This window comes from Pomacea canaliculata, linkage group LG8 (genome assembly GCF_003073045.1).
Source record: "Pomacea canaliculata isolate SZHN2017 linkage group LG8, ASM307304v1, whole genome shotgun sequence".
NCBI classification, from domain to species: Eukaryota; Metazoa; Mollusca; class Gastropoda; order Architaenioglossa; family Ampullariidae; genus Pomacea; species Pomacea canaliculata.
In genome coordinates this window covers 21,987,676-22,104,588 of record NC_037597.1, presented here as the reverse complement: position 1 = coordinate 22,104,588, position 116,913 = coordinate 21,987,676, and the positions used below count along the sequence as shown (strand labels likewise).

Here is a 116,913-nt window from a genome sequence, read left to right as displayed (position 1 = left end):
AAAAAATTAAATTTGACGAGCTTCTGGCTTCTTATTAACGACATAGTCACACCTGCTGAAGAAGTTGGCGCGCCTTTTAAACTGTGAGATCATTCAAATAAAATGTGCCCCACATGTTTGAAAATCTAGGAGATGGGTTGGGATCTGATCTGGGGTCTTTTCGCGAACTTTACCTCACAGCTGTGTAGCTTAGCCTTTTCATGCCCTCGCAAGATCGGGGACATTTTGAGTGTGGACTGCTGTACCTCTCAATCAGCCTTCGGAATGCCGAATGGTATGTGTGTGTGTTTTGTTTGGTTTTTTTTTCACTGGCTGATGTGGTTGTCGGGCCACGGGCTTGACCTGCTTGTCGGCACTCCTTCCTACCTCCAGTCCCATCTCCCCCTTTTCCAAACCAACAACAACCTTCCCCCGCGCGCACGGGGTCAGATGACACTGCAGTGGAGAGTGTACGCACCCACGACAGGGACAATGTCTTCTGCCATCGGCTGGTGGACTGTGCTCTTGTTTAGAGACGAATTTAGTGATTTGACTAGTAACATTTTGTAAAACCTTACAATATCGAGCGTCATACCATTAAAATTTATATTGGGAAAATGCTGTTCGACTCCTAGCTTTGTATAGATGTACGTCTGTAGTTAGGCAGCAACACATCAACCTCGTTTTATCGAAGTTCGTCTACTTGTAGTTTCTGTCGGGAAATCTTCTTTTGTCCGTGGCTGGGTAGAAGCTGTTTGTGAATGAGTGCATGTGTGTCTAGTGTCACGGTGGGGGGCCCGGCGAGTTCATTCGGGAGCCAGCGCGTGTACGTCGGCGACCGCGACCCGTTCATATTTTAAATTTTATTGCCACGTTCACAGCCCGCCCTCCCTCTATATCGTATTGGACTGTAATGTTTACACCCAGGTCGGAAAAACAGGTCGTACACTTCATTCAAAACACAGAGAGTGTATGGGAATATGCATGTGCTTGCACGCGCGCTCGTTTGTTATAATCTGATTGCTTTATGCATTTCCACCACCTCACACTTTTCAGTCTTAATTAATCCTCCGCACAATCAAATTTTATGTGTAATCCCTGTCAAAGCCATGGAAAACATGTGACCATGTGAATCAACATTTACTATATAAACTTGAGCTATCATATGTTCTTGATGATCCCTCTGCTTTATTTTCTTTCACACTGTTATCGTTCATCAGTACATTTCTGATTGTATGGTTCCTGATTGTATGTCTCACTGCGCCTGCGCGACCGCAACCACCCAGCCGTGGAGAGAGAGAGAAAAAAGGAGGGGGGTGAAAAAAATTATTCCCGCCAAGGCTTCATTCACGAGCTGCAAGGCTTACGTGACATTTCATTGAAGCCCGAACTGGGTCCTCCGGGGGCCGCAAGGCAGCTCCCCAAACTCCACTTTCCCCTTTTGCTCGACATTCATGCACTTTGCATTCCTGCCAACGGCCTGGATTCGTGCGCCTAACTTTGTGCATACCTTCTCTCTCTCCCGACTCGACTGTGTTTGGGCTTGTCTAGTTATCTCCCTTCTGTGCAGTCGTTGCCACCTAGCGTGTGGTGGTGGTGAAGGCTATCGCTGTGTATGCGACGCGTCGGCCCCCGTTTCCCGTCAAACTATGCGGCCTCCCGCCTTTCACCGGTGTCAGTACTTGGCGCATCTGCTGTAAGATCCTCGCCGATAGGGGTGGCAGGGACCTTCGCTGTGGTAAGTAGCACTCTCATGCACGCTTCTCTTTTTTCGAGCTGCCAAGTGGCGACAAGACGCAAAGGTTTTTCACGACCTCGAAACCTCGCGTTTTGCCCAAATCCGGCGGCTGGCGGCGGCGGGTTGCGAATGCTGTGCAAAGGGGAGTAACTTGACGTGCTTGCCTATCGATGTTTTCCAACGGCTGCCTTGTGTTGCGTGGTTCTATTTTTACACGTCAGTGTGTACAAAGCGTTTTCTTCGCCTCGCCATGTTTTATTAAGGTTTATATGTATAGATATTTTTTGTAAGGTGGTGTTTTGTGGTTTAGTCTGTGCTCGGACAGCCGAGAATCTCTCTCTCTCGCACTGGCACGGCAGACAGTTGTGCCTGGGCCAGAGGCGACATGTCGCCGGTTAAAAATTTGATTGACACAGTTGTGGAAGGGCTAAGCCAATCAGCGAGTCGCGTGAGGTTATCTCATGGCTATTTTTAGCCTGTGAGTAAGGGGCCTGAATACTACGGATAACTCTTTTCTATTCACAGGCGCGCGCGCAGCCGCTGACCTGGATGGTGTGTAGGCGAACAGAGAAAAAAAATAGTTTCTTTGCACGGCTCGCAAGGCTGCAGGCAGTGTGGATCGCGTTTGGTAAATCTGGGTTACCCGTCATTGATGGGTCTAGCCACTCCTTGCGTATCTCCTGCATAAATTGTCTACAGTATGCACCGGACTGACATTTTTAAAAAATAGCGGGTGAGCAAGGGAATGTTGCATCCGGTTGCGCGAAAGTGCGTTTGCAGGATATAATTATAAATTGCTTAAAATAAAAATAAAAAAAATTTACCGTCTCTGGTAAGCTCATGTTTTATCCACGTTTAGGTCACCCTTGACTTGTAGTCATGTGTGTTAATTTTTTCACAACCAAAAAGCATACAAGTGGGTGGGGTGGGCATTCAAGGCTAAACATATTTGATTAACAAAGTGAAGTTTTATGTCAGACCACATGAGGTTGCTTAGTAGAAGTTTTGTCACAACTTTAGTGGCCTGTAGGGAGTCAAAAAAGGAAGAAGACATATTCATGAGGTTTACTAGGTGTTTAGTTTTGGTGATAATATTGTCCTGGGTTACTGGATACCAAGAAAGTCAAGGGAGGGATGTGTTAAGTGACTAAATTGCCACTCATTGTAGATTCTTGCATGAATGAATAGATCCTTGGTTTCAACTCTTACTATTTTTTTTAGCTCACTGAGGTGTGCACACACATCTCATTGATTACTTTCTATATTAACATTGTAATGTTCTAACCCTAACTCTGACTTCGATACAATCTTCATACTTCTTAAATTACATTTTTTCTCACCTTATAAAGTTAGTGTCTGTAGACGGTCCTTCAAATGATTCCGTCATTCCAGCTTTGTATAGGTAAATGAATTTGCAATGATAATTTTAGCAGCTTAGCATCACAGGAGCTAGATTGACAAACTTCGTCAGTGCATCTGGTTTTTTTTCATTTACGTTGACAAATATTTAATTTTACTGTAATGCCAAAGATGCACAGGCAGTTGAATTGTTTCCTCTGAGCTCAACTGTAGTTTACAGACCTTGTTATGTCTCTTTGGCACTTTAATTTTAACAATGCCAGGAATACTTTTCCTCTCTACAGCTCTTTATGTGACTAGAATATATAATCACATCAACTACAGCAAGATGATGATCAGAACCTGATTCTTAAAAAATATATATAGCAAACAGTGAGGTCTCTAACACTTCACTCCCTACGACCCCTCAACGACCTCAAAAGATGATGTCCTCTACCTTTTTACCCTTATATTTTAACTCTGTGTTATGTCATGATGCTTAAACCCATTAATTATGTTTAGTTAGCAGTTTAAAGACACTTGCATTAAAATTATTTATAGTAAAAACAAGACCATTGATAAGCTAAATGGGTTATAAAGTTGTAAGAAGTGCCTGAAGTGAGTGGTAACACTTGTCTGTTATATCAGGGCTTCTTGTCCACAAAAGCAGTAGTCAATTTTTTTCAAAAGGAAGGTGAATGGCAATGTCAGAAAAAAACAAAGGTTCTAAATAAACAGCAGTATCAGTGATATGTCCTAGTGAACAAAATTGAGTTTGATGTAAGACTAAACTTTATTTTCAGTCTAACCATGAAATTATTATTTTCCACTCTTTATTGTTGCATCGAGAGCAAGATTTGTAAGCCTTCTATTGTACAGTATTTTACAGAAAGCTGTTATTACCATAGTTGAAGTATTTTTAAAAAAAACACAAAGTTAACATTAGTCCTGTGACCTTATGATCAAAGGGTGACTGAGGTGCTAAAGCACTCATTTATCTTGGACTCTGTGCATCTCTTCTCCATCACTACCTTACCCAAGCCTGGTACCCATTCAGGTACCAACACAGTTGCTCTAGCCAGTGGCTATGCGCTCCTCCCATATTTTTTAATCCACCCACCCACATGCACCCCCTGTAAATCCAAGCAATGAAAGTTTGGAGCTTAAATTCAAAGGTCATTGCATGACTGATGCAAAACATCTACACCTCTGAACCCTTCAGAAGAGACAAATGACACAATAAACGATACATGTGCACACAGACACAAAAACATACATGATCATACGAGCTTGCTTTAACGGCTTTAATAATGTCTTTAACAACAGACTGAAAATATTTGATGGTTGTGTGGAAGCACACTGATCATTTATTATATATAATGTGATTTTCAGTTAAATTAATATATTGTGCAGGAGCTTTGGCTACTGAATTGATGCCTATGCACAAGTAGTCCACGTTAGGATCTATCCTGCCCATTACTGCAGCTGCAGGAGAAACCTTCTACTGTCTGCAAGGATGATACAACTTAAGTCACTAGGGGCTGTAGTTATGAAGCAAGAGTAAGTCATTTCCCCAGGGCAAAATGGGAACTCAAGGAAAAACGTCTTATTCTTGTAGTAAGTTGTGCAGATCCTGTGGACGCTACTTAGTGTTTCTTAACCCCAGGGCATTTTTACTACTGGGTATTTAACGATGTCTCCTCTGCAGGGTCTGGATGCCCCTTTATAACTTTGGAAACAAGACATTTCCTTGTGTGTCCGATGTTGCATCAGAGCAACAACTTAACTTTGCTTCATAACTACGACCCCAGGAATGAACATGACTGGCAATCCAAAAAAAGAGATTTGGAGAGCTTTAGAGATAGCTATTCATGTTGTGCACACTTAACTGCAATGTAATTGCATTAAATATAGAAAGCCTGTTTTTATTTCTACTTTCACTGCCACTCAAGTTAAGGCTGTAATTTATGGTATTCTTTTGTTCTTTGCACAGTAGTTTTCTCACCCACCCCTCTCCACTTTTGGTAACGTCATTCTTGTGATAAACAATACATCATCCTATCTGATTGCCCTACTCTCCCAGAATTGAAGACTCTTTCAAAATAATTTCTTGTTTAGAGAAGAGAAAAGACTGTAAAATGGCAGGTGTAGACTTCTATACTGTAATAGAAAATTTATATGTGTGCTAGCATACATGCAAGAGGTGCTTGGTGTTCAGACATGATAATTAACTTGAACTCATTAATTCTGTTAACTGTCTAACAGATCAAAAGCTCATGCATGTAATTAATGTAATGCCCTGCTGACAAGTCAACCTTCCGACAGAGGCAATTTAATTTCCAATTGTAATAATGCTTTGCAATGTTTTATTTTACTATTCCTGCATTATTTTTAATGTTTACAAATTTTAAAAAATAGAAGGGGCTTTACAATTTTTTTTTCAATTTAAAATGGATGGAGTTCAAAGCTCCTCATAAAACCAAGAACAAACTTTGGGGAGAGAAGTAATAGTTCGTTCCTCTGCACGTAAATGTACTGTGGTGGATGCTTAAAATGGTGAATCTTTGGATTGAACTACACAGAACACTTTAGTGTCTTCACATGTCAAAGCCATTCTCAAAAGAATAGAAAACAAAACAGGACTGCATAGTGAGCTACATCTTTATGAATAAAGGATTTAGCTATAACATTTACCTTGTCATTTTAAGTCAGTCATCATCATGGATTAAACCACCAAATAAGGAACTGTGTACCATTTTATTTAAATGTGAAAGAAAAGAAATAGGCAAGTCATAAAAACTGCTTTTGCAATCTATTGGATCTTGCGAGGAGGGTATTATTGACATTGTATTAAATAGAAACTTTGATTTTTTTTTGCAGGCATGACCACCTGTAGTGTGCAAGCCATAGCCACACACGCCCACTCCTCTCTTGCTCTCATGGGCTCTGGCTCCGGCTCGCGCACTGCTGGTTCAGGCTCCAACTCTAGCTCCAGTTCCTCTCCACCCATCAAAACTGAGCCTGTTCAAAGCCCGTCCACTTCGGCCAGCAGCACCCCTGTCTCACCGAGTGTGAGGCGGACCCCTCCTGTGGGACTTCTTAACACCTGCAACCTGGTGCAGGATGAGAAATTGGTGGTTGCTACTTTGGCAACGCTCAACTCTGGTGATCCAAGCAACATCATCAAGCAAGACCTTCGCCTCATCATACAGTCACGCCGCAAGGCTGAAGGGAAAGGGAGCTGACTGTTGATTTTAAGACGCCACCAAAGGACGAGGTTGGTTACCTAGAAATGTTCCGTATGCCAGAGTTTTTGCTTTTTCTCCTGTAACTATATCAGAAAGGTTAGGTGAATCCCTCCCTGAACACAAAAATTTAAAAAATGATTTTAAAAAAAGCATGTCGCAATAAAAAATTAAATTGATTGCGATTATCTGAACACGTGAAAAGCAAATTAGACATACTTGGCAGATTTGAACATTTCAAGCAACAGCATCACATTTTAATCTTGTATGTATATTCATCACATTTAAATGGCTGGGGTGGGGGTTTTGATTTAACTGGCTGCTTCTGTTTACAAAATACTGCTTAAGAATCTGAATTGAAGTTAATTGTATCATCTTTAGGAAAAGAACAAACAGCTTATCTCAGCTCATGGATGTTGTTCTATTAAAAGACTCCAAAGGAAACAAAATCTTTTTTGTTTAATGATTCACCAAACTTCCCAAAAAGTCATTAATGGTCATTATGCCTTAATACATTCATAGAATTATGAATAGAAAAGGCAAACAATTGGTTCTTTAATCCACAATTTTCAACTTTTTATAAGCTCCAATAAGAAAGTACTATTGCAATATCAAAATATTATCCTTTATCCTCGTCTGTGCCTTGTAACAGATGTTCATACTGAAATGTTTATGAAACCTTTGTGTTGAACCTGCCTCAGAATAAAAGCCTAATCTCCCTCATTTAAGGGTGGGTGGGTGGGGGTTGTTGGCTGCGTTACCCAAGCTAGGCTCTTCGTGGAAACGTGGTGGATTGACGCGCCCCTCTCCTGCCTGATTGTAGTTGACCGAGGAAGAGGAGGAGAGGGCACGTAAACGCCGAGACCAAAACCGTCTTGCCGCCCAGCGATTTCGTCTAAAACAGCGCAAAGTTTCCTCTACCTTGAGTGAGGTGAGCACATTTTTTGTCACATTTATTTTTATTTATGAATCTTGGGAGGTTTGAAGGGTAATTTTTTGGGAATTCTGTAAGTGTTGAAACCCAGAATTTTTAAATTTGTTATTTGAAAATAACACAATATCTGAATAAGAAGATTGTTTTTTTAGGATGGCTGGAGAAGGAAATACACTTTGTTTTAATGGAGTTGGAAAAAAAATTATAAATTGTCTAATATGTCATATCCTATATGGCATCTGTTTCCCACAGATATAATTTAATAACCAAAGTACAAGCTCCAGGTTTTGTCAAAATAAGTCTTCAAAAAATCTTGTATACAAATCTTGAAAGTCAGAACTTAGATCAAAGGGAGATAATTGCATTGCATACATAATGCAGGAATGAAAAAAAATTCATGTCACACACCGCCTTGCCAAATAGCAAAACATTCTGTAGTTATTAAATTTAAAATGGCTGAAAAGGGAATAATTTTCATTAGAATTGGTGAATTAAATTTTGCTTTATTTCCAGAGAGTGAGAAAGCTGGAAAAAGCCAACATGAAGCTGAGGCTGGAGATAGAAAATCTTGAGTCTGAGAAATTTAGCTTGTACTCCTTGTGCTGCCATCACATCCGAGAATGCAAGAACTTTGATGAGAAACTGAAGCTTCAGCTGGCACTGCGTGGAGGCTTTGTTATCAGAGACACTCGACGCTGGCCCACTTGATAAGACTAGAATGAAAACTGTATTTCTTCTATGAACAGGTTTCTTGAGAACAGATCCAGGCACACATGTGCATACATGACTGCATGTAAAATTTCATTTCATCATGAAATCTGAAAGTTTCAAAAATATTTCATAAAAGAAGGGAGGAAAAGGAATATTAATAATAATTCCATTACATTATTTATTAGGAAGATGATTTATTGGCTCTTGCACAAATATAAGTGAGGGTAAAGAAATGTGGGTAGCAAAATGTATAAAGCGATATGGAAAATAGAATGTTACATTTTGTTATATAGTTATAGCTAAATACAGACCTAGACAAGAGTTTAGGAGTTGAACAGGATGATATGCTGTTGGAAGATCATGTATCCTGGGTGTTTTCATGCATTCTGTAAACCTTATCCATATCAAGCTTTGCAAGTAGCTTTGTTACTTTAAAAGAACTTAAACATGTGAACCACACAGTGGATGCAGGTGCAAAGAGATGACATCCAGTGCAGGGGTTGTCGGCACCACTCTTAAGACATCTTCCTTGCATCATGACGACATGAAGCAGTCAGCTGCTGGTTGGTGCAAGACACTAACCTTATTCAACTGCATTTCCCCTAACTATTGTCATTTGATGTGCCAATCCCCATTTGTCTTGGTATGTTTTTGCCTATCTGCTCAGCCAGGGATTTTGTGTTTTTAAATGTTGTGGAGATATTGATAATAAGATCCTGGAGAAAACCCATGGAGAAGGTCGCTGCTTATTTTGAGATTAGCAAGGAAGAGGAGGAAATGTGCAAATCCTGAGACTAAACCAGTCCGGTAGAGTAAATAAAGATCTTCAGGTCCTTGAAGACAGTAGGAATAAATGTTAATGTGATGTGGATGGAGTACTTGAACACTTTCATGAGTTTAATGTGGCTTGACAGGAGTGCCCTGACACTTGTAAGCCCTTTGAACAACCTTACTGTCACACAGAGGAAAAGGATGCTGTGGCACAGTGAGGGTTTGGTTTTGGTCTTGCTAGGAATGGTAATATTTTAGCATTAAGGCCATGATTTGAGATGCAATTAATACCCCATGTTGTACTTGACATGGGAAGGAAGCTTGCAAAACTGTTGACATTTGTGCATCTAGCGCTGCCTTCCAGTATTTGTCACAAAAGATGTTGCAAATCTGCTGCTTGCTTTTTGCACTTTTTCCCTTGAAGATTTTAACTTTTGTGGGTTGGTTACTTGTATTGTGCCTGAGAGTGCCATGAAGTCAGTACTACTTGTGTTTTGAATCAAGACCAAGAAGAGGTGAAGCAGCAACTGGGAGGGTGGACAAAGAGGCATCACAGCAGATGAAGGTACAGACCCTGAACTGAGCTCTCATGTAATCTACTGCCAAGGTTACACTGCACCTGTATGAAAGTGTTAGTATCCAGGTAGGTTCTGCTGCCAGCAGAAGTTCCTAAGACAATGACTGTTCAAAATCAAAACCAAGAAACCCCCAAAACATATTTTAGAACACTGAATTCAGGAAAATTGCAGGTAAGACAACTTATGCTCATCCTGCTGACATATGAGCTTGGGTATGCATGCATTAAAATATTATTATGCATGCTTGTACGTATGTTTGTGCTTTCTGTGTACATTTAATAACAGAGAGAAATGTGCAAGTTTCTGAAAGAATGACGTTTGAATACTGGTATTGTTTACTGTAGATATGTGAAGGACTAAACTGAGTGAAGGTGGGAAGAGGGAGGAAAATCTCCCTTGAGATGTTTCCTTTTGCTTATTAATCTTTTCTGAAAGGTCTGTGAAGCTGTAAGAACATATTTTTCATTGTATAATTTATTAACTTTTTTTTTTTTTGCTAACCTATAATCGGGTGGTTTGTATGAATTTTATTTGGATTTTTCATATCTGGGCATTGTCGGTGATGCGTGACTGTATATATACATCTCAGCCACACAATTGTTACAAAACTAATTTACACAAGTATGTTCAATTATTTTATTCCCCCTCCAAAATCAGCGTTAGCCAAAGGACATATGTTCACAATTTTGTTCATTCAACTTGAACATGCATAAGCGACAAACTTTCTTCATTTGATGGTGAATGAGCAATCCGACACAGTGCACCCGTTAAAGAAAGAGAAGTGGAGTTGGTGATTGTGCAGCGTTGCTTGGAATCCAAGCTGGATGGATGCAGATGTAATTTGTGGACATCAGTGTTCTTTTATGAAGGCTCTGTAGTCTTTTTGCCCTTGCATCGTGATCTATATTACACACACGTTTGCTTTTTGCTACTGTAAGCTAAGCTACTGTATCCATCAATATCTCTTGGATCTTTCAAATTTCTTATAAAAATCTTGAAGCAATGTTTTTCTTTATGTGCTTTCTCTCTTAATCTGTCTCTTTTTTTCTTTTCTTCATTCTTTCTGTTTTGTGTTCTTTCTACAAAGCAGTTGTTTCCAAGGGCTGAAGCTTGCACTAAATTTTCTAGCTGTGGTGCAGTCAATATTCTCTGTTTTTGGTTGTATTTTCTTTCAAATTTAGTTGTCACTCAGTTACAGCCATTTAAAACCAAGCACTCTGATTTGCTTGCAAATAAAACTACAAAAATGGAGCAATGGTGTTATAAGTGAAGAATTTGTATGTATGCATGCATGTGTGTACGAGAGAATGCAGGAAGGGAGCGATAAAAGAACAAGTTTTGTCTAATTTGTTCTTCTGCTGTTAAACTTGGTGATTGTGGACATCTTCAGTCTTCCAATTCATTTGACCATTTGGTAGTCATGTCCATTACATGTTCACTTACGAGTTTGGTTGGTTTTAAATACTTAAATATGGTTGTGGCTTAACATATCTTGAAAGAATATAGACTCTGTCATTTGTAGATATGTATACCCATTTGCTTATATTTAAAAAAAGGAAAAAGAGTTTCCATCCAAATTTTTAGGAAATATATCTCGTCTAATCTTAGAAAAAAATGTACCCTACCCCATACTTTGTCTGCTGGAACTGGAGTAAGCCTACAGCTAATGAAATGAATGCCCTTGTGTCTATATGTGGCAGCAGTAGCTAATAAAATTACTTCCCTTGTGTCTATATGTGGCAGCAGTAGCTAATGAAAATAATGAATGCCCTTGTGTCTATATGTGGCAGCAGCAGGTAATGAAATTAATTCCCTTGTGTCTATATGTGGCAGCAGCAGCTAATGAAATTATTGCCCCTATGTCTGTGTGGCAGCAGCAGCTAACGTCTGAGGAGCTGGAGAAGCGCGCCAGGCGGCGGGAGCTCAACAGGCTGGCGGCCAAGCGGTCCCGCGAGAAAGGACAACGACGCAAGGACAGTCTCCTGCAGGTGGCTTCATTTCACCTGCTTGTGTAGTTTTGTGCTCTGGGTGTGTGGGTACCAGTTATGATCGAAAAACGACGAGTAGCTTTGATTAATTAAAGAATAGAACTTTTGTGAATAAGCATGGAGAAGAGACCTTGCATTGGATTTAGGACCAGATGACGAAGGGTTATATTGCCAATAAGGACATAGATATTTCTGGGGAGTAAAATGTAAAATTAGAAAGTAAAAGAGAGGTGACAGGTGACTGCAGATTTTTAACACCTTATGTATTTAAAAATACTTATATTTAAAGATATAAACCATCTGTGGAGGGGTTTCAATTCGTATAGTGTTTGCCTAGCGACACAACATAGCCGAGACAAAAAAGCAACTGTAAAAATATTGGGTGGGCATGTTCACATTGAGGAAGTGCAGGCTCATCACCTGACCTCGCGACCCTGTCACAATACACGATGCTGAGCTCCCCTCTAGGTTCCACGTACCATGTTAGTTGTAGCCATGTGCTCGGTGTTTCAGGAGATTCACTCGCTGCAGACGCACAACGTGGAGCTGGAATGTGCCCGCACGTCGTTAGTGGAGGAGAAGGCGTCGCTGGTGCAGACGCTGAAGGTGCACGTGCCTCATTGTCACGACCCCATCGCCGTCGCCCGCTCGGCACAGCTGCTAGCCGTGTCACAGCGTCTGACGCAGCTGCTGGACTGCCCCTCCCCTCGCCTGTCCGTCCTGCCTCCCCCCGCCAGGTCGGTGGACCCTGTTTCTTTGCCTCTGGGGATCGAAGTTGCAGCAGCTCCGTGTGCCGCCAGTCCGGCACTGTCAGAGGACGAAGACCTCCGAGGAACGACCCCGTCCTCGTCGTCTCCTCCTTCTCCTTCTTCCATCCCAGCTGTGGTCCACCCGGCCTTGCCGCTGCATAGCGCCCCGCATCATGTCGCCTACAAGCCTCTGCCCAGTCACTCATCATCTCACACGGCGCCAGTCTTGATTCCCGCGGCCACCCCGTTTCACCGCCCGCTGCCGCCAACTAGCACATCGCCCTCGCTTTCTGGCTACCCGGGAGGAGCAGGGATGCGAACGATTGCTTCTGGTCAGCCGGAAGTGGCAGTAGTCTCTGACCTGCGGTCCGTCGACGAGAGGTCTGGAAATGGACGCCGTGGCTGCCGCTGCTCTGCGAGAGGAGTTCCAGCGTCGATACCCGTTTCGGGTGGCTGCTTCCACACAGGTGCGGGCCCCGAGAACGCCTTCCCCGTCCCCCAGCCCCACCCACGTCTCCGACGCCGCCTCATCTGCATCTTCTTTCCGGGGCTTTCAGCTTCCCTCCCCAGTCTCTCCCCCACAACACTCCCCGTTGCTGCCGTTCTCGGGTCCCGGAGGCCCCCATTCGTATCACCACCATCCCTCCGCATCTCTTGGAGGGGTCCTGGTACCTCACTCCATGCCTGAACAGGACAGCCTGGGCACTGGGATGGAGGACTGTTCGGCTGTGGACAGGGAGTGCAGGTCCGTTCCTGTTGCTTACCCGGTGTCCCCTCCTGGTGGTGGTGGCGGCTTCGCCTCCGAGACTGCGACCTTCGGCAACCTTCACCTTCATTCACCTCTCATTTCCAGTGGTGGCGGCGGAGGACTGGAGAGAGAGGTTGGAAAGGTGGTGAGAGAGAACCAGGAGCGGACAGAAATGTTTCCCCGCGTGCTGCGGGGTGTGGACAGGAGCTCGGCGACCCTTCCCTCGTCCTCGCTGCAGTCTGGTAACCGATTCGCACCCGGGCATTTTCCCTCCGCCTCGGAGACCACCTCGGTCAGGGACAGCACCGTCGTACACTTCCGCCGCGGGCCCGTCCAACGCGTGGCCAGCTTTCACGGGACGTCACTCGTGTCGCCCGCCATCGAGCAGTTGGCTCCCTTGAACCTCAGCAAGCGCCGCAACAGCGAGGACTGCGGCCTGGTTCACGACGGGGTTGAGCGACACTTCGAGGCTGAGGGTCGGCACGTGGCAGCGGGCTCCACACGTGGCGTGGACCGTCCTGGTTGAAAAGAGAACAAGCAGACGTTGTCGACGACGGCGAGGACGACAGCGACCTGCCTCTCAACTTGGTGTGTCGCGAGCAGCCGACCGTTGCGGAACGAGCAACCCGCAGCTTGAGAGACGTTGGCGCCCTCAACCTCATCAAAAGAGAAAGCGTGGACGTCAGCGGTTTTCAGGACGACGATGACGTCACGTTTGCATCTACATCGCGCAAGCTGACGCGATACAGTAGCCGAGATGACGTCAGCTAATGTTCTTCTCCCCTTACCCCAACCTTCAGCAGGTCTAGCGAGGGTCTAGTGGCCGTGGGTAAGGAGGGGGTGGGGTCAGGGGTTAGCAGGAGGGAAGAACCCCCGCAGTCTAGCTCTGATGAAGCGTAGCCTTGCGGCAAACGTTTACATTTCTGTGTGTCTGCGACAGTCCCGTGCTGCAACTCACGTGTGCGTGTTTTTGGGGGATTTTTTTCTTATTTTTCCCCTGAAATTAAGCGACCACAGACCGCTGGCAGCTCTTTTCTGTTTTGGTTTGTTTAGTCCTACCTGCTTTGTGTGTACGCGCGCGCGAGCATGTCTTTTCAACCTCTGAATGTACAAGGTTAGAGGTCATATTTAGACAGGGGCAGCCCCTGACTGTTTTTGTAAACCTTGTGTGTGTGTGTTTTGAGAGGATGCGTGAAATGGGAGAGAAGAGAAAATATCGACAACATGGTAGTTTTTACTTTGATCGCGTCTGCGTCCCGACAGCATCCGCTTAACAGATACGTCTCAAAGGCTTGCTTTTGCAGCCATTCTATTTGTCTACTAGCCGCTAACAGTCCGCCAAATGTTGTAGCGACGCCATTTTGTCTACGGTTTCAGTCTCCATACCCTGGGGTGGGCCAGTGTGCACGACGACGACTTCGCTCAAAGCGTTTATCGCCGCCTTTGATATTACACGGGCAATGCATGGTTTACAGGTGCTTTCCCAGTGGTGCTGGTTAGAGTCAGTTACGGGTGGAGTTGTAGGGGTGGGGTAGTGGTGACGTGGGAGTTTTTATGGGAAATGCATTTGGGCAACGGGAGGACAGGTCTTCGTTGCCGACTACATCTTTGCCAACCGCTTTGTTCGAAGTCACGTCGTGCGAAGCTACCTTCAGAGGATTTCGATGGTTCCCTTCCGCAACTTCCCCACCCCACATCCCCCATCACTGACCCTGATTAAGGGGTCAAGGAGAGCACCAGCTACGCTCTTCTGTCAATCGGCAGCAAACTAAGAACGGCGCGCTGGTAACGTAAGTCGCCTTATCCTCGCGCTCTTCTTCAATACCACCCGCAAAGGACACCGGTGTTGTGTGTGTGTTTGTCCTTGGTTTGTTGTTGTTTTTTTCTTCCTTTTTGTTTTTGTTGTTCTGTAACTGACCGTTATTCCGTTATTAACGTGTCTGCAATGCGCCGAGTTGTGAGTAAAATATTACATGTTTACAGTATTAAGCAGTAGAGTGCTTAATGGCAGCTGTTATCCCCTCTCCCCTCCCTCCTGTTTTTGGTATGACGTCACATTCAGTTTAAATGTACTGACGTCATCGACGTGGCGGAAGTGACGGCACACTATCTTCCCCGTTATCGCTTCGACGTCATATTGACCTCATTTCGGGGCATAAAAAAATTATAATTTTTGTGGATTTATATACATTTATATGTAGAAGAAACATTTTTTATTACGTTGACAGTCGGGCAGCAGTTTATATTATGAGTATTACCTTGTTGACTTGTTTATCTTGATGCTACACGTGCTGCCAAACAATGCACAGACCACCCTAACCAATCATTGCTGGCAATACCTGCCGAAGACGAGTGTTGTTATTTTATTTTTGAACAGTATACGATGCAAATGTAGATCAGTTTACGACAACAACAACAGTTTAGAATTTCATACTGTGTGTATGAAGAAGGGGATTGGATTGTCCATAGCTTGACCCCTTGAGTGACCCCCAGATTCCATTACCGAGGGCACACGCCGGGGTGTGTCATTGTGTATGTGTGTGTGATTGCTTGCTTCGTGTATCTAGTGCTAGTATGTCAACAGAATATTGCTTTCCTTTCCTTCCCCACTGCTGATCATTGAGCTTGCTTTTCGATTTGCAGGTGGGCGTCAGGTTTGTGCCATAGCTTAATGTCATCAGTGTCTTTACTTCCATACGTGTGAAAGTAGAGCCTGCGAATTAATGACATTAATATACAGAACGGACAGAGGAATCCAGTCGCCGTGGTGGTCACCAGCCAACAAAATTATTCATCAAATCAGATTCCGCCAGTTATAGGAAGAGCAGTTCGAGAAGTAAATTTCTCTTTGAATGTTGCAAAAGTTATTAGCAATGAACTTATTGCTGATCCTGAAGAGACATTATAATCGTTATCGAATATTAATCCTAATGAGGAGGTCTTTTAGGAGGGAAGTTAGGAGACTGGTGACTTCCACATCGCAAATAGCTTGGCTTGGTTTTCAAGGATAGATGCACCAAAGTGTAGGTTAAGATTGTACGGGTAAAATAAGCTTTAAATTTGTTCAAATAGTACAAGTAGGCATCCTAAGTATTTCTTCTTCGAGGCTGTATTGCTTGTGTTCGATACCTGTGCAAGACTTGCAGACACAAATGTTTATAACCTTTAAAGAAAGTCCCAGCTCCTGCTGGAAGGTACCTGAATAACTTACATGACACGGATGGAGGAGTTGATGTGACCTGGGGTATCTATCCCGTGGGTATGTAGACTCGTGCGTGAATCCAAGTCTGCAAGCTCACCACAGAAGGTTTGAACACTCAGAACATCTTCCACCCTGGGTGGCAAGAACGCAATCTTCTTCTTCTGCCGCGCATGTGATGTTGATTTTGCAGTCGCCCTTGTTGTTGTGTGTTTGGGGTGGTTTGTGCCATATCTGCTCCTAGAGTATGTATAGATGTAGATGGAGTGTAGAGTATTTAGTTGTCTGCCTCGTGTATATACAGCGCATCGTTTTTGACTGTAGAGACAAATATTTAATAGATTTTTGTTTATCCCACTAAGCATATCATTGCCGGTTGAACTGTGTGGACTACTTCAATGTTTTTGCTGATGGTTAGATGTACCCGGCGTACGAACAAACAACGGTTACACTTGAGAGCAAGAGGTCACTTCCAGAGACCACAAAGGTTGGCCCGGTGCAGACTCAGGACCACACTGACAGTTATAGTTAAAAAGCTCGGACACGAACTAAAAGTTTGTCATGGCCAGTCACTGTCCAAGTCATTTCTCATTGTTTCACGGAAGGGTCTCCATCTCCCTCCCTCCACTCCCTGTACCCACACAGAAGTCGTTTATCTGGAGGTTCCGTTACGTGGCTGTAGATTCTTTTTATTTTCTAGAATAACCTGCATTTTTATTATTTTTTTTTTTAATCAGATGTCAAAGACAGTGTCTCAATTTTCTGCGTTTTGTGAGAAAAAGAATATGTAAATAGTTGAGAACGGAACTGCTGCTGCAATGTAACTGGTGACTGTAGAAATAATTACTATTTAATCAACGGGTGAAGGAACAATAGGGTGTAACTGTGCAGCTAGTTGTTTTTTGCTAGGAAATACCAAAGCTGTGTGAGGTCACACAAAGTTCATGTAAAACTAAAAGGGTAAAGCCGAAGGTTCGGGTGGGAAGGAACGGCGACAGCGATCTCCGATAATGAACAACAGAGCGTTTGGTGCAATTCGAGACAAAAAACTGTGTATCTGCTGTGGACAAGTTAAAACAAACTATGGAAAAATTGTTTAAATAACAAATCAGATAACAGTTTTCTTTCTACCTTTTTGTAATGTCGTTGCTGCTTTCTTAATTGTTTTCTGGGTCAGATGTAGATAGAGAACACTTGCGTGCATAATTACCTGGCGGGAGGAATGACTGCATTCGTCAGTATGAAACAGCGGTTTCTGTAGAATAATATGAGCATTGGCCCTCGAGACTATGGTGTTTAGTCCGGCTGCCACTCTGTCCTTTCTGTAACTGCCTTCTCCGTATTCAAGTTTTTTTTTTAATAGAGCATGTTCATCATCTCCTCTAACATTATTTGCCATACATTCCATACTCGTTGAGAACTCGCCTTGCTTGTCTTGTAACCTGATGCTTGGTGATCACCCGCCTCGGTATTTCGAGGTGGGGACAAAGGTCAATGCAGTGAGGACTGGCTGTCCTGGGTTCAAATCTCGCCTCGGGTACCTGTTTACAGGGCCGGCTGCTTGGTGGCTTTAGTTGATGGCTTGAACCACCCCAGTAGTAGTTCTTGAAGATGATTTTTGCTTTTGTTCACTGCTACGCTTCCCCCTCCAGGTTTTTTTTTTTATAGTTCCTTCTTTTTTTCAGGATTATTTCCATCATCTTCCACTCCCCTCCCCCGTGCGTCTCTCGGGGTTTATTCGTCTTCTGTCAAAAGACCACGTGGTTACAGAAGGACAACGCTGACGCAAGTAGTGACGTCACCGTCCCCAGGAGGCACGTATCGGGATTTCAGCGTGATATCACGGTACCCTGCTCTTATTCGCAGCAATGTATTCTCGTCCTGAGATGTGTTGTTGTGTCACATCCTACCATGCAGTACCCTGTCATGCTAGGATGTACCCTTTTGTGGTCACCTTACCCTCGCTCATGCTCACCGTGTTCTCACAACAAACTTCGTTCCGTACCCAGGTCCTCGTCTCTCACAGACCTTGCACCGTGCCCATGTATTAAAGTTCCCTTCATCCCCTTCAAAATTCGTACATGGGGGCAAGGTACTTGCCGTTGTCCCACGATGTCTCAGGCTGATAGCCTCCTCTTCCGGAAAAGTACCTCTGGTGTCGTCTGTCGTCGTCCTCAGTCTTGTTCCTGTTTTTCTGTGCTTAGCCTCGGCAGACTTCATAGTCGTGTCCTAGCTTCTAGTTCCATTAGAATAGTGGAGCACAATCTTGGTCACCAAAATGTCCATTCCTTATCCCACTTTCCCCCCAACACCGCCCCTACCTCCATCTCTGTTTCCACACTCGTGCCAGTTTTCGCTTTCGTGTCCATGAAACTCAGGTTGATAGAGGTAGTCGGGTAGTGTAGGGGGGAAATAGAATCCACCCGAAGTTGAGAAAGAGTGTGTTCTTGGGATATTTTGTGTAACTGTTGATTAGTGGATCAAGACTGCTTTTATTTGGACTTCAGCTGTGTCGTTACCTGCAGCTGGACACGATGTACAGCTGTGACGAACGTCGTGTCGCTACTAGCAACAACGCATCGCTTGCGTGTGTCTCCAGCTTTAAACGGTAGTTTCCTTAGCGACCAATTGTAACATTTTGTTCACCATAGTTGCCTGCTTATCACGTATCTACCAGAGACTAAGTAAGGAGACCGCCTAGGGTCTCCCCCTACATGTACAGCATTAAGCAAACGCTTATATTCAATGAGAAAATATTTTGGACAAAATATTCTGTACAAACCTATGTGCAGGTGGTTCTTTCTTTCTCTTTTTTTTTTTTTTTTTTTTTTGTTTTTCAGTCTTGAATTTGCGTGTTGTTTGTCCTTTCCATACCGCTACAGCTGTTTCGGGTTTTTTTAAAGACGATTTTAATTTGTCAATTAATATCAGCATACATATTATACGCTTGTTGCAGCAGATTGTTATAACTATCAACTGATCTTGTTATCTATAGGCGCTGAAGGGCTGGCCGTTAGTTTTGTTATCCAGTTGTGCACCGTTTTACTTTATACGCTATTGTACTGTATATTATGGACTTTTTTTTTAAATTTCTACCTTGTGAAATTCCTACCTACCTTCTGCATTTTCAGCAAGATGCCAGGTATACATAGGGCGTTTTTTTCTGGCGTTTTGTCGTTGTTCTGTTTCGAAGGTAGCTCGTACTAAATTTTTCTATACTTTGTTGTGCAAGTTGTTGCTTTTATTAATTTGTTTTGAGAGTTACTTTGCTAACCATTGTTACGGTGTAATGTGTAGACAGGAGCGTGTGAGGTCGGCGTGTGTGCACGCGCGCCTGTACATGTATGTGTGCTTGGTGATTTCACACTGCGTGTGGGTTTTATGTTCACTTTTTGATGATTTCTTGAGTGAAGAATACCCTTGTTGGGAAACTACTCCATGGTCGCAATCACAGACCCATCTAATAAAGCTGCTTGACTTTATCTAGAATGTTTGAACGCGTGGCCGCTCTTGTGTTCGTGTGTGTGTGTGACTTGATCTCGTGTGTTTGTCTGTGTGTGTGTTTCCATGTTGATTGTGTGTGTATACAATATGTAATCCTGTACAATATTATACCGGTTCGTCCTCTCTGCCAGCCTCTTGTCATCCAGTATGTAAAGGAAGTGCGCTTGATTAATTATTATTATTATTGGCAATGAATGTAATAAACTGCTGACATTATACACCCCAGTTGGCCCTGTCACACAGAGGACTTGTTGCATCCACTCTCTGAACAGTTCGTTGCCAGACGTCGACTAACAGCAGCGCCAGCGATGACATCATCATCGTCACCGTCGTCAGCTGTGCACGTGCTTTGAGCGGCGCGTTGCTCCCTGGTCCATGCTGGGTGGCTTGCAAAATAATATATAATATTATGTTAACATATTATGTTCACGCCTGCCTGGTGTGTGCTCGTGCGTTAGCAATTATTTACCTGCGGGCATGCGTAGGTGTGTGTGTGCAACAAGTTCAGAGTAGCTTCCCCTTACCCTCCCTCTGGATGTGTTTGATGGCGGCTGTCGTCTCCGTTACATTCCACATTCATTTACACCCACCTCACATAGCAACAGTAATATCAGCATTATTATTATTATTAGACATGTTTTTGTGTATCAAGGAGAGCCAGACACGTGTAACAATAAACACTACTCCCTCCCCAGTGTTACTGATAATGACTACACTCAATATAGCCATTGCTGAAGCCTAAAGTCACTAGTGTGCGACTAACCTCGGGACATTGATGTCAGTAATGAGTAATTTTATAATATAAGCATCATGATATGAAACTGCAAGAAATAACAGTTTCTGTTGGCCTCACTGACGTCTGTGTGTGGAATCGTAACGACAAACGGTCACTGACGCTTCAACTGATAACTGACAGGTCTTCAAGACAGTCTAAAACATTCACACACTTTTTAAATTCATTCAACCCTTAAAATCGAATTATATACAAGCAGCAGTTCATCTGTGAAATTTTATTGTTGAATAAATGTAAATATAAGACAGTGTTATATCAGAAAATAAAAGTTAATAATGATACTAAGGATGGCAAAGATGTTAATTTTTATTCTGCTATTAACATGACAAATCACTAACATTACTTATCAATCTTACCACAAATAATAATAATATAAGTTGAATCAATGTTTTTCAGCAAGTGTTTTCTGTGGAGAAAAAGAGACTATTGAACTAAAATTTTTAATACACTGATTTAAATTTTTTATTTTTTGCACAAGCCACATTTAATAAGGCAATCGGCAACGAAGAACTCGATTAAAAAACAAAAAACAAACAAAAAAAAAAGCGCCTTGTCCTCACCTGTACTTGCTGCAACTGTGTGGCCAGACAGACAGATGACCGCTAGCCATGTCACGTGACAAGCTGCAGGAAGACCTCACGACCCTCGACAAGCCGTCAGCCACCCGTGACCGTCATGCCTGACACCCAGTCATGCGCATCCAACACACAAACCGCAGACATCAACAACAGTCCCCCTCGCCAGTCGATAAGATGCTAGGACTTAGGTATTTCCTATTTTCCCCGGCGCACGACGAGCCTCGAATCTGATTCATCTCGGCGCTGATTGATTTTAGTCGCGCGCTCGCACGCTGTGTGGGGGGAGATGGCGGTGGGAAGGGGAGGAGGCAGGCTTGCGGGGAGTCTGGGTGGAGGATGTGAAGTGGGGGGGGGGAATCCCATTTGCTGGCTCTGCATCGCACGTAAACACGGCCTTGAGAAACTGGGTTGTTTCCCTTGTTGTGATGTCAGCCTCCCGATTCGGCACCTGCCGCAACTTGCCCGCCGCGCATGCGCAGGAATCGATCCGCCGCAAATTATGGCAACCACTTCGCGCCACAGATTTGTAGATACGGTAGATCAGTTCTTGTTGAGAGCTGCTTATTTATTTATTTTTTAATAGACGATTCTCAAAAATTCGCGAGAAATTTTAAATGATTAAAAAGTGAGAAGTCTTTTCCAAGGCTGCAGCTTTTGAGGATGCTTTCGATTTTATTTTTTTTTAATTTCTCAGTAGTAATCTGTCAGACTTTGTGGAGACTTGGAAAATGTTTTTTTTTTATATAGGCTGAGGACTATCATCTAGTTTTTTTTTAATTTATGATTTATGTCAATCCTTTAGCTGTTTAAAAATGCATTGTGAATCTAGGATTTTTTTTCATTAGATATTGAGATATTTATAGACACGCGTCCTATACGCATGATACTTGCAGGATTGTACTCAGAAATAATCGTACATGAACACAGCTACGGCCGCCCACATTTATGCACGCGCACGCACGCGCGCCCACACACACCCACGCAATAACATATACATCCCTTTTCAACATGTCTTATCCCTGGTTCATCCTTCCTGTCAATGTTGCATGACGGTATTACTCACGCACGGATGTAATCTGCAATCCCTGTCCGACAAGATGACGTCATCCCTTACACGCACGTGAGTCCCGATGCTGGCCGCTCCGCCATCTAGCGGTGAAGCTATTCCGTTGTATGACGTCATCCCTTACACGCCCAGTGCTGGCCGCTCCGCCATCTTGAGGTGAAGCTATTCCGTTGTATGACGTCACAGGGGTCACAGCAAGGGGGCTGGTTACATAATGCACGAAAACTCCCCCCCTTCACCCCTTCGCCTTCTGTCAGCGTATTAATAAGCATCCAAAAATACCCCCGCAGTGACGCATGCTGATAAACGAGAGCAGGGGGATGGCGAGGGGGTGCTGGGTCCGGAGCAGGAGAAATAGGTTTTATCAGTAAGTATATTTTGTTTTGCACACACTTTCATTTCTCTATTCCCCCCACTTGTTCTTCCCTTTCTGTGCGTCTGAGCGGGACATCTTGGCCGAGCTGATTCCGAGAAAGAAAGAAAAAAAAAGTAAATCCTCCATCTTGCACAGTATGCAACTTACCATCTCTCCTCCCTTCAGAGAGCAGAGACAGTTGTAAAATGAACGTTACTACGGTTAGTTGCACGAACAGTCACATGTCATCGCCATATAGTCGTTACATCACACACTCTAGAATAATCACTGAGTTGCTGACTTGACATCTGACATAAAACAGTAACAGAGCAAACATATCTACAATAATTACTGACATATTGTGGGACATAAATATACACGTCAGCACTGCAACATGGAGGCTGCCAGGACCGATGTTGCAGACAACAGACGGTGTTTTGAGGATTTTAACCAATCTGTTGACATCGCTATCAATGCTGCTCTGGCACTGGCTAAGAGGGGGGGGGGGTGCGGCGATGAAAGTGTGGGGAGGAAAAAAACTGAACACCAAGCAGTTTTCTGTCTCCCCCTCTCGCCTTCTTCTTGCTATAAGTGGCAGCTCGGCGTCCCTCCGCAGGCATGACTAATACAACTACAATGTCTGTGTCAGCACTCACGCGCTGTCCTACTTCTCCTGCTACTTCTTATTGAGATGGTCATGTCAAAGGTTACTTGTCACGTGTCTCCCCCACCTCCACAACCTTACACCTACCTTGCTCACTCGTGTGAGGGTATCATGCGTGCACACTTATATTAGTGTTTGTGTGCGTCCGTCAGTGTGTGTGTGCGCGTACACGTGCGCTTGAAAATTGATCCGCTTCTCTCCAACCCAAAACGCGGCTGCGGAAAGCGCGTATAGCATCAACAGGTTACCGTACCGCCGGCCACACAGCGCGCCTGTTGCTAACCGCAACTTTGACCCCCGCCATGACCGCATGCGGTCACAGCGAGGCAGCCAATGAGAAGGCAGCGATGTTGCCTCACTCTGGACGAACTGCCTGTTACCTACCGGCGAGACTAAATACAAGACTGACCTATCGATTATGTTGCCTTCTCATATGGGCACCCCACCCCACCTACCCCGCCTCTCTCCACCCTGCCCGCAAGCAAGCTTTTCCCGCCACTCGCCTGCGCATACAGATAACTGCGTCAAGGAGAGAAGGGTGTAATGAGGCCAGGGGAGTGAGAGAGAGAGAGAGAGGAGACAGGAATGGCAGTAGCATCATTTTCCTCACGTAGACACGTTGAGCCACTTCCCTCATCACTCTCTCTCTCTTTCTTGTCCTTTAGTGTGGCGGCGGGAAAATGACCAAAACAGGAATGGAAAGACTACCACGCTGTTGCTAGGGCGATGTTGTTGTTGCTACCATACCTATGCCAGCACGCATGCGCAGTGGGACGCGATGATGCCATGCGTTTGGTCGCCAGACGTCGGCGCTGGCGCGCGGGCTATTTTTAGCACCATGACGTAATGGTTCGTCTTGGGCGCTGAACTCTGCCTCCTAACGGCCCAAAATCTGCTCCGAAAGCAGAAACTGTCCTACGGGGGGCAGCAGGTCTCGTTATTCGCGATTAGTCTGCGTTTTAACCCCGGGTATGAATACTGAGATTGATGGCGTCCAGGTTGTCCCGTGCTTTTTGATGCAGATGACTGAAGTAAATACTGATTTCTCTCTCTCTCTTTCTCTGCGTAATCTGGATAACCGTCTGTGTGTGAGATGCAGACGGGATTAGTTACCACTTTAGTACCAGTCTATTGGATGAAGATGGAATAAAGTCAGTCTCCATCAAAGCCACATCACTTGATGTTCTGGTTTGCTACCTCAGTCTGATTGCAGTCGACAGCAAAATCAATCAACGGTTAATATTTATGATGTGCTCTTTGTTCTTGGTTCAAAAGGTCACGTGATGTGTATCTTCTCATCACAAAATAACCAGTGTTAGACAACTCCAAACATTTCAATTGATGTCACTATCCGTACTCGACCATCTCTCTAGTTTGGACTAAGCATCCTCTTACAGTACCCATCCCTCCACTTCATGTACCCCACACCCTCACCTCTGCATGCACGTATAAACGGACACGTGTATGAATGGATCAATGACTGGCACGGGTGTGTTGCAAGATTCACACAAAGAGTCTTTGATTCTTTTAATTTCTGAAAGCCTCTCTGTGTGTGAGCGTGCGTCTGCGAGCGCGCGTGTGTATTTTGTGTGCGTAAATGTGTGTGCATGCATGTGCGAGCGTGGTGTATGCATATGTTTGTCCTGGAGAGGGGGCGAAGGTGCTTGTGTTGTGTACAAAAACACTTTGTTTCACGACCGGAAGCAGACCCACCCTGTTTGCTTCACGCAGGACACTCTGACCTTGCTCAATGCATCCGGGTGTGTCACAAACACAAGTTGCGGGTGGCATGGGGATGGCGGCTGGGTGGGCAGCTCTATCGCTGATCAAGTCGTTGCCGAGCAAACAATACATCGCCAGGTCGACTCCCCGCTGGTCGCCATCACAGGCCGCCATCTCTCCGTGACGCAGCCTCGGTCTGAGTGTCGGTCGATCGAGTCTCGGTGTGTCACCTCGTGTGCACGGCGCTGTTTCTTTTTCTCCTCCGTGGTTGTGTCTGGTGGTTCCTCTCTCTTCTAGACAGGTGAATGATCTCGCCAACCATGCAAGCGCCTAGCGACATGCGTACCTTGTTCTAGCCTTCCGGGTACAGCGGGGTTGGTGACCTTATGATCGTGAATAGTAAATGAGGGTGAAGGCCGTCACTGAAAAATTAAGAAGATAATTTCCAGTCGTCTGATGTGCTTGTAGTTTTATTTACGGACTTTTGAAAGCAGTTTAGTCGTTAATAATGAATAACGGGAACATTGTGATGAAAGACGAGTTTGAATGAAGTTGTTTCGAGAGATGGCAACATCCAATAAGAATTTAGCAGTTTAGTTAGTGCCGTGCGCAAACTGACAAGAGCGCATGTGCGTGGCTTAGATTATAGCATTCTCTCACTGCGACTGTCTTTAGCGAACTTTTTTAGCTTCACTGATATGGATGAAGAGTGATTTCAATCAAAGAGAGGTTCTGCGTCTGACAAAATTGCTTTCACAGTTCTCTGCTCTTGCGGAAGTAATAATTAAGTAATAATCGTGGGTAGCGAACAAAGCAAAACGACGAAAGCAAATAGTGACAGTCCTTCTATATCTGCCTGGTCCACCTTTGATATGCTGGGGAAAGGATTTATTTGGGTGCATTGACGATGGAGTAGCCCGTGTTGGGGAAATTTAAGTTGAGGATGGTCTCGTCCCCAACGACAGCGAGGTTGGTAAGCAATGACGTGGGCGTTCGCCAGGGTTGACCTCTGACTTCAGTGCTGTTTACTTGGAGTTCTTCATGTTGATACACTCCACAACCACTTTCCCTACATGTCGATTGGAGATCGGTCTAAAAAGATTTCAAATGCTACTGATTGATTATCAACAGAATATACACCCACACGAACAGAAAATAGTTCCCTGTGCATGACACTCGGCGGCAAAACATCGTAAGAACAATAAAGGCTTGTCCCGGTGCAGGACACACAACAGCCGCAAACATCTCTCCTCTCTCTCAGCCCTAATCTTTACAATTTATTCTCGTGGAGCCTCTCAATGATGCCATTACACACATGAAAGAAAAAGGGGGCCGTTATGAGACACCCGCACCCACACCACCCACACCACCCACACACCCACACCACCCTCACACCCTGACACCCACACCACCCACACCACCCACACCAACCACACCACCAACGCACCCACACACCTACGCAAATCTCTCGCCACCCGCCCACCTTTTCCGTTTCCTGTCCATCTAAATGATTAAAAAAGATAGCGACTCCTTACATACTTTTTCAAAACTTGAGCACGCACACAATATTACAGAGAGCATGCAAACTGTGGCACAACACCCACACACTCTTTTTGGTTTTGAAAGATGATGAAAACACGTGCGATCCCGTGCATCCTGCTGCTTGTTTATAATTGTAATTGCAGTTTATGACCGAACAGAAGGTTCGCCCACCACGCTTGCGCTTCTGCTCTGGTCCATAGCTACAACTTTTACAACTGTTAAAACTGTTAAAACTGAGATACACATCGGGTACACTGCTAGTCTAGAAACGGAAGTCCCCTTCATTAAACTATTTTTAGTAACACGTGTGGCTGCCGCCAGCTGATGGGTTCTGCGAGCATGGAAACCCGTGTATAGAGTCATCAGCATCATACAGGAGGGGCAGCCCACTGGTTAGTGGTTACAGCAACGGCCTTCCAACACCAACTGGCAGACCAGCCAGTCTGACATCCGAACCTACCTAGAATGTCCAGTATCGCCAGGGGACAGTGGTGAGGATGGCCAGGTGACAATGGCCAGGTGACATTAGTCAGGTTGGCCAGGTGACATTAGTCAGATGACGATGGTCAGTGAGCAACAATCCACGTTCACTCCTTAATTCAAACCTTCAAACCTCACAGACAAAAGGTCAAAGTCATCATATCACCAAGGTCCACCCGAAAGCTTAATGAACTTATGATTTTCGTATTGTCTGTAGCCATGACAATGTGAATGGTATCCACATCCCTGTCTCTTATTTTATTCCAGAATTCGGCGCATGCGCAAAATAATCACCTGATTCGACTGAGCCAATCAGCGTTTACTATACCGGTCCTGTCGTGGCGCCACCTAGGACATAATCCCACTTTCCATTCCCGTCAAACCTTGCGTGTATTAAATGGGGGGATGTGAGAGGAGGGTGACTCGAGGTTGTAGGATGACAGGAGAGAAAAAGACTTGTGCACCTTCTGGACGCTACTGCGCATGTCAGGAGTACCTGCATGAACTTCCGCTGGAGTGGAGTTATCTTTGCTTAGCATTACATGCGCATTAAGAAAGTAATGGGCCACAGGACGCCGGGAATGTTCGACCGCTCGGGTCGCCACCTCACCCGAAGACAAAGACAAACATGGAAATTTCACCTGAGCTGGGTTTTCCCACCGAGTGGCCGATCCTTCTTCCGTCAGTCATTCCCAACCTCGTCCTGTTTCCATCATTGGCAAAGCTATTAGAGCGCCGTTGACTGCAGAGTGGTGCTCGTGTTTGCTCTTCCTTTCATTCTTTTTCTCTTTCTTTCTTTTGTGAAGGCTAGTTTGAAACCTCTACGGCAATAAAAATAACTGTTCACGAAAAAGATATTTAATCTAAAAACACGAAGCGAAACATTCCTTCCTTATCAGCGAGGTTGCAGCTAATAAAATATTGGAGAAATAAATAAATAATGAAATGTTTCACATTAAAATATTCTCTGGAGAAAAGGTGGCCAGGTGTTTGAATTCCTCATAAGCTAACATTTCAAAAGCAACAGGACAGGCTCTTCATCCTCCCTTGCAACACTTGCAACACTTCCCTTGCGATTCAACACAGAGGATTGCACCTGTGATACAAGATTTACCTGTTTGTTTGTTTGTTTGTTTATTTGTTCTGTCATGTTCTTATACTAAAGCTCAAATATGTCATCAATACAAAGTTTATAAACTGCTTGATTCAAGTTCTACATTCACACATTTTTACTCCAAATTCCAAATTTAAAAAAGAAGATTGCAACAGTGGCTGGGTAGAAACTTGTGAAGAATTAATTTAACAGATGCGGGTACATAAGCGAAATTCCAACCAAGCCTAGAACGGAAGTTCCGGAAATTTCGACTGGGCAGAACCTAATCGAGATAAGGAGCACTTACTCAGGTACCCTCCCCACCTGGGCAAACATTCCTGTGAACAGCTTAAAGGTCTCTTACTTCTTACAACTATAGTGAGCGCTACTCAGCGTGAAGAGGTTTGATAAAACAAGATCGAGAAAAATGGAAAGTGTTGTTGGAAAGCGGGTATAAAGAGGGAGTTGGGGTCATGATGGAGAGTGGGAGGCACTGACTAAAGCTTGGATTTCCATGTTTCTTATGAGGACCACGGAGCTAAACACGGAAACAATTAATCAGTGGAGAGAAATAATGAACCTGACAGTTAAGTGTACTGGAGTGAAGACGGAAGTGACGAAAACATTGACAGAGACTGCCGCACCTGAACTCACACTACAGTCGAACAACATTCCGACATTTGTCGAAGTCTGCCTGTAATATTTGTCTGTCGGGTGGTTGGTAGGCTCGTTTAAATTTCATACCTGTACACGGTAAGCAAGTACATGTACCTGATTTTTTCCCCCACATCCCATCCTTGACCTTTACCTTTACCTACGTCCATCCTTTTCAGGTCTCAGTCCACGGCGCAGGCAGTTCCGAACTCCAAGCCCTCGGAAAAGCACACCTTGTACCTGACTCTCCTTTTTCTCTTTACATCGCCTTCCTCAAACCTCCTTCTGCTCTATTTTTATCAGCAGATATATCTTGAGTTTCTTGCCTTCGAATCAGTTTTTTTTTTAAAGTCAAGGCATCTGCAGCAGCTGACGTGATGCGCCAAACGTCCTCCTCACGTCGGCGGCACGTGGACCCCCCGAGTCAAAGCGTCACGGACGAGCGCGTGCGTGAAAGTGAGACATGCGCACTCGGCGGAAAATGCAGAGGTAACATCGATTGGAACCATCTGTTACGTCGTCTCTTGTAGCACGCAGTCGCACAGCTTCGTCTTCAGGCCTCGTTACCGAGCGCTTTTTTTTCCTGCTGAGTCATCTGCCACCATCTTTCTTTTTTTTTTTTTTTTGATACCTGATTGTAGACGATGCAAGGAACAACTGGTAGCACATCAGTTATGGTATGTGAGCATGCTAGAAAACTGGCAAAACACTGGAAACAGAGGAAGAAGAAAAAATAAAATCAAGAGAGAAGGGAAGTGAAAAGCAAAAGTAAAAAAAAACAAGTTATGGAAAGCACGTTGAGTCTACTCTCAAGTGTGGAAATGCGCGACATAAATCAACTTTTTATTATTAAAACAAGGAAGCAAGAATGAATAAACCTGGCGGTTAGGAGAGAGGGAAGAAGTAAATCAGGAAAGTGCGTTGTCATGGTGATGGCGGTGGTCGCTGGAAGGAGGCAGTCAGCGGGTACATCGGTGCAGTGGGGTGGGATGGGGTGGTCGGGTGGCCCAAATCACTTGATGGCTAACACCTGCACCGGCTGAATGGGAGGATAGCAGGCGGGGGCAGGTTGGGTCACGGCGACCTGCGCTGTCGACACGGAAATCACGGGCAGGGCGCTCGACCTGTTGTTGGTGCTGCAGCAACATCACCAGTGAATGGAGGCGAGGGGAGGAGTGACTAGGTCGGCCCTGCACATCCTGATGTGGTAAACAACTCGTCAGCCACTCCCATCCACCCCACCCCATCCACCCCACCACACCTCTTGTCACCAGGATGCTGGCCATGACACTGTTGTCAGCGACAGGCAGGCGCTTTGCGTGGACTTGTGACCAGTTTGAAAAGCATAATATATATCTACTTAATATTCTTAATTTGCCTACTAAACATTCTTACTACATGTCTACTAACTAGAGTCTGGATGCGAAACAATGTTCTGCAAATATGTTGCTTGCAAAGGGTGAGTTGTATTCAGCAAAGAACTCCAGTCTCTCGTTTGAAGCGCGAAGCACGGGAGTGCAAGGCCATGCTTTGGGGTTAGTCCTCCTTCCTTTTCCCTCCGCAACTCGGGTATTCAGGGTCAAAGTGAACACGTACATGTGAGCAGGTGTGTTTATACACATACCCGTGTCATAAGGCCCACATACCGAAGGCCGGCGGACAAAAGTACGGGTACAGTACCCCTACAAAGACGGGTAACGGCGAGCACAGACGTTCAGTCTCAACCGGATATACCCGTTTGCAGCAGAACGGATTTCCCCCAAAGCTACCCCTAATAATGGATCTACCCCGACCTCGCCTCTCGCCCAACATTTCTGTTGGATGGATGGTGGCGGGATAACGAAGTAGAGCTGTATACAGAGAACGAGATCTTGCACGTCCTGAGAGAAGAGGAAGGAGCCAGTGGGTGGCCATGGTGAGGGTACATGGGTACACACACACCCGCACATGAAACTCAAAGCTTGGTAATGCAATCAGAGGATTGCGGAATAATCATAATGACATAGTGTAAGTAACCACACTGCGGCAGTCGAGGTTACAGCGACCGGTGTGACCTCACTAGGAGTGAAAGGTCGCCTAATTAAGGTCGCAAGTTCTCCATGGTGTGCCCTACACACGGTAAACCACTCACAGTTCAGCCCCACTTCGGACACTACCCTACGGGACGTTTACATTCAATGTTCATCTGCAACATCATTAATCGCCATTACTGTGAGCACGAGTCCTGAACTTAACTTTTATGTTAATAAGCCGGTTACTGTTATAGTTCCTCAGCGTTCGTAAAATAACAACAGCGACAATGAAGATAGATATGCAGATAGATAAGTAAAGGACAAACCAGACTAGTGATGAATAAAGAAGGCAGTTATTGTTCAGTGAAAGGGGAAGGAGTTCAGAGGGGTTTCAACATGGCGGACTGTCAGAGGCTCTGTACTCCAGCTCTCACAATGAGAATAAACACGTTGATCACATGTAATTCTTGTATTTCTAAAATATGATCTCTGCTTGTTCAAGTTATTACACATCATAATAAGGAGCAGCAGGATGGCTTCTAAGACCAGTTAACTAGCTTCTCGTTTTGGCATCAACTGCCAAGATGGCGTCTTGTGCTGTCGGCTTCTGCAGAGAGGAATGGACGTCTGTAAGGACTGAAACCTCTGTATACACCTGTCTCTAGAAAGGGTTTATCAAAACCGTCTTGAACTGCAAGATAAAATAACAAAGGGACAAACTAAACTAGAGACCAGAGGGAAATTCCAACAAGCGAGAGAACTCGAGAGTGGCTAGGTGGGTGTAGTGAGGAGGGAACTTTCAAGCCAGATGTGAGTCAGGATGGAGGAAGAAGATGAGGATGGGCTCGCAATAAATCCGGCTTGGCCTCGCATGTAGGTACACTTTAGTCCCGAGCTGCCATGGAGCCAGTGAGCTCTGCCATTGCCCTGTAGATGGCGCCTCATTCCTTTTCACTTCCGCCTCGTGTCGCCGGCGTCATAGTGAAAGCAGTGAGTACCTTTGACCTTCTCAACATGGCGACATTGCTTTTGTTTTTGTGTCTGCGGACGCGCGAAGGTCTACTCGGAATACCCTGTTGGAATTCTTGGTAAGGAGAGGAAAAAACTTGAGGACAGACGACACCAGTGACGTGAAATGGCGGGAAGAGAGATGCTCTGTCTCAGCGTGGAAACGAGGCTCTGTGTTTGTACTAGAGAGATGCGCGCGCGTGTGTGTGTTTCTTCCTCCAACGGCAAGCCTCATCTCCGCATCCCTAGCAGCCTTCACCTTTCTCCCTCCCCACCATCATCCCCGTCACCCGCCGCCTCCCCTCCCCTCTCCTCCCTCCACCCCAGTCTGCCGATGTCTGTGACCATTGCTGATCTCATCGAAAACGGCGACGGCCTCAGCGCGCGTGCGCAGTGCAGCGCCGCTGCGAGATCAAAGGCGTGTGCCGGCCTGAGAGGATCCCGTCTGGAAAGAGAGAGAAAGAGAAAAAAAAAGGAAAGAAAGAAAAAAGTGGTAGTTTCACGGCCGCGTAGATGGCGCCGTGTGTACTGTGACGTGGCTGACAGCACGTGCTTGTGGCGAGTGAAACGAGGGAAGTGAAACCAGCGTCCAGCGAGTTGTTTACTTTGTGGCCAGCAAAAAAAAAAAAACGTTAAAAAGGAGGAAAAACAAACTTCTCAGATTCGCTTTTAAAGGTCTTCACGTGCTGGCGAAAAGAAAAAAAAAACAGCAACAAAAACACTGGTGTTTTCCGTTGATAGGAGTGAGGTTTAAAGGGACGTAAACGCCTCGATGTCTGTCACGTGTGATTGGGGTGGGGGAGGGGAGTGTGAAGGAAGGAGGGGTGATACAGAGTGACAATCATGTGACAGTGTGGCATGATCAGGGGCTGTGCCAAGCAGCACGCGCGCGCGTGCGCCAAATGAAGAAGGTGATGAAGACTTAGTGAGAGAGCATCCTCATCGTAATCATCATCTGTCAGACACTTGCCTCTTCCTGCTGCAGTGTCGGCGTCGGTGACCTTACGTCTCGCGCCACGCGACCTGGCAAGTGTCAGCGTGACCTGCCAGTGGGTGACACAGCGCACAACATGACATGACAAAGTTCGAACTAGGAGAAAGGGGAGTTGGGGAGACAACGAAGAGTCTACAAACAACAACTGATTGAATAAAGAAAGGAACGGTGGAGACTCAGGAAAAAAAAATAAAATCTGTGATACTTGAAGGAAAGAAGGGGGAAGCAACAACAAACAACAAGCCTTCAGTGAGAGGGAGAGACGGCGGCAACTGCACGCGCCAAAGAGGAAGAGTTGTTAAAAGTTGTGAATTAACCTCTGTTGCGGAGATTTAAAAAAAACTTCCTCCCACTCAAGCTGGGGAGGGATGGGGAAGGTTCCTATCCCTCTGGCACTCACTCTCTCTTGGCCGAGAGTTGCTGGCATCGCGCGTGGACCCGGAGGCTGACAAAAGCTCGGCGATGAGAGAGATGTGTGCAGGTTGTGGTGCGGCAGGCTGGTGACACCACGTGCTCGGTGCCAGCCGTGCGTGACGGGTGTGTTTACCATGTGACCAGGCTCGCTGGGGGAAAGCCCCGATGTGTGGGTGGCAGCTCGGGTAGCGTGAAGGCCAACGGGTGCCCGGCTAGCAGCTGCGCCGAGCCTGGGAGGAGATGTTGCAGGTTGATGATGCTTTTGCACCGAGTCAACTGTTTCGGGAGGATACGGATTTACCACCGGCTGTACCCCCGCTACCCTTTCAAGCAGAAGTTTTATTCTGAGGAGGGAGTTAATACGACAATGGAGTCAGCGTGTATCCAGATGTATGTATGTGTGTCTGTCCGTTTGTCAGTCTGTACTCGGAAGTTCTACGTCTGAAGGGGAGAACTCCTCGTCCTGCGTGTGTGTGTGTGCACCGCTCAACATCCGTGTCCCGCCCACACCGAGCATCGAATCACAGGCTCCAACTACGGAGGGCCGAGCTCACCGTCCTCCAGACACAACGCACCTGCACGACCCTCGCCGTAAACGTACCACCGCTGCCACAGCACTTGCAGCAGCAGCAGTAGCCGCAGCAGCAGCAGCAGCAGCACGCGCCATCACGCAGTGTGCACACACACACACGTGTCCGCCCAGTACACCACACACCTCTCCTCTCCCTCCCTACTACCCACCCCAACCATCATGCTGCTGCACCCTCCCACCCCGTGTCGTCTGCTCGACGCAAGCACACCCAGGCGCCGGCGGCGGACCCCCCGAGCGTCGCAAGACTGGCAACTTACGTCACCCCCTCCTCGTCTACCTCCTCATCCCCCATCATCATCACCACCACCAGCAGAGTAACGTCTGGGGCCAGACTCCAAGACCATCGTGTGGCCAAATTACCACAGCCTCTCTCATCAGGCGGATTATCTGCATCCTCCGACAGCATGTGCGATTCCTCCTGTCTTCTCATGTGTGAAACAGTCTGGGATTATATTCTTTGGCAGAAGACCACACACGGTAAGTCAACCCTCCCCTCCTCCTCTCTCCTCCCCTCTACTCATCCTCTCGATTCTACTTTCAAACCCTCTTTGCCATAATGCGGAAACGAATGAGCGTCAGCAGACGAGAGGACTAAAAATAGAAAAGTTTTTTTTTCTTCTTCTTCTCATTGTCGCTTTTCTTTTTTACCTCCTACCTGGAGAGAACAGCCAAATGTTGAATTTTTTAAAGAACAAATATTTTTGTTGGTTTGGAACATCGGCTCGTGCATCTCGCTTTGCTGTTATTTACGTGTTGTTGAGGACTGAGAGCGATGTTGATCGATTGCGTGTTGTGAAGTGCGATGAGGCGAGTTGTAGTAAACAATGGCTCGCCCTGGGTCACGTGTTGTCCTCGCGTAATGACAAATCGCTTTTAGAGTGTTGTTTGTTGTCAACATGTACACAAGATGGTGTCAACACGCTTGCACACGACACTACACTTTCGTCTGGTGATGCACGTGGGGGGTGGGATGGGGTGGGGGTCAAAGGTTCATCGTGGCTGACGCGCAGCAGCAGCAGCTGGTCCTGGGCACGATGACCCTCTCCCTCCTCCCTCACTCGATTGCATCATAACGGCCTGCGCCGTGTCACGCGGGAGGGAGGAGGGAAACATCAAGGCTGGGAGGGAGACCTTGCTCGCTGTGACCTTTAACGCCGTGGTTGCTTCCTACTCTGAGATAGTATAAGACTCTCCTCTCACCCGACTGAATGTTAAGTTTTGTTGTTCTACACTCTTTGCTCTGCCAAGAAGATAACTAGATAATCCCTTGGGAGTACTTACAACAAATTATACAATAAAAAATAATGGATAATAATTATAACATACATGAAAAACTACGTATTTACTGCACATTAAAAATATAAATATATTTCCTCACAACATACTGATAATTGTCTTTCTGTAACCATCCCTGCTTAAATGCGAAGAACATCGTTCTCAGCCTTTGTCTTAGAGACGGAGGGTTCCGTGCACTTTGACCTGACGGCTATTTTTAGCACACAGTATTGACACACGGCCACACCCGGTGTGTACCCAACTCAGTGGTTCAGGGAAAAGGTGTGTGTCTGTGTTTTTCTCTCTGATTGTAATCAATGTAACACGTGACATGTGCCGACTGACGACCTTTAACCCACCCACGCAGCTGCACACAGCTGCTGACAGCTGCACACAGCTGGTGACTAGGTAATTTCGGTAATGATGGTGAAGGGTATAAACTACTCAGCACGTTGGAGAAGATGGTAATCAAAGGTATCGAGTCAACTGTCAGGTGATGGGCGAAGTTACAGACAAGCAGATCGACAAAAGAGATCATCAGAGGATGTTGATGCAGGCAAGGGATTGATTGATGGACGAAGATCGACTCACACTTACACCATCGCTACTATCATCACTACTGTCGTCCAAACACGAGGATGGGATCAACTCTTTTGTTTCCATTACCAAAAAGAAATAAAAACGATGATTAAAAATACAGAAGGCGTGTTGGGTCTCGGCTCAAAAATGGAGGACGAGGCGTCGTCTGCTACAGCGGCTGCTCAGCGAGCCTGTGCAGGGTGACCTGCCCTTTACCTCTGGCAAACGCACCCGCACATCCACACCCATCCTCCCACCCACCCTCTGCCCGCTTCCACTTTTTTTCCCCCCAACACGAAAACACAGGCCTGTTGTTCACATGCCTAATCAGAGAGATGCATGGCGACCAGCTGCGGTTGACTCACTGAGTTTATTTCCCTCCCCTCTCCTCTCCTCCCTCCTTCCTCAAAGCCTCTGTGGTTCTCTTGTGGTAATAGAGTCAGGGAGGGGGGCAGAAGAGTGCAGAGGGGTGGGGAGGACCTTGACTGCTGGCCCCTGTTCTGGGTAGATTACTTTTTTTTTCATTTGATGTAGCTGACGATGGGGTGACCAGGCTCACCCGACCACAGCCACCGGCGCCTATCTCCGTGTTCGTGTCCTACCCGGAGTCTGAGAGGCATTCATCAGCGTTCACAGGGAGTGAGTGTGTTTGGTTGGGAGGGGTTGTGGTGTAGTAGTTGTGGAAGAAGTGGGAGAGGGGTTTAGGGGCTGTGTTAATGGAGTGTTTGTGTTGTGGGGTGGGGATGGGTGGTGTGTGAGAGAGAGAGAGAGGGATACATGTTCATCGTTTTAATGTTCGGGTGGATTCTAGTGCAATAGCTGTAGCTGAGGGGCTGCATGAGTGCATTGGTTGTGACATAGAGAACTATTATTTCTGTAGGAAATATCTCCTCAGAAGGGGTTTATACGCAGTGGTTGTCTTCTGAAAAGGGGTAGCTACCTGTGGGAGGTTATAGCTGGGGTAGGAGCTGTTAGGTTACTGGCTGAGCCTTGAGTAAGGAATATAGAATTGATATGAGTAGTTCCTGTCTTTGTGTGTACTAGGACACATCCCCACCCCCCTCTACCCGGGTAGAAAGTGTATGACACGGACTCTTTGCTTGCCATGTAGCTTCCCCACTCCTCCCCTCAGGGTCTGGAGACAGGTGGTATGGCTACCTCGAGGGGAACTACGGACACAGTGGTGGTCTCATGATCCACGTCTTGCATCCTGACCCTGGACACGAACACCCACAGGTCTTCTAAACTATTAATCGGTGTTGAAGCAACTTCGGAGGCAGTCGCCCCTCCGCGTAACACCTTCCCAGGTGCAAGACTCAGGATCTCTGGAACTGTGCATCCATAACCATCCCTCTCCCCCCTAGTGTCCCCTTCTCACTGACAATCTAATTCCAGAAACATCTTTAATCCTATTTGATCACCCAACAACCGTGTGACCAAGAGCCAACATAATTATTATGTGAGGATGTTCATCTCATAATATCCCTTGCTGCATTACCTCCCCGAACCCTTTCACAGGTCACGTGTCTGTTCAAGTGGGGAAGGTAGGGGCACCGCACAGGGATTGAACCAGCGAGCGTGCACTTCCCCACCCACCACCACCTTCCTTCTAATCACTCTACCTTGCCCGCACTCGGGGGGCCGACCTCAATACCTGCTCCAGAACTCCCTGAACTTTCGACATCGGAGGGCTGTCAAAACATCTGATTGTTTCGCTTGGTGCTCAGTTACACTTGGAGATGCTACACTCTCCCTCCCCCTCCCTCCTCTACATCACACACAATCATCATCATCCTATAGGCACTTCCCATGTCAGCGGAAGTTAAACGCTCAGTAGGTCAGAGTTCTCACATTTTCTTCCATCTGTCAGTTATTTTCTGTTTCGTTTCCTTCATGGCGAGAACGCCCGAACATCCTCACTCTCTCGAGAGACTATGTGGTTCCCCCCATGACGGGAGTTACAGGGTGCGATGCCTGCTGAAAATGTTTAAAAAAATGTTGCTGGGAATTTCAATCATCCGGAGCGCACGCGCGTGAGTGGCATTAGCCGGGTGGGTGGTGGGGCGAGTGGTATTTGCTGCACGGCATTAGCCTCGGGTAGGAGGAGGAGGGTGGAGAAGGCCATCGTCTGCATCATCAAGGGAAAGGGTGGAGGCCGCAAGAATTTGTCACGAGAGAAAGTTGTGTGTTATGCCGAGCTCCACGTCAGCTTGCGACATGTGCTGCATTCTGTCTTTATCGTGAGCGATAGATGAGTCTCTCTCTCTCCCTTCTCCATCCCTCTCTCTCTCACACTCACACGCACGTGACCTTTCACCCACGCGCGCACGTATCTGCAAGCGTCGTCCTGTGATGAAGCGAGCGACAGGCAGTGAAGGAGGAAGATGCTCGGCTTTGGGGAGGAGGGCAAACTTCAAGTTGACAGTGAACGACGTTCACACTCTTGCCTGTCAGATTATTTTGAGGGAGAAACTGCTCCTATCCCATCATAGTTTCTACCTTACTGTCAGCGAGTACGGGGTAAATATAAATAAAAATATTTAAGCCAGTGATGTCCACTAACCTTTTCACTTTATCCTCCTTCTCTCTCTCTCATAAGCGCGTGGAAACAACGCATAAAGATATTTTGCAACTCAAGAGAGTCTCAATGTTGCGACATGCGATTTTGAAGATATATTCAACCACCCGTAAGACCGAACAAATAAAAATATCTTATAGTGACAGACTGACAATTTTTAGCGAGTGATAATACCATGACATTTTCTTTCTCTCTTTCTCGTTCATTCACTCACATGACTTCCACTAACACAGGGCAGGTGGCGGGTCAGCGAGTGACCTGTCGATGTCTGGCACTAAGAGCTGACTGTCCCGGCTACAGGTTGTCTTTGACACGTGACCAGCACCACACACCTGTCGAGCCTACACCTGAGCCAGGCTGTGCTACCTGTCCGTGGGGAGGCAGGGAGAGCAATGTGATTATGTGGATTACGTGGATTGATGTGGGGTGGACATTATGGATACATGCACTTTTTTCCGACTCAAGTTCACCGGGTAGCTGGCACCCAGAGGCGTAATGTTTCCTTTATACGAGTTGACATGACAGGTACACTTGTAGGTTTATGGATGTTTCTTAGCAGGGGTGTATGAATCACACCTGGCTAGTCCCCCCAACCACCCTGGCATCGATACTAACACTTTCTAATAAACACAACCGTTCAAGCGTGAAGAAACTGAATTAATGAAAGAGAAACTAAAGATAAAATGAATGAAAACTGACATTGTCTGTGATGACATTGTGATCAGATTAAACATTAGACACTGCTAACCACCCACTAGACACAATCTGACAACAACACACAGCCTGTTGTCTCGCGATGTTTGTAAATAATTAAATTTGAGTGAAAGACTGACCCTGTCTTGTCTACTTGTTTCAGAAATATGTCTACCAACAATCGTCCTTTAGAGATAACGGGGTAAATGTTATTCATGTACATGACTATAAATGTTGTAATTAAGGTTTTTAGAAAGACATTTATCTCTCGACTAATGCATGCTGTATTATTTTAAAGGAGGATTAAAAATACATCAAAGTGTTGTGGATATCTGAGAGGATTGAGAAGTCTGTTTTTGGTACTTATCATCTATTTTCAATTCCCTTTTTTTTCTTATTTCTTTGTGGTTTACACAGTGAGCAAGCTATAAGATAAAGTTCTAAAAAACATGGATGTTTGTAAATGTCAATAGTCTGATCTCTTGTGTACACAACTTCAAGAGACTATTCACGGAGTAAGTAGTTTTGTCTTGGTTTTCTACGATCTTCTTAAAAAATTATATATTTTTAGAGAGCAAGCTGCTTGATTTACATTGTGTTGTGTCTGAGATTTACCAAAAGTAAAAACAAGAAACAGTTTCATCCGTCGAATCCAGTCGACAAATGACAAAAGAAGAAATATTCTGTGATAAACCTGTCAGACACCCGACAGTCTGTTGTGTAAACAGTTCACCGTTGTGTTCGTCGTGTATAGCTCTGTCGGTAATTGTCTCAGTTTGCAAACTAGCCCGGGTATATTTTATTTAAAAATGTCTGACATTTTTTACAGTGAAATTTTACGTTTGTCAGTTGATGTGGTTAGCATTTTACAGTAAAATTTGTTTGTAATATCATAGTGTCAAAGCTTGCAAAGCGAGGAGGGGAACAGAAAAGGAGGAGGGAGAGAGAAAGATTTTTTTGTAGTTTTGTTTACATTAATAGAATAATTTTGGTGTTTAGAAATTACTGAATATGAAGATGGTTTTTTTTTCTTTCATTTTTTCAAATACTTTGTCTTTGAGGTGAGTGACACAAAGAGGCATCAAGGCCCATGTAAACAAAATACACATGTTTAGAATGAAAAGACGGCGAACTCACCATGACAACGATACAACAAGATCCCGACTGCGCGAAAACACACTGACACAACCACAAAACACGGGGACACACGGGCAAACGCGCCATCCACCGCGATGCTGCACTCAGTGGCTTACAAACCGCAGGTTGCCTCCCTTGCCTCGCGCAGCGCGAGCCTCCAGCACAACGCGAGGACCAGCATCCTCATCATCATCCGGCCACCGAGTCCTTGCTTCATCTCATTTTTCTTTTCTCGCATCTTCCATGTTTGACATAAAACGTCTGCCGCAGTTTGAAAAGTTTTTTTCTTTTTTATCTCCCTTTCTCTCTCTCTTGGAAGAACGACGGTTGTAGGTTTGTCCACGCCGGGTATCGAGCTCAAGACTTCGCCACAGCAGAGCGGTTGCCCACGTGCCTGCCACCGAGGCAAACTGGGAACTGAGGACTCTCGCGCGCGTGCGCTTTGCGCGCGCGGAGCCTGAGCAGCGGAAGAAAACATTACGTCATAGGATAATTATATTCCTTCCCCTCCTCCCTCTTCTGCGAATAGCATTAAATGCCAGAGACTGGCAACAAAGTTTGCTGTCGTGTGTACCCACTGCGTGACTGTGAGTCGATGCAATAACCAAGTGAAAATAACCTTAGCCTAGATAAATATATTTCGTTGGGTTAATACTTCATCCCTAACCACCATCACCACCATCATCGCCACCATCCTCATCGGTTTGACTTCGCCGTGGTGTGTACTGCACAAGCCTTTTTGGGGATCAATCTCATTGACAGTCGGACCAATAAAAAGACGGGAGTTGAGTGGAGGACTACCCGCGTTTTGGCGTGTTTACTTGCACAGCGTTTTGGCGTGGCGGGGGTTGGAGAGTACGGCGAGTGGAGAGCCGCACGAGCGGTGAGGCACGCGAGAGCCTGACAGCGCGACGGTGCGAGCACGCACACGGCATCAGCCACTCACAGAACGCCACCAGGAGGCCGGGGGGACGACACGCTCCGTGCTAAGTGAGAGAGCGAGCGAGAGAAAGAAGGGAGTATAGTAGTAGAGAGGTTCTTGAAAGACACGGGCAGAAGGTGTCGTGGAAGGTGAGGGAGCGAAAAACAAAAACACGCTGAGAGAGAAAGATGGAGAGAGCACACGGTCGTCTGCGCCGAGGCGTCGAGGCGTCGTCGTCCATCGAGTGAAGGAGGAGAGAGGAGAAAAAAAAAAGGTGGGGTGAAGGGAAAACGCTGCGGCCGGGGAGTGACCGGGTGCTGACCAACATATGTGGTGGTGGCGGTGGTGGTGGTGGTGGTGGAGCAGCTGACGAGCAGACAAAGAGGAGGAGGACGAGGGGGGAAGAGCACTGGCCGGACAGTCATCTTCACACCGAGGGAGCCTTCAATCGTGCAGCTTGCGGAGTCTGCCGATGACCTAGCAGCAACAACAACAGCAGCAGCAGCACCACAACCACAGAGCAGTGACCGAGGCTGTGAACTGCAAACGACGTCGACGACTCTCCTCATCCCCTCCTTTTCCTCCCATCTCCCCCTTCACTGGTTGTCTCCACGAGGCGCAGGGAGGGACTGACGGGCCACGCTGGCAGAGAGAGAGACGGCGGGCAGCATGGCCATGGGTCCTGCATCGAGCTGTGGCGGCCTTTCATCGTAAACACCCAGCTGTGGCAGCCTTTCATCGTCAACAAATGCATCTCCTCTGTCTTCCTCGCCGCCCTTTGTGTCGCGGGCATCATCGCCGATGTCGTGGTCTTTGTCCGTTACCGGAAGTCGTCCAGAGCTGAAGCCAGCGGTGACCTCACCTTGCAGCGTGCGGCGACGACAAGGAGGAGGACATTGCTGTCGTCTGCTCCTTCTTGTTTTTGTTTTTTTTTATTTTTGTTTTTGTTGTTTTTTTCCTTGGTGGTGCTGTCGTCGTCGAGGCGAGGGCTTACCCAGGTGTTGAGCCCGAAACAAGCGACCGGAGGTTAGTCAAGAGTTTAGCAGTGGGCTAACTGCTGCCGTACTGCGCATGACAGTGGTGGGAAAGAAAATTTGTGTGCAAGAGGATCGGACATCCTTGAGGGTCACCGAGCCGTGACAGGTTGCAGACAATAGACTCGTCCTCCTCGCTCAGTCATCTGCTTTTGTTTCTTTGTCAGGTGCGGTCGTTTGTTATTCCTCTAACCACCCCAGTTTCGACTTCCTCCACCTACCACCCTCACTACCCTAGTTGCCCTCCCACTGTCTCCAGGAGTGAATCACTCTCACTCCCTGACCTTTTTTTGATTTTGAGAGATTCTTGTTACGAGGGAAGGTGGGGGGAGTAAAGGTGGGTCGGTCTGCCAACGGTCAGCAAGCAGCAGCTGAAGCCCCGTCCACCGATGAAGATGGAGCTGGAAGTGCATGTGGAAGTGGCGGCCGAGCCCCCGCCTGTGCCCCCGGACTCCCCCGAAGACGCCTTCCTGCACGAGCTGAGCTACCTGAGTGATGCGGCGCTGCTGCGGGCCACGGTGGAGTCGCTGCACACGGGTCGCCTGACTCCGCTCATCAAGGAGGAGCTGCGCTGTCGCATCCAGAGCCGCCGCCTCTCGGAGGGCAAGGACGAGCTGACCGTCCACTTCGAGTCGCCCACCATCTCCGAGGTTAGTGCCCCCCTACCTCCCCTACTAACCCCGGTCTTGTTGTCCAAGCTTTCCTCCTCCTCCTCCGCTTCTTGCTCCTCGCATCCTTTGCCCCGCTCGCCACCCCGTCCCCACCCCACACTCACCCATCGAGTCCCCAAGCTCCTGACTGCTATTTCCTGCTTCCACACCAGGGTTGGGAGGGGGCGTTCATGTTCCTGGTCATGTACATGGTCGTGTTTACGTTCAGTTACGTTCACGGACATGTTCACGTTCTTGGTCACGTGTACATGCGCGCGCAAGCGATCCTTCAAGCTCAAGAGGTCCTGCGTGGGTTTAAGTGTTGTGTGTCGGTAGCAGTCCTGGACATCACAGCTCAAGGAGATGACTCTTGCCAATGACACATTTTCAAAGCAAGTTTTGTTTTTAAAATTGAGGAAACCGTTTGCAAATACAGAAAGTTAATAATTTTTTTTATGTTCAGGAAGTGGGAAGGGAGGACGACGGATGCAGTCTTCACGTTCATATGTAATGCAACCGTTTGTTTTTCAGTCGCGCTCGTGACTTCAACTCACAACCCTTACTTTACGATAAATTTAGAAAAAAAAAAAATTCAGTACAAGGTTTGTCGTCTTGTACACGTGGCCTTAACCGGATTTCGCGCAACGAAATGGAAATAAAGCTCGCGGAAAGGTCTCGTGCAGTCTCGAGCAGCGCGTTAACTTATTGATACCGTGTACCTGCAGACGCCGACACTTTGTCGCTTTGTCACCTCGGGGTATGGATTGCAGCCCCGGGGTGCATTGTCACGGAGCATGCGTGACTGTGTATGAAGCTAATTAAAATCACAGGGTTGGAGATGTGATTGTGATAAAGCCAAGGTCTGGCCAGCAGACTGTGACGGTGGTTGTGATTGTGGGCAGGTGTGATGCTGAGGGCTTGTGGGTAACGGCCATAGTCCACTGTTGGCGAGGGTTGTTTAGAGAAAGTAGTTCTTCAAATTATTTTGTAATTATTGTTTAGTGCTTTGCTTTCACACACACACTTAAATAATAAGTACAAAATATAAGTAAAAAGTCTTGGTTCTGGCAGTATAGTCAAATATGAAATCACTAACCCCATGACTCAGATTCTGCCTCTCTGTTCATCTCAAATTTCAGTAGCCATAGTTTTCAGTATATATATATATTAGTATAAATATATTTAGTATATTGTCAACTGAAACATGTACCCTTGGTAACCTTTGATTGATGTCAGCAGTAACCTCTGATCATGAGCAACAACAGTACTACTTAAATGTTGGGCAAGGGTGAAGCCTTTGTGTTGTCACCAAACACATCTGGGGATGACCAACACCGACGACGACTACAACGGTGATGGACACATTGACACACGGACTGACAATACGGGTACAAGACTAACTCTTGTTGGGGTAGGACAGCAAAAGCTGACGGTTTTATGCCTTTGACACAGACCAAACCATAGTGTCGTAGCAATATCAGGTAGTGAACCTTTTCCCTCTGACATTAAAATATCTTTCGTCTACACAGTGTCTATTCATTCTTCACTTGTTCAGTCTGATTAGTCAGTCAGTGATAGCCACTTGTTATCATGTCAGGTTTTATTAACTGTACTCGTTTGATACTCTAAGTTTGAATTTAGATAACAGGCATGGGGAAACCAAGGGTAAATTGGCCACGTGGTTGTATTTCAACTTCACAGACGTTGGATGCATGCATGTGTGTTCGTGTGTGTGAATTATTGTCACTCTCTGTTTTTCACTTTGTCACATAAAGAGAAAAACAGCGGATCACCCGATTTGTCAATATGGTTGAGTCTTATTATGTTGCCACGCTGAATTACCGAAAAAATGGACGCAATATCGAGCACCATCTTAATCCATCGTCAGACTGGATCCCTAAACCCTCGACTAAATGTGTAAACACAGTATAAACAGTATTAGAGAGCTTTATTGGTGTCCAGCGTGTAGGTCATTGCACGAGAAGGGTTCCACACACTTTCAGTCCAGTAAGTATTTTGTGTCTGTGTCAGCGAGACACATACTGTGTTGGGGATGTTTGTTCATTTTGTTCGTTCTGATATTTCAGCTTTTCATGTCCATCTATGCTGACTCATCGTCCTTTTCGTTTAACAATAACAAACGTATCACCAGCATGTCTAAGTCTTGACACATTTTTAGCATGTCTGCCATGACATGTCTGGTTGATCTTCTTACAGCGACTTTGTCTTCCTGTTGTGGTTTTAGTGTTTTAGAAATGAACTGTTGACTTGTTGCAGTGTCTCAGTCTCTCTCTCTGGTGACTTGCAGGCGTTTGACAGTAACCCAGTGGTTATGGCATAAACTGTGGTGACATGGTGGTTATAGCTCAGGTTGTGATGAGGTAATGTTTATGATAGGTTGTGATGAAGTTGTAGTTTGTCCCAGGTTGTGATTGTGGCCAATGTTGTGTAGTCCAGTGCTCATGGCTCAGAACCTCACAACACAGTGGTTAAGGCTCGGGTGCTTGTGATGTACCGTTGTAGGATTCAGGGTGTCTTATCTTATGTTCCACTAGTGTCAAACTACTTTTAAATGGCTGTGCAGAATTATTCTGAGACCATTTATCTATCTAGAGACCTGGCATCACTACCTCCACCACTACCATCATCATTATCATCGTTTGCACACACTCACATACACGACACATTCACACCTCGTATCTGCCTTCTCTCTCTCACACAGACTTAAGATGTACAGTTGTAAGCAAACAGCGAGTCCGGAGCAAATTAAATATCAAAAACATCTTTAATATGTCTAGTCGTGTGTTGTTGTTGTAGACTAATGCTTACCATAACAAACTATTTTCAAAACTGTGGGTGAATAACTCTTCCCCTAAGCACAGGTCAAGGTAAACCACGCAGACATAAAGATTGTACATAGATACACTTCCGTTGTCAAGGCTGCAGCCAATGGGAGAGCTGGGACCACATGTTAGACGTACATGTGTACAAAAGTGACGTCACGAGTATGACTTTTCTGTACATTGTGCTATTTGCCTGCGTGTATCTCGAGAACCAAATTCACCAAGCTTTTAGATAAATAGTCTTGCACTGGATTCAGTCATTAAAAAATTGCATTCTATTAGAGATTTCAAATCGTAGATGTGTTTATAGCCGGAGTATGTGTGTCTTGTAATTAAACAGACGATTGTTAGGCTCCGCGAGGAAGCAAATAATACTTTGTGTTAAAGGTGGAAAGGGTTAGATTGCTGAAAGTGTAAGGGTTTGCATAAAAACCACACAAAACGCACAGTGCAGTGTTCTAGACAGTAAACCCACACAAAACCAATGTAGCACATAGACTAGTAAGTATTCAGGCCCAAACCTCCACAGAGTACAGGTCTCACTCAGGAGCCCAACACGAAGACCAATGAAGTGCAATGTTCCAACAAGTAGACTCTTACAAACCTCAATGGAATGCAGTATTCCAAAAAGCACACCCACACGAAGGTCATTGAAGTGGAATATTCTAGGGAGTAGACCCACACAGAGACCAGCGAAGTGTAATATTTCAACAGGTGGACCCACACGAAGACCAATGAAGTACAATAGTCCAGCAAGTCGACCCACACGAGAACCCATGGAAAGCATGCAGATAAACCCGGACACAAACTCACTAGCTGCAGTCATCTAATGTCATCTAAAGTCTCTAAAGTCATCTAATGTTGTGGAAGTTGTTTTCAGTCAACACAGGGATCCCACCAAAAGACTGTATATCATGAGCAGCCAGCATGTAGTGTCTCTCATATTTTGTGTCGGAGAACCACGAGATCGAGTTGACGGAGACCTCAGACAGGTTTTTATGTGTGTGTTGTGGGGCTTATCATGAAAACGATTCTGTCCATTAATAATGATGATTCAGATAATGACGAGAATGTGAGCACGTGATTTATGAAAATGAGCTTCATGTCCTGGTCGTCACATTTGGCTTGGTGATGTGTGAAGTGTGGTCTAGCTTCACATTTGTTCTTTCACCTTCGTGCTGTCACTGGAGTGTCTTCCATGTAATCACACACAATAAGTAAGCTTACTACAATAATAGCATTCCCCTTCACCCCACCCCACCCCAACCCCAGCCCCAAGAAGACGGTTCATGGTCACATACTTAAAAATACTTCACGAAATCTCGGAGCAGGAGGATAAAGATATATTTTAAAATGTTAATAACTGGTTCTGTAATGACCGTATCTATCTGCAGCAATTAGCACTTTCTATCATAAGCATCAGTATTACTGGCGTGATAATTAGTAGACACATAATTATATAAGAATTAGCTGACGAGAGCCAGGAACAGCGACTGACGGATGAACAGACAGACCGTTCGACTGACGGAATGAAAAAAGTCGTCAGCAGCCAACAGTATTTAGCAGGAAATTTGAGAAAATAGCAAACCCTTTGTAAACGTTTATAAAATCTTTAAATGCTATCAGGGTAGGCTAAAGGCCGCGGACTTGCTTCAAAAATATACCCCAAAATGAAATCATAATAGCAAGCATTTTGATTTTTTGATTTATATTTTGTAGTCATGTTTCCCAGCCTTCCCCAAAACCATACACAAAACAGTCCTTTTAACTGGACTTTACACTACTCTGAAGATCTGAAGCTCAAAAAGTGTCCCTAGTGACTGATTTTGCTTTTTGAACATTTTTACAAAAGTTTTTATCATGTACAGAAGTACACGTGGAGGATTAAAAGCCGTTACAAAGAACTCTTACTAATGTGTAGATTCATGGTAAGCGTTTGATCTTAATTTCATGAACATAAAGCTGTAGTGCAGTTTTCTTACCACTGCAAGGTATATTTATCAGCGTACTGTTTGAATGCTGTTCATGAGCCATACTGTCCTCCCATCTTCTTTGCGTATTTTCTCCGCTCGTAGGCTCGTCATTTCCTTAGACGCCGCCGTGTGCGCGGCTTCATTTAAGGTCGGTGAATGTTTGAGAAGCGATGTTTCCTGTAACAGACAAACGCGCGTTACGTAGACAGTCACTCAGGGGCCGTGTGCACAACATGGTACCTAGGTTCACTAGGTTCACCTCGACCCTGACTAGTCACTAGTGTGTGGGCAGCAGCATCCCTCGCTCTCCTCGCTCTCGTCATCAACTGTACCTTCCTCGTCATCACTACTCGTCCCGATGTGCGAACTATTGACCACTTGTTGTACAGCTGTTGCCCTGTAATGGACACTCATCGCTGTCTAATGATCAGTTATCTCTGTCTTAGTCATCATGTGCGTCTGTCTCGCTAACGCCTGAATGTGATATTGTAAACAGCCACCACGTCACTTCCGGCCATTTATATCTTTCTCGAAAATTTTTCCCCTCCCCTCGGTCCTCTCTTGAGTGCGTTGTGTTTTGTGGCACACCAGGACAGCACAGCAGCGACAACGACTGTGACTACCGCGAGGCCTGACGTCATTAACGACAGTGAGACCTGTCTGCAGCGCCGCTTGACAAGTAAAGAGCGAGCGCTGTAATGCACGACATTATTGCACTTGTTCCCGCTTTTTGTAGGGGCAGATAAGTGGATCTTCACGTGCTTCTGCTTTTGAATTGTTAAGAGTGAATAAATTTACGTGGCTTTTATGCGCTTGCGCTGAAAGGGTAATTTTTCGATGAGATTTTATGTTGTCTTTTTTGTTTATTATGCTCTTTGTTTATTGTTTTTGTCTTTGATGTGTTGATTTTGTTTTGTTTTTTTTGTTTGTTGATTTTGTTTAGTTTTTTTATTTTGTTGCTGATTTCTTTATTTTTTGTCGCATTTGTGTTTTTGTCTTTTTTTTGTGTGTGTTTTGTTTCCTGTCATAAATGTTTTCGCTAGTTTATGTCAGTAACAGAGGTCACGTGACTTTCCGTGTTCCAGCTGCACTTGTATGTCGAGGTTTATCTTCAGATACTTTTTCTTCGTCAGACTATAAGATTTTTCATAAATTTCCTCAAGGAGGATTAGTTTGCTCTGTGATTCCCTGTCTTTTATGAGAGCAAATGTTTATTACATCCGTTATGATAAACAGTAAAAATTACGACAGAGACAATAACAACAACTATGACAAGAGCAGGTTAATTATGACAGCAACAGCAGAATAATTATTACAGCAGAAATGAAATCTTAGCTGCAATCATGACGGCAATCAGTTACAATTACAACAACAGCAATCACAATTGTGACAACAACAGTGGGATTTAGATAATAACAATAACAGTTCTGACGACAGCAGTAACAACCATGACAGTGAAGTTAGTGTCACATTAATCTGCTTTATTCTGTCTGCAGAAACCTCTTTTTTGACATCTTTGAATGGCTTTATCCTTCGTAACATCCATCTTTGTGCATCAAGTGCTATCTGGCATGATTCATAGCACGGCTATTCCTTCACTTTTCTCTTTTCTCTCTTCACTCACTCTATCCAAAGAATCAGTTTACATGCTACAAGCCTTTTAGCCAGGAGAGGAAACCCACTAGCCACAGTAAGACAGAAAGAAAGATGTTGGACACACATTCTCAGTCTCGTTGCCCGCGAGATGTAACAACTGCACGCGCTAACCGAGACATGCGTCAAGCCGACGCAGCAGATGCGGAGGAAAATGAATCGACCATCACTTCCGCCCCAGCACCGAGTGTAACATTTTTTCTTGACACGTGTATAACTGAACACAATGAACGGTTTATTGACGGTTTGTAGATATTTGTAGGACGGGCTGAACAAAGGTCTGTCTCTTGCTTACATTCACACAACAGATACTTGACTGTAAACACTCCACGCCTCATAATTTTAAGACTAAAATATAAACAAAATTGTTGTGATGGGAGGAAAAGTGTTGCTGATGTATACCTTTGTCTAAAATAGCTGTTCCACGTGGATGATGCTGGAAATACTGTCAGACAGGTGCGTGTGTATGGAGGTAGGGGGAGGACGCGGGGATAACGGAGAATCATATTTGAAATGGAAAGTAATATGAGAAACTAAATCTTAAAATCTTTCACGCCTGGAGAAGTTCAAACACTCGGGTAAAAGTCTTCATGTCAAGGCTAACTGAAAGCTTAACACTGTTTTATCATAAATATCCGAAAACTTTAATGACGACAGAATGATTCCTCCCGAGACGAGGACGATGAGTCTGAGAACTTTATTGCAACAAAGGCGATGATCATCAAACACGACGACGACGACGACTCTAAGATGCACGGCAGAGATATCTTAAACTCACATGGCCTCGGGGGTAAACAAAAAAAAACAACAACAACAACAACCCCAAAGAAGTGCTTGTCAAGGATCTGTCAACGTGTCTGCCGTCGCCATGACATGCACAGGACACGCGTGTCACATGACACACGCACCCAGCCACAGCACTCTCTGACCCACACGGCGATTTTTACCCAAAGCAGGATTTAAATCCTGATGGAGGGGCAGCAGAAACGGCCAAATGACAACCGTTGGGAGCCTGCACGACGTCAGGCTGTTTTCTTTCCATTAAAAACAAAGACAGACCTTCGCGGGGTGACAGCGCCCTCACAGTCAAAATGGCGGCCAGCAGACGCGAGGGGCGCGTGGAGCAGACGACAGTGCTTGCTCGGAGCCTGCACTTCTTCCTCCGTCGTGTCTGCATCATTCCTTTCGGAATCGTGGTGAAGGAAAGGGGAAAATATGGAAGTCAACAACATGTTGTCCTCCACACCCGGTGATACCCGGCACACACTGCAGGCTGACTCACGACAAGCCATGCACTCGCAATAAACACATCTCCATTTTTTTCTTTTTTTTTTTTTGAAAAAAAAAATCTCGTCTCAGCTTCGGATTATTCTCTTGTTTTTGGTATTTGTGTGCAAATTTTGTGAACAAATCGATTTAGTAATTCAAATAGTTTGATGTTTAAAATGTAGCAAAGTATTTTTTTAAAGGTGTACCCGCTAGACAGATGGGAGAATGAGAAATATCTATAAAATGCCAGGAAGCCGTCCTGGAGATTATGGAGAGATTTATTATTGTCAGCCTGTCTGAAACTTATGTCGTAAAGCTTATCTGCAAATCGTACATTTTCTATGTTATTTCAGGAATTTTTTTAAAACGCCGCGCACACCTCGGTTTTTATTGCTGGAGAGAAAGTTCTTGAAAGTCTGAAGAACCTCTGGTGATTTTTTTTTATGGCAGTAAGAGTCGGAATAATCAAAAAGAGTTTCATAGACCTTTCTGGAGTTCTCTCTTCATACTCTTTCTATTTTTTTGTCGAACCTAAGCTTGAAAATCTAGGGAATTGGCTGACTTTGTTAACCGGGGAAATTTGAGTCCAACAGCTTTGAACATTATCATCAGTTGAGGACAAGGGTTAAAATACATAGCAACAAGATTCAGAGACAAAACTTACATACACATGTGTGTCAGTCACATCTGTGGATGCTTGTTATTTGTTATTGTAACAACTACAGGCCATTAAGCTGTGATTGCTCACCTTTTGAACTGTTGCTACAAATGCTTATAAACTTATTATGGTTATTATCATGAAGGTTGATGTTGCCGTGAGATTGTGCTTTGTGGAATGTGAGTTTGTTAATGTTGTGACAAAAATAGTTTTGAGAAGTGCCGAGGTGCATGAGGTGTTACTTTACAAACATAAATTTTCCCGTTAGTATGAGAGATTAAATGCGCTTTTGGGAAACGGTTATGTGTGGAAGACAGTACAGGCTTACAGACAGGCAGACAAGCACACAGAAACAGACAGACACACAGAAAGAAACATAGACAGACACAATTAAGCAGACAGACAAAAACCATGGACATATTCCGTCTAACAGACAGCCAAATCGTGAGAATAGCCAATCGCAGAGCTTCTTTTTTTAAAAAAAAACAAACCAAACTAAGATGCTAGCAAACAATGTTGCAAAAATTCGACATACTTGTCTGCTGTCAACTCTCATTCCATCCTTTATTTCTAAAAGTACATTGGGACTGTCTTTATACGCGGTTATCTCCCCGGCTGTTCACTCCTTTGTCCCCCTTTCCCGCCACGGAGGCCGGGTACTGTCCATATATGGACATGGGGGAGCACACGGCGTCAGGTCTGTTGACTCATTTTTAAACACAACTGAATTAACTGTATGCTGTATCTAGTAAAGACAGGGCTCATTGAATTAGCTATCTATGTTAAGGTTTACTGAGTTAGCATCCAGTAAAGTGAAGGCTGATTGGATTATCTGTATACTCATCTAAAAATGAGACTCAGCTACAGGTTGTATCTAGTAGACAAGGTGCAGTCAATTAGCAATATGCTGTCTGGTACAGACAAGCTCATTCAATTAGCTTTATATAATAAGACGAAGCTTGTTAAAGATCATAATGTCCTTAACCTTGGTTTCAAACATATTTCAAACAACAGGTTGCTATAGGCAACGGATGGCCGAGAGGTTAGGTCCCAGAGGCGCACTGGTTCGATGCCTGTGTTGCGCAGCAAGTTTTTCCCCAGTCGATTCTGTTAGGACATCTGAATGCCAGAAAATTAAAACCTGTCAGGATATCAACGCCAAATTATGATCTATAAATTCATGTTGTCCATACCTTTCATCATCATCATCATTTTACACCTCATATCTGGTCAGTCGACATCAAGTCAAAGACCAGAGGAACACACTGCGATGACTATGTGTAGACAAACTATACTAAACTCGAGATTTTCTGTAGATAAAGAAACAGTAAAAAATCTCAAAAGCCATTGAGTGAGCAATACGTAGATGAAGCGAATGCATCAAAGGGGCGAAACACTGATAGAATCAAAGAAGAAAAAAAAAGGGAAAGATTTCAGCCTCGGGCAGGATGACGAACGGAGACCATTACTCTCTGCGCACAGAAAAATATAAAAGTGAATTGATTTATTATGTTCCAGGGTCACCCACACTTGCACAATATACAGCCACAGCTCTTGATTCCATGTTCCCCATGTCCCAGTGTTTCCCGATTCCGTTTGTTTGACGCCGACATGTACCCGGGTGGTTACAACCGAGGGTGCACACCCTACCCGCTAAGATACCCCGCGTAGACCCACTTGTTGACAGGAAGTGGGGTCTGAGGTCACAACAACTGACCCCAGAGAGAGAGGTCAGATACTTCACTCACCTGCTACATCACAGGATCTTCTGTTGTGGGTGGGTGGGTGGGTTTGGGGGTGTTGACGTCATTCACGACAGACACGTGACTAACAGTTCGGAGAAATCCGTTAAATCCATCCCCTAGAAAACCTTGCCAAAGTTTCAACTATTTCTTAACTCGGAAAGGTTATGGTTTATATTTTTAAAAAGAAAGAAAAAGGGAAGGGCAGCATCAAACGGCGTGTAAGCGGTTCATCAAAGGATCGCATCAAACAGGTAAAAGTCGTTGAGATGATTCTTTTGATCAGCAAGATTAGGATTGTTGTTTGTGAATTATATGGTTATTGTACCGATGCCTGTATGTCGACGGGGACTAGACAGTTGAAACTCATAAGATAATGTGAGCTCGTCGTTACAAAAACAAAGTCTGAAAACAGAATGACTCAACGGCCATATCCTCCCTCTTCTCCCCCCCCCCTTGCCGCTCTCTCTTATAAAAAAAAAAACCCAAAGCGAGCTGGTGCAGTCCTCCCTGTTGCCTGTTGCCGACTGACTTTAAAGCAGTGTCTTATGCTAATATTGGCAGGTGGATAGACATCACAGAAAGTAGTTAAAAAAAAAAGAAAAAAAAAGAGTGAATCATCTTGCACAGCGACAACAGCCACACGCTGCACTCGGGTGGTGTGACGTCACACCAACGTCTGACACCCACACCGGTCAACCTCCAGCCTTTCGCCAGGATGCGCTTGTATGTGGGTGACACAGATGCATGCACGCGCGCGCGCACACACTCACAATTACAGAAGCAAATGCATGTACACACGCACACATTTACATCCCGCGTGCCATATAAATGCTTATATGACTTAGTGACATCCACACCAACATTGGGAACGAAATGCATGTTATTCATTCGTGAATGAATATGTACACGTGTATATGTGAGCAGGTTTTAAATATCACACACAGACGCTCGTCATACTCGAGCGTTAAATACATGCTTATATTCATAAATACTTATTACGTACATACTGGGGAATTAAATAAATGCATACATTCATAAATACCTATTTCATATCTATTGGGGACTTTTTAAAGAGGTTCTTTTGTTTGTGTTGACTTATAAACATATACAGCCTCTTTTTTTCTATACGTGTTGTAAATATAAAAATTATAACATCTACATATTAAAATAAAATAATACAAACTTCTTCATGCAAGTTCCACAAACATGTCCCTAATGTTTTGTGCAAATGGTAAAGGAGACTGGCACCAACCTGATCCCTGGTCTCTAACTCCTCACTCCTCAACTACCTGAGAAAGGTCATGGGACGACCTTTAACCTTTACAATACTGTTGGTAGATGTGGTAGATGTATCTGTCTCACCTCTACTCACGAGAATACTTACAACCTATACAACTATAAGCAGTTTGTGGTGTGGTGCTGGTGACAAGCGGATCCTCAATGTCTGGCTGGCTGGCTGGCTGGCTGGCTGGTCAGGGTATGGCAGCAAGAACATTCCCATCTTCCGCAGATGATTCCACTCTTCTTGTTCCTCCATCAAAGCCGACTCCTCCGGGGACCGTTCATTGTATTTGTCCAATCGGAATGCATCACCAGTAAGTCTCAGGAATATTCCGACTAGTCAGCTGCCTCACTCAGCCCTGAAAACTATTTTTTCCGGAAAAAGCTTTGATCAGGATTAATTGTCCCCGAAAACTTTACTGTGTATGTCTGCGTGCTTGGGATGTGCAGCTCGTGGTTGTCATGCATGAGATGTTTTATGAGTGAGATGTTTATGTTTATGTTTATGTTTACTGTACATCGCAATGAGCATCTTAATACAAGTACGCAATACCAATATATTGTATCATTATTATTACTACTATTACATCCTCTTAACGAGCCTTCACACATGGCTGAACACATCTAGCTGTCTATCCTTCGCTTTCTCTTTCCTTCATTCCACACTCACATGTGTGCCAGGTCTGTTCCTCTGTATTCCGATGCCAGTGTTTCGATATTTGGTTTGTTTTCTCTTTCAGCTGTGTGGATGTTTCTCTCTGTATGTTATTTCGTGCCAGTGGCTGTTGTTGTTGTATCAGTTTGTACTGCACCTTGCTGTGCTCTGCTTGCCCCTGTTTGTCTTACTTTGTGCCATAGGGTTCGGTTTGTTGTATTGTTTGGGGTTATTCTTCTTTTCTGTTATTCTTGTGGTGTTCACGTGTTGTTTTGCTGCTCCCAAAAGGGTCCTTGGCAACTGTAAACTCTACAGAGGATTGTTTGAAGATTAAAAATAATAAGGCAAACTGTAGTCTTGTGAATTGTCTCGGATTTTTTTTATCAATATGTATAAAAAAGGAAGTACAGCCACGTCCTGTTTCTTCCCACATCATTTTTTTCCATCTCTAGCCACATCACACCACACCTTCCCTCTCTAGCCACTTCACACTCTCTATCCAAGAGTTCACTTCCTGTCGGGGTTCACGAGTTTCACAGAGCCAGGTGGAGGTAGCTCGTTGTAACATCACGAGAACAGAGCGAAGGATGAAGGCTTCTTGGTCAGTTGTTGGATTCCAGAGACAGCTCCGGCCTGTGTCATAGTTGGCATGGCTTCACGACATTCCAGGCCGAGATGGAAGTCTGATACTAGCGGGAATCTGCAAACAGTCGGGGTGCGCGCGCATATATCTTACACGTGGCACGTGAAGGCAGCGGCCATGTTGGTTGTTTGTGTCCGAAGTGTCGCCATCACACGCAACAATTCAAGTTTTAACTGCGAGAATGATTTTACCGATGTCTCAGCGATGACAAAGATGATGACACAAAATAGTCCCGAGTGTGTCTGGAGGACACTTCCGCTGACTGCTCTTGTCGCATTCAAACTTGTGGGAATCGAAATGTTACTCCGAACCATCAAAAAAAAAAAAGAAAAAAAGAAAAAAAGAAAAGACTATATCATAGTAAAACACCTGACCCCTTAAACATGTGCCATATGCAAAGAAAAATTAGCTTGTCTAGGACGAGATCTGAACCCATGACTGCCTGGGTCATCGTCTGCCTTGACGATTGTTCTTGCCGCATGTTACACGCGTTGATCTTAAAGGTCTAGTTGGGTGCATTTGTTTCTAATGACAGGGTAAGACTCATTGCAAGATACTGTTTCCCCAAATTTAGATAAATCCCAGCCCCACCCCAAGCATTCTGTTCTCGAGATAAACGTATACAAACATCACAATACACAGAAATGCTGAAAACTCCGGCGGCTGAAAGGGTTAGCAAGGTCGGGTGGGATAAATGTACATGTATTTGCAGTACAAATGTACGGGTGTTTCGAAAACCTGGTATAGGTTCTGTAGATGCTCTTAGGCTTAGTTAAAAAACAGATTTCTTGCAGATGTAGGGACTGTAATGCGGGTAGAGGCAACTGTACATCATGATGTGTGTGCGAGTATCTTCAGCAACATCCCTTCGCTACATCTTCTGATGAAAAAGTGGTCACGTGTCACTGACAATATAGACATTTATTATTGACTGGATCATTTGTCACTGAGGAAGTAAACTGTCATTACTGACAGCTTGACCTGATGTCACTGACGATGGTCATTTGTCACTGACAGTGTGACTTTTTGTCATTAACTTTGTCGAGCTGTGTCGAAACTGGGGACAGTTTTTTTTTTTCTTTCTCACTTTTTTGAGTCGACAAAATTTTCTGATGTTGAACCTCCCATTATTGTGCAATTTTTCCGCGAGAACTTTGACGACTGTATTGATGACATGGTGAAGAAACTGCAAGTTTTTTTTTTCAATTGAGTTGCCAGAATAGCATTGCTTAATTTCGATCCAGTATCGTTGCTAGTGGCAGCGGGTGGGTTTGGTCTCATCTCGACAGATGCTTGTTCGATACTCAGTGTGTAAAGACTGTCCTGATTCCTGCTCCTCATGTTGTCTTCATTTAGCTGGTGTCAAACTTATTTTTAAATTGCTTGCCTAATCTATGCATCCTATATTTTTCTGTTCTCCTTTTTGTTGTGTGAAAATTATGCATTGGTTAGTGTTCTTTGTTTTAATTTGGGTTTTACAGTGATTTCCTGGAGGTAAACATGGCAGTTCTGGGTTCATTTCCAGATTCGTCGATTCTTAAGCATGAATTATTTGTGTTAAAGGAAACTGAAGACAGTATCAAGGAGAAATATAAAGGGGTAGGCACGTGCACACGCGCTTAACACTGTGTTTCTCTCTTACGTACATGTGTACAAATCTTGTACTCGATAGTAATGCTAGTATGGTAATGATAGTAATTTACAAGTAGTTGTTTACAATTTATAGCTCAATGTTTCCGTTATACACTACAATATTTAAATATTAGATAAGTCGCCATATTTGATTGATTAATTAATTCCTTTCGCTAAATTCCAGCTGCATTAAGACAATTCATTCGTGTTTGCCTGTCTGTTTGTTATGTCGGTTGTATTTCCTTTGCTTTCTGTCTTTTGTCCTGCATTCATGAAGGGATCCATGTTGACATAAATACAACCAGACAGAGAGATATACAACACATTTTCATACTTACAGAGTCAGAGTGAAGGAAGGACATATTTTTATTTGTGAAATTTGGATATATTTTAACTCAGTTTGTAACACGTGCAACATAGGCAAGGCACTGCAGAGAAGAGATTGAACAAATGAAGTATAAAGGAAACACACTTGCCAACAACAAATACACCCAGCCCCCGCTCTTAACAAAAAAAAAAAAAGTCAACCTGTGAATTACAGAGTAAATACCCTAGTCTCTCTCTGTCCCCTTGCTGGAGGCTGACAACGAGGGCAAAGGTTAGCTCTCCTCACAGCATGCGGCTGCTGGCTTAAGGTACAGTTTATGTACACGTTAATGGCAGTGTCCTTTTTCTGTCCGCAACTCTCTGTAACAGACAGTAAGGACGGCAAAATGTCACGTGACACTGGGGACACTTTCGAGACACACTGATGTCACATTGGGGTCACTGTCAGGACACACTGGGAGGGCACTGTGGGTCACTTTTAGGGAAGAAAATGTGTCCCCCTCAACCAGCAGCCATGTTGGCATCAGCTAAAAATAACTTTTCGCAGACGTAGAGGTCTGGAGCTGGATGCATGACGGTAAGGTAGGCGGAGTAAACACGGAGACCGCAACGAAGATGAATACACTTCTTGCGGATCTGATTACATTCAAGCTCAATGTTCAGATAGTTGTAGTTCTGGAAGCTTCGGGCGAATCTAATTCTTGTTTGGAATCGACACACACACACACTCGCACATACAATGTGTTTTTCTGCGTGTTTGTTATTCATTCACCGAGTCACGAGCAGGCTGACAGGACAGGGAGCAAAATTTCTACATCAACCTGCTCTTCTGACAAGACCATCGTGTCCTCTGACCGCCATGGGACTGTGTAGTGACATCACATGGTGTGCACACGTGACGACCATGTGAGTGTGTAGCAAGGTAGTGTAAGTGTCGGAGCAAAAACCACAAAAAAAAAAAAAAAAAATAGAAGACAAATCTGTTCTTTTCTGATGCCATTGCGCAAGTCCTCCGTGCGTGCGAAATGTCAAGATTTGCGTTTCAGCCTCGCGACAGAAATGTAGGTAAGCAGTTTCTAAACGACCGAATTTCACCTGGTGAAAGGTCAGGGACAGAGTCTGGGGACTGGAACCTGACGTCACCTGTCACGTGTTTAATCAACCAGCCCTCGTCTCATCTGCCATCCTCCACAACTTCTCATTTATTGCATCAACTATTTTGGTTCATCATATCACTTACAGGACGTCATTAGCCACAGTTTTCCTGGCATTACTTTTGTAATGACCGGTCTGTGAGAGGATCCAGTCCACGCTGGAACTAACAGACATACGTGTGCGTGTGTGTGTGTGTGAGTCTGCGCGTGTGTGCGTGCGTTATGTCAAAGTCAACCAATTCGGTTCTTCACTGTGGCATTTTATTTGACAATTATTTGATAATTATGCTTAACTTTAAGGTATAAGTCTTCGAACATCGGCATTTTTATCAGGAGAAAAAAATTACGTTCCTATGTGCGTGTGTCTGAAGAATTCCGCTGTGCGCACGTAGTCCTAGAGTCCAATGAAAACATCGCTCAGGTTGTCGTGTTCAAGCAGCGATTTTTTTTCCCTAGAAAATAAAACGGCTCATTTTTGAATTTGAATTTTATTTTAAAGCTGTGACTGAAGTTAAACAAATAAAAATGTCCAAACAGAACTCACTCGACAGACAGGTAAGTAAATCGTTTGATGATCAAAATTTAATGAGCAACAATCACGGACATTGCTGTTTACATTGTGTTATTATTGATTCTCTGTTATATTCATTTCCAGTGATTTTCGCTGAGTGCTCGTGTTGACCTTTAAGGGCTTTGTTTAATGAGAGGTGTACATTACAGCCATATACAAACCGAGCTTTGTAAGGAGAATGCTTCCACCAAGAGGTCATCTGATGAAGAAGGCCCTTTCGAGGTTGTAGTACAAACATGACCATTGAGGAACTAACATCTCTTACCATTAGATTGGCACATATTGCTATAATACTTACACAATAAGAAAAACCACTCCAGCAGTACAGAAAACCTTTCTGCGGACTAAGACCTGGAACTGGTGACCTGTGTAACCTATAGAAACCAGTTAACCTCGGGATGGTTTGAAAGAAGAATTTTCTCGTTGAAGAATGCGAACGGTTTCTTTTCGAAACACAGCTTTGTCTTCCTCCTCTATCCCTATTCTGTCGTAAAATCTGGAGAGGAACCCATTTGGTTAAAATTGAATGTCTTTTGTACTGTGAACAAGACCTACACGATCTCTTGTTACCGTTGTTTTCACGCCGAATCAGCAGTTGTAGGTATCACAGCACGTTTGTAGAAAGAGCACCCATATGCAGTGTACCCGTGTACCGGGGATTCGAACACAATCCCACGATTCTCATCAAAGCGTGTGTACCCTGTCTTAGTCTGTCTGGGTTTAAACCGTTCGCTGCCTTTAGTTCATTCGGAAGCGGAGGAGAACAGATTTTATTGCAAAATGTCGTTAGCCTGCGACAACGACAGCCCGAGACGTCCGGAAAGACGAAAATCGATGTGAAGAAAGAAAATGTCACACAATCGAAACCCTCGCGCTTCCTCGTCATTTGTCTTTGTTTTCATCTTCCTTACCTGGGCAACGACAGCACGCGACAGTCAGCAGCAGCAGCGACAGCATGCAACAGGTAGTAGTGGCAGCATGCAGCAGTCAATAGGTAGTAGTTCCTTCTCTGTCCTTCTTTGAATCAAACGTGAGCCAGACGACACCTGGCTTTCTGGTCCATGGCAACCGCGTGGGTGGGGCTGTGAGGTCACATCCGTTTCTTCCAGTCAGCAGCTTGGTTGGCCAACATGTGGTTGAAGACGGTTCCTCGAATGAAAAATTATTTTGAAATAAGTTCATCTTAAATAACCAGCTCACAGTCTCCGAGCCAAAAGCTGTTTCCTTTCTGAGGTGGACGATTGAGATTCGCGGTTCTCATTTGAGTTTTGCAAAAAAAAAAAAAATAATAAATAAATAAAAAAATGGTTGACTCGAGTTTCTCTTTAATTTATATCGGTGTAGGGACATTATATAGGCATGCGCATACTTTTGCTGTATGTCTCAGGGTGGAGATACACGAGCCCACTGGCCTGGTTTGGCTGTCAGAATAATATTGTCTGGACCACACACCAGCTGACACCAGCATCATTTGATGTTTTGACACAAAAACTGTCTCGTACACCAGCCTGTCCCTTTAAATTCTTATCCTCAACATTGTCTGACCTTTGCTTTGATGTCAGATTAATCAGCCAGAAGGTCTAGCACCACCTCGACAAGTGAATCTTTGAGAGAGATATTTTAATCTCAGCCATAGACAGGTGTGAAAACACACCTTAGTCGCTTCTTCTAGCGTGAGCATCATACAAAACCTATTTTTACAAAACTCTCTGGTTTCATTTAGGTTTGCACTGAAAGGAACTTTGACTTTTTCGTGGGTTTTTTTTCAAAAGACAGCTTAAAAAACGATGGTTATGAATATTTTGTAAAAGTGCAAAATTATTTTGAAATGAGTAAGTTGAGTTCATACACTAGTTTTCACAAAGTGAAAAATCTGTTCCCTTCACGAGACACGTGGCTTTGAAAACAAGGAATGTAGGAAGAGGTCATGACCCGAAAGTTGATCGAACGATTTAATGCGTTCTTAACTTTTCTGTAAACACGAACAAAAGGTCATCAGTTCAAAGTTTGCTTGGGAAAACCACGAAAAACCAGAAAAGTAGTAAATGCAGTTATCTGCATCATCAACTCACATAGGCGTTCCCTCCCTACGACTGACAACAATCTTATTTACATGAGTTCTGTCGGCTAATTACTGTTCTCCTGGCCTGAAATAGTTCTGACAGTGTGAAACCAGGGAGAGATTAGTTTGAGATGTTTCACTTCAAAATTTTCATTTCCACATGACAGCAGGATATATCCTTGAGCTTAAAGAGATTCCCGTTCCTGGCTGAATGTTTCTGTTCCGCTGTAACGGTGTTGAGGAGAGGCTTAGATGTACTTGGACCGTGTCGAGCTTTTCTCTTGAGAGGTAACGAGAGTCAATAACGCATGGAGGCAATAGCCCACGCTGGAGAAAGGCAAAAACAAAGAAACAAACAAAGAAACAAACAAACTGTCGAAGAAAGTAGTCCAAGCATATTCCCTGTACAGGAGGGTTCAAGGTTGCATAATTTTCGCATACCGAGCCCCAAAAAATAACCTTTAACCCAGACTGCAAAACAACTCGGAAGTTGACGTCGTTGAGCTGCTAGCTTTCTATAATGAATTAGCCTCCCTGATAACCGTAGCTTGATTGCTCATAAACTTAATCACTAAGCTTGGCGAATGAATTTTGTGGTAAGGACCATTGTACACATACTCGGCGTGTTAGTCACACAGTCTGGTGACGTGACGACCCTTCCCTGAATGCTCTACACGCTGTTGTTTTCAATTGTTTATTTGTTGTTTTTTTCTCGTTTTTTGTGAGTTCCTGCTCGTACAACTGCGGCTTTAGACTGGGGTAAACCCACAGACTGGATGGCAATGATTGCTAGGGTCCACAAGCTGTCCAAGGATTCTGCAAAGTCCAGAGTTAGTGAGCCAGGTAGGTAGCGCTAGGCTAGGTAGCTTCCAGTCACTTCCACTACAAAGGTTTGTGGAGACAAGTGAGCCACTGGTGACGGTGACCTCATTTTTCAGGGGGAGGTAAATGTAACGGAAGGAAACGGTTGGGCTCTTCCTTCCACGTACCGTGCCCTGTGCACGGTGAACCACACGTGAGTGTTGCCCCTTTGGCCCTGTCGGGGCCCTTCAACGCTTTGAAACTTTTGTGTCTTGAAGTGAGAGTAAAATGCAGGGTTCGCATAGTTGTGGCAAATGATGGTGGAGAAGGTCAAGGTTGATGAATAGTTTCACAAGTGTAGACGAGTGCAACGAGTGGCGAGAACTTGCGAGAGTGGGCCAAGGATGATGGTAAGGGCGTGCAAATGATGGCAAGGAATGGCAAAGGCGAGTTTCCTGTCATCTGTAACTGTGCGAGCGCTCGTTTGTGTGTACCGTCGTCGTCGTCGTCGGATGAGAAACTAAGATCTCAAAATGGCGTACAGGAGATGGCAGATGCCGGGTCCCCACGATCTTACATTCAAGTACTGCAGGTGCTGCCATCAACTTTCACTTTCCCTCCCGTTTCTCCTCCGGAAGTAAGTGGTGTGGAGAGCACCACCCAGTCCGTGGTTAGCGGCTTACGAGGGGCGATGAGGTGCCATCTCGCCCTCCGAGTTTTTGCGCTTCTCCGGACACACATCTCACACTGGCGGTCATCGACAAGGAAGGGAATAAAAGGCCGAACTCAACGAAGAAGAACGGAGAAAATTGTTTGCTATTATCCTAGTTGAAGTGGTTGTTGTCGTCCTCGTATGTAGTCAAGCAAAATACAGAAAATTATTAAGAAGGAACATTGATGTTTCCGTTAGTCCAGCTGCTCTAAGCATTGATTGATATGATTTGTTGACATGTAATTGCTATCGACATTTAACACGTCCGCACCATGTAAAGCTCATGATTTGTATCCTATAAAACACAGGAAGTTAAAGATACTTGTTGATGACTGTATGCTGTGGATGTATCTGTACATTGGTGTCCGCCAGCACGACTCCACTTCCGAACCAAAGACACTCTCTGCTATCTCTGTTCTTTTCTGCTGTCTTCTATTCTGCGTTTACTTTCTCTTCCCTTCCTCCACCCCACCTTTCTAGTAACATGTATACACAGACAGGGGTGGCTACCACTCTCCAATGAAACAAATTCAAACGGGAGAGAGAGAGAGAGTAAAAAAAAAATCATTTTTGGAAGAAAACTGAAGAAAAGCCTCGCTTCTTTCACACATGATAGCAGACATGAATGACAGAACCACTGCCCCCTGTAACTGTGATTTTGAAGATAACAGTGGTGATGCCTGGCAGGGATGTTGAGCATTCAATAGATATGTCCAAGTGTGGTTTTGAGGATCCAGTCCACATGAACTTTAATCCTTCATCCTTCCTTTCTTCACAGTTCAAGCTTGCAAGATGTAGGTAATGATGGAGTAAGTACCTGCATCAGAGAACACATTTCAATGTGTGGCTGGCTGCTCACCCGACGTACCCAAGCTTATTGATCACAGGACCACCGACACCCACCAGCGGTTCAGGACCTGAACTGTGTGCACGGAGGAAACCCGGGCAAGACCAGGGAGTGTTCAGTGTTCGCGGGGAAAACCCGACAGGGAGGAACCGGTACAGAACCTCGGAGAAGTGAATGATTATGTGAAGCTCCACACTGAGATGCACGTGCATGTGTCTTGGTGTGTGTGCACGATAACCAGGGTACGTGACTGAGTGCACAACCATATATCTTCACGGGTGTGTGCATACCCGCATGTAAACAACGGGGAAAGCACAGAGAACAGTCTGTGTGCCTGTGTGAGCTACTAAGCGCGTGCTTTCACATGGATGTGTGCGTGTGTGAGCCACACACATGTGATTATTGCAAAACATAGAGAGATGTAGCTCCGTGGGCACTTGTCTGTGCACATGTAAACATATATATATAAACAATGTTACATATATAGACACATAACACGTTTATCACATTACTTATTTCACCGGTCATGTTCTATTTTAAATAACAGAAAAATATCAAGGGAAATTTTATTATTAGCTTATTATTATCATTAATTATACCAGTTGGCATCAGAAAATGTTTCATTGCTGCTATACTGTCTGTGACATTACAATATGTGTGTTTATCTAATGCCCATAGGTATCAAGCTGTCATTTTCGGCAGAATGTCAGAAAAGTTATTTTTCTAAAGATGTCAGGCAGCCATTCTTTTGTAATACATCGCTCATTCATTCTTAGTACTGACAGCGATATGGTTAGAGATTATTCAACATCAGTGTTTCCACCGGATAATAATACTGACACATGATAGCTTGCTTTTCCATTGTTTTTTTTTTGTTTTTTTTTTTTTGACAGAATATAACCCTACATTTTTCAGGAATACCTATTTGTTTCCAACTTAGCGCCTGGATTATCAAGCCAACACTTGTCTTGTTTAATTCTGACGAATAAAGAAAGAACATCTACAAACACTTTCCCTCAAGTGTTATCTTCCCACGAATAATGTTAAAAATAAGGAGGATGAAGTCTTCAGATTCAAGGAATTAAGGAGGTTTGGAGAACTAGGAATTGTTCCGAAGCAAGTGAATCTGCTCTCGGTTTTTTTTTTTATTTTTGTTTTGGTCCAAGTCAGTTCGAGCCACTTTACTGGGACCGAGGTTCTGGTTCCATTGAAATGAAAACACGGGGCAGTCGGCATGTTTTGTTTGAGCTAATTACTGGGCAAGTTCTCAAACTTTTGCTTGTATAGATATTTGAGTATGTTGGTATGTATTTGGTGATGTAGAGGTTTTACATTGTGTGCTATACGAATACTGACTATTGACCCTCTCATCCCCCCTGAGAGAAAATATTTTGTACCTGATGCACATTTATTTTTTTTTTTTAAATCGTCAAAACTGATAGCATTTATATCTCACACATCTTGTGGCCGTCTTCTGTGAGTCATCTTGCGTGAGGGAAGTGGACTGAAGCATGAGAACAGAATCGTGCCTCAGAGAATCCCATCAGTCATCTTTCTAAAAAATAAATAAATAAACACACACACAAACAAAAACAGAGGAATAGATGTTCCACTGGATTATGTCCTGCGCAATCAGCATCGTGTCTGAATGAAAGCTTGAGCCTGTTTACAAACAAAAATGCTTCTCACAACCAATCATCAACTCACCTTTTTGTCTCCGGCAGGTGAGACAGGGTATTACATACACATCAGAATGCATCAAACACCTACAGTCATCACCTTTCGTAATCCTTCAAACATCCCACATTAACTAATACATGATAGATGTAAACTTGTACACCCATGTCAGGGATGACAGTACTTTTTACAACTCCCATATCTAAGATACTTTTTATGTCCACATTTCTAGCATCAGTTTCAGTGTGAGAGAGAGAGACAGACTTATCTGATCATACATTTTTGTATATATGTTAATGTCTGTACGCAAGAGCAGCCCTTCACAGCAAGATAATGTATAATGTGTGTGTGGGTCTTAGATACTTACCCCTAGTCAGTGACAGAGAACTTTTTTTGTTTGTTCTGGTCGTCTGCCTGACACCGACAATAAAAATATACATCAACACAGATAATGTTTGTACTGACCGCCAGGTGAGCTGGCAAATCATTAGATGGATAAATCCTAGTCTACCCAGATGACATGATTAATTATAGTCTATCCAATCTGGCAAAACCTTTGTTACATTTAATTGTATACACACAAATTATTCTAAAACTCTGGCAGCTGCTCATTACAGTTGTCAGGTGTAGAGATGCCAATGTCGGAGTATTTGTGACAATATACTCATTGCAATGATTACTGTACAAATCCAGCTAAAATAAACAATGCTTGACGACCGAAATGATATATGATACTATATTTATACTATATTTATACTATATTTGAAACACTAGCCCATGCCTACCATTCCCATCATCATGGTTACTCACGTTCCCTTCCCCGGTGAACATCTGATTTCGAGTTTTTCCCTTGGATTTCAGGTGTAAAAATATTTCATTAGAACTTGTGGTGAATCTTGCACCACGAACAATGTTACCCCTGTTCAGTTTGTTATGTTTAGATGATTTGACCACCCGTTTCTCCCGGGTATGAGTGTCATTGAAGTAGGTGACTCAAAGTTTGAGGTACGAGGCGACACCATTTCCCTGGTCTTCATCTGTCCGTGGAAGTTGCAGAGGAATAATTTGTCATTAAAAAAATTGATGAGCATATGATCAGCATCGTCATATTATTTACATAGCAATTGTTGCACCAAAACTTTCAAAAAATTTTCATTCAGAAACCTCTTTGACGAGTATGCATTTGAGAAACATTTGAACATAAGTGTATAGTTTTATCAGTCGTTTGTTAGCTCATAAAAAAGCAGTTGCTGCTGCAGTGTAACTGATGACTGTTGTGAAATGATATCAAAGTTTAGGTGAAGTGTTTGGAGATGATAACAAGCGTTTCGCCCTGTCCATGGCAAGAAGAAGTTAGTGGAGACTAGCAACATGTTGGTGAGGGGCAAATTAATGCGAAACCCGTTGTGTAAACTCAAGGTTCGTGAGATTTGGGGAGAAGATACGAGCTTTTTAAATGTTTCTTTTAGACATATCTGTGACTTTGCAACTTCCAGCCCTTGCTCCAACACCGCGCTCGCCATTTATTGAAACCCTAAATGTCTGCGATAAGGGGCCAAGGTAAACCCTCCGGGAACTGAGGATCCCCCACACCTGTACTGCTGACACCCGCTTCATGTTAAAATATAAACATTAATGGACTTTGTGAATTTTAAAAACCCACACACAGCTCTATTTTTTATTTAGAAAGTGAAAAGAATCATTGTTTTAATTAATTAAGCAGACTTAGGTGCTTGGCATCTTGCGATACCTCCCAATACAGTGGAAGGGAGGGAGGAAACAAGAATGGCAGAACAGCCAGTTAAGTTGTTCTTGCCTTACTTTCATCATCTTTTATCTGTTATCTGAAATGGTCCGTTAGCAAGGACAGTCTGTCATAAACTGCTTGTTGTTTTGCTGTTGATGAGGAAAACGACGATTAGGAAGACGAGACCTGTCTGTCCTTCTGTCTGTTTTTACTGCTCACACTTGTACTCAAGTTTACTAACTGACCATTCGTATGGCTGCTTATCTACAGTTGTTTATATTTCAGAGTTTTATTTAAACTATTTTTTCGTCCAACTGTGTAAAAAGCAGCTAACAACAGGAGATTAATTTAGGTGCTAATGTCTAATATTTATTTATTCCAGTGTTAATGATTTTATTCTCTTAGCAATTTTTATCGCTAATATTTGACAGTCGAACAAGATTTCTCGTGTTTATTTATCAGTATTTCTGGGAAATTGTATACAAGACATTATATTAGAGAAGGATTATAAAAAAATAGGACAAGAAAAAAATCACTGAAATTGTTGAATATTTTCACTCACGATGACAAATGTGAAAACAGATTTTATATCCACCATGAACACTTTGTGGTGGACTGACAGGACGATGATCGGGTGGCCAGACACTTAGCACTTTGATCTGACACTTCTTCTTTCATCTCCATTCACACCCTCCCATCTATGTGTATTCTTTTTTTTCCGGTGGAGTTTCCAGTTTCACTGATTTTTAAGTTGTTATTATCGTCTGGCCCGCAAGGTTTCAAACATTCCCAGCAGAAGTTACAGGCCTCGGGGTGTAGCAGTCAGCTGCACAAAATAATTTTTAACACTGAGGTCTGTATTCACAGGCTTTACTCGTGTTTCTCTCCATGGCTCACGAGCGCCAACACTTGCCAAAAGTTTGGAACCTTCCTTCCTTCCTTCCTTGGTAAGTGATCCGCTCGAGCTATGTGGACCATCCTGCTGGTGCCAGGCCGACAGTTCAGAACCGAAATTTCTTCTTGGTTTGTTTTTTGTTTTGTTTTTGCTTTTTGCACTGAAACTTGTTCTTTCATCTTCACATAATCTGTGAATTTAAAAAAATTATCCAACGTGAGTGCATCTTTTTTTTAAATTTCCAATTCGACTCCTTTTTTATAAATAGTTTTTGTCAGCTCTTGTTACTTTTAAAAATCTTGCTAATGTTTATTTTATGTCAATCATAATTTAATTACTGTGAGTCGAGGAAGAAGTTTGCTGGGTCTGTTCTTGATGTTTCATAACTAGAAAACTCTAGTTTCATTATCACTACATATCACTTCTGTAAAGAAAACTATTCTGTTTATATTTTACACCTAATTAAAACATTCTGTCAAAGCATTTCAATGTAAGTTGAAAGAAATGTCTTGAAGGTACTCCTGGGGCTCCGCAGATGTTCTGAAAATATACCTTTTTTTTTACCTCCATCTTTCTTTCTGTGTAGTGTCAGACAAGTCTGGTGAGCTGAGAAAAGAGTGAAACACTTAAGGGTGAAAAAAAATGGCAAAAGCGGGATTGACAGGGAATTAAATCAACACTGTAAAAAGTTGATAAGGGGAATGAAAAAATTGCGAAATATTAGTGCAGCTTGAGATAAGTGCTGAGTACGCACTCTTCTTTCTCTCTCTCTGTTTTTCACACACTCTCTCACACACACACACACACAGCAAACTTCTGTCCTGTCATTAAAAATCAACTGCTGTGCATCATTATAAGCTGCTTCATGCCGCATTACCGGCGAAACTTGAACTGTTTTTCGCTCCAAGTCGTCTGCTGCTGATAGGAGCCACCCATGGCAAAGCACCAATGGATGTAGGCTGCCGCCATCGTCCCACAGTTGCATTACCACCGGGATAAAACATCCCCACAACACCTTTCAAAAGCTGGTGATAAGGAGGTCTGGTTTAAAGAAAAAGACTAGAACTCGAGTTTACATTTCCTCTTTTCAAAAGGTCTGTCTGCACGTTACACCATCCTTCTTGTCTCGTCCATTCACCTGCCATGCCACGCCAGTTGTCTTTGTCGTCTCTCCTTTACAATCTTTGTTCCGTACCCCAGTGTAAATACACGAGTTTAAAGGCGCTTGTCTACCCTGCACTGCCCACCCTCCATCCTCACTGTGTCCCCACCCCGAGCAGCCAGGACACTGGGTGCAGACACAACAAACATTGAACTTCTTTACATTACTGTGTGGGAAGGAGGGAAGGAGAGACTGACAATAAAGAAGTATATTGTCAAAGTTTCTGTCTAACCAGATTTTTGAATTGAAAATTCCATGTACGGTTAGTTCATATCGGGAAAAGATCTTCACCATAAAATCAATAATCGAATGGTCTGCTGTGTGGTTGTGGGATGTGTGTGAGGCCTGCAGCTGCACCTCCTGCCCCAATCAACCAAGCATCCTCCCCCATCCTCACCACCACCATCATCATCCACGTCCTCCTCGTCGTCGGCTCGCCCGCTGTACTTCGTCTTCGTGACCCAGTCTCCTCCACTTGTGATGTCTGCTCTCGTCGTCTGGGCAGGCGAGCACCGAACCCTCCGTCCGTCGGTTGTTCTGACACTTAACGTCCGTCCGTCTCTGCCTCCCTCCCACACCCCACACACCCCCACCCCACCACCCCACACCCCACACCCCACCCACTTTCTCACGACACTGCCACTCGCGACCCAGCCAGCCAGGGGGAGACTTTTTTGCAGTCCTGGTGACCTTGTTGACCTCCCTCTCCCTCCCTCTCTCTCCCTCCCCCTCCCTGTCTGGGGGAGACGGCGACTAAACACGTCTGCGCCGCGGCCGGGTCCCCACCCACACCCACCCACCCCCTTTCCCCCAACCCTCATCGCACGTGTCAAACGACTGGCCAATGGGCGGTCAGCCATGCAAATGAGGCTCGGCCACTCCCCTCAATCATTTTTACCAAAACGAGCCCGCCCCCTCTCGCGCTTTTGGCGATCCAGGGCACGCACCATGAGTCGCCCTCAGTATCCTTGCTTATCAAGGATGCACATCTTACGAAGCCATTTCGCGCCGGAAAGACTATTTTTCCGGTTGATGTGCGTGAAGCCAGCTCGTCTGATGTTTGCAACCAACAAGCTGCGAGGACAGACATGAGGCGCACGCGCGACAACGTGCGGAGCTGAGTCGTTATTTGTTTGTTTGTTGTAGATGTTGAGGACGACTTCCATGGTTTATGTAGCCTTGGTGTTTATCAAATGCTTGTGTAAAGGCCATGGTGCAAGGCGAGCAGGATTGGAGGAGGGGATGGCGAGGCGGGACAGTTGACAGTCAAGTCGCGGAGGTCGCCAGAACAGCCATGGCGGCACTTCCTGCTGTGCGCGTGCGTCGCGTATCGCTTGGCTCCATCTGTCGTCTGCAATAAAGTCGTTGTCGTTCTCGTCTGATATCAAGGATGTAGATATGTAAACACACCCCATGATCACCACCATCATCCAGCCCCACCCATTCTCCCAGTTTCCTTCATCCATCCGCAGACTACAGCTAATCACAAGCTTACACGTCCAGTTACTTTTGTTTATTTTTACTTTTATTTATTATTTTGTGAAGTCGTTTAGAGTAATGGTAAGCATAAATTGCAAAGATCAGAAGAATCACAACATTCGATTGACTGTATGTCTTGCACAATTCAGTCTTCCATGAACACAATGGTGTTTTCAGATAAACTCTTTATTCATATTTCCCTATTTATGCTTTCAGTACTTTGGCAGTCTCTCTCTGACTGGTTGTTTTGTTTTAAAATCGCTTATTTCTGTGTGTTTTGTTCAAAATACAATGTCCCGTCACAAGAGACACAGGCATAAATAAGACTGGTAAATTGCTAAATAAATAATATTGAAAGATATCACGCTAAATGGCAATTAATATTTATTTTTACTTCGTTTCAATTTATAATACTTTTATTTTTTCATCTTCTTTCTCTCTTTTTTCATTTCGCCTTTACATGTTATTTATAGATAGATAAAAACATTAGAGTGTGTAGAGTATTATTTGTCAATTTGCCTCAATCAGTTTTGTTTTGTTTTTTAATAAATCGGGAAAAGTTCTGTTAGTAAATGTTTATTTGTCAGTGAACGTGTGTACCTCTTGGTCACACTGGGGAGCAATCAGCCTTTCACAACATCTCACACATGTCTCAGTTGAATCTTTCTGTCTCCCGCTGACTGCAATGATCTAGAAGTTTCCAAACTAATTCATTTCACATTTAAGCTGACAACAGCACTGACCTCTGTACAACAAACTTAAAGTAATTTTAACAGTATTCCAGGGAGCAACCTTCCACTAAACACCAAAGGTGTTGAAGTCCACAACTCTCAACTTCCCCTTTAGCTTGCAATATTTTATGCACAAAATACTAAAAGTCACCTGGCACACATTTGTAACATGTTCATCAGATGAGCTTAGTTTGTGGTGTGGAGTGTGATGGATCCATTGTGACCTTTGTGAGAGTTGGCGGGTTGATGTTTGATGTTTTGTAATTAATATCGTGCTGCTATTACATCCACCATTCAGCTGTAAGGTGAGCATAAAAATAATAACAGTAAGTGTGTTACACTAGTTTAGTTCCCGGTAACCAGGTGTGTCCTTTAGTGACTGAACTCGCATTGTGTGTGTCTGTGTGCGCATGTTATATAGTAGGTAGGTAGACCTTAAGAGTGTAGATATTTTTCTTTCAGGAATTTGGAATAACTTGTTGCTTACTTTTTGATTCAATTTGCGGATTTAAAAAAAAAATTTGTGTGTGTGATGATGATAATAGCCTTTTGAAGCCGGAGGTCATTTTGTCTTCTCACAGCCCAGTCATCTGACAGATATGCCATTGACTTTCAGGAGTAAATGTGACAGTCACACTCCAACACCAAAATCCAGGTTAAAACCTGTGGAAATTGCAGTCAATGACGAGTTCACCCTTTGCATGAATTCTATATGTTTAAAAATATCTAATTAGCTAATTAGCTATCTAACTACCTCTCTCTCTGATATCTGTCAGCGTTTTACAACACATCTCGACTAATCAACAAGTAATTTTAATTCTGTTGGTGTGTTCGGATAGAATGTGACTAAGCCTGTCCTGGTTATTAGTTTGTGATGATCACCACCAAACATTTGGAGAAATACTTAAATCTCAGTAAATAAAAATATGATTATTAAGTAGTTCTCAAAGATTGACTACAACCAGCTTCTTTCTGTTTATTATTTTATAGACTGCTGTACCATATTTTATCATGGAGTAGTTGTATTTCTTTTTCTCATTTCATACGGATTTCTGTTATGTAACACTGAAATAATTTGTAAAGATCTGCATTGAGTGATACAACAGTTTTAAATAAATGACATCTACAGCTAAGGTATGTAGCTTATAGTTCTTCACAAAGCTGATGTGTAGAATACATTACATGTTAAGATTTATATCAGTTAGTACAGACTACTATTTTGTAAATAAATTGAAAGTAAGGCTTACTAAAATTCTGCACTAAAAAATACCTCACATATATATAGAGAAAATAAGGCTTATGAAAGACGGGCAATAAAAAATATATTTAAAGAAAACAAGACTAATTTAAGAGTTTAATACAAATATTATTTTTAGAGGAAAAAGGTTATGAAAGATGTGCAGTTTAAAATACTGTATTTAGAGAAAATAAGTCTGATGTAAAATGTACAATACCAAATACTATATTTACAGGGAAAGTAGCTTAGGAAAGACTTGCAGTAAGAGATGCTGTATTTATTGCAGTAAGACATGTTGTATTTATTGCAGTAAGAGATGCTGTATTTATTACAGTAAAGCAGTAAGACATGCTGTATTTATTGCAGTAAGACTTGCTTTATTTATTGCAGTAAGAATCTGTATTTAGAAAAGATGAGGCTTGTAAGAAATTAAGAAATGTTCTAATGCTTACATGAACAGTATCTATTTCGCTTCTTTGCATGAAGCCTGCCACTGTCTAGGAAAATAATCTGGTGTTATTTTTATTGTATGGTCTAATTTGGAGGCTTTGAGAGTGTCTATAATTCACTCGAACTCAACAGGTGTAAATAGGTAACAGCAGAGATCTTTGTTTGCTGTTTACAGGACAATACGAGTATACATTTTAGAAAAATGGCTGGGTAGTGTGGAATAATCACAGCAATCACAATAATAATCACAATTAAAATGTACAGCTGGCTCTCGTTTTTAGTATACCTCGCTCGCATACATCAGAGAGAAAGGGATATATAATATATATGTAGGTTAATTCTTCAGAAATGACTTGCAAAGTTTCATCATTTGCCATTACTTACAACCTTCTTAAATGTGCTCTCGTGGTTTAGAATTTCCTAAGATATTGTTTATTTCTGACTGATTTGAGTTCTGTGGCTGCTAATGTTTTGACAATATCCATTTTCTGTTTTGTCTGCGCTGTCATGCGGTGTGGTGTCTACCCGGCTGACACCCAGAGATGTGTAGTCGACCCTCGTCATTTCTCATTTACTTTAGAGAGAACAGCAAGTGTACGAGGCACCGGAAATGCAGCAGGATGTAGGATGGCTTAAGCTAAGTATGTGCACATACGGGCTTTTACTCGCCCGGCTGTACTGTGTCGTGTGTCACATGTCACACATCCACTCAGGCCTGGGGAGGTTTGACCGTTGCCTTTGAGCTTTATACTCAGTTGTACTCAGCTTGGCGAGGATTTTAAAAAGAAGACAGAAAGAAAAGAAGGAAGAATGCGATAGGAGGGACACGCTGAGGAAGTGTCTACTCTGCGCCATGTACAGCTGGATGGTAACATACTCATTACACGTTACGTACACATGGCAGCTGCTCTTGCACTTTTCGTCACAGCTGCACTGAGTGTCATACACATGGCAGCTGCCCTTCACTGCAAAGGTTTGAACCTGCTCCACACCGGAACTAAAATTATGAAGAGTTTGCCAAGCTTGACGAGGGTTCAGAAGAGAGGGATGGAGGCTTGCGTTTAACGTTTCTAAACTAGAGGTTAACACGTCACTAGACCAGAGGTTAACACGTCATTAGACCAGAGGTTAAAACGTTCTCAGGCTCAGGTCTTGATGCAACACCCTTGTTGGCGTCTCCATGACAACCAGGCACAGTAACGGAGTAACAACGTAGCATTGTAACAGCTGACAAAGTAATCACGTAACGAAGGACGTGATAGCCGATGGACGTGGTGAACTACAGCTGACGTAGTCTGTGTATATAAACAGCCACACCACGATATGGCAAGACTCTGATGTATGTACCCTGATGTACCCTGACACACTCGAGGGTCAAGAAATCAGGAGCACAAAGCAGTGAATGGATTTGGAATAAACAAGACAGGTAAACAACTCACGGGCCTGCACTCGTTGTCTTACGCTACAACAGTTACACCCCCTTCAGTGTAACCTCCCCTTTCTCCACAAATACCATCTCCATCATCATCCCTAAATAAATTGCTTGTTGTGTATGTTGTGGGCATTACAGTTTGAATATTTTTACAGTGTGTGCGTGTGTGCGTGTGTGCGTGCGTGCGTGGCATGATCCATCGCTACCTCAGGACGAGGCGAGTCAGGTGAGTTTGCCGCGCCAAAGAATTCCTCAATAATAAGAGAATTTGTTTCGAGTGCGGAGCCCAACCACCCTGCCAGTCCGAGCTGCTCGTGTGGGGTCCTGCACGAGCTTGGCGGGTGTGGGGATGGAGAGAGGGTAGGGCCTCGTTTCTCGCCTCTCCCACCCTCGTCACACCTCCTCCCATCCTGTCGTTACCCTCGCTTGTCTAATTAATCGTTGCTGTCGTTTTCCATTCACATCGCTCCGGGCTGCGAGCGGAAAGAAAAAAAAAAGGGGGAGGTATAAAAATGGAGAGAGAAAGAAGATGCTGAGTGAGGATGACTGAGTGCAAGGGAAGTCTGATCGTGTAGTGGACCGTTAAACTGGGTGAGAACAAAATAATTTATAGAATTATGGAAAATGATTTATGTTCGTAAGTGGCGATTGTTAGCAATGAACATGAGTGTGACTTATCACACTAATTAATTCTCTTTTATGACAGTCAGCTGTGAATAGGTCTGTGTGTGTGTAAGCACTCACAATCACACTCGTTGAGTTAGTAAAGTGTATTCAATTAAATTATCTAGCGATGTTGAAGTTAACAATTAGCCTACATCAACCACTGCGTCGTACATCCTAGACAAAATGTTGGAGTTAATTATGTTCATTGCCAAAGTTACTCCAGTGCAAGAATGAGTACGGGTATGAGTACAAGTATTAGTACAGGTATGAGTGAAAGTATCAGAGGAGGTATCAGTACAGGTATCAGTGCAAGTATCAGAGCAGGTATCAGTGAAATTATCAGTACAGGTATTAGTACAATTATTAGTACAGGCATGAGTGAAAGTATCAGTACAGGTATCAGTACAGGTATGAGTGCAAGTATCAGTGCATGTATTAGTGCAGGTATCAGAGCAGGTATCAGTACAGGTATCAGTACAGAAGGCTACGCCTCAGACATTCTTCGGTTGCCCTGCCCTCCATTTTCACACGAAGGTAGGCATTTAGCTAATCGCCTTCAACATAAACTTTGTTGAACACACAGGTAATTCCGCGAGCCGTTGCTTTAGCATCCTGGAGACACCAACAATATGCTTCAGGCAGTGTATTATTCGCACATAAATGTGTTGTTATTTACACTTTTTCTACTCATAATCACAAACGTGTGCTGTCGGGAGGAGTGCTGACTCAGCTGGAGGAACTCTGAGAATGGCGGTGCCGGGTGTCTGCTACAAGTTCAGCCAAAGCTTGTGTAAGCACCGCTGAAACACGTTTCCTGTATTTGTGAGAAGACACACTAGTCTGTGGCTGTCACGTGTTTTTATCTTGCTGCATTTTTACATAACGGTTTCCATTTCCCTGAGCACTCCCACCCCACATTCCCGAGCCCACCCGAGCGGGTGCCTGAGTGTTGTTAGCGCTTTGTCTGCTGGATCCTGTGATGACGAGAGCAGTTTCTTGTTGTTCAGCTTCATTTATTTATTTGATTTACTGAAAAATATCCGTCCCAGCACATTGAGTAGAGATTTTTTAAATGTCATTACAAGACTTAGAAGACGAATTCAAGCAGATAGAATTACTACTAGACAATAGATGCACCAAAAAGTAGACAATAGGTTCAACACATTAGGTGCATCATACAAAATATATGATAGGTTCACCAAACAAAATAAATAATAAGTTCATGAAACAAAATAAATAATAGGTTTACCATACTGTGTAGTTCCAGTAGCCTGGCATCATCAACGATTTCTCAAAAGAGTTTCGAACTTGACCTGGTGACCCGCTGACTTACGGAAGGCTTCTTGCTCTAGAAATGAGCTTCGTGTGTGACTGTAAAGTACATTTTAATCAAAGAATTAAATATGCAAATAAATAAAACACCAGAAATCCACACAAACACCCCTAATAAACAATTGATCAGAGATCGAGATAAAAAGATGCAAACTTCGGAGGAATAGACGGACAGGTGAAATTCTCTTCGTTCATGCCACTCAATTTTTTTCTCTCTCTCTTGGGTTGTCGCAGTTTGTGGTTTGTTGACAGCAGTGAGAAAAACATGCATGTACGCCTGTCCTAACTGGACCACATCCGGTATCGACTGACACGTAAATTATATTTATTTAACCTCATGACTACATCCTGTATCAGCCGATACGTAAAATATATGTATCCAGCATCATCACCCTAACAATGATCGACAGACATACACAACCCGCAGTTTTACATAGCAACGAAAAAGTGCAGGAAATGATGGCAAGGGGAGGTAAGTCAAGAAAAAAGGTCACGTGACACAGAGGGGGGGGGGCGACAGACGCAGGAGGGAAGTGGTTGAGCCTCGGCGATGATGAGATGGCGGAAGAAGTAGAAAGTGCGAGGCACGCAGATCTTTAACAAACACGTGTCGGTGTCTATTTTTAGATCGTAACGTCCCATTGTTGTGTAGGGTAGCGTTAAGCGGGTGGGGTGGGGTGGGATGGTTGTGAGCGCATGTGGCGAAACTAGTTACATCCTCTGATAATCCCTCCCACTCTTTATTTCTTTATATCTTTCTTTCTCTCGCTCCATCTCTCTCTGAAATGCACCCGAACCTGATAGAATTCCCTCCCCTCAGACAGACCTACTACCCTCAGGATTCCACTTGTAATAATGCGCGGTCGTGTTTATATTGAGAATAAACAAAGTTAAAAGAAGAAGGACAACTCTTAATTTTTGTGATCACGTGTGCAAAATCACCGGATGTGCATGTTCTACACATTTTCAGACGAGTGGGGGGAGTTACTGCCCCCCCCCCTTATTCTCTTTCTCAGCCTCCACCTTCTCGTAACCAGTTCCTAAATCTTCCCCTCCACCATCATTCGTCAGAGTTACACCCCTTACTTCCAGCGCCACTATCACCACCAGCGCCACCACCCTCTACCCTCCTTCACTCTGCTCTGAATGAGTCATAACTAGGTGGCGTGGTGGTGCTGCCTGTTGCGAGCAAGGGGAGGGTACACGAGATGGCTTGTTGGCGCCCCCCATTGCTAGTTTTTTAATTGTGGAGGTTGATGCTGTAAGTGGGAAACGTACCTCGCGAGTGTTGCATCTGATGATGTCCAGGCAACACAGTCACACCTGTAGCTGGCATCATCAAATGAATCCCATTCCTTCCCCACACCCGACAATTACTAATCATTCATTTAGCAAGTCAACAAGTCGATCATCTTATCTAATTGACAATACTTATAAAATTCTTTTTAAATTTTTATTTTTAAATGGCGCTGTAATGTATATCAACAAATTGACAGGACTGAATCCAGTGGCTGAAATTCATCTGCAGACGTATCCACCCGAGCCCACCCCACATCTCTGACTTTTCCTGGCGACAGCCTCGGTTTGAAGTCCACCCTCGGTGTCAGGTTCCAAGCTACGACAGATCCTGGAGTCTGCGAGTGCAGGATGCTGCATACCCGGGGTGTTTGGTTGGTAATCCACCCACAGATGTCCGACACGTGCATCTCATTCTGTTTGACTGCCGATGATCGTCTGCCACACACGGTCTCCTGTCTCACACCCGCCTCACACTCGGGTGCCTGCGGTTACCTGCATTTTCTCAGCGTTTAACATTTCATGGCTGCGCACACCTGTGGCGATGCCTGCAGCACTTATGGAAAATCTTTTAATGAAATTACCTGTATATTTAGAAGCTCGGGGCATCTGGGAACTTAACTTCTGATTCTGATTTAGTCGGAAGTGAAGGGTTTGATCTTCAGATGCATTTTGGAAAAGAGTTCTAGCATGTTCACTTGGATTGCTGCTCAGACATCAACCACGTGTCCAAATTTCACCTGTAGTTACTTTAGGGTCAGTGAACTGTATGACTCATTATGTCTCTGGTATGTCTAAGATGGAGCCCTGTTCTTTGTTTCCACTGTCGTTCACCTTTCCAGGTAAATCAGGGTGGGTAGGGATGAAGTGGAGGGGTGGGATGAACCTCCTTAGTGGAGTACTCTAACCGTCAGGCTGGAATGACTGTGTGGTCAAGTTGCGACCATAATTACAATAAACGATACTCACAAAAATAGAAATCTCTTCCTTCCCATCATATAAAGAAACAGTTCTTGTTTATTTTTACGAACTGACACGTGCAACACTTTATTTGCCGAGACCCCGCTGCCTCCCTGTACTATAAAACTTCAAGTGACGATTTCCTTTTTTCGCTGGGAAGACAATCCGCACACAAGGTAGAAAGGTTAGGACTAATAAAGGTTGTTTTAGGGTCTCAGGTGTAGGGGTTTGTTCAAAGCTTTCTGGAATTCGCTCAAAGGGTAAACTGTTTGGAAAAGGAGAGCGGCGAGTGAGGCTTCTTCGAGATTTATTGAGTTTGCGAAAGGTAAATTGTTGTAAACATCTTAACGGGATGAGGTCTCCTCCCTACCCCTGACTCATGCTTATTCTATGTAAATACAAAATGTCTATACCATCGACTCCAACAGCGCCCTTTCTCGCTCTTCTTTTTCTCTTCCTCCCTTTTTTTTTTTTTTTTTTTTTTTTTTTTTTGTCTTCTCGTGTTCTCTCGCAATTTCTCGCTTTCCCTTTCTTTTGCCCTCGACGATGCTGGTATTTTATTTTCACCGACCATTGAGGACCAATAAACAATCAATCACACCTGTCCTACAAATAAAGCAAGTAAGAAAACAAACAAAAGAGGAATAGTATCAAACTAGAAAGCATCACATCCTAATGGGGGAGAAACACTTGTCGGTAGAGTTGTTAGTAGTGTCAGAGCTTCTAGAATGTTCCTGAGATGATTCTGGAGGTCTGAACACTTTCTGGAGGCGAGGGCACTGATGAAGTTAATAAGCCAGCCTGTTTCTTTGTCTCCAGCAGTACCATAGTTCACCGCGTTTAAGTTCATGTGGCTCAGCCATGCTAGGAAGGAAAGAAGAAAAGAAAAAAAAAGCTTTCAGACGGTGTTTGTTGCCAGAAAAGATTAACCTTTCGCAATAGGTCTCCCGACCTGCTGGTGCACTGTCTGCCGCGAGGGGCAAGTCCTGCTCGCAGCTTAATAGCTCAGCTATTTATTTTGACATTGCTTATAATGTTCACATTTTTCAACATGTCCGTGCTAATGAGTGTTGGTTGTGCCTCCTTGAACATTCATTTACCCAACCTCGCTGCCAAAACAAACTTTAAATCGGACCTGGGCTAAGTTTATTGAGGCCGCTCACGAGAGAGATGACATTAATCGTATCATAATAATTCTTGAACAATATTAGACATTTTTTCATGTTGATGGACTTTAGATTAAGAAGATATATATTTATAGTTTGTCCCCGCTATCTAGTCAATTGTATGCTAATCATAATATTTTCAGAGACAATTGCGATATAATGGACTTATATATATATATGTTGGACGGGCAGTAGTGCTAACTCTGAACAATAATATATTTTTGTCAGATTTAATTAATAAATTTTTTTGTAACTTTAGTCTTAAATTTGTTTCCTTTTACCCTTGTAAATTTTTTTTTTTTTTTTTTTTGGTAACCTAATGAAGGAGTTTAACTGAATAACCGTGGTTTATTTGACTCACGGAAGTAATCTATTTTATATATTTTTTCTTCTTCTTACGCATCATGTTTTCAGGACGGTTAATAAAATTTGCTTTTTGTTCACACTGGCAAAAATAAACTGAATTTTAGCAAATCTGCTCATCCGATATGATGTCCATGTTGAAAATTTCTGTCAGCTCCGACTCCTGGTTTTAAAATAAGTCTGACTTCCTTAACCTGTCAGCGACATGTTTGTTGTTAAAAATAAAAACTAAAGTAAATAAAACTGTTATGTTCGCTTTTCCGTTATAACAATGTTTCTTGTCCCCTGAGCTCGGCAACTATGGTATGAGAATTTCTTCTTATAGAAACAAATAGTCACGTGACATTTAACTGCTGTCCGTTACGTTGATTCTACGTGTTTTGTGACAAACTGAAAGCTCTACGAGTCATGTGATCTGGTCTGTGTCGTCATCAGGTTCCAGGTCAACGGAGCTGAACATTTTCCTCTGATGACATCTGACCTCGTGATGTAACTAGCATACGTCCCGTAGCAGCTTGTCTGCTCTTCGTTTACGTCTGGTTCACGTTCCTCCCACCATCTTTCTATCAGATCTGATTCATTACGTGGCGTTTACGTGCCACCATCATTTACGTGCTCATTGCCTCTCGTCATCGCTACTGACCATTTGTCATGAGCCAACAACTACCATCTGCTCCTCTCATCACCGTCTTTTAAGCTCTGTTCAAAGAAAACCAGGAACAGTTCACAAAAACATAAAATCTTCCTTTTCTCAGCAAACGAACGAAGGAAACAAATTTACAAAAAGCAGAAACCTTCACTCTGTTTCCTCTCTGTTTTCTTTGAAATTTGTTTTCTTTTTCTTTGTGTTTTGGAATGTCCTTCGGTTGTTCCATCTTAGTTGAGATTAGTTAGAACCCTTGTACCTTTCTTAGTTTGTTTTGTTTTTGTTTTTGTTTTTTTTTGTTTTTTTGTCTATCGTCTTTCTTTTTCTCGAATGTTCTTCTCTCGCTGTTTCGTCTTTCTCCCCCTCAAATTTCGACTTCATCTAAAATGTCTTTCTCTGTTTCGTCTTTCTCTGTCTCAAATGTCTTTGTCTTCTTGTCTCTTTGTCTGTCACTGTCTGCTCGTCTGACAGTCTGGCTGCTCGTCTGTCTGGGGGTCTGGCTTTCTGGTTGGGTGTCTCTCGCAGAAGAGAGATGCTTATCAGCGGGGTGCTGGCGCCGTTGAGTGCAGGTTCCGTGTTGTGTACCCAGGGGCGGGTGGAGAAAGGTGCGCGCCGCGTGCCACAGTGGTTAGTCATCCACAAGACGAGGTGGGGAGAGGGTGAGGGTGTGATGCCAGTGGTCCCCCCCACCTTACCTGACGCAGTCACCTGTGAAACTGTTTTTAGTGTAGTTGCTCATGCCAGCAGTCATTCCACGGTTATCATATTACTTAGATGATGATGGCGATGATGGGTGGTGGTGGCGGCGGGGGTAATGACTACGAAGAATAATAAAATGATTGCAATGCAATTACTTTCATTTGTGAGAGCCTGAACTTCAAGACTTCTACACTGTTACCATACGTTTATAGTATTTTGGTAACTAACCTGTCAAAATTTTAATCTCAAAATCAAATTAAGTTAATTTTTTATTGTGCATCGACCTTCTCCAAGTGAGGTCTTCAAAATAAGCCATGAGACCGGCGAAAAAAATTTACTTTCAAGACCAGACGTGCACTCAAACCAGAAACTAAACCGAAAATCTTGGGCTTAGCATCAATTGACAAAAAAAAAGCCTCACAACACTTATTCGCAGTTCTCTTCGACTGTCGTATGCTGGGATACTCCATAACTGCCAACATCATCATCACCACCACTACCACAGCAGCAGCATTATCGTCGTAGTCGCGGTTTCATTCATTATCAAAACCAGTCAAAAGCATCATCCCAGTAATTTCAAATTATGATTCTTTGAATTCTGAGACCTTCCTGTAGTCTCTCAAATTTTTATTTTAGCTGCGGTGGCTGAGTGTTTGAGATGTCCGTAACTTCCATGCAGGTGAAGTTTTTTTTAAAATAATCTCACCTTTTGGAATTCATTTCCTGTACTTATTTCTTCTGACATGGAGTGACTTCAGTTCGTGTAGACCAGCAACATAATGTGTGTTTTGTGGACCCAGACTTTTAAAGATCATGTGTATTATATTTTATAAAAGATATAAAAGACTGGATGACAAAATTAGAATGATGAAATCTTTAATAATTTCAGTAAAATATTTATGAAATTACTTACATGCTGCATGTTATGGTTTCCTGAAATCTTCCCAAACATTTATGCGATTAAAGAGAATTGTACGGACAAGCTGACTGTTGAAGTTAAATGTGTTTTGTGTAAATTTACGGGGACCTTTTCTGTTTAAGGTGAGTATGTTTTTGCGATTTTCCGCTTCGTTGACTGCCACTTGTGCTGCTAACGGAATATTTTATGATCACTCTCTCTATAGCTACTGCCTTCTTCCAACTGTAGTTTAGGATTTGAATCTCTGTTGTCAGAGGGGAAAAGAGGGTTGGAGTCGTGGGTACCCGCCGTGTCACCCTAATGCCCTCGATTCTGGATTTTACTTTTATCCGCTGTGTCCATGTTAGGAGTTAATATCTGTGGGCAGGTGTAGAAGGAGGGAGCAAAAGACGAACGATTTCGTCTGCTTAAGGGATGAAAAGAAGAAGAAAAAGCATTGTTGGTGTCATTCTAACTAAAATGTCATAAATGTCATCATCTGGACGAGGCCGAGCTTCCCAGGCATGGAAAGACTCACCGCGCGGGTATGTGAGATCACAGGCAAAGAAGAGTATAAAACTACTTACTGTTTGTTAATAATTAAAAAAACAACATTACTTATATTCATTGAGGTAAACAAAAGAAACATAGGGGAAGAAATAGGGGAAGTGGACACATCAGTAACATCACAGAATAAAGCCAACATTGCAGAAGGCTTTCGGAGAGGTTGGAAAGCTGATTGTATGAAGAGGAATAAAAATTACAGGCCAGAATCTTCTCATGGCAATCATTTCTTACTTGATTTTTTTTTTACTTTTGTGCCCAGTTTCTTGTGATTAACGTATACATCTCTCAAGACTATGCAGAAAAAATGTGTTGTTCCATTCGTGAGACAGCTGCCTGGCTTTGAATTACCGCAAAACTTTTTTTTTAACATAATTTGTTTTCCTTTTGTTTTTGTTTAAGTTTAATCTCCTGTATTTAATGGGAGCTGTGCGCCGATATTTTATAGCATGTGATGTTAAAAGTAATGGATTAGAAGCTATGTTAAAAACTGTAACCCAGTGAGCAAATAAACTGCTGTTCTTTTCCACATTTTGTAAAAAAAAAAGTTATCATATCACAGACTTGGTGCATTTGTCCAAAAGGAGAGTATCGCTGCTTTTAGAAGTTTCTAGGTAAAAACATAATCGCTCTTGCTTTTAAATCTTTTTTGTTCGCTACATTTCTTACAGACCTACCCGCACACAAAATTCATTATTTTGCGATTTACAAGAGAAAAAAGTCAGATCATCGAAGGATAGGCTGATGGACAAACCTCCTCTCACCTGTCACACTGACATCACAGCTCGTGTGAACCATCTATGCTCTAGAATAATTCGTGGATTCGAACTTTTTCTGCAAGTCAGTGTGTGATGGCGTGAGTGCAAGCAACTAAAAGTTACGGGTGGAAGAATGAACTTTCCATCAGAGTAACTGGACCGGCCACGGAATGAATTAAAAATACTATCTCAATCCAGTGAGAGAAATTAACTGCTTTACAAAATCACCCACACCAGTGATGATTAATAGGAAATGATAAACAACTTCCACGTGAGAGAATCACAGGGTGACGATTACTTCCATACTTAACGGAAAAGATTTCTCATGGCGTTCGCACGTCTGTACATTGCATAAGAGATGCACAAAGAATATTTGCCAGCGAGGGTCTGAACATGTAAACCATCCGGCGTCCGGAGTCTGAAAATAAAAGTTTAGTTCGGAGGTCTTAGCTTTGTAACAAACCGGTCAGATAGACAATATTTATTATTACTGATTACTCGGTGTCAGCGACAAGGATTTATTTCCATGTAAACAAAGGTCACAACGATGAAGCAATATTAACACGTCACGTGTCTGTATTCACCCAATCATACTCACCATGTGTTCACGGGAAGGTCTTTAAGCCACTAACAATTTTAAATGAGGTTTTTCAAACCCCAACAGTTTGAACTGGTTGTCTGGAAGCTGTTAGCTTTGTATGTATTAAACATTGTATAAGACAAGTCTCGCATGAACTCCTGCTTGATGTACTATGATGTAGCCAGCAATCACTTGGAATCATTGCCATTCTTAAACTTTCTCACACTTTCCTCTACTTTATAAAATCTTTTACATCTATGCTAATTTTTTCCGGCTGTGGTCTGTAATTTATTCACTGACAGTTTATAACCATCGTGATGATGTTATCATCGATGTAACTTTAGTCAGGCTGCTTCATTCGATGCTGTGAACTCTCTCGCCAAGATAGGGTCACCCATCGGCAGCTTGCTAAATTTCTCACATTTTATACCAGTTATTCGTGCTTATATATTGTAAAAGTAGATGGAATTTTTTTTTCTTTTCCTAATTGGCGGAATGACTAGTCGCTGTCGTCTGCCCGCTGCACAAAATGGCGGAGTGAGCGAAACAACTCCTTCGTCTTCAAAACATCTTGGATTCATGCAAAACTTTAATCAGAGGAGTTGTCAGAGCCTCTGAAAGGGAGAATGGATAGAAGTGAAGGAAAGAAACAACTGTTTGCATGCATTCATGAGTGTGCTTGCGCGCGCGCACGACTGCTGGAAAGAAGAAAAATGAATGAAGATGATTCACGGCAAATCTCGGCGCCTTCCTCCTTCTCTCTCTCTCTCCAGACCCGCGTCTGTAACCCACGGTGCACCTTCATGCACGTGTCTGCCAGACGACACTTCGCCCACCACCTGAACGCTGAGCCACCCGGGGTGCTGCTCTCCAGCCAGCTCAACCCACCGTCAACACCCTCTTTCCCTCCCTCCTCCCTCTTCCTCCCGTCTCGTTCCCAGCATGCTCCAGCTGCAGCTAGACTATGATCTACTGCTCGTCTTTTATGTGTATTTAGCTGTTTGTTTATTTAATTATTTATTACTGACATATTTATGTCGTCATGCACGTTTCGCACTCAACTCACCTGCTTCACACTTTGGCCGGAGACAAGTACTTCAACACCTGATGTTTGTCAGATGATGCAGCGCCTGATGCTCAACAAGTTGCCAGTAGCAGCTTCTTGTAAGACAGCACCAACATCCACCTGAGTGTTGTTTATTTATTTAGGGTAAATAATTGTGGACCAACGCTCCCGTCCCACTAAAACTAAACAAAGATAAGAAGAAAGACTGAACTGTAATCTTTAGACATCTTCGTGCAAGCAGACACCTTATCGTTCATAGAACAGAGTTTTGTTTACTCAGATATCTACCTACAGACTAATCTCACACGAGTGGTTAATTAATCAACACAGAGGGGAGAATGTACTCGTGTTGTATATGTCTGTGTGGACAATAAGACATGAACACGGGTCCACCTAGACATGTAAGACATGAGTACAGGTGTATCTAGACACTGAGACATGAATACAGATCCGTGTTGACATGTAGACATCTAGATATTCAGACTAATATAATTAATATAAATATATAAATATATTATTACCATATTTGTTAATACCAATGTGTTCATTATTTTCATCAGTTAGGACAGAGACAAGACCGAAGAAGAAAATAATGTTAAGGTCTAAAGAAGATAAACATTTTTTAAAGTTGTCTGCAGGAAATAAAATATTTATCCCGGGTAAGGGAACTTGCTACCTGTGATTTCTACCTTGATCTGTTGTGAGTTTTGCGGCTATTATGTGATATTTGTTGTTTTCATTGTTGTCCTGAAGTATTTGTTTGTCTGCGGACTTCTGGGTTTCTTCTTCAGCCTTTTATTGTCTCGTCGACTACCCACCTCCGATACCTGTTGCCATAACAGTTTGTCTGGTCGGTGAAGGGTTCGCACTATGTGGTCTTTACTATGACTGGAACTGTGTGTGGACAGAGACATCTGCAACCTTGAATACATTTTTTTAAATAATGATCATTATGCGCTTCGCCATTGAACTATAATATGTTTTTTAATATATTTATTATTATAAACACACGAGCTGTAACTTTTAAAAAAATGATTGAAGACAATACATCATGTGTTGGGGAGTCCACGGAAAATAGCTCAAACTGAAAATGAGATTGAAGTCCAAGTACTCGAGGTATGCGCATGTTCAAGATGACGCACTTCCTGTCCACACGACAGACAAGAACATTCACAGTCGGACAAACGGAGCAACATGGTGCTCAAGTCCTATCTGACTTTACATGTTGTCAACACGGTTTGTTTACAGTTCACATCTGCTGTTACTGTCTGTCATCCTCACTGCACCGCCATCTTGAGGATGTCGTCGGTGTGGACGGAAGTGGGCGGAGCTAGAGTCTTGAGTGACAGGCTTAGTCTCAGTGCGTCCTCAGTGCACTTAGTGTCAGATAACAGTGGAGATAATAATAGTTTTGTCGTGAAGGAAAATGATTGTTGGTGTCGCAGCAGAAGCAGGTTTGATAGACGAATGATGTGCGGATTGTAGGTTAGAATATCTAGACTGAAAAATAACCTCAACTGGGGTCACAGGAAGATAACAAACACAAATAACACAGAGATGATTTGAAGATCAGGAAAAAATCAAAAGTGAAACTTTAATTTTGTAGATCGACTAAATTCTGACTTTTCTTAATAAATTTTAAAATACATACTCAGTTTTCAATGTCGGTACAAATGTCTGTAAACTTCTGACTATTTTTCCTTTTTTCAGTCTATTTTTTCCACGTGTGTGAGTGGTTCATCTGGCAGGGTAAGAGAGCGACTGTAGAGGTCTGTAGAGGTATGTAGAGGTATGTATTTTCTGTGACAACTGGCAAATGACTCGCTTGGTTTTATTTGTGCGACCTGTGTTTATGCCGCACTTACAACAATTGGCCTGTTCTCTCGAGCAACGAGCCCCACGTTTCTTGTGACTGACTTTGTTGTCTCCCCACTAGATCTTACTTATCTGCTCTTTATGAGGACGATGCATCTGTGATGCCATCACGGTAAACTATCAGTACTTTCCGCCAGGCGGCGCTTTTTTTGAGAGACTGCAGTTGTTGCCCATGTCAGTTTGAATCCCAGATACACATCTCTCACCATCACCTGAATTTTTCACGCTGTCTGTCCGTGCGCCGGTCTGTCTGCGTGCTTGCATGTCTGTCCTTTGGTCTGTTTATTTCTCAATTTTCGTCTTTCTTTGTTGTCTGCTTGCAACCTTTTTTTCTATCCTCTATGTAGTTCTCTCTCTCTCTCTCTGACATATGGACACACGCACGCACCCACACACACAACAAACATCCGCGCTAATGTACAGATTGAAATGCACGCGCAGACCTCTTCCTCCTTCCATTTTTCACCTGTTTTTAACCATCACATTCATTTTTCCAGTTCTGTATTCATTTCTTTGCCTAATTAAGCGGATCTGCAAAGCCAAGACAGAAAAGATTCAAAAAACATCTTGACATGCGTGCAAAATTGGGTAACACCGAATGTCTTCTAACAGGGGCTCGTCGAAACAGGGTGTGGTGAAGTTCTCACGTGCGTCTAGACTGTAAGAAGAAGAGAAAAAAAAAAAAAAGAAGAAAAAAGTGTCTGCGCGTGCAAATACGATCAGCTGTGCTGCCCGTGCTACCTGCTTGCGGGGCGCCAGCCCTAGCGCCGAGCCTTGCGAGTAGTTCCTTTCAGCAGGTGGTGAGTGAGGTGGGTTCTAGCGTTCACTAGCGGACGAGGGTGGTCGCGTGCATGCAGTCTATGGTGCTGATAGTCATGGCCTTGCGACAAGACTGGAAGTAGAGACAAACATAATAGTGGATTGTAGAAGTAATGTTTTTGTTTGTGTTTACTCCGTGTCAATAAATAAGGTGAAACAGCAATGTGGGTGCTAGCTGTGCACATCCTCAGTTCTTCGCTTGCTTGCATGTTCAGGTATGGAAACATGAGTGCAAAATACATACATCCATGCATTTATACTTAAATATGTTTAAAAATGTAAAGGTAACCCTCTAACTCTTTGATGGTTGGGGGAGAAGGACGATGAGATGTTAGAGGTTGCACTTTTTCACACGTGACCTTTTTTGAGGAGGATGCTGGTCACCTTTTCCTCTCGCTGCTTGACCTCCTTGATGGAGTCCCGTTTCCAGTTAAAAAGCAGGACTAAGGGGAAAGTTCGCTGCGATACACAGGTATTGAATCGGTTCGCCTCCCGGTTCGAACATCTTCCCATACATATATCGACTCTGTGTGTGTGTGTGTAAGTAAACAATTTGCACGTGAGACAAAACAGCTTTTCTTGAGGCCCTCCTATAGCACCGTCAGTTTGGAGGAACTTTCCATCTTTATTTACTACCTTGTTTCTTCTGGTCTGAAGCGTGGGAAAGCGCAGGTAGCTTTTACCTTGAGCCACGTCTAGCCTGCCGCCAGGTGAGTAAGCAGTCGTTGATTAGGTCAGAACAGTGCCTGGTGATCTCCCTTTTATCTTGTACCTGCAACCGCTCTGTCTGCCTCCAAAAGCGCCCCGCCAGCTTTTTATAGGTGAGAGCTAAGGGCAAACAACTTGCGTGAGAATTATGAGTTATACACCACAACATTTACAATATAGAGACGAGTTGTTTTTTGTTGTTAATGATGGCCTTGTCAGGAGGCGCTGGCCTGTAAAAGCTGATGTCAAATCTCAGGTGTGAATGTCCGCGCGCCATGGATGCACCTGCACGTTAAGGGCAGACAACTTGTGGGAGAGGTTAGAACTCTCGTTCTTGTTGCATTATTCTTAACGAGAAAAGAAAGCTGGAAGAATCGTAGACAGTGGTTTCACTGATCTTGTAGTAAGGATTCCCAGGACAAAGTAAAGAAGGAATAATCATTTTCTGTTTAAGGAAAAAATATTTGTACCTGATTACTTATTCGCGGACAGGAAGGCTCACCACAATGCCCAGAAAGGGTGAGAGAGAAAGGACGAACAAAAAAAAAAAAAAAAAAAAAAAAGCAAGAAAGGATTGAAATAAGAAAAGAATGAAAAATTGCCTTTCAAGTTTTTAGTGCTTCCCTGTAAGTAGTCATTCCTACAGCAAAGTTTGCTTTCCTTTATAGAGAGCAGCTGGAAAAAACTAACAGTGGTCTTGCAGGACTCCAGCTGATTGCACAGAAGGACTGATCACATTACAAACTTTGCTCGCTGCAAGGTTTTTGTGTGGCGGGAGCTGCTGTCTGCACATCTGCTGAGCTGTGCTCACTGCCACAGGTTCATGGAGTCGCAGGCAGACTGTGGGTGAGCAGCCGTCAAGGGAATTAACTGCGTATGCGCACGTCGGAAGGATGAAAGCACGTGCACCCCACCCCTTCCTCCACACCAACCCCACCCACCCGCTGTTCTGACTTCCGGTGAAGGAATTGGTAATTATGTGTTTTATGAACCACGTGGAAGATGTAACGGCTACAACACTCGTCATTATGAAATAAATTATTTACATGGAAATAAAAATAAAAGTATTAGAAAAAAATGTACAAAGCAGGGTTGCTGACGCGGTTAAAACATTGTGAAAATTTTATAAATTGAATAAACTGTATACAGTCACCTCAAGATCATCTGCAAAATAACGATTACAACAAAGGTATAAAGATGAAAATGTCTGTAATACTGTTTTAATTTTATTCAGGAGCAGGACTGTTTCATTTTTGTGGCCTGTGTGTCTACCTGCTTCGCTCACTCACTCCAGGATATTGTGTGTTTGTATGTGTGTCAGTTCTCGCAATTCAAGTGTGTGGTTGGGGAATGATGAGCTAACTAACTATCCGGACCACCACCCACATCAATAGCTTTGACAGCTTCTGTCTCCCAACATCCACCCCAGCAATCTGCACCCCTCCTCTCCTCCTGCGAATGCCGAATGCTTACTTATTTGCATTTAGATGAAACGACAGCTATTGCAGGGGAAGACTACATCAAAGGACGGTGGAATTGAACTCAAAGAGCGGCGGTTGCTGTTGGTCAGATAGCAGGCAGCCTCGTTACAATCGTCAAACTCCCTAAAACAGGGATGCAAGGGGCCAGTAAATCATTCCCCAACTTAGTTTTGACTCGGGGATTTCAAGGGAGGCGAGGATGTGTTGAATGTGAAGGGTATGCTACAAAGGGACAGCATCCGTTGAAGTTGTCCTCCCTTGTTTATCAATATTGCTTGATACACCACAACTCAGATTCCACAACGAATGAGTACGGTGATGATGCGTTGTTTTTTCTGTCTTGTCTTCTCCTCTTTTTTCCTCTCTCTTTCTCTCTGACAGGTGGAGTCACGAGATAACTCTGAAGCAACCGTCAAACCTATTTCTAGAAGCTTGTATCAAGTTTTCAAAAACAGAAATGAAACGGGATCCTTGTTAGGAACATGAAGAAATGTTAGTATATCAAATATAACGCTATTGTAAATATTGTTGATGTTGTTTTATCTCCCCTGGAAACAAATCATATTGTTTACTCAATAAACAAGTTGAACTTTCTGTTTTCACCCTGTCTTTCGCTCTGTCTCTCTCTCTCTGCGTACCGGAAGTGCGTATCTGTGTACCGCTGATCTCTAGAAAATGTGAAACCGGAACCAGTCGATAAATGTTTACGTTTTTACATTTTATATTAAATATTTTACATATTTGTTGCATCATATTTATATATTACCTTACTTGCCCTAACATTCATACAAGTTTGTCTGGCCTTTAGACGAGAACCTGGTTTCTGGCTTCCTGCAACTCAAGTTCTAGTACCTGGTGCAGTCTGGTGCCAGTAGATGTAAATTACTTGTTTATATACCTGTTGAGGAATGTACTTGTTTTGTTGGTTGTTCATATATTTGCACGTCTGTGGTCGGAAGCTTAGCCGAATAAAGAAATATTATTAATAGTCAATATTATCTCTCTCGCTATCTGCATTACTTTGTAATCATTTATGCCAGTACACCTTCTTCTTTCTCTCCCACGTATGTGGAGGACGGAGGTAGACGAGAAATGGCGATGGAATATTGGCAACAAGGTATGAAGTAGGCGCGAACAAAAAGAAGTGTGGGGTATCGGAGGCAGATGATTGAGTCACCCGACCCTCGCAGCTTCCCTCACCTCGCTCGTTCTTGTGTTTACTCGCTGGCGGTGGCGACGTCGACCTGACCTTTAGCACCGGCAGACGACACGACATCACAGGCCAGCGAGCCGTGCGTCGGAGGTAACACTGGTGTTGGTGGCTTTAGCCATCGTCACTCATCTAACGGGTCAACAATTGTACCCCTTCCTCGCCCCATCCTGCCGTCTGATGACTGAGAAACTGAGAAATGGCGTACACGGTGATGAAGAAAGGATGCCGAGGTGTGATTTGCGCGCGCGCGTGTATGTTAGTGTACATCAGGTACATCCGTTTCAAACAACAACCACGACAAGGGAAAAACAAAAGCTTTGGGTGGCTACCCTACCCCCCGATGCATCCCTCGTTGATGTTCAAACAGCTATTGTATTAACTATCTTGAGGCGTATTCTGTGTGCGGAGGATTGAAAACTTTGAAAGGTGTTGCCAAACTAAGGAACCAACCATCCTGCCGGTCATCCAGGCGCACTGCCAGACTGACCGACCGACTGCATCAAAGGCTGAATCAGCTTGAGATACATTCTCCTCCGATGTCCATTGGTCTGCAAGTAAAGGATGAAACAAAATTGGCGAGAACTGGGATCGGAAAAATCGCAATGAAGAAAAGGACCGAGACAAGAGTAGTAGACAAAGAAGCCAAAGTCTGAATGAAGATCAAGAGATCACACACACACACACAAACACGCTGAAAAATAAAGAAATAAAAAAATTCAATTTATTTTAATCTGTTGTCGATGATGTCGTTGTTGCCGCTGCCACCGTGGCGGTGGTGACGTGGTCTTGGAGGGGTTAGTGTGTCGACTGGCAGGCCTGGCGTGGACAGTGCTTTCAATGCAGGGTGAGTCATCTCCAGAATAAAAAAAAATCGCCGGCTGGCCGGCCGTCTGCGGACCGCTGCTGGTGTCAGCAGGACCGTGGCTGCTGCTGCAGCTCCTGCACCAAGACTGTTCCTCCCTCGCGCAACTTCTGTACTCCTGTGACCTCTTTCCGCCATGACCCAGTTTAGCCACGACTGACCACAGTGTTGATGGTGTAAAGGCCACGTCATCCGCCAGGACTGTGGGCGAGGAGAGGGGGGCAAGGGGGGGAGGGGAGGAGTAGGGTGAAGTGGCTTGTCGGGACAGCCTGTCTCCGGTCAGTTCCTTGGTGTTTTTGGGGAGGAATACGAGAGAAGGGTTCGGTCATATTTCACATCAGCTTCTGTTGGTTCGGCCATCAGTGTAACTTTTATATCAGTATGTCCGTGAGTCAGTCACGTGACTTTAATATGTGTTAAGCGCCATTTTAAGTTTGTTCGATACAAACATCTTCGTAAGCAACTTTTTGTTTGTTTGTTTGTTTGTTTAGCTGTCCGTGCGGAGTACACTGATTCAGAAACCTGTCGTGTTGGCAATCAGTGTGTTTTTAACATTGATACAATATTAATTAAGAGTAATTTTTAAAACGATGGGTCGATGGCCAGTTTTGATTGAATATTTTCTCCCTGTCTGTTGATGCGATCAACAGCTGCAAAGATCGACCAACAGATGATCGCTTCTCCTGTCACGTGATGGGATTCTTGACGTCTTGACCACGATCCTAGAGGCGTCCGTTCAATTTAGCAAGAGTTCAGAAGGATCCGTGACCCTCCTGAACAATCCATAACCATTCTGAGCAAGGTTCAGATCGGGATTGCTTGCCAGGTGAAAACGGTTCATACCCGACTCGCTGCAACAGCCTCTCTTTCGCCAGACATTCGTTCAAGACCAGAATGAATGAAGCTGGCAAATCTCGTGTCACGTGACTTGATGTATTCGGAACGTTCTCCCTCTCTGTCTCTCCCCTCAGCTCCCTCTTTCTCTCGCCAAACGTCTACCCTTCCTGTCTCCAAACAACAATGAGGATGTTAAATGACGATGACAACGAGGAATATCTCTCATTGTCTCTTTTTTTCTATCTATCCTTGTAATGGCTGGCTGGAACTCTTCACCTTCTCCTTTGAACTCGCCTTGCCAGGGAATGGTTAGTATTCTGTAGTTTTACCCAGAGAGCTGCGCGTTCTCCACTGCTTCGGTGCCAGAGTTTGAATGATCTCTTCACTCTTGGGCAAAAGAGGAACTGAGTGTTTTAAATAACCTGTATACAATTCTACATTCTAAACAAATCATTACACAACCATTTTTGAAGACTTTTAAGTTGCAAGGCAGCAGCAATTCATGAATAACTATCATTAAATACACACAGAAGACATTACAATAGTCGGGGAAGTAATGAGGCTAATACTTAAAAACACAGAATGCCGTATGCTATTTTAATTAACTGGTTAAACAACAACAAACAAGTGCCCGGCGTTGAGGGAGAGGTTATTACAAATTGTTTGTCTCGAGATTGATTTCCACGCAAAATCTTTCGAGGTTGATGTTATTGTCGGTTTTGGAATCACTTCGTTTGGGGCAAAGTCTATGAAGGTGTTTGTTTAATCTCTCTCTCGGGTCGCAGGGGATCCTCTGAAATAAAGCCTAAGACATTCGCTTTTGTAAAAGGAGTTTTGTAAAATTGTGTGAGGATCGTACAACGGATTACATTTGCATTACAACTTAACAACAACTCACACATCATGGACGTGTGTAGGTGGACTGCTGTCTGCCGAGACCAACGCTTAGCCTCTTGCAAAGTTCTTCGTTGATAGTCTCGGCGAGCCTTAACAATGAATGTGACTAAACCGGAAGCTTTGTACACACCTGCCTCGTTTTAGTAGTTAACTGGAAAATTCGTCGTCCAGTAATACAAGTTCGTGCACACATCGACCGACTGTTGTATAAGGCATCCACACCTCAGGCTATTAATACTTAATAGTCTCATCAACCAAATACTAAAGGGAGGTAAGGCAATGTTAGAGTTACTTGTTCTCATCTCTCTAAATCACACAATGTAGATAATTAGAAATCAAATAAACTTAGTTTCATCAGCCCAACCTTAGTCTCCAACACCACTCTTCCCTCTAACATACACAGGAATAAATTTATTTGTAAAGGAATAACATGAACTAACTGTAGCAAACAAAGAATAAGGAGGTCCTCTTGTTCTCCCTGCCAAGGAATTTACTGTCGTCTCCTCTGTTCTCCACAGTCCCCAGCGCGTGGTCGGAACGTGCTTGCCAGAACATCACTTACCCCTGGCGTCTGCCTCGGGTTTACCTTAACTCAGGTGTAGGGACACGGCGGACAAGAAAGAATGACACGAATTTATCCGATAATAATTACCAGCATACGGACTGACCGTCACGAGCTCCTGAAAGCACTTGGCGAGACTTGCCAGCAGGAAACAAACCAAATGTCATCCATCAGTTTAAAGGCTCTTGAGATCGCAGTTTTGTAAAGGAATGGGTGGTTGGTGAGGACGGGGGAGAAGACGAGAGCGAGTGGATGAAGAGGTGGGGGAGGGAGGGATGTGGGAGGAGGAAGGTGTCGGTAGCGGAGCGAGCAAACGATTTGCTCGTTTGTCACGGACCACGTCAGGTGTGTGCGATTATGGCTGACGGGGGTCTGTAAACAAACGCTTGGCTACAGGTCGACGGAGGACAGGGCAGCCCATCAGCAACATGTATTTGCCTCCTCCGAAAACAACCCCCAATAACTCCCGGGTCCCGGAGAGGGAAAAAAAAAGATAAAAAGAACTTTTCTTGATGGCTCTTGCGCCGCCACGCACCTGCGCAGAAGTCACGTGGTCTGAGTGGCGTCTGGACGTGCTTAGAGACTCGCGGCCAGTCAGTGGTAAGTACTGCTCATCTATCATGCCTGTCCTAGGAGCCAGGGGGAGAGTGAAGAATCTACTAAAGATGTCATCTACTTGCCTTGATCCTCCACCCCGCAGGTCAGATGTGCAGATGGGCAGGAGTTGCGTTACCGGGTGTCCTCCAGTAATCGTTTGTGAAGTCTACCCGGGGTTTTCCCTTTTTTTCTCTTCCTTGCTTCTTCTTCTTTTTTTTTTTTCTTTCTCTCCTTCTCTTACTTTTGTTTCTTCACTCTGAAACTTTCTGTTGCGTTTTCTCCTCTCTACCCTGGTTGTTCCCTCTTTCTATCTCCCCCACTCCTCCCGTCCGGTTTTTATCTCTTTTTCCTATTTTCTTTCAACCCCGTTTCTTCTCCGTCTTTTTCTCCGTCTCTCCAGCCACCTCCTCTCCAACCACCCATCTCTCTCTCCCTTCCTCCTCCGATCGTGCACGTGCAAGCGGGAGTTGGGTAGAAGGGGGGGAGGCGGAGGGTACCCGCGATGGCAGCGAGCTGAGTAAACACCGGTGTCAGACACTGCCCATGTGCTCATGATTTACTGTCGTCCGCTGCTGGGTGCCGCGGGAGAAGAGAGGGGTTTTTGTCTTTGTTCCCCCCACTCCTCAACCGTTTTCCCCCCCATGACGGAGGAGCTGGAGATCGGTATCTCTGCGCCGGCTGGGCCCACCATTTCGTCACTGAACCCCGTCGACTCAGCAGGACTGGGATCGTCTTTCGTGCTCAATTAAAATCTCTACCGGCTGCATCGACTCAAAGGGCAGTAGAGGAGGGGGTTAGGAGTTCTTTCCCCTTTTTTTATTACCTCCCTTCTTTCTTAGTCCGCAACCAGCGGCGGGATGGACGGAGAAACGAAGCATTCATCCTGGCTTGCCACTATCTCCACCATCTTTAGACTTTGAAAGTGCTTAATAAAATATGAAGCTAGGAGGTGGTATGTAGCTGATGTTTAACACCGATTTCATTATTGCGCTTTCGCAGCCAAACTGGAAAACCTCATTAAAATGTGACATGGCCAGGTTGATGTGGTGGAAGAGATTTTTTAAATAGTTAAAACAGTTGACCCTTGACACTTTGCCTTGCCACTTTTTGAAACCGGGATAGGTGTCCAGTTGATTTTTTTTTCTCTCAAGATGTACGCTGGAGTTTTCAAACATTGTAAGGATATTTCTTTCCTCTTTCAATGTAAACTTTGAAAGTATGGTCGACCAAAATGTAATGGCCTTACATGCTGAAGAAGCTCAGAGTCGTCTGAGTCATGTGCTCACTAATGCAGATATCTAAATAAAACATTCGTCTTGTAAATCCTGACGAGAATTCAAAACAGACATGCAAAATATATGAAACATCAAACAAAGGTCCTTAAACATCGGGAGGAACTGCGGCAAACTCCAGAAACTTCAACAACAGAGGTTGGTGGCGAGGGGAACCATCTTTATTATTCAAATGTTCTTTTATTCGTCATTCTCTCGTCACTCTCCAGTGGTAGTCAGGAAAGTGTCTTTGCGAAGCCAGTGTTTAGAATTTGAGTCCCCGTGTCTGAAATAAACTGGATAACCGCATAAAACATCAAAGAAAGCTGCTTTATTTTTCTCTCAACAACACTGACCTCTTTTGTTAATTTAAAATTTGACTAGCTGTATAACAAACTACCTCCCCGTCAACAGCCAAGTGGGAAATAATCTTCACTTTGACATCCTACATCGCGAGGGGAAAGGGTGAGCACCGCTCAGCATACTTTATTTGTTGTTTGTTTTCTCCTTTATCCTTTTCTCTGTTCTCTCATTTCATTTAACGCTGATAGCCAGTGGTGGTTGTGGGAGGTCAGGAGAGTGGTATAGAGCTTTGCAGAACCTCAAGTAGCTCTTGATGTCCTTTTTATGGTCTGGAGAGAGGCAGGCGAGGAATGTGTCAAGTCTTGGAGCGGCAGCAGGCGCCTCTTTTGTAGTAGTGGCCGCCAGTGTCGACACTCCCTGTACAGGGTCTGTGCCGTTTGCCACCCTCCTTCTTCCCCTCCCCATCTCACCTACCCACCCCTACTCCATCTTATACAGAAGAGAGAGCTTGTCCACTGACTGTTGCTGGGCAGCCATCGTGCCTCCCTGTCGGTGCCAAATGTACAATAAGTATTCAGACGAACTCTTTTTGTGGAGTGGAGACATCTCTACGCCCCTGTGCAGCGCCAACTTCTTCATCATCAGGTCCAGGAACATGTCTGCGCGAGGGCGCTATGGCCCTTTGACCCCGAGTGACCGGTGCCAGCCAAACGTTATGGCTTTGTCCCAGACACGTCCTTGTACATCCTCTTCGCTCTTGATGTTAGTAATCGGCGGTTATTTATTTATCTGTTTAATGACCAACGCTGGTGGCTTTTTTCTTTGTTTGATTGTTGGAGAGAAGGAGGGGAGGCGATGAATACGCGCGTGCATTAAAATGAAGTAGAGTCAAACATTCAGTTACCCTGGAAGTTGCTGAAAGGTCACTGGAGTACAACTGTCATTAATTTGTTAACAAAATGAGTTCAAACTTTGTCTTTTAGCTTTCGTGAGTTGACCTTACATTCACTCTTCATAACATCTCTTATTTCTGTTTTCTTTTTCTCTCTCCTTTTTTCCCACCCCTCTCTCTCTCTCGCGTTGTCGTAAGAAGTTAAAACTTGGAAAGTTGAGCAAGGCAGACCACAGAAATCTTTCCACATTATTTCCGACACGTGCATAACTTAATTTCTTATCGTGAGTGTAGTCATCTCAAGAGAAGCAGACAATACACTCAGGCGGCAGACAAACTCAAGAAGAAGGAAGTGGGAAGGAGGAGATATTTCGAAAGAGGAGATAAATCAAAGGTGGTATTCAAGTCCAATAACTTGTGTGAAAACCTGATGCAGATGTTTTATTGTCCGCCACATGGTGTTGGGCAAGTGTATAAAGGTTGTATTGTGTTGCTCCACGGAATGTTTAGCTGTCGTCTTGGCCGCCAGCGAACTTTCTTTTCGGGATGGATAGAGGAGCAGGAGTGAAAAAACAAATACTTGAATTTTTGGCCGCATTTTTGTACTTGAGCAAGATTTTGTGAGATTAACTACTGAAACAGCCACGCTCTTATGAGATATGATTTAAAGTAAGAACTTGGGGGTCAGTTCTTGGTTTTATTTCTGTGACTTGGCCATAGCCCTGACAGATGATTCCAGTTTGGAATGTAGGTATACCTAACACATATGCAGGGTAAAAGGTTTGAATTTTCCAGGTTTCTTGGGGAAAAGATCATTCAGTTGTGTGATGTCATGTACACGGGGTGCGATGGAGAGAGAACATAATATCACAGCAAGAATCTGGACGTTGTTTGTATCGAGTTTTCACTCCAATTGTCTCCTTTACAAATGTCAACTGCTGTTGGTTTTTATTTTTCATGGTCACTCCAAATTTGTTGTAAAACTAATTAATCCCTCTCTCTGTCTAATTACACTCGCTATCTTTACAGTCGCTGTAATCATTGATTGCATACGGGTAGCGGGAGATCCCTGAATGAGTCCGTTGGGATTAATTACAAAACCTTATCACAGCCACCCATTGATACAAGTGTAACCACATCATTACCACCCTTCTCCCCCACTTGTCATTTGTCACCGGACAACTGCCACATTCTCTTCTTTGATGTGATGACCGGCACCGGGAAGGAAAGAGTTGGGACTGGGTTTTCAGTTTGCAGGGTGTTTGACTACCGAGACTAAGGAGAATGTAGCCGAGACATCGTCAGACGCCATCTTTGTAGCTGATGCCGAACTGAGCAGCGAAATATCTTCTGAACTTAGTTTGTCTTCCAGATTCTCAGCCTCTTTCTTATGTAACAAGGGTTTGGCCTGCGCAAAACAGTCTTGGCCAGAAGCGAGAAGTGCATGTCGGGAATGCACTGACACCATGCTACCCTTGTCCTTGTTCTCTCAACCTTCGGTGTATTTTGTATCATGTGACGAGGACGTCGACGATGACGAGGAGGAAACCAAACATCGTCAGCATTTTTTCCTTCTCCTCCATCGACCAGCCATGTTGCCCCCTTCCTCTTTGATTGGTTCCCCATCCTGCATGGTATTTATTGGCTTTGCCACCGAAAACGGCTTCTCTTCTCTCAGCTCCATCTTTTCATCTCTTCTTTTATCTTAATGTTTCGGCTGGTCGACTTGCTAGCTGCCGCTCTCGCGAGGGTTCATCTCACACCCCAGAACGAAACGAGCAACACAAACCAACGATTCTTGTCATCAGATGATAACCGCAGCCAAGCGATGTGCCCATCCCCCTTCCTCACCCTTCGCTCGGTGATCCTCCAAATGATTCTCCCTCCCCCTTCTCTGATGGACTAACTCCGATAGGGGTTGGGGTTGAGGGTGGGGGATGGATTTAGACGCTTGAGGTGATGTGATGGCGGGTAGGTGGGGTGGAGGAGAGACTTGCGTCGCGCAAGACAAATAAATTAACGAGAGGCTGATATCGTTGCCCTCGTCACGGCTCAAGGCGGAACTGTCTGAGTGTAAGGGTCTGGGGGAGTGATATACGCCAGTGATGGGCGGGGGATCGTATACACGGCTCTACATCACTGCTAATTATATTGCCGTCCTTGTCACTCGCCGACCGCCACCATCTTTTAAAAATGGGAGACAACTCTCATGGCTAGTCCGTCCACCAATGAGATCTGGTCTTTCGCAGATTAACCACTCCTCCAGGTTTTCTTTTAACTTTCTCTTTTTTTTTTTTTCTTCCTCCTTTTTTTTCATCCCCATTATAGCTAATGTTAGACCACCCACGAGTCTGCATTTCTCGCCTCCGGCGTGGAAGAGTCTACACCAGCAACGGCTGTTCGCATGCCCTCCTCTTGAGATCAGTGTGAGCGTTGTGTTACAGGTGGAGGTTTTGTTACGATTAAACAGACCTCGCTGTTTTCCTCCACTGTAATGCGAAGCGACGGAGGGACTGGACTGATCTTTGTAGGAGTGAAAGACATCTTGAGTGCATGCATGTGTTCCCCCGTCTCTCTCTCCCTTCTCTCTGAGACGATTTGTACATGTAAAGGAGATTATTATTTATTGTTTCACGAGGTCGGTGCTGCTTGTGTTTCCCATTGTTGTTGCTGATGCTGGTGATGACAACGACCACCTCAAAGGTGGCTGTGGTGGTATTCATTCCGTTGGCGTTGAAAGTGATTTCAATGTATTTGAAATGTTTGTTATCATGACATCAGCTTCTATTACTTATATTGAAGTTTCTGTGGACCGGTCATGTAGTCTTCCAGGTTTCATTAAACATGTGTTGTCTGGTCTTTCAGATGTAAACATGTTTTGTTTGTTCGATTGCATTGCTGTCTACAGATGTTATCATGAAACCTTCAAGTCCCAACACACACACAAGTCTATTAAATGCGGATTTCGGGAGAGAAAAAAAAAGATAGAGGATGTATAGTAATATCATTGTAATTCGCTATCACATCCCCGATCTTCTTGGCGGGCTGTGGAGATGAAGGAATAGAAGAAATATGTGCTGCAAACACAGACTGTTTAATATGTCGGGATTTGTTGCCCCCTGAGGTGAACATTCTTTTTTCTTCTCTTTAATGCAATATAGAATTTCAGCTCCTAATTTAGATAAGCAAAGAGATTTCAATACACTGCCATTCCTTTCTTCAACACATGATCTCGTCTTTCTTCCTCCCTCTCTCTCTCTCTGTATATTTATTTATGCGCATATCTGCTTCTTGGTTTTCTTTCTGACAGACTGACTCACAAACAGCGAACATAAATTATATTCTTCAGCCCAGCTGTTGTGATCTGTGGAATATAAACTTTATTTTTGTGCCCCGAGACACACATTCCTTGTAAACTTCCAGCATCTTCTTGAACTCCTCAGAAAAAGTGGTTTTCAAATGCAAGTAGTCGCGTGCTCGCAGATTTCTTTTGAATATCACCACCTCCGTGGATGTGGAGGAATTCTTGACCTTCTGGGTAAATAGTGGCACTGGTGTCAGTGCTGCAGTTGATTTCCACTGGCTTGCAGTGACTCGTGTCAGCGTCACTCTAGAGGTCGCCATCACTTTGCGCCCCTAATTGCCACGCGCTACTGATGCCAGTCACGTGAGCAGCTGGGAAGCTGAGGGCGCGTGTGTTTGTGATTTCCACTCATCGCTGGTTGGCTGCTGCAAATGTGGAGTGTGGTCGACCCTCCGGGGGGGTCGGTGGTTGCACTTTTCGCTCACAAAGTTATGAGGAAGATAACTAATCATTTTAGTCTCTTGTTTGTAAATAACGGCTTGTCACGTGACACAGTGGTTATCACCCCGCTGGCGGTACCCTGCATCGTATTCTACCAATACTCTGGTTAAAATCTGGCGAATGTGCTGTAAATGTTTACCACTTTTCACTTGGTAAGCCCTCGTGTATATATATATCTCCGTTTCTTGTGGGAGATGGAAGGATTAGCAAACAGGGGAGCTAATTACTGGTGAGCTAGGAGGGGAGATCATCGTACTGTGAAAAAGGACGAGAAAAACAATGTTTAGATATCACAGACCAGCTGTAGAATGTGAAAAACATTTCAAGCGTATTGTGTTCACATGTAAAAAATACCAGACCTGGAGAGAAGTGAAGCTAGGATTACTGCGGGGCGAAACCATGGAGGATGTGAACCAACACAGGATCCAACAGGAAGAAGTGGGCTGGAGCCAAGTACTCGAACCCTGACAGCTTTAGTGAGTGTCCGGGTCCTAGCACTGCAGAGACTTGCATTCCGAGATACAAATGACAACTTTCATAACACAAAAATCGCAGTTTCTTGAAGTTTGTACAATATTTTGGGAGATTTTCATGCAGAAACATTTGCGAAGAATTAAAGACCATAAAACAGTGTTGCATTATTTTAGAAAAGGTATACAGAATGACTTCATACAGCTGCTAGAAAATTCTATAAAGCAGAATATTTCAAGAGCTGTTTGCCATGCTAAATACTATTCTATCATCTTGGACGGCTCATCAGATGTTGGTCACAATGAGCAAATGACAATTAGTCGATTTTGTAATTGTGACCGTTTCTGACAGTAACACTCCAAGTTCTAAGTCTCACATTGAAGTAAAACAATAATTCCTTGGATTTGTACCAGTTTGAAACTGTAAGTGCATTTATGTTCTCAAAGAACTTCAAGAAATAAAGCTGGAGGTAGGTAACCTGTGTCACAACCACGTCACACACTGACGTCACGCGCGTTCACACAACACAAAACACAGCGACCTGCCAATGGGCTTCTCGTGTTCTTTACTAAAAAAAAAAGCCCTTACTTATCCTCTCTCTTGGGGAAAGTGGGTAAAAGGCCTTGTAGACCACAAAACAAATTAAATAAATCCACCAGGCATAAACACACACTAGCTAATACACATATCTAACATACAAGAAATTCGACATACTCTCCTCGCTCAACGATAGCATCACACAATACCTTTTCACTTCCCGCAGTGTTACATCAATACGTAGTGTCACTCTGGTAGTAAGTCTTGGGTGCCAAGAGTATCTCAGATATTGTGTAAAGATTAATCACTTACTGTTACTTGTTACTCGTGTCCCTTCAGCGACATAAAAAGAAGTCCGGTCTCTGGGGCACGAACGCTCCCTCGCAGTCTACAGCGAGCGTACAGATTCACTTACACATAAAAGCACGTATTCCAATAGAATCTCAGTAGCCAGCTCACACGAGGCTATCCACTTGGGAAGACATACCCACGACGCTGGGGGTCGCGGTCAGCTACCACTTGTACATGAAAACCCTCCCGTCTCGGCGGCTATCTTTGGGCCAACACACTCCCAATGGATCTTTACCAGCGCACACTGCCAGTGGATCCCTTCTAGGTTCTCTCAGGAGTTTCTCCGAAGCTCCCTCTCAGGAGTTCCTCGACTAGGCAAGCACTCTCTCCATAAGTTCCAGGTCACCATAAGTTCTCTGAAGCCCTCTCAGAAGTTCTTGACTAGGCAAGCACTTCGCTCCATAAGTTCCAGGTCACCATAAGTTCTCTGAAGCCCTCTCAGAAGTTCTTGACTAGGCAAGCACTCTCTCCATAAGTTCCAGGTCACCATAAGTTCTCTGAAGCCCTCTCAGAAGTTCTTGACTAGGCAAGCACTTCGCTCCATAAGTTCCAGGTCACCATAAGTTCTCTGAAGCCCTCTCAGAAGTTCTTGACTAGGCAAGCACTTCGCTCCATAAGTTCCAGGTCACCATAAGTTCCTGTAACTCGGTGATTAATTAATTAACTGAATTTACAACTTACACTTCTTTATACAGTTTCACAACGTCAAGTGATAATATATATTACTTCTAGAAAATCAAGTCTCATTTATAGACAGATTAAAACACGTCTCTTTACTCCATCAATCAAAATTCACACTTCAGCTAAACTTAATCTGGTACCTTGACTGGGCAAGGAACTTAAGACTCTGATTCCTGGTCCCTGTAGCCACACGTACAATACGACCTACCGACTCGGCGGTTTCGTTGGGAATCCTCCTACACTGTTCTCGAAGCCTAAGCTTGGAGTGAACTTTTGCTCACTACTTTTGTCTGGTTTGCACGAGAATTTCATTTTAACACTGGCCGGTCACTTCTCTCAGACTCACTCGCTATCCACGTGACCAAGGGAAACAACTCTCGTCCCTGACACAATACACGTACACGACACACGTCCCTGACATTCCTCCCCCCTTACAAAAAAAAATGTTCACATTTTTCAGTACTAAGATGTCTCACCACAGTCCTAAGGGATCTCTTGATCCGCCTCCACGCGCGACAAGGCGTCCGCTAACTTATTACTAGTACCCTTAATAGGTTTAATGTCAAATTTGAATTCTTGCAATGCTAAAGCCCATCTCATTATTCTGGCATTTTTATACGGAGTGGAGGTGAGGAAGGTGAGGGGTTTGTGATCTGTAAACAGGACAAACTGTCGGCCGTACAGATAGCGAGACAGTTTAAGAACAGCCCAAACAATTGCTAAACATTCCCTCTCTACGGTGCTATATCGAGTCTCTCTGTCCAGTAGTTTGCGACTGATGTACATGACGGGGAAGAGGGTATCGTCATGTTGTTGCAGCAGCACAGCTCCTAGCCCCACAGCACTGGCATCGGTTTGGAGCAAGAAGGGCAATGCAAAGTCCGGCAATCGCAGGATGGGAAAGCTGGATAAGAGTGATTGAATTCTCTCTAGTGCCGTCTGACACTCTGTAGTCCAATGTATCGAGCGTGGACTGGTTCCTCTTACCAAATCTGATATAGGCGCTATTATTTTAGAGAAGTCAGCGATGTATCGCCTGTAATATCCTATTAGCCCTAGCAGTGATCTCACTTGTTTCTTGGTCAGTGGTGTTTTAAGATCTAATATCTTCTGGACAAGTACACGGTCCGGTCTCATGACACCTTGGCCAATCTGGTGTCCTAGGTAGAGTATCTGAGTGTATCCCGAATGGATCTTTGAAGGTCGGGCTGTTAGTTGATATTGGGATAGCGTTGACAATACTCCCTTGAGGTGGGACAAATGGTCATCCCAAGTATCACTTCCGGTGAGCAGGTCATCAAAGAAGTGGTATGTAGCGAATTTTTCTAAGTGCAGTAAGCGCATGGCGCGCGCAAAAGTAGCTGGTGCTGTCACCAGTCCGAAAGGCATTCTGCTCCACTGGAAAAGTCCTTTCGTTGTTTGGAATGCTGTCTTATAACGGTCTTCTTGTTTGACTGGTATTTGCCAATACCCTTTGGCTAGATCAATTTTAGTGAAGAATTTGGCCGAGGCAAGTTTAACATAGACCGCCTCTGGGTCCGGAATTGGCTCTGCATCAAACTGAGTTATCTGATTGAGGGACCTGTAGTCGACGCAGAAACGTATTGAGCCGTCTTTCTTCTTAATCAGGAGAACAGGTGAAGAATAGGGGGAGGTAGATGGTTCAATCACTCCGAGTTTTAGCATAGCGTCCACTTCCGCTTCTATCTGTTGTTGTAGAGCGAATGGTACGGGGTAAGGACGCTGTCGTATTACCTTGTCCTGTGTTAATTTTATTTCGTGTTCGATAGCTCCCTGAAACAACCCTGGGCGGGCTGTCAGCACGTGTTGATAATGGCTGAACAATTTCTGTAAAATCAGCTGGCGGGGCGGCGGTAACTCTGGATTAATGTGAATGTTAGCTGCGTTCTCAGAATCGGCGTGGGCCACCGTGGGTAGGGGGGCGACGTCCGCCGTCTCAGGTGACGGGAGAATTGCCACATTACATGAGATGCACTGGGTTGGAGGTAGCTCCTGTTGGTTCTGGAGGTTTTGGGGGGAAAGTTGTTGGGGGCAGAAGTCGGGTGAGATGATCTCCTCAAAGTCAGGAGACGTGGGAATAGGAGATATAAGCAGGGTGTTTTCCACATTCTGTGCGATACTGGTTGAGGACGAGTTTTCTCGCCGGTGATATTGTTTTAACATATTGATGTGATACATCTTTTCTTGGTTCTTTATCTTCAAGGTATAGTCAGGATGGCGTTCCTTCAGGATGACGTAGGGGCCTTTCCACATCATGAGTAACTTATTAGCTTTCGTAGGTCTCAATACTAGCACTTCGTCTCCGACACGGAGATGGCGTTGCACCGCCTGCTTGTCGTAATAAGCTTTGCTCTTGCGGGTGGCTAAGTCAGCCTGTTCCGTGGCCTGTTGTAATGTCTCCCTCAGGATGTCTTTGAGGTCAATAATGTACTGGAAAATCGACTTTTCTTCAGAATGGGTTGGTTCTTCCTCCTTCCATTTTGCGGCTAAAAGATCCATGGGCCCGCGTACCTTCCGTCCATAAAGTAGCTCGAAAGGGGAGAACCCTGTTGAGGTGTGGACGGTTTCTCGGCATGCAAAAAGTAATGCCGGCAGGTAACGGTGCCACTGCCTGGGTTCCTTTTCGATGACTCTCCGGAGCATTGGTTTAAGTGTTCCATGAAATCGTTCTACGCACCCGTTTGTTTGTGCGTGATAGGGGGTAGAATGCAGCGTTCTTATCGATAGTGTCTGCATGATTTCTTTCATCAACTGGGATGTAAATTGGGATCCCCTATCGGTTAGTATCTCTTGAGGAAAACCTACTCGGCTAAAGATGGTCAGCAACGTTTCTCCCACGGTGATGGTATCAATTTTCCTGAGCGGTATTGCTTCCGGATAGCGTGTGGCGAGGTCAATCAGGGTCAACACATGTGTATGTCCCTCCTCCGAAGGTGGATGCAGAGGTCCAACGAGATCTACCGCGACCCTGCGAAAAGGTTCTGCAATGGTGGGCACTTTCACCATGGGAACTGGTGGAACTCTCCCTGGTGCGGTGGTTCGCTGGCAGATGTCACAGGTTCTACAATATTGCTGGGTGTCCCTCCTCACTTTTGGCCACCAAAATTGATTTCTGATTCGCCTCAAAGTGGTACGATTTCCCATATGGCCCGATAACGGGTTGTCGTGGCCCAGTCTCATCACCGTCAAACGTAGCTTTTCAGGGACGACAATTTGTTGTATTTGACCATTGTCTTGTTTATATCCACGATGGAGGATTCCTTTTTTATAATAGAATGTTTCTAGGCCTCCTCGCGAAGTCAGCTGCTGGTCTGCCATGGTTCTCACAATTTCCAGGGAAGGGTCGCTTCTCTGAAGCTCCATTAACTGGGGCTTGGTTACATCCCATTGAACGGTCGGACGGTTCAGTGGCTGCCGTGGTTGATCTTGTAGCTTGGACTGAGCTCTAGTAATGGCTGCTCCTGCTGATGCCAATCCCTCTTCAGGTAGATTAAAGGTGACGTGGCGGGCTCCTCTTACGTTTCCAATGATAAGGTCCGCCACCGGATTTTTAATGACGCAGCATTTTAGGATTCCCATGTAAAAGGGTGTTTCAACTGGAACTCGTGCTAGTGGAAATACTTCCACCTTTCCCCCAAATGTAATGCAGGATTGCTGTTTATTTAGGTAATCCTCTGGACGAACTAAGGATTGCCGTATGCCTGCAACGGTGGCTCCCGAGTCCCGCAGTACACAGACCTCCTGTCCTCTAACCTTCCCCGGGTATAGATGGAGGTGTCCCAGTTGCTCCTCGTTAGAGGCTGAACATATAATTGCTGCATTGGCTGGGGATGGTTTACTTTCACTGGAGCCATCTCTGACGTTACCTCTCGGCCGGTTTTCTGGACAGTCTCTGGCAATGTGTCCGTAGCCGAAACAGTTGAAGCATCGGCGTGGAGGTGTCCACCGGTCCGGATGTCCTGGATCTTTTCCTTCGGGATGGTGAGGCGGGGAGGGATGTTCCTTTTGGGTCCCCCTGGGAGGTGGTGAAGAGGGTGGACTTCCCCGTGGGTTTCGAGTTCTATTATTAGAAGTGTTTCGACGATCAGAGGAATAGTTAGCATGGTATTGACGTCGGTCCTGCCGAGCCTTCGTAGGTGGAGACGCTGGTGGTGTGCTACACCCCACGTTGGCGAACATGGATCTCTCTGCTCTCCTGGCCAGTGATTTGTGGGGGTGAGCTACGCGATAGTGTTCCGCATGCTCGGCCACAGATGTAACTGTCTTTAAGCTTCTTTCACGCAAAAATACTACCAGGTCTTTGGACACACTTTCATAAAATTGTTCCCTTAGTAATAAGTCTCTCAGATGTTCGTAATCCTTTGGGATATTGGAGAGGGTAATCCACCGGTCTGCCAAGCTGGCTAGTCGAGTTAGGAATTCAGTCATCGATTCCTCAGCTTGGGGCCGCACTGTCCGAAACTTTTCTCGGTATCCTTCTTCCGTATTTCTGAACCTAAGAAGTAACTCCCTTTTGAGATCTTCGTAAGGAACTGTTCCGTTCGCACACATAGTATGATACAGGGTAAGGGCTTTTCCATGAAGATGGGAGGCTAAATATAAAGGCCAGACCTCTTTAGGCCAATTGAAAGTTCTGGCGTGGTTTTCAAAAATAAAAAGATAGGAGTCCATGTCATCCTTGTCCTCCTGAAATGCTAGTAGTTTAGGAACATAACCTTTGAAGGGGCGCTCAGTTTTCTCTTGGCTTATACTTCCAGAATAGGTTTCTTTCTTCAGCTCCAACTCCATCCTAAGTTTCTCCAATTCAAATCGTCTCTCTGCCTCCCTCTCTCCGGCCAACCTATCTGCTTCTTCTTTCTTGGCTATTCTATCTGCTTCTTCTTTCTTGGCTATTCTATCTGCTTCTTCTTTCTTGGCTAATCGCTCTTCAGATCTCTCCTGTCTTTCGATGCACTGGATCACATACTTCTGTAGGGCTTCGTCCTTCATGCCCATGCTTTGCCCCTCCCTCAAATAGGCAGCTACTTGACTAACTGGTTCCGCCATAGCTAATACAACTAGTAACAATCGGCACTGACAGATTCCCTATATCCCACTAAATAGAGTCAAACTACAACACCAAAAAAAAACAAACCTTGGGAATTCCTATCAACACCAACACCTACCCATACACTCTTACACATCAACCGATATATCAATAATACAAAATTCACGTCAACCTGGTAAGTACCATTACCAGAGTCAATACCTGTATCTATAAGGGCTTCCACAACCTCACTTACAGTGTGTCACAAGCCGTTACAAAACTTTCAGCTTGCCCACCTTATAGCATGTCATCAGTGATAACAGACTAGTACCTTATCACATGTCATCAATGAAAAACAGAGTAATACTTTATAGCATGTCATCAATGGAAAACCCAGAATTTCATACAAGCGGCTTCATATATCATGTCATCAATCAGAAAACAAGATTGCATCCCAAAAAAAATGTTTCAAAAGAAATTTGAGAAACTTTCCTTAAATTCCTAACCAAAATCAGAGTACACATAGGAATATTCAAACTATTACCAGTTCAAAACAAGCATGATACGGCAAAGAAAATTTGAGAAAGCCCAAAAAAAAGAAAAGAAAAAAAAAATCTTTTTCATAAAAACAACTAGACAGATGGCTACAGGATAGATCCCATCCACACTCACTTCCGGTTACTGCACTTACTCTCCTACACAGAAGAAGGAGCGGGGAAAGAAAGACAAGAGACAACAGTAGAAAAAAGAAACTAGACCCTCTCTGTGGAGTGAACTGTACAATCTCCGCAGACCCGTAAAGCTGGAGACGGGGAAAAAACAAAAACAAAATAAAAACCATAAACAAACACAGACACAACAACCGAAAAAAAACACACAACAACAAACAAAATCAGAAAAATATATATATATAAATCTCCAAAAGTAATCACCAAGAAAGACAACTTGCTCACGACAAATCACAACACGAGACAGACCCACGACAGATCACGTCGGGGTCACCAATTGTCACAACCACGTCACACACTGACGTCACGCGCGTTCACACAACACAAAACACAGCGACCTGCCAATGGGCTTCTCGTGTTCTTTACTAAAAAAAAAAGCCCTTACTTATCCTCTCTCTTGGGGAAAGTGGGTAAAAGGCCTTGTAGACCACAAAACAAATTAAATAAATCCACCAGGCATAAACACACACTAGCTAATACACATATCTAACATACAAGAAATTCGACATACTCTCCTCGCTCAACGATAGCATCACACAATACCTTTTCACTTCCCGCAGTGTTACATCAATACGTAGTGTCACTCTGGTAGTAAGTCTTGGGTGCCAAGAGTATCTCAGATATTGTGTAAAGATTAATCACTTACTGTTACTTGTTACTCGTGTCCCTTCAGCGACATAAAAAGAAGTCCGGTCTCTGGGGCACGAACGCTCCCTCGCAGTCTACAGCGAGCGTACAGATTCACTTACACATAAAAGCACGTATTCCAATAGAATCTCAGTAGCCAGCTCACACGAGGCTATCCACTTGGAAGACATACCCACGACGCTGGGGTCGCGGTCAGCTACCACTTGTACATGAAAACCCTCCCGTCTCGGCGGCTATCTTTGGGCCAACACACTCCCAATGGATCTTTACCAGCGCACACTGCCAGTGGATCCCTTCTAGGTTCTCTCAGGAGTTTCTCCGAAGCTCCCTCTCAGGAGTTCCTCGACTAGGCAAGCACTCTCTCCATAAGTTCCAGGTCACCATAAGTTCTCTGAAGCCCTCTCAGAAGTTCTTGACTAGGCAAGCACTTCGCTCCATAAGTTCCAGGTCACCATAAGTTCTCTGAAGCCCTCTCAGAAGTTCTTGACTAGGCAAGCACTTCGCTCCATAAGTTCCAGGTCACCATAAGTTCCTGTAACTCGGTGATTAATTAATTAACTGAATTTACAACTTACACTTCTTTATACAGTTTCACAACGTCAAGTGATAATATATATTACTTCTAGAAAATCAAGTCTCATTTATAGACAGATTAAAACACGTCTCTTTACACCATCAATCAAAATTCACACTTCAGCTAAACTTAATCTGGTACCTTGACTGGGCAAGGAACTTAAGACTCTGATTCCTGGTCCCTGTAGCCACACGTACAATACGACCTACCGACTCGGCGGTTTCGTTGGGAATCCTCCTACACTGTTCTCGAAGCCTAAGCTTGGAGTGAACTTTTGCTCACTACTTTTGTCTGGTTTGCACGAGAATTTCATTTTAACACTGGCCGGTCACTTCTCTCAGACTCACTCGCTATCCACGTGACCAAGGGAAACAACTCTCGTCCCTGACACAATACACGTACACGACACACGTCCCTGACAACCTGCGAGGACAAGGCTATGACCTAAGCGACATAAAAGGCAAAGACAGTTGTGTACAAAACGATTTTAAATATAAGCCGACGTGGGGCTTTTTGTTTGTTTGTTTTTTATTTTTATTTATTTATTTTTTTTTGTCCCATACAGTGCACATTCTCCAAATCTTGTAGCAAACGATGCTGCTGAGAGTAGAAGCTGTCAATTTATTCGGATTGCTTCAACAAATTATTTCTCAGACTATTTCTCTGGGTCAACTGGATGTCCCGGAGTACTGAAAAATCATGTCTCAAATATTACAGTGAAACCAGATGGAAAAGTAGAATTGGTGCTTTGAGACCTTTGAGATACCAGCTAGGTAACATTTCTGAAGCTCTCGTAGACATTTCTGAGAATGCAAGCCTTCGGGGATCATGAGAAAACGCAACACTTGCTGAAGCTGAAGACCTTTTGCCAGTTCACATTTGTTGCAGCTCTAGTAATATCAGGTAGCATCTTGCTTGAAGTAAATATTACCAGCAAATGTCTTCAAGACAAAGAAGCTGCTTTGAAGATAGCAACAAAGGAGATTTATCAAACTATGGAATATCTCGAGAAGTGATAAGGGATTTGAAGAAGTCTTACAGATTGCATGTGATTTAAAAATACAACCAAACTTTGAGAAAGACCAGGCATCAAGAAAGGAAGAGCCAAAGGTCAGTTTGACTACGAAGTTGTAACAATAGTAGACCCTGCCAAACATTTTTTGCTAGTTCGGAAGATTTCTAAACATATTCGGGATCAGATGCCATATTTGGATTTCTTTATGATACCCAAACCATTTCTGTAAAGCCAGCAAAGGACATTGTATAGTCTTGCAAGGTTTTGAAAAAGGCACTAAGGCACAAAGACAACGAAGACATTGATGCCAATGAACTTTGTTATAAATGACAGACTGTGGCTAGAAGGTTTCCCAGTACCAAGATGAATCCCAAAGAAGTCATACCATTCATTATTCAGCAAATACTATTTGAATACTATTATCAAATACTATTTGATAATGTGTCCAATGATATAGAGTCACATAGAATCTGTTCCCAGTACATAACAGTTTCTCAAAATTAAAATTCATTATGAGATTAACAATGTTGCAGGAAAGAATGTTTTTGCTTGCCAATCATATCTATTGAGCACGACTTGGCAAATGCACTAAATTTGAAAAAAAAATATAACTCTTTTTTTGCACAGCAGAAAACAAGAAAAGAGAGGTTTTAACTATCATTTCATGACCGGGACATCTAAATTAAGTGTTTATTTGTTTGAACTGGCTCACTTTAGTGGCTGAGTGGTTGAGTGCATTTGTCTTTCAATTGGGCACAACACAGCCTACCCCTGACCATGTGATCTTACTTATTCCAAGTGTGGTCCTCTTCCTGAAAGACAGAACATATGAAAGGCACTAGCTTTGTTGAATGTAGACTTTGTAAAAGTTCAGATAAATTAAGTCCGTGGTCTGTTCAATGGCATCCTGGCTTGGGGCGTTGTTTGCCTTTGAACAAGCGAGTGTCAGTGGGTCTCTGGGGCAACTTGAGCTAAGTGTCTTGCCCAGAGGGTCACCAAGAGAGTTCAGAACATTGTGGCACATTGGCTGTTGATATTTAAATATGTAGGCCACGCGTCGCCTTGTCGCCGTCCGGTCTATAGTTAGCCATCCAAACAACAAGAAAAACCCACAGCCCACCATCAGCAGAATTGTAGAATTTTGTTTCAATTATTTTATCTGATATTTTCATTTTCATTCAACAATAATATAAAAACATATAAAATTAAGATAATAACTAGTTTTTGATGCATGTTGATGGAGGAGAGAGCAGACGAGATGAGCGATGAAGAGCACAGTTGTTGGTTGGTCCTCGCTGGCTCTATGGAGCTGCCTGTGAAGAGGAAGACAAAAGTGGGGGAAGGTATTGGTAGGATGGGGGAGGTAACACGTGGCTGTTTCCGTTCGTGACAAATTAATCATCAAGTTCAGACAAACTCGGCCAACATTAAGCCCAAACAAACTGAAGGAAAAGGTGCGGCCAGTCGACATATAAAATAGTAGTTGGCGGGGTTGCAGGTGGTGGGGTGAAGGGAGGAACGATAGACAAAGAAAGCATAGAAAAGCGGCAAGTCAATAAGGGACTGGACGATGAGCTTGTGACCTGGCCTGTCAACTGTCCCATATAAACATCCGGTTGTTTAGACTCCCCCGACCTTCCACTGTTCTCACCCTTCTTTTGCAGGTGCTGGACTGCTCCACTGTCCTGCTTACCTCGTGCTTTGACAATAAAATTCTAATGGGGTAGGTCGGTGTTAAGATACTTTCTTCAAAGTGTGAAGAGCTGAAACGGACAAAAAAATTGGGGGAAAAATGTTTATCAGCTGTACTCCGAGATGTGAGGAAGATGCTGGGAAGGTGCCCGGAGGATGCTGGCAAAGTACTCGGAAAATGCTGGCAAAATGTTGGGATGATACTGGGAAAATGATGGTAAAAGTTTGCTAAAATAGGGGCGTCGAGGGCTCTACACTCTGTCCGTCTTTTAGAGTGATTATGAAAGAGTTTATAATCCAGAGAATCCTCTCTCCCTGTCCACCCTTTTCCTTTTACCTGGAAAGTTTATTGTCATCATGAATGTCTCGCCTCGTGGTTAACCGAGCGGATGACAATTTTTGCATGGATGGTGTGTGTCATTGCAAGATATTAATTCTGAATGCGGTATAGAAATTAAAACATGGCAGTTCTCACCTGCGTTTTGGAAAGAGATCAGGAGAAAAAAGTAGACTCCTTGCTATGGAAAGCCTGGACAGGCTGTTGTTTTCCGTGAAATAATGTCAGTCCACCTCTAACCCCCTGCAGTTACAAATTGTTTAAATCTCCTGTGACAAAGTAATGACAGAGCTGTGTTCTTCTGACCTGCCAGTAACCCTGAGTTCAGTATTTTGTTTTTGTTGGCAGCGTGCAGTTATTATACATTTCTCAGACAGACATAACTGCCAGTCCTGCTGTTTACAACACCTTGCATTTAATAAAGTGGAGAGGAGCTGCAATCCCAGCTTGGCGAACATCTCGAGAAATGGAAAACAAAAGAGTTGGCAATAAAACATTTTGAATCTTATTTGCTGTGGCATTCGCCTCGTCTTTTTTCAAAACCACATCCAGTTGTTTGGTTTGGTTTTGTTCTTTGAAGGTTTTTTTGTGGGTTTTTTTTTTTTTTTTTTTTTGATGATATTGAAAATCGGAGACCAGGTCATCTCTTCCTCCCGTCCACATCCTCCATGCATGTGACTGCAGGTCCAGCCTCGGCCGATGTGAACCCGATGACAAAGAGCCCACGCACACACCCCAGTCCCCCCCCCCCGCACCTAACCTCCACGATGAATCATTTGCTTTGTCAGCCCCTCGTGACCTGGAGGTTGCAGGCGTCACTCATGACTGACTAAACTCTCGCCAGCACGCAAGTAGTGAAGGAGGGGAGTACAGCTATCTGTACACACCTGTTTTCCCTCTTCCCTCCTTCCCAACATCTTTAAAATACAGTCCTCACCGTGTCTCCTCCTGATGAAACTACACATCCTTTGTTGTCGGGGAAGCATCAAAATTAAAAAGTATTCAGCGCTCACCCAAAGCTTTCTTCAGCAACATTCCCAAACTTAAATTTTTTTTTTTTTTTTGATCTACCTTTATAAAAGGCATCAAGCAGTCGTCATTCTTGAAACAGATGTTACTTTTTAAGCGGTTTACTTGCACCAAACACGATGTTTAACATATTTAAGCATACAAGTGTAAAATAATTTTACAGTACAGTTGTTCAAGCCGTTATAGCCTCCATGATGATTTTTTTAAAGTCACATTTAGCTCAAATGATTAACATTAGCTTACACATTTCAAAGATCAACTCATACATCAATAATTTTCATTTTTTTAAATAAATACTCATTAAAATGGAAAAGATTAAATGTTTGAACGTTTTCTTTAAATGCAGTTCAAAGAATGACCTCATGACTCCACTTGATGTCTTTGAGTCTTTGAGCTTTTAAGAATATTCTTGGCCGGTACCCGGGTATGCACTTGGGCACACTTGTGTTTTGAACACTTAGTAGTAACATTTGCAACCTGTTGTTCTAGAATTGATTAACATAGTTTAGGGTCTCAAGATTTCGTTTGTTATCATGAATACCTGTTGACTGACTCATGTTTGTACCTCACCACATTCCATGTATTTAATCATGTATGTTGTAATTCCCTATTTTATTCAGTGAAAGAAGATATCGAGATTAACTATTGACTTGTGCAATACCTTACAGACCTCACCATATCCACTTATTGTAACTTTCTTGCTCGGTTGAATGCTAATATTTTAGTGCAATAATTCCCATCATTTCCTCTGATGTTTCTGGCTTCACACAATAAAAAAGATATTTATGACCATTTAGCACATCTTTTTCTGATGTTATTTTTGTGATCGCACAAATTTGGAAACATTTATTTATATCAAGAAGTTTAAGATAATCTTTATCCCAGCTTCTGAAGGCCTCATTACCAGACCCACAACCATAATCTCTTCTGGAAAGCTTAAAGAATTCTGCAGCAAGGCCATCAACTCCAGCACTTTTAACTTTTTGTTTTATTTTCTTGAGAACATTTTCTGCCTTTTCAAAATTTATCTGTTCTTTAAAGCTGTCTGCCACATCAATAGTCTAGCAATCTCGTTATCTAGTTTCCTTCATTTCACACTGATTTACCGCTCCATTTTGATATTAAAAAAACTTTCGAAAAAAAGATATTATCATCTGCCCTGTCTTATCTGTGTCTGAAGTAACACTTTCATCTTCTTTTGTAAGTTAATTTTACGAATACAATATTTTCTTCAAAGGTTGCAAAAAATATTTACTAATTTTTTTCTTCTTCAGCTATTAGCTTGTGTGTTTTATTGACGCACTTAATGTCTGCCAGGATAGAGAAACCGATTTCCGATTAATGTGGTGAACTGTTTCATCCCCGAACTGAGGAGTGATGGTCATCATTGGATGATCTGATCTGTATCCAACTTTATGTCTGAGTCAGATACACAATGAAGCGGGGATTGGAAGAATAATAAGAAAAATGTCAAACCTACTTTGCTGTAAAGTTGAACGCTTTAGTTTCTGGACTAAGTATTTCCATTTAGCAATTAGTTCAACATTGTCAGTTAATGTTTCTACTCTTCCCATTATGAACGTACTTATGGTTGGGAGCCATGTTGAGGAGTACCGAGCTCCTGGAGTCATTCTACAATGTTTCAATGGTTTTGATGAAGACCTTCCTTGATATTGGATTTCACCATTATGTGTCACTTGTCAAACAAAAAAAAAGCTTTCTCAAAGCCATAGAAGTTATTGTAGAGATTATTGTAATGTTCTAGGATGCGACTGTTGAAGATGTCCACAGTCGTAGTGTCCTAAAGCCCACCTGCTCTTCTGCTAACACCTCTTCAGCCATAGGGATGCTGTGAACTGTTGACCTCAAGATTATTAAAATAACCGCTATATATTGAATATACTTGTAATTTGAAGATTTATATCTATGATACAATTTTTTCCCTTCTGTACCTTTTACTAATCACTTTGCTTCATACAATCTTCCTGTAGAACAAATATGCTGACATTCTGCTGCATCCTTTATTGTTCATCCCACCCGACACTTGTTGCAGCCCCGACCTGAGGAGATTGAAAAGCTCAACCGGCGCAGAGAGCAAAACAGACGAGCGGCACAGAAGTTCCGACGGAAAAAGAAGGAAAGAGGAAAGCTTCTGATTGAGGTGAGATGGAGTGAAAGGCAAAGAGTTTGCTTTGAGTTTATCTCGCATAGCCTGGCATTTAAAATGCTCTCTCTTCCTCTCTCATGAACTTACACATATCTGCTGTATTGTATATATATATAGTGAATATACTTGCACTGAGATATCTGACAATGACAGGACAGTAATCTCGACTAGAGAACCTTGGACATCGACAGGACAGTAGTAATGTTGGTGGTCTATTGTACATTTTGGTGTTTTCTGTCTCTTCCTGCCTGTCCCCTCTCCTTGCCCTCCCGTCCAGGAGTCGCAACGACTGGAGTGCGACAACAACTCTCTGCGCTCGGAGATCTCCAAGCTGAACAAGGAGCGCGACGAGCTGCTGCAGATCCTGTGCGAGCACGTGCAGCTGTGCCACCGCGCGGAGGAGGCCGGAACCCCTCCCCCATGACAACTACTGCCAGCCAAGCAGCGTCCGGGAACAAGCACGCACAACACCGGAAGTGACGTCCATCGCATCCTACTGTCATCGTCCTCTTCTTCTTCCTTCTCCTCCTCCTCATCCTTCTTCTTCTTCCCTGCTTGCGTAGTTTC

At 43.9% G+C, this 116,913-nt stretch overlaps 1 protein-coding gene and 1 long non-coding RNA gene across 2 annotated transcripts; both read left to right on the top strand.

Annotated features, from left to right (window-relative positions):
* The first annotated feature begins 5,937 nt into the window (after positions 1 to 5,937).
* LOC112570436 (actin cytoskeleton-regulatory complex protein pan1-like) lies at positions 5,938 to 19,460 on the top strand. Its single transcript, XM_025248848.1, has 4 exons — positions 5,938 to 6,242; positions 6,287 to 6,332; positions 11,169 to 11,282; positions 11,796 to 19,460. Exons 1-4 carry the CDS (start codon positions 5,938 to 5,940, stop codon positions 12,717 to 12,719), a joined length of 1,389 nt encoding a protein of 462 aa, XP_025104633.1. The 3' UTR covers positions 12,720 to 19,460.
* An 11,213-nt stretch (positions 19,461 to 30,673) lies between these two features.
* LOC112571090 lies at positions 30,674 to 116,647 on the top strand. Its single transcript, XR_003100747.1, has 3 exons — positions 30,674 to 33,926; positions 116,233 to 116,340; positions 116,624 to 116,647. It is a non-coding gene; the product is annotated as an uncharacterized LOC112571090 (long non-coding RNA).
* The last annotated feature ends 266 nt before the right edge of the window (positions 116,648 to 116,913 follow it).

Excerpts from the sequence above, each read along its gene's own strand:
- LOC112570436 (XM_025248848.1), top strand. The coding sequence starts at position 5,938 with ATGACCACCTGTAGTGTGCAAGCCATAGCCACACACGCCCACTCCTCT. Across the intron at positions 6,243-6,286 it reads GATCCAAGCAACATCATCAA|GGAAAGGGAGCTGACTGTTG; the intron begins GCAAGACCTTCG and ends GCAAGGCTGAAG. Across the intron at positions 6,333-11,168 it reads AGACGCCACCAAAGGACGAG|CAGCAGCTAACGTCTGAGGA; the intron begins GTTGGTTACCTA and ends TCTGTGTGGCAG.